General features: G+C 45.4%; 1 protein-coding gene across 2 annotated transcripts; it reads left to right on the forward strand.

Moving 5' to 3' along the window:
* The first annotated feature begins 30,862 nt into the window (after window positions 1-30,862).
* On the forward strand, window positions 30,863-102,215 carry UBE2N (ubiquitin conjugating enzyme E2 N). Of its 2 annotated transcripts, none has more exons than XM_078674556.1 (4): window positions 30,863-30,996; window positions 78,506-78,752; window positions 78,929-79,069; window positions 101,403-102,215. In XM_078674556.1, exons 1-4 carry the CDS (start codon window positions 30,967-30,969, stop codon window positions 101,441-101,443), a joined length of 459 nt encoding a protein of 152 aa, XP_078530682.1. In that variant the 5' UTR covers window positions 30,863-30,966; the 3' UTR covers window positions 101,444-102,215. The 2 variants fall into 2 exon arrangements, with proteins under 2 accessions (XP_078530682.1, XP_078530691.1); XM_078674565.1 differs by lacking the exon at window positions 30,863-30,996 and adding an exon at window positions 39,348-39,455.
* Window positions 102,216-144,179: the final 41,964 nt, after the last annotated feature.

Consider the following 144,179-nt stretch of genomic DNA (forward strand, 5'->3'; position numbering starts at 1 on the left):
TCTACACCCGCCCCACGGCTCGGGTGCGAACGTCCAGATGCATCTCTGAGCCCTTGGCCATTGCAAAGGGCACCAGGCAAGGATGCCCACTCTCCCCGCTCTTATTCATTCTGGCACTCGAACCGCTACTCTGTATGCTCCGGAGGGAGGCTTCTCACCGTGGCATTCAGAGCGGCGGGACGACCCACGTGGTGTCCGCTTATGCTGATGATATCATCCAGCACCTCCGCGATCTGAGGGGTGCCCTAAACCCTATACCCGCACTATTTGAGGAATACAGGTTGTTATCAGGCCTCACGATAAGCGAACCCAAGTCGTATGGTTACTGCTTTAGCGCCACTGGCCCATCTGCACCACTGCTTTTCCCGCCATACACTTTCCAGACGGCGGATACAACTTTCCGCTACCTTGGGATCCAAATCTACAGAGGGGCAGAGGAAATGATAGACGGCAACTTGGGCAGAGCAATGAGGGCGCTCAAATCACAAATACAATTCTGGTTGTCGCTGCCTTTGTTGGTGGCGGGTAGAGTGGCAGTTTCCAAGATGGTGGTGCTCCCCCGACTCATTTACTATTTCACTAACTTGCCATTCCTGATTCCAGCCTCCACTTTTAGGGCATTAGATACATTACTAACGGAGCTCATTTGGGGATCAGGGCGGAGACGCATAGGTCTTGCCAAACTACAGCTTGACACTGGGTCTGGGGGACTGGTAGCACCGGACTTCAGGGCCTATAATTTTGCCTGTCAGCTACAATGGCTGGCATACTGGCTAGCAGGCCGGAATCTACATGAGATCGACATGACAGAGGAGGACCGTTCAAATGGGAAGATTCATAACTTGCTTTTGCCCTGATCGGAGTTACCTGGGGACACTCCCCCTTTTCTCCGACTTGCAGTGCAATATTGGCGGAAAGCAGTGAAGTACACATTTCACACGACTACATACGCCCCTAAGATTCCGCTATTAGGTATCCCGCTGGAATCGGGAACGCTCACGGCCCGCAAGCTCGCACCATGGCACGACGCAGGGGTACTGCACATTGGCGACCTCTTCGTAAATGGACGCATGTTGTCCTTCGATGACTTCAGGGCCACACATAACGTCCCGGGAGGTTCGTTCCTACTGCATGCAGGCTTACGTCACTACGTGACAGCAGTGTGGGCGCGAGACGGCGAAGAACCACCCACGAACCCATTACTAACGATGCAATACCTCATGGGAACGGGAAGCCACCTGACCAGATGGCTTACTACTGGAATCAGAGCGGGGAGGGCGATTTCATTATTGCCTCTCAAGATCAAATGGGAGGGCGACATAGGAAGGCCACTCGAGGATAAATAATGGGAGCGTATCCTTCAATTTCCCAAAAAAGTGGCTAGAAACCCGAAATTCAAGTTTATTCAATTGATGGTCTTGCACCGGGCGTATCTCACGCCACACCGTATACACGCTATGTTCCCTGACGCCGTTGACGCCTGCCCTCGATGCAGAGCAGATGATGCTTCACTGATACACATGCTATGGGACTGCCCGAAATTGGGCTACTACTGGGCCACTATACACGAATCGCTTACCAAAGCGGGTGCTCCCTTACTAGCACATACCTTAGAACACACAATACTAGGGCTAGGACCAGTGGCGCGTAAAAGAAGTGTGTCGACACGCTTCACTGATATGGCCGTGCTACTTGCGAAACGCGCGATAACCATGCGGTGGAAATCGCCCAAACCCCCCGACCCTGACATGTGGAGGACAGAGGTTACACGATGGGGCAAGGCAGAGGAGGAAGCGCTACAGCGCGAGGAACGTAGGGGCCTCAGGAAGATGCTGATATCACTAGACTGGTTTGCCACACTAGGGGCCTTTGTGGCGGAGGGGAACGATGAATCTAATGTCTCGTTATCCGCAGCTTGAACAGTGAGCCGCCCTCAATATATCTCAACTTGCCACGGACACGATTGGTGCACCCCGAAACATAACACTGGGGAAACCCACACATTTTTTGTTTATGTCTCTTGCTGATTGTACAGAATAATGTATTTGGAAAGAGCTAATTTTTGGGAGTGCCAAATACTAATGGATATATGCAACTACGAAGTAGGAGTGCCTAGGGTGGGGTTACAAGGGGTGGCGGGTAGAGGGTTTATTGGGGGTTCTGTTTGGTTACCTGTAATGCAACAAAATAGAAAATTTATATTACACCTAATATTATTGTACCGCACAGAGCGTATCACTATGCGATTGATTATGTACCAACTGTCTCACGATGTTGCTCTACTTATTATGCGAATAAACAAATTTTCAAAAAAAAAAGCTTGATTGATTTAAATATAATCAAAACTCGAGTAGGTCCATCAGTTGAAGAATTAAATTATTGGTTTAAGACATTACATCAAAAAGACACAGAACCTAAAGTTTTAGATATGGCTAAGCTAAAAATAGATATGGAAGAATTGATAATAGGAACAATTGGAACAGAAAAATTAAAAACATACCGAGATGAAGAGTTGATTTTCATGAGTAAAAGTATAACATGGAGAGCTAAGAATCTTCATGAAAGATTGGAGGAACTGGCAAACAAATTAGGTATAGAGTTTGTAAAGATAAAAATGTTGCAGAAACCGTACAGAGCAGATTTCACTGAAAAGGATATAGACAACATGAACACTGCAGGGAGATTGACCCAAATAAAAGAAATAATTGTAGTGCTGAGGAAATGGGGAGATGTAGATCGATGGAGAACTACATGGATGAAGAAGAAGGAAGAATCTAGTGATAAAACCTCGTTAACATTTCCTGTTAGGGAAAAAGAACCGATTGTAGCAAAAGAATACCCTATGAGAGAAATACCAGGAGGAGGATATGTTCATGTACCTTGGAGTAGACAGGATATATTGTCATTTACGAATGATTTTCCAAGACTAAGAGAAAAACCAGTAGAATGGTATAGACAAGTAGACAGGTTTGTGAAGGTATCAAAAGTGTTGTGGGAAGATTTAGATGGGTTATTTGACATAGTTGTACCCGCAGATTTATGGACAGAATGTAAAATTACAATTGATTGGCCAAAGCAAGAATATCCGAGAGACAGGTGCTGCAGCTCTAGAAGTAATGAGAAAATATGTTCAAGTTATTAACCTTTTTGAAAAATAAAATTCCACCAAAAGAAACCGATTGGTTAAAGATTGATAGAACTACTCAGGAGTCAAAAGAATCTGTACACAAATATTATGGAAGATTGCTGCTAGTTTTCAAACAGTATAGTGGGTATGAAAACCTAAGTGAAAAGGATATGAGTCATTTTGTATAAAGATTTGTGTTTGGTTTGAGACCTGAAATAGGTGATATGATAAGACACCATATGATGTGCTGGCAATCCAGCTCAGTAGATGAGGTCCTGATAGATGCAAAATGCTGCAACGATGATATTGAAGCTAGACAGCGAAAGTTAAAAGAGAAAGCAATATGGGCACAACTAAAAGTTGCAGAACAACAAGAAGCTCAAATTACTAATAATAGAAGCCAAACAAAATTAAAAAATAATTTGAATAAAGGAAAGGGACAAATGAATATTGATGAGGCTAAAAAGAAATGGCCATGTCATAATTGCGTGAAAATGGGGCATTGGAGGAACGAGTGTAAATGACCACCAAGGGTTGACCTGGAAAATAAATCATTAAATCCACAGGTGCAGAATGAGGTAAATCAACAATCTCCACCACAGCAGCAGGTAGTCACTCAGCAGAATCAGGTGCCATTGCCACCTCTTCCACAGAGTGTTAATCTTCAGAAATACAGTGCAGAGACATGATTCTACGAAAGAGAACAGGTAAAAAGATCACCACATGTGACTGCTGTTCCGCAGCTCTGGTTAAGATTGGATGGGAATGAATCTGATGAAAGTTTCTGATGGTGCCTAGGAGAGAAAGTGGAGTGCGTGCTTGGCGCAACTCTGGAGGTAGATCAATCTGGTCCTTTTGTGAATGGAAAAGTGAATGGTGTAAATGTTACTAGTGGACACAGGTGCTACCCGTTCTACAGTTAGATCAGTAGAAATTCAAAACCTTCCTCTCTCTGGTGATGTAATCCATGTTGTAGGTGTGACGAATAGACAAAGTAAAGCCCCTTTGACACAACCCGTAGAAGTAGAAATTGGTAACTTCAAAGAAATGCATTGTTTTGTAGTATGTGACAGTAGTCCTGTAAATCTACTTGGACAAGATATACTGTGTAAAATGAACTGTGCCATTTACTGTTCACCAGATGGCATAGCTTTTCAAACAGCAGATGATGACAGTATGTACAAAATGACCATGTCAATAATTGATTCAGAAAAGAGTCAAACATTTCCAGTATTTGATAGAGAAAATATTCCAAATGAATTAAAAGAAACAGTTAAAGAAGAAGTGTGGGATTTCACAGGAGAAGCAAAGGGCTAACGAAAGGAGTAAGTCCTGCAAAAGTCACTATAAAGAAGATGCTGTATATCCAAACATTCCACAATATAAATTGACAACAGAAATAATTGAAGGGGTAACTCCAGTGATTAACAAAATGATTGAACAGGGAATTCTGAGAGAAATCGTGAGTAGCCCATGTAATTCACGGATTATGGGATTGAAAAAGCCAAATGGTACATTTAGAATCGTGCAAGATTTGAGAAAGGTAAATAAAATAGTTGTTCCATGTTGTCCAATTGTGCCAAATCCAGCAGTGATATTATATCAGATTCCACACGATGCAGAATGGTATACTGTTATTGATTTATGCAATGCATTCTTTACAGTTCCATTACATCCAGATAGCCAGCCTATTTTCGCATTTCGGTTTGGAGAGCGCATTTTGGTATGGTGCCCAATTCCTCAAGGGTATACTGAAAGTCTTTCAATTTTTAATCAGATGCTATAAAAGTCACTAGAGAGTTTAAACATGCCATGAAAATCAGTATTGGTTCAGTACATTGATGACCTGTTAGTGGCATCAAAGACAAAAGAAAATTGCATTTCAGATACTATTGAGTTGCTGAACCATTTAGCAGAAGGAGGACAGAAGGTGTCCCCATTGAAATTACAGTTTTGTCAACAACAAGTACAATGCCTAGGTCATAAGATTTGAAAGGGAGTGAGAAAAGTGACCTCAGAAAGAATCAGAATTATCAGAGGGATGAGTCCACCAAAGACACAGAAACAAGTAAGAATGTTTTTGGGTATGGTTGGTTACTGTCGTCAGTGGATAAGTGGATTTTTGCTAATAGCAAAACCATTACACAGACTGACAAAAGGTGATGTAAAAAATCCTTTTGTGCTTAATGAAAATAAAATGGAAGCATTTGAACAATTGAAAAACGGTCTATGTGAAGCACCAGCACTAGGCATGCCTGATTATGAAAAATAATTTGAACTGATCTGCAGTGAGAGAGAGGGATGTGCATTGTCAGTTCTGATTCAAAGACATGGAAGAATGAGAAGAGCCATTGCATATTTTTCAGCAGTATAAGATCCAGTAGCAAGAGCATTGCCAGGGTGTCTGAAAGCTGTTGCAGCTACAAGTATGTGTCTTGAACAAAGTGAAGGAATTGTGATGGGGTATCCGGTTAAGGTTTATGTGCCACATTCAGTGGAGATACTCCTAACGCGCACTAAAACTCAGTATATGACCAATAGTCGCCTGACCAGGTATGAAAAGGTGATTTTGGGTGCAGACAATGTGACTGTTGCTAGGTGTGTCAACGTGAATCCTTCAACCTTGTTACCTGATGCTTTGGATGTGGAAGTGAAGGATGATATTGATCACAAATGTTTGGATGTGCTTGAGTATTATACCAATCCAAGACCTGGTATTAAAGATGAACCTTTGGAAGAATCAGATTATGTGCTATTTTTTGATGGTTCTTGTTTAAGAACAGATGAAGGAACCTTGAGTGCTGCATATGCTGTATGTACAGTGGCAGATGTCATGGAAGCATCTTGTCTGAATGGAATAAGTTCTGCTCAAGTAGCGAATTGATTGCTTTGATTCGAGCATGCAAGTTGGGAAAGCATGTCCGAATTACCATAGAGACTGATAGTCAATATGGATTCGGAGTGGTCCATGATTATGGGCAACTGTGGTCTCAGAGAGGTTATATGACATCTGCTGGATCACCTATACGGAATGGTGAGTTTGTGAAAATGTTGCTTGAGGCGATACAGCTGCCTAAGAGCATTGCAGTGGTGAAGTGTGCTGCACATAAGAATGGAGATAATTATGTTACTGAAGGCAATAGATTTGCCAACGCAATTGCTCGATATTGTGCCAGAAATAATGCTTCAATCAATCGGGACAGAAAAAAAGAACATGTTTCAAGTCCTTTAATGCTTACTAACATTGTTGAGACTTGGCAGGAAGTGAAACAAATTCAAGATGAGGCAGATGAAGAGGAAAAAGATAGATGGATAAAATCCGGTTGCAGACAAAGAGAAGATGAAATTTGGGTTTATAAAGATGAATGTAAATGTAAATGTAAATGTAAATGTAGTTGAGCTTATATAGCGCACAGCTACCCGCAGTGGGTTTCCCGGCGCTTGCTTAGGGAACCCTTCCTGGTATTCCCCTGTGAGATAGCAGGGTATCCACAAGGTGAAAGTCAGGCATCCCGCCGCGAGGGGCCGTTGTGGAGATTAAGCAAGCTATTGCCCAGAGTCGCAGAGTATGAACCCGTGAGTCGAGGAGGCACCGGGGCGAGAATTATCGAGTCCGTGGAATTTTTAGCCCAAGACCGCCGAGGCGGGAATTGAACCCTGGTCCAGGACCGATCTCAGCTTCCGGGTCTGCTGCCTCTAACCCCTGAGCCACACTTCTCCACAACGACCAGTTATGCCTGTTAGCATGATCTCAAATATGGCCCGAATGTACCATGGTCAAGCACACACAGGGAGAGATGCTATGTTGAGAATGTTCAAGCAAACTTGGTACAATCCGAAATTCAGAATAATAGCTGAAAGTTTGTGCAAAGTTGTTTGGTCTGTCAGCAATTGAATCCAGGAAGAAGTTTGGGAACCATAGGATGGGAGGGGGGTCCTTTCACACGAATGCAATTGGACTTTATAGAAATGCCTCCATGCCACAAGCTGAGGTATGTTCTAGTGATCATCTGCTTATTTTCAAGATGGGTTGAGGCCTTCCCTACAAAGAGGAATGATGGTGTGAATGTAGCAAAGCTTTTATTAAGGGAAGTGATACCGAGATTCGTATTTCCAGTAACAATTGAATCAGACAGAGGGAGCCACTTTCAAAATGAATTGATACAATTGATTTGTGAAGCACTGAATATTCAACAGAAATTACATTGCGCCTACAGACCAGAAGCTTCTGGGGTAGTTGAGCAGGTTAATGGAACAATTAAAAACAGACTTGGAAAAATGTGTTTGGCAACTGGACTGAAATAAGCTGATGCTTTGCCACTTCTTCTAATGACCTTAAGAAGCATTCCAGACAGAAAGACTAGTTTAAGTCCACATGAGATACTGATGGGACGAGTAATGAGACAAGCATTTGTACCTGTCAACAAACTGCTAACCATAAATGATGATATCATACTGGATTACTACAAAGGCCTGTCTGATACACAAAATTCTGTGTTTCCCCAGGTTGGAACTGATGCTTTTACTAAAGAAAAGCATCCAACACATGATTTAAGTGCTGGGGATTGGGTCCGAATAAAAGTACACAGAAGGAGAAACTGTCTGGTCCCTCGATGGAATAAGCCGAGACAGGTGATTCTGGTCAGCACAACTGCAGTGAAATGTGCAGGTGTTAAAAGGTGGGTGCACGCCAGCCACACAATCCGAGTACCAGAACCTGAGAATCAACAATTGCAAGAAGTAGAGACTAGTTCAGACTCTAATGCAGAGGAAACTGTTGACAAAGTTCCAGATAAGAAAGATCGACCTGTGAGGCGACATCTGGAAATATCAGATACAAGTTCAGCATCAGAAGCAGAGACTGAAATAATCGAGATTCCAGATCTTGAAGATCAACCTGTAAGGCGACATCTGGAAAAAGTAGAAATCAGTTTGGACACTGAAAAAGAACAGAATAAAACTGGTAAAAGAGGAGATTCTAAAAGTCAAACAGAAAGTTCTGAAAGAAGGAATATTGATCTTGAACCTATAGAAAAGGAAGTAACTCACGATGAGGATGAGATTCCAAGTACCAGTTTTAAAGAGATTCCTTGCAAAAGAACTGAATTGACTGAAAAAGGACAAGACTCAGAAGCTGAATTTGAAACAATAAAATTCAAAATTCGAGGAAGTAAAGACAAATCTGAAACTGAGTCTGATGAAAGTGATGGAGAAACTACTTTAAGAAAGCGTTCCAGAAAAAGGGCTTGAAAAGTTGAATGGGAAACAATTGAACCGGTGATTAAAAAGCCCGAAAAGGGAGATAAATGGCAAGAAGAAATTCAAGGACTAAAATTTTAATTGATGAATATAAATGGAATACCACAAGAACAAGTAAATGAGATATCTAGCCAAGAATGTCAAAAGGAAAAGAATAAAGACATTTTGCAAAGCCCAAGAGAGTAAGGAGACAAAAATAAAAATATAAGTCACCTGAGTGGGTATATATTTCTTTACCTGACATACCAGAAGTTGAAAGTAATCAAGAAAATCAAAGTGGTGAGTGAGAAAAGACAAGGACACAGAAAAAAAAATTTGATTTCAAAATTAAGAAAGTAAAAAGTGGCAAATGAAAATAAAAGGTCAAATGGAATAAAAGGAAAAGAGGTAATTGAATTTACAGATTTTAAAATGACACATATTTTGTGTGGAAAGTGGCAAAGAGACATTGTAAGTGTTAAAGAACCATTATAGAAATTTTTTGCTTGAAAAAAAAAATGCCTGCAAGAAATTCATCCAAATGTGGCATAATACGCAGATGGTGTAGAATGTGTTTGATATGCACTGCTTTATTAATGATTATATGGATTATTTTAGCAATAGTGATTCCATTTCATTCAAGTTTTGAGCATTCATATAGAAATAGAGGTGATAATAAGAGTGAGAAAAAAATAAAAAAAATTATTATTTTTATTATTAATCCATGATCGCACCAATATAACATTCAATATATCAAACCAATTGTTCCATAAAGTCGATTTCATACATAGAACGCAGACAAAGCAATCAAAACAGAAAAAAAGAAGCTTAGTCATCCATATAGACGGCCACTGGACCCCAAATCTCACAGCCCAATTTCTTTTTCCGTCTGCCTTTCAAAGCATATAGACTGTATTCTATATTAAACATCGATAGAAATCTAGCCCTTCATATTTTAAAAGATGGAACATCCTTCTGTATCCACATTGAAGCAATACATAATGTAGCAACAGCTGTAGCTAGAAAAATCAGATACTGAAATGTATAAAGAAATTGATCCTCTTCGGTTACATCCGCTACCCCCAACAATACATGAGCAACAGATAATCGCACCGGCACACCCAAAATCTCTGCTAAAAATTTCTCTATATGATCAAACAAAGTATTTAAGTGCCTGCAAGTGTAAAAGATATGTACAATATCAGCATCATCTGTCCCACAGTGGAAACATTTTCAATCATTAGACCCCCCCATTTAGATATTTTAGCTGGGGTATAATACAAATTAAAAACGGTCTTATAATGCTGTGCGTGGAGGTTAGCAGACATAAACAGTCTCCCTGCCAGTTCAATAGTTTTTGACCCGAGTGCAGAGGCACCCCAACCGATTATCTCATTTAAAATTTTTAATCTCTAGATCATTGCCCATGGTATCTAACAGTAAAGTATAAAGTATACCAATACGTGCATCTTTCCTCACGGCTTCAATGACAGGATTTATTTCAATTTTCCATCGATGTTTAAACAGGTAGTCACGGATTTGCAAGTATTTAAAAAAATCAGTGCGGCAAAGATTACATTTATCAATTAACATTTCAAATGACATCAAATCCCTATATAAATCTCCTATGTATTGAACCCCTTTAGCCCGCCAACTATCTACACTTGGTCCCAACATATCGATGGGAGAAGAGTTGTGGCAGTTAGTGGGGTATACCGAGATATCTTTTCTATACTGTACTTCATTTTTACTGCCTTCCATACTTTATAGGCCGCATTAAGAACCTTTAACCTGGTTCTCTTATAGTAACTCATATCAAGATTAATAAACAATCGATTTTTGGCATCTCTGCCAAGCAGCATTTGATATATGGAGGGGGTTCAGCCACACTAGTCGGTTCTACCCCAGTTAGTAAAATGTTCATATGCTGCAAAATACACACTTAATAATAAAAGGTAAAATCCGGAACAGCCCGGAACAAAGTCATATATCGCATAGCTCTTCGGGATTTACCCTGAGCCCACAAAAATCTAGCACAAATAGATTGTAACAGTGCCAAATTGACACAAGAAATCTCCAGTGGTATAGATCTGAAGAAATATAAAATTTTAGGGAGAATCAGCATCTTGAGGACGTTACATCATCCTACCATGGATAAATGCAAACATTCACATCGGTCCAATTGTTTACGCACATCATTTAAAAGCTGTAGCCAGTTGACCTCGACCAGTGCTTTTAAGCAGGTCCGTAGCATGATCCCCAGTTATACCACCTCGTTCAAAACCCTTTGGTCATCAAATGCCTTTATATTGGCGCACAAGATTTGTGTCTTAGTAGTGTTGAGTTTGTAGCCAGACACCACCCCAAACTGTACCGCTGACCGTTCTATTTCTGGCATAGCTATTGAAGGGTTCGACGATACCACTGCTACAGCGTCTGCATAAGCAAACATACAATAATGCTCTTGCCTCCAAGTTACCGATTCAATCCTTGAATTACATTCTAACATTTTTTTAAATGGATCTATATATAAAGAGAACAACAGGGGGGAGCAGGGACATCCCTGCCTGGGTCCCCGTGTAATATGTACAGGAGTGGATTCTAAACCCATAATACAGATTCTAGCAGTAGGTTGACGGTATAACATTTGTAAGGCAGTAACAAAATTTAGCTTAAACCCCCGACGACGTAACACCGCCCATAAAAATCCCCATGCGACCCGGTCGAAAGCCTTTTCGGCATCTAATAATATAAGACTAAATCCACTCCCCGTGGAATTTGCGAAATCCAACAAAGTTACCACTCTGTTAACATGGTTTGTTGTCCCCCTCTTGGGGATAAAACCATGTTGGCAAATTGATACCAACAGGGTTATTACTTCTGCCAACCAGGTCGCGAGGATTTTAGAATAGATCTTGCCATCTGCATTTAAGAGAGAAATTGGACGGTATGAAGCGGGTTGCTCAACTGGCTTATCCTTTTTTTTAAAAACTATAATACTGGCCTCATCCCATGTTAAAGGGGAGGCACCTGCCTGAGCTTGTCTAAACGTAGCCAACATATCGGCCTTCAAAACCTCCCAAAAAGTTTTATAAATCTTTAATGGGACTTTATTCAGTCCGTCGGCCTTTCCTAAGGCTAAATCATGTATCGCTTGTTCCAGCTTCTGAATAATAATGGGGGCCTCCAGTAGCTCAGCATCTTGCCTACCCAAGTTGTTATCATAAAAACACTGTACCAAGGATTCCCCGCTTGCAAATCATAGTATATAATGTCTCATAAAAATCATGAAACACATCTAGAATCTCAACCTCAGTTTCTACAAGGTTGCCCCTAGAATCAACAATCGCACTGATCCTCTGGGCTGCCTCTATAGATCTAAGCTTCTGTGCAAGACACCGTCCACTTGCCTCCCCATATTTGTAATTCAGTTGCTTCTTGATCATATATTTCTTGGCTGTGTCTTTACTCCAATGGAGATTTATTTTAGCCATGCACCGGGCAACTTCAGTTTGAAGATCGGTAATATCATGACCTCCGTGTATGCCCAACATAAGATTTTCTTCTGCTACAGTCAGAGCAACATATAATTCCTGCAGTGCTGCCCGGATTTGTTTTTGCTTATAAAGGCCAAAGCTGAGAGCTTCACCCCTAAAGGCAGCTTTAAAAGTATCCCAAACACACCCAGTCCCTGCACTTTCACGGTTTATAAAAAAAGTGCTCAATCCATATTTTCATATGGGCTACAAACTTCATATCTAACAACAGTTTCCTATCAAATGAAAAGGCTTGCAGTGTAGTTCCAGTTCTGGGGAGCGCTAGGCTTAACACAAGAGGGCCATGGTCTGAAGTTATGTTATGTTATGTTATGTTAATAACTTTTATTAGGCGCACAGCTGCCCCAGCTAAGGGGCGTCCTGGCGCCTGGTCAAGAACCACAACACAACAGATCAATGCTGAGAAGAAAGGGAATCAGTCAGCGGAGGCAAACAGATGGGTTTTTATAGCGCGTCTAAAGAGAGTCAGGCTATTTAGGGCACGAATATGGACAGGGAGGGAGTTCCACAATCCAGCCGCCAAAACACAGAAAGAGCGACCTCCCATCCTACTCAGTCTGAACCTAGGTTTAATCGCCAGAAATAGAGATTCCGACCTGAGAGACCGCGTAGGGACATAGAGGGAGACAAGGCCCACAAGGGCTGGAGGCGAAGAGAGTTTCAGGATCTTAAATGTCAGGCAGAGAGCCTTGAATTTGATTCTCTGTCTGACTGGCAGCCAGTGAAGGGAGGTCAAGACTGCAGAGACAGAACAGCGTCTCGGGAGGCCAACAATGGCCCGCGCAGCGGCATTCTGCACCCTCTGCAGCCTAGTAGCCTCAGCCTGGTTACCTGTGGATACACCCGTATTCTTGCTCCCACCAGCAAGCGACTAGATACAAGAAAGTAGTACAACCTTACAAGTTTCTGATGAGGACAAGAATAAAAGGTATACCCGGGCTCCTCCCCTCTCAAAGTGGCCCAAGCATCAACCAACCTGTGAGCACCCAAGAGAGACTGAAGTGCTTTGAATACCCTCGGCTTCCTTTCCTCGTAGCTATAGTTGACATTGTGTAAACCTTTAGGCCCGAGATGTATATTTAAGTCACCCCAAATAATTAGTGGAGTGGGCCATAGGACCAAATCTACATTGAGCCAGTCTATATTTAGAGCCTCATCAAAGTTTGACCCATATATAAAACATACCGTGCATTTCTGATGTCCAATAATACATTCAACAATAGCCCACCTCCCTTGTTTATCTGCCAATGCCCTGCCTGTACCTTGCATATGATTCTTAGCTAATATTGCAACTCCCCGCGAAGTGGTGGATTGCTCTGTGTATATCAATACAGTAAAACCAAGGTCCACTAGTAGTTTTCTTTTGGCCAATGCTATATGAGTTTCCTGCAAACATATCAGGTCACTCTGCAACATCCGCAACTCGCTCGCAACCCGCTGCCTTTTATTATAATTATTTGGACCACACACGTTCAGGGAGCAGCACCGAATACCTCCATAAATACCACCATCCCCCATCAGATTTCCCTATGCTTTTAAGCTTATAGCCTGTGTACCTAAAACCTTCGACTTTCCCACCCCTCTCTATTGCACTATCATGGACTAGTTTTTATTCTACCCATTTACCCCTACCAACCCCCAGCCCCCAAAGCCCTCAGCCCTCCAAACCCCCATCCCCACCCCAGTTGAGGCGTAAGGACCATTTCTCAGTGACGGGGAGTGATTGCGAGATGCAACCCCCCCACAGCCCACCCGTGACCCACCACACCCCTCGTAGACAACCCTTTCAACACTCGCACCCATTAATAGCACCCCAGAAAACAGAGAATAAAAACCACAAAAAAGCCATAAGTAGATAAGTGCATGTTAACTTCACATTATCTTCAAAAACTCTTGTGCTACAATTTCTGACACAAAATACTGAGTTTTCTCTTTATAAATCATTTTTAACTTTGCGGGGTTTAAAAGGAACGCCTGCCCCCCTTTGGCCTGAAAAGCTTAGATCAGCTGGTGTAGTCTCCATCTTTGTTGCACTGTAGCCTGACAGAAGTCTGGGCGTACGAAAAAATCACATTGCTTACCAGACCGCCGTCTGTCTGGCTTAGCCAGATCATATATATGTTATATGTTATGTTAATGGGTGACTTATATAGCGCACGGCTACTCCAAGGAGTGTCCCGCCGCTTTCTGACCCATTACTGAAAAAAGGAGAAGGACAACAAAAACATATATAATATAATGCTTCACGTAGCAAATAGTTATTCGGGCAGACTAGAATTGCCCTAGGCTTTTCCCCAGACTTTTTCCCAGACCCCCCTGTTTTGCCTCTCTGCACAAAGGGAAATCTGTGTGCTCTCATGATCTCAGTCTCCCAACTCCAGCTCTTTAGATCAGGGAAGGCTTCCTTAAACAGTTCAATAACAAATTGTCTAACATCCTTTCCCTCCCTGCCTTAGGGGACACCCAAAACACAAAGATTGTTCCGTCTAAATCGATTTTCAAGATCAGTTATCTTCCAATCAGTATCTTCTTTTATTTTTTGTAGTGCTGCAATCGTCGTCCTCTGTTGTACTAGCTGATCTTCCACCACAGAGATCCGCTCTTCTGCCTCAACAATCCTTGTTGAAATATCCGCACACGACTGAGTGAGAAAATATATGATGCAAATAATAATGTCGAACTTCTAGATAAAACAGAATTACACAAAGATAGATCAATTAATGACTTTTGAAAGAATGTTTTTTCTAGATTATTGAAAGAATATGTAAAAACTATGGATGTACAAGACTGCTACGTTTGTATGCAGTTGCCTGCATCTGTATCAGAGGGTGTGACCTATCATCACCTCCCTTTGACGTATGGAATGACTTGTAGTGTTATAGCTAGTTTATTTGATCAAACTGGTAAATGACAGTATTACTATTCTGATGTTGATGACATTTTTGCTAAGGTTCCTGTAGTAAATAGAATGAACAAAGTGAAACCTGCTAAAGTTTTGGGGGAATTTTTCTTAGAAATTGATGAATTGACAATAGAATATGCATACAAGCATAATTTGACATGTAAATTGAAAAAGGCAGAAAAGGTATTTTTAGAAATGGCAGAAGATAGAAGATTAGCATATCAGAGAAAGGCTACTGCAAGTAAATTGAAACCTTCCACATTGAATTTTGATTAAGACAATTTTGTAAAAGGTGAGACTAATATTGCATTGGGAATAGATCTTCCCCAACAGGGAAAATGTTGTATTCGAAGAGACAACACAGCGAATGATAACTATTTTGTGGGAGCAAGTAATTGTAAAGACACTTACAGAATTATTGGGGGATGGGGATTTAAAGGGGAAAAGATCCTGAATTTCCTGGATTGTATTTTATCTGTGGTAACAAAGCTTATTATAGATTGCCAGACCATTGGTATGGTACATGCTATGTAGGTTTGGTCTTTCCTAAACTTTTTCATGTAGATAGTGGTACTAATGGGATTCATGAAATAGGTAAACCATTAACACGTAGGAAAAGGAAAAGTTTTCTAGAAATTGTATGTGATATTTTTGGTGCACTGATACCAGCAGTGGGTATATCCTTTAATGCAAACAAATTCAAAAATTGTCAACAATAGTAGATCGTTTATCAACAAGCACAGCTAGAGGATTTGTAATGGTAAACACACAAATGGTTACCATCAGAGCTATGGTAATGCAAAATAGACTTGCTCTTGATATTTTATTGGTAAAAGAAGGAGTCGTCTGTGGAATATTGAAAGTGCAACATTGTTGTACTTACATTCCTGACAAAATTCAGAATATTCAAAGGTATATTAAAAATATAACTGAATTGCATAAAGAAAGTATCCCACTGGAGGTTGATGGTGTCTAAGAGAAACTTGATAAGAGTTTTTCTAATGTTAAGAATTGTTTTTCCGAAATAGGTAGTTAATTAATTGGAAAAATACTAATACCAGCAACAATAATAGTAATGATAGTAGTGATGATAAGATTAGGATGTATCTGTATTAGATGAAAAAGAGCTGAAAGAAAGTTGAGAAAGAATATAGAAAAGAGAAAACAAAGAGAACGTGAAATGGGTGAAATTGAGCTTGAAGAGTTAAAAGATAAAATGATTGAGAATTCAAGAGGACAAATTATGAAAGATACTAAGGTCTAAAACTGAAAGAGCCTGAAACATGTTCTTGAAGAAAACTTAGTGGGATGATTGTGTGGTGATAAAACCACCAAAGGGGGAATTGATGGAACAGGGGAGAGACAAAAATGTTTGTGTACACCCTGTGAAATTAATTTTGTATAACAATAACTGAATTAATGGCGTGATGCATGAAAATTAATCAACAAAATGCACTTAGACATTTTTATTACACGTGGGAAAACTAATTGCTATTTGCAAAAATAATATACTAACAATTGTGAACGAGTCATATTAATATAGTGCTATAATACGGAAAAAGCATGTATGTTTTTGCTTCATTAGAGAGTATGTATTTATCGTGGCAAGAGAAAAATAAATGCACTTGGTAAGTAAAGCACAAGTTACTACTTGTGTAACGATATATCTGTAAGAGACATTAGTTAGTGATAGATTCCTTACCTTAGAATATCCCCAGGCGTCAGACTGGATCCGGAAAATGTTTGCGTAGCAATACCCCTGCGCGCCAGCAGGCGTCGTCCGCGGCTCCGCGTCCGTCGTCGGTGTCGTTAGCGCCGGAATGACGTCGTCGGAGTACTTAGACGCTGCCCATGCGCGCTGACGTCAGTTCTGATACACAGCTTTTCCGCACCAGATACGCAGAGCCATGATAGAAAAAACACTGGTGCCATGAAACTAGGGCCCTAAAAGAGGATGACCTTAACCCTAGATATCGGTTCGCAGAACGGGGAGGATGGGTGGGTCGGTAAGGAATCTATCACTAACTAATGTCTCTTACAGATACATCGTTACACAAGTAGTAACTTGTGCATCTGAAAGAGACACGTTAGTGATAGATTCCTTACCTTAGAATAGATAGCCCAGCAATACCAACCCCGGTGGTGGGTCTGTGAACCAATAATCACACCAGAAAGTCCTGGAGGACGGAACGGCCAAAGAAGCCATCCCTCCGGACTTGACTGTCCAGGCAATAGTGTCTTGCAAACGTGTGCAGCGAGGCCCACGTAGCTGCCTGGCAAATGTCCTGCAAGGGCACTCCCCGGCCCAGGGCAGTTGTAGTCGCCGTGGCCCGAGTGGAATGAGCCCGCAATCCAACAGGGGGCTCCTTTTTAGCCAAGGAGTAGCATGCCTGGATACACAAGATGATCCACCGGGAGATGGTCCGCTCGTGCACCGCCTTTCCCTTCTTAGCGCCCACGTAACCAACAAAGAGTTGGTCATCCACCCGGAACTGGCGTGTGCGATCCAGATAGTAAGAGAACGCAAGTTTTGGGTCCAGACAGTGGAGCCGCTCTTCCTCCTTAGAGGGATACGGTGGCAGAAAGAAGGTAGGCAAGGTGATAGACTGCCCATTGTGGAAGGCCGTGACAACCTTGGGCAGGAAAGATGGCCTAGTACGTAACCCAGCCTTGTCCGGATGGACAGAAAGGAAAGGGGGTTTAGATGAAAGAGCCTGGAGCTCACTCACTCTCCTGGCAGAGGTGATGGCAACCAGGAAAGCAGTCTTCAGAGTAAGAAGGCGGAGAGGACAGTTGTGAAGTGGCTCAAATGGAGCACACATCAGGAATGTAAGAACAAGGTTCAAGTCCCACTGAGGCATCACAAACGGAACAGGAGGGAACGTGTTTGTGATACCCTTCAGAAAGCGATTCACAATAGGGGACTTGAACAAAGAAGGTTGATCAGGTAGCCTTAAGAAGGCTGAAAGGGCAGAAAGGTAGCCCTTGATAGTGCCCAGAGAAGAGCCCCCTGGGCAAGAGAAAGAAGGAAGAGGAGAACCTCAGAAAGGGGTGCAGAGAGTGGATCCACAGCCTTTGGTTTGTTGTCCCCCTCTTGGGGATAAAACCATGTTGGCAAATTGATACCAACAGGGTTATTACTTCTGCCAACCAGGTCGCGAGGATTTTAGAATAGATCTTGCCATCTGCATTTAAGAGAGAAATTGGACGGTATGAAGCGGGTTGCTCAACTGGCTTATCCTTTTTTTTAAAAACTATAATACTGGCCTCATCCCATGTTAAAGGGGAGGCACCTGCCTGAGCTTGTCTAAACGTAGCCAACATATCGGCCTTCAAAACCTCCCAAAAAGTTTTATAAATCTTTAATGGGACTTTATTCAGTCCGTCGGCCTTTCCTAAGGCTAAATCATGTATCGCTTGTTCCAGCTTCTGAATAATAATGGGGGCCTCCAGTAGCTCAGCATCTTGCCTACCCAAGTTGTTATCATAAAAACACTGTACCAAGGATTCCCCGCTTGCAAATCATAGTATATAATGTCTCATAAAAATCATGAAACACATCTAGAATCTCAACCTCAGTTTCTACAAGGTTGCCCCTAGAATCAACAATCGCACTGATCCTCTGGGCTGCCTCTTTAGATCTAAGCTTCTGTGCAAGACACCGTCCACTTGCCTCCCCATATTTGTAATTCAGTTGCTTCTTGATCATATATTTCTTGGCTGTGTCTTTACTCCAATGGAGATTTATTTTAGCCATGCACCGGGCAACTTCAGTTTGAAGATCGGTAATATCATGACCTCCGTGTATGCCCAACATAAGATTTTCTTCTGCTACAGTCAGAGCAACATATAATTCCGGCAGTGCTGCCCGGATTTGTTTTTGCTTATAAAGGCCAAAGCTGAGAGCTTCACCCCTAAAGGCAGCTTTAAAAGTATCCCAAACACACCCAGTCCCTGCACTTTCACGGTTTATAAAAAAAGTGCTCAATCCATATTTTCATATGGGCTACAAACTTCATATCTAACAACAGTTTCCTATCAAATGAAAAGGCTTGCAGTGTAGTTCCAGTTCTGGGGAGCGCTAGGCTTAACACAAGAGGGCCATGGTCTGAAGTTATGTTATGTTATGTTATGTTATGTTATGTTAATAACTTTTATTAGGCGCACAGCTGCCCCAGCTAAGGGGCGTCCTGGCGCCTGGTCAAGAACCACAACACAACAGATCAATGCTGAGAAGAAAGGGAATCAGTCAGCGGAGGCAAACAGATGGGTTTTTATAGCGCGTCTAAAGAGAGTCAGGCTATTTAGGGCACGAATATGGACAGGGAGGGAGTTCCACAATCCAGCCGCCAAAACACAGAAAGAGCGACCTCCCATCCTACTCAGTCTGAACCTAGGTTTAATCGCCAGAAATAGAGATTCCGACCTGAGAGACCGCGTAGGGACATAGAGGGAGACAAGGCCCACAAGGGCTGGAGGCGAAGAGAGTTTCAGGATCTTAAATGTCAGGCAGAGAGCCTTGAATTTGATTCTCTGTCTGACTGGCAGCCAGTGAAGGGAGGTCAAGACTGCAGAGACAGAACAGCGTCTCGGGAGGCCAACAATGGCCCGCGCAGCGGCATTCTGCACCCTCTGCAGCCTAGTAGCCTCAGCCTGGTTACCTGTGGATACACCCGTATTCTTGCTCCCACCAGCAAGCGACTAGATACAAGAAAGTAGTATAACCTTACAAGTTTCTGATGAGGACAAGAATAAAAGGTATACCCGGGCTCCTCCCCTCTCAAAGTGGCCCAAGGATCAACCAACCTGTGAGCACCCAAGAGAGACTGAAGTGCTTTGAATACCCTCGGCTTCCTTTCCTTGTAGCTATAGTTGACATTGTGTAAACCTTTAGGCCCGAGATGTATATTTAAGTCACCCCAAATAATTAGTGGAGTGGGCCATAGGACCAAATCTACATTGAGCCAGTCTATAATTAGAGCCTCATCAAAGTTTGACCCATATATAAAACATACCGTGCATTTCTGATGTCCAATAATACATTCAACAATAGCCCACCTCCCTTGTTTATCTGCCAATGCCCTGCCTGTACCTTGCATATGATTCTTAGCTAATATTGCAACTCCCCGCGAAGTGGTGGATTGCTCTGTGTATATCAATACAGTAAAACCAAGGTCCACTAGTAGTTTTCTTTTGGCCAATGCTATATGAGTTTCCTGCAAACATATCAGGTCACTCTGCAACATCCGCAACTCGCTCGCAACCCGCTGCCTTTTATTATAATTATTTGGACCACACACGTTCAGGGAGCAGCACCGAATACCTCCATAAATACCACCATCCCCCATCAGATTTCCCTATGCTTTTAAGCTTATAGCCTGTGTACCTAAAACCTTCGACTTTCCCACCCCTCTCTATTGCACTATCATGGACTAGTTTTTATTCTACCCATTTACCCCTACCAACCCCCAGCCCCCAAAGCCCTCAGCCCTCCAAACCCCCATCCCCACCCCAGTTGAGGCGTAAGGACCATTTCTCAGTGACGGGGAGTGATTGCGAGATGCAACCCCCCCACAGCCCACCCGTGACCCACCACACCCCTCGTAGACAACCCTTTCAACACTCGCACCCATTAATAGCACCCCAGAAAACAGAGAATAAAAACCACAAAAAAAGCCATAAGTAGATAAGTGCATGTTAACTTCACATTATCTTCAAAAACTCTTGTGCTACAATTTCTGACACAAAATACTGAGTTTTCTCTTTATAAATCATTTTTAACTTTGCGGGGTTTAAAAGGAACGCCTGCCCCCCTTTGGCCTGAAAAGCTTAGATCAGCTGGTGTAGTCTCCATCTTTGTTGCACTGTAGCCTGACAGAAGTCTGGGCGTACGAAAAAATCACATTGCTTACCAGACCGCCGTCTGTCTGGCTTAGCCAGATCATATAATGCTTCACGTAGCAAATAGTTATTCGGGCAGACTAGAATTGCCCTAGGCTTTTCCCCAGACTTTTTCCCAGACCCCCCTGTTTTGCCTCTCTGCACAAAGGGAAATCTGTGTGCTCTCATGATCTCAGTCTCCCAACTCCAGCTCTTTAGATCAGGGAAGGCTTCCTTAAACAGTTCAATAACAAATTGTCTAACATCCTTTCCCTCCCTGCCTTAGGGGACACCCAAAACACAAAGATTGTTCCGTCTAAATCGATTTTCAAGATCAGTTATCTTCCAATCAGTATCTTCTTTTATTTTTTGTAGTGCTGCAATCGTCGTCCTCTGTTGTACTAGCTGATCTTCCACCACAGAGATCCGCTCTTCTGCCTCAACAATCCTTGTTGAAATTTCCGCACACGACTGAGTGAGAAAATATATGATGCAAATAATAATGTCGAACTTCTAGATAAAACAGAATTACACAAAGATAGATCAATTAATGACTTTTGAAAGAATGTTTTTTCTAGATTATTGAAAGAATATGTAAAAACTATGGATGTACAAGACTGCTACGTTTGTATGCAGTTGCCTGCATCTGTATCAGAGGGTGTGACCTATCATCACCTCCCTTTGACGTATGGAATGACTTGTAGTGTTATAGCTAGTTTATTTGATCAAACTGGTAAATGACAGTATTACTATTCTGATGTTGATGAAATTTTTGCTAAGGTTCCTGTAGTAAATAGAATGAACAAAGTGAAACCTGCTAAAGTTTTGGGGGAATTTTTCTTAGAAATTGATGAATTGACAATAGAATATGCATACAAGCATAATTTGACATGTAAATTGAAAAAGGCAGAAAAGGTATTTTTAGAAATGGCAGAAGATAGAAGATTAGCATATCAGAGAAAGGCTACTGCAAGTAAATTGAAACCTTCCACATTGAATTTTGATTAAGACAATTTTGTAAAAGGTGAGACTAATATTGCATTGGGAATAGATCTTCCCCAACAGGGAAAATGTTGTATTCGAAGAGACAACACAGCGAATGATAACTATTTTGTGGGAGCAAGTAATTGTAAAGACACTTACAGAATTATTGGGGGATGGGGATTTAAAGGGGAAAATATCCTGAATTTCCTGGATTGTATTTTATCTGTGGTAACAAAGCTTATTATAGATTGCCAGACCATTGGTATGGTACATGCTATGTAGGTTTGGTCTTTCCTAAACTTTTTCATGTAGATAGTGGTACTAATGGGATTCATGAAATAGGTAAACCATTAACACGTAGGAAAAGGAAAAGTTTTCTAGAAATTGTATGTGATATTTTTGGTGCACTGATACCAGCAGTGGGTATATCCTTTAATGCAAACAAATTCAAAAATTGTCAACAATAGTAGATCGTTTATCAACAAGCACAGCTAGAGGATTTGTAATGGTAAACACACAAATGGTTGCCATCAGAGCTATGATAATGCAAAATAGACTTGCTCTTGATATTTTATTGGCAAAAGAAGGAGTCGTCTGTGGAATATTGAAAGTGCAACATTGTTGTACTTACATTCCTGACAAAATTCAGAATATTCAAAGGTATATTAAAAATATAACTGAATTGCATAAAGAAAGTATCCCACTGGAGGTTGATGGTGTCTAAGAGAAACTTGATAAGAGTTTTTCTAATGTTAAGAATTGTTTTTCCGAAATAGGTAGTTAATTAATTGGAAAAATACTAATACCAGCAACAATAATAGTAATGATAGTAGTGATGATAAGATTAGGATGTATCTGTATTAGATGAAAAAGAGCTGAAAGAAAGTTGAGAAAGAATATAGAAAAGAGAAAACAAAGAGAACGTGAAATGGGTGAAATTGAGCTTGAAGAGTTAAAAGATAAAATGATTGAGAATTCAAGAGGACAAATTATGAAAGATACTAAGGTCTAAAACTGAAAGAGCCTGAAACATGTTCTTGAAGAAAACTTAGTGGGATGATTGTGTGGTGATAAAACCACCAAAGGGGGAATTGATGGAACAGGGGAGAGACAAAAATGTTTGTGTACACCCTGTGAAATTAATTTTGTATAACAATAACTGAATTAATGGCGTGATGCATGAAAATTAATCAACAAAATGCACTTAGACATTTTTATTACACGTGGGAAAACTAATTGCTATTTGCAAAAATAATATACTAACAATTGTGAACGAGTCATATTAATATAGTGCTATAATACGGAAAAAGCATGTATGTTTTTGCTTCATTAGAGAGTATGTATTTATCGTGGCAAGAGAAAAATAAATGCACTTGGTAAGTAAAGCACAAGTTACTACTTGTGTAACGATATATCTGTAAGAGACATTAGTTAGTGATAGATTCCTTACCTTAGAATATCCCCAGGCGTCAGACTGGATCCGGAAAATGTTTGCGTAGCAATACCCCTGCGCGCCAGCAGGCGTCGTCCGCGGCTCCGCGTCCGTCGTCGGTGTCGTTAGCGCCGGAATGACGTCGTCGGAGTACTTAGACGCTGCCCATGCGCGCTGACGTCAGTTCTGATACACAGCTTTTCGCACCAGATACGCAGAGCCATGATAGAAAAAACACTGGTGCCATGAAACTAGGGCCCTAAAAGAGGATGACCTTAACCCTAGATATCGGTTCGCAGAACGGGGAGGATGGGTGGGTCGGTAAGGAATCTATCACTAACTAATGTCTCTTACAGATACATCGTTACACAAGTAGTAACTTGTGCATCTGAAAGAGACACGTTAGTGATAGATTCCTTACCTTAGAATAGATAGCTCAGCAATACCAACCCCGGTGGTGGGTCTGTGAACCAATAATCACACCAGAAAGTCCTGGAGGACGGAACGGCCAAAGAAGCCATCCCTCCGGACTTGACTGTCCAGGCAATAGTGTCTTGCAAACGTGTGCAGCGAGGCCCACGTAGCTGCCTGGCAAATGTCCTGCAAGGGCACTCCCCGGCCCAGGGCAGTTGTAGTCGCCGTGGCCCGAGTGGAATGAGCCCGCAATCCAACAGGGGGCTCCTTTTTAGCCAAGGAGTAGCATGCCTGGATACACAAGATGATCCACCGGGAGATGGTCCGCTCGTGCACCGCCTTTCCCTTCTTAGCGCCCACGTAACCAACAAAGAGTTGGTCATCCACCCGGAACTGGCGTGTGCGATCCAGATAGTAAGAGAACGCAAGTTTTGGGTCCAGACAGTGGAGCCGCTCTTCCTCCTTAGAGGGATACGGTGGCAGAAAGAAGGTAGGCAAGGTGATAGACTGCCCATTGTGGAAGGCCGTGACAACCTTGGGCAGGAAAGATGGCCTAGTACGTAACCCAGCCTTGTCCGGATGGACAGAAAGGAAAGGGGGTTTAGATGAAAGAGCCTGGAGCTCACTCACTCTCCTGGCAGAGGTGATGGCAACCAGGAAAGCAGTCTTCAGAGTAAGAAGGCGGAGAGGACAGTTGTGAAGTGGCTCAAATGGAGCACACATCAGGAATGTAAGAACAAGGTTCAAGTCCCACTGAGGCATCACAAACGGAACAGGAGGGAACGTGTTTGTGATACCCTTCAGAAAGCGATTCACAATAGGGGACTTGAACAAAGAAGGTTGATCAGGTAGCCTTAAGAAGGCTGAAAGGGCAGAAAGGTAGCCCTTGATAGTGCCCAGAGAAGAGCCCCCTGGGCAAGAGAAAGAAGGAAGAGGAGAACCTCAGAAAGGGGTGCAGAGAGTGGATCCACAGCCTTTGCTGTGCACCATGCCACAAATCTGTTCCACCTGCAGGCGTATACCGACTTTGTGGAGGGACGCCTGGCTGCCAGAATGACAATACAGACTTCAGGAGGCAAGTCAAATGGCCTCAACTGGCGCCGCTCAATCTCCAAGCTTGTAGGTGGAGACTGGACAGGTTCGGGTGGAGGACCGTCCCCTGCTGCTGTGACAGAAGGTCCTCCCGAAGAGGCAGACGAATCGGGGGATTGACTGACATGCTGAGTAGCTCGGGATACCAGTATCTTCGTGCCCAGTCCGGAGCCACAAGCATAACCTGGGCCCGGTCGCGCCTGATCTTCTTCAGCACTCTGGGCAGAAGTGGTATAGGTGGAAAGGCGTACAGTAGACCGCAACTCCACTCACGACGAAAAGCGTCTCCGAGCGAGTGCCGCCTTGGAAAATCCATCGCGCAGAACTGATGACATTGCGCATTCTCTTCTGTGGCGAATAGATCTAACCAAGGCTCTCCCCACTGCTGAAAGAGACCTTGCGCCACGTCCGAGTTCAGACGCCATTCGTGATCCATCATGCACCGACGGCTGAGTTCGTCCGCCCTGGCATTCAGAGAACCTGCCAGGTGTTGAACCACAAGGTTCACGCCCTGATGTTCCAGCCACTGCCAGAGGTGCAGAGCCTCCTGGCATAGGGTCCACGACCCCACCCCGCCCTGTTTGTTGCAGTACCACATGGCGGTGGTGTTGTCCATGAACACCTGCACTACACTCCCCCGGACAGAGGGGAGGAATGCCTTCAGTGCTAGTCGGGTCGCCCGCAGCTCCAAGAGGTTGATATGGAGCCGGGACTCCGCCGGAGACCAGATGCCTCTGATCTCCGCCTCTCCCATGTGGCCTCCCCAGCCCTGGAGGGACGCATCCGTCACAACCACGTGCTCCGGGTGGGGTAGGGAGAGGGATCTGCCACTGACCCAATCGCGGTCCGTGAGCCACCACTGCAACTGTCTTGCAGTGCCCTCCGAGATCAAGACATGATCGGACAAGTTGCCCTGATGCTGGGCCCACTGAAACTTCAGGTCCCACTGCAGAGCCCGTATCCGCCACCGGGCGTGATGCACCAGAAGGATGCAGGAGGCCATCAGCCCCACAAGCCGCAGCATCAACCTGACCGAGACTCTGGATAAAGGCTGAAAGATCGGAATCAGAGCCTGAACATCCCGAACCCGCTGTTCGGGAGGATAAACCCAAAACTGCTCTGAGTCTAGAACCGCTCTGATGAAGAGGAGCTTCTGAGAGGGACACAGGTGCGACTTCGGCACGTTGATGGAGAACCCCAGCAAGTGCAGGAGGTTGGCCGTAGTCTGGAGGTGGCCGATGACTGTCTGGGGCGAGCCCGCCTTCAACAACCAGTCGTCGAAGTAGGGGAAGACTGACACCCCTAACCTGCGCAGATGAGCTGCGACCACCGCCATCACTTTCGTGAACACCCGTGGGGCGCTGGTAAGGCCGAAGGGGAGCACGGTAAACTGAAAGTGCTCGTGGCCTACCGTGAACCGCAGGTAATGCCGGTGGGCCGACAGGACGGGGATGTGAAAATAAGCTTCCTGCAAGTCCAACGCTACCATCCAGTCTCCAGGGTAGCTAAGACCTGAGCCAAAGTCAGCATCTTGAACTTCTCCTTCCGGAGGAAGCCGTTGACGTTCCATAGGTCCAAGATAGGGCGTAGGCCCCCTTTGCCCTTCTTGGGTACCAGAAAGTAGTGGGAGTAACAACCACACCCTACTTCTGGCCCAGGAACGTGCTCAATGGCCCCCTTTGGCCAAGAGGGCCGTGACTTCCTCTTGCAGAAGTTGCAAGTGATCCCCCGACACGCGGTGGAATTGCGGTGGCATGGCTGGAGGGGTCGCCTCGAAGGGGAGGGAGTAGCCCCTTCGGACGATTTGCAGCACCCACCTGTCCGACGTGACAGTGCGCCAGTGGAAGAGGTGATGGCGAACCCTGCCCCCCACTGGCATCACATGGGCCTGAAAACACGGACTAGGAAGGTTTTGAGGCGGATGCTGCGGGGGGAGGTGTGGACTGGCCTCGCTGTTGTCCACGGCCGCCAACGCGCTGTTGAACATTCTGCGGTGATTGGCTAGCAGCACGTGTGGGGGCGCCCCTTCCGTGGCCACGAAAGGAGCGAAAGGCACCCGATTGATGGCGTGTGGCCGAGAGGCCCAAGGACTTGGCCGTAGCCCTGGAGTCCTTAAAACGCTCAAGCGCATGGTCTGCCTTGTCGCCAAAGAGGCAACGGCCATCAAACGGTATGTCCAGAAGAGTGGCCTGGACATCGGCCGAAAAGTTGGCGGACCTCAACCAGGCGTGGCGTCGAACCGCCACCGTCGTAGCCATCGCCCTGCCCAGTGAGTCCGTGGTATCCAGCCCACACCGGATGGAATATCGCACTGCATCTCGACCCTCCGCAAGGGCTTGGGCGAGTTTAGCCCGGACCTCCTCCGGACATTGTGGCAGCACGTCCGCGACCGTGTCCCACAGGGTGTGGGTGTAGCGGCCCAAGAGGCATGCGGTATTGACAGACCGCAGTCCCAAACTCAGGGACGAGAACACTTTCTTCCCGAACTGTTCATACCTCTTGGATTCCCGATCGGGCGGAGCCGTCGGGAATGCGGTCTGGGAAGTGGAGGCCTGGATGACCAGGCTCTCAGGGGTGGGATGAGTGGACAAAAAGCAAGGGTCGCCCGGGGCCGTACGGTAGCGTCTGGCCACGTTCCTATCCACAGGCGGACCTGTGGCGGGCTTGAACTAAGTGCCCACAAGAACATCACACAAGGCCTCATTAAACGGCAGCAGAGGCTCATTGGAGCTTGCCTGCGGTTTAAGGACCTCAGTAAGGAGGTTAGTCCTCACGGCCGCGACGGGGAGCTCAAGGTTTAAGGCCTTGGCCGCCCGCGTCAACACTACACTGTAAGCAGCCCCCTCCTCCGTAGCCACAGTGGGAGGGGAGACAAATCCAGTGTCTGGCGAAGTGTCAATTCCACTGGCCTCCCCAAGCTCATATGTCCAGTCCTCTTGAGACTGGCACTCTTGTGCCAGAGGGTCCCCGGGCCCCTCTCAATCACCTTCGTCACCCATCTCCTGCAGATCAGGGTCAACAGATGGGGCCATTTCATGGAAATAGAAATCTCCAAAGGCCGTCGGAAGCGGCGCCCAGCGGCGCCGCTCCGGCGCCAGAGCCGGACCGAAGGGAAGATTGGGGACGGCGTCCACAGTGGGCGCCACCCGCTGGGCAGACGCCGGTGAGGTCGTGAGGTCGACCGGCGACGACCCAGATCCGGAAGCGGAGCCAGTGAGGTCCTGCGGCGCCGGGACCGAAGTCGCCGGCGGCGCCGGGGCCGAAGCACCCGACGGCGTCGGAGCCGAAGCACCCGACCCGCTAGGGCCTCCAGCCGGGTCCGTTGGGCCCGTAGGCGCCACGGGACCCGGCTGAGAAGGGAGGGACCTCATGGCCATGAGGTACCGCTCAACCTCCTCTGGCGTCGCATCATGCCCAGGGACCCGAAGGTGTGGGGCAGGCGGCGACGCCTGCGACTCTGTCGGAGCCGCGTGGGTGGTGTCACCCGAACCCCCGGCCGCATCGTGCGAGCGTCGGGGTGGGTCGGAGGATTGATGATGTCGCTCCGACCTCTCATGCCTCTTACCTGAGGACTTGGATCCTGACGACCGATGTCCACTCCCGGAGCTGCAAGGACTCCGACCCCGCGACCGGTGCCCTCGACCTCTTGTGGGACCGGTACCTGGGGCGGCGCGGGGCCGACTGCCGGAGCTTGAGCCGCTTGCGGGACCGCTCCCGTCTAGCTTTCGACGTCAGTGCCCGGCAGTCGGAGCAGGTGCGGTCGTCGTGGTCGAGGCCTAAACACTTGAGGCACCGGCGATGGGGGTCGGTAACCGACATCAGTCGGTCGCACTTGGAGCAGGGCTTAAACCCAGGCATCCCTACCGGCACCGTCGGAGTCGAAGACTCGAGTAGAGAAATGATCAAAAGATCAAAAAAGTTTAGTCAAAAAATGACTAAGGGGTAGAGCTTCTCCGGATCTGCGCTAGCTGGCGCGGAAAAAAGAACTGATGTCAGCGCGCATGGGCGGCGTCTAAGTACTCCGACGACGTCATTCTGGCGCTAACGACGCTGACGACGGACGAGGAGCCGCGGACGACGCCTGCCGGCGCGCAGGGGTATTGCTACGCAAAAAAATTCCGGATCCAGTCTGACACCTGGGGATATTCTAAGGTAAGGAATCTATCATTAACGTGTCTCTTTCAGATATAAAGCTATATGTCAAGGTTTTGCTAGGTAATTACTAATAAGAGATATTAGAATGGTAGGAGGTCAACAGAAAAACTATAATTCTAAATCTAATGTCTGTTGTGTTTGTTTTCGCACTAGTTCTGATTGAGGCCTATGCGGCCTGGTTGTTGAAAATGGCTGCTGACTGCGGCATTGACATTGGCCCAAGAGAAAGAGCCTCTACGCAAGCGCATAAATGAAAAGCTGAGTAAGCAGAATGACTGGTACACAGAACGAAGTGATGTCAAGGTCAGCTTGGCCTAGGGCGAGGAAGTGTGCCAAAGGATGTTTGCATCTAAGACTGTGGGAACGGAACCATTAAATGGAAGAGAAATTGCTAATCATGTAACAAAAAGTGAATGACAACCATGAGAACCTGTCAAGGATGACTATGCATTTTGGAAAACTGGTTTGGGCGAGGAAGGGATGAGGTGATCATAGCCACCCCTCTAATGGACCAATCAGAATGAACTGTGGACCCTAAAAGTTTCAATTTTAAGTTAGATAGTTAGAGAAAAAGGGTATAAAAGAGCTTCTTCGAAAAGGTGAAAAAAGCTTGGATTTATTTTGCACCACAACATGCTGTCGGTTTGAACTATTTTATGGTGCTAGAGACTTTGAAATATTTTTGGACTTTAATTTTTGGAGCAATGAAGATGATCGACTGCAGAGATTTTGTTTTGGGAACGAGGCGTTGAGGAGAATAGAGATGCAGATTGAGACTTGTGCAACTCTGTTATTTTCTTATTACAGAACTTGGTAATATGATTTCTAAATTTCATTTTCTTTTACCATGTACTAAATAAAATGCTTAATTCTTGCTTGTCTAAATGAACTAAAGTTCTGTTTCCTTAAATGAAGTAGATAAATTCACATTTTAAAATTTTAAACTTGAGTTGTGTTTTTTTTTTTATTACAATGTTATGATAGATTAAAATGCTAAGGTTACAGGATTACTATGATTAAACTGGTCTTAGTCTCCATCAACTAACTTCTAGATGATCTATTGACCAAATAGTGGAGTACCTTGGTGTAGGGTTATCCAAGTAACGGATTAGCATGTGTAAAGAATCTCCATAAATGTATATAATATGAGACTAGGTACCCCGCTAACCAGCAGCTCACCTTCTTTGTCACTGATTCAGGAGTAAAAAAATATGTGTGTGAGAGAGTGTATAACTCGCAGTGTTGTGGGCCCCACTGATGAGTAAAGTGATCACTCCTGGATTAAGTGAGATAAATATAGATGGGTGTTGGAGAGCCGCGCTGGATCAAAGCCAGCTCTTTTCAGGGCTCCACTTGTGCATGCTCTTAGAGCCCAGAGAAAGACACCCTAGGCTGGGTCCTCCCTGTTAATTTGTTGGCTCGCTCACCTCTACACATAGATGCCAATAGGCCCGATTCAGGCAGGAGACTTCAGATTCCTGAAGCCAACTATGGCTATGGTTTGGCTGTCTTCCATCCGAAGTTGCTGCTTCAACAGAATGTAATGGGGGAAATACATTTTCCCAATTCTTTTTTTAAATGTCCCACTTTCTGCTTTTAAATTTTAACATTCCATTTTTTCATTAAATACCATAACAAATCTTAGACAAGGCAGCTCAGCTGTTTCGCATTCACCGGCTGTGGTATATGGTGTAGCATGAAAGTATCTGGTATGGCGAGGGAATTTTATGAATATATTTGTGCATGGACATTACTTTAACACATTCACTCAAAGTCCAGCAAAATTACTAAACAAGCAGCGCTTTTGCCTTGTCGCGGTCTCTTGCAAGATGCGTGGAAACCGTGGAGTTCTAAGTGTTGTAGAAAATCAACTGTGGCGGCCATTTTGGAGTCAGGCAAAAACCCCAGTTAGACTTAACAGCCACATGTTAATGCTTATATTCTTGAAATACTCTGCTCAGCCTAAACTGTAAATTGTCTCTCGTTGTGACTCACTTTCTTTACTGATACCCGGTGAATGTCTGCCTTTGTTTATGAAATACAGCAGAATGCCCAGAACTCCATTTCCCAGCATATCACGACCAATGGGTGTCAGTGATGACGTTCAGCGGAAGTGGCAAAGCTGAGCTTCCACTTATGCGCGCCAGCGCAGAGAGTCAGAGCCGGAGTTCTGTATTGAGACAAGATGGCAGGGCTGCCCCGCAGGATCATCAAGGTGAGGCGCGGCACACGGGCAATAAGGGAACATGTTGGGGGTGTATTGTCCTGGCACTGTCTCAGTCGTAGCATTGCAGGCGGTGAGTTCTAGGCCGCTGCTAGCGCCCATGAAGGGCCAGTAGAAGGAGGGGGGACTGGGTGAGTTATACCCCACCCCCAATGCAGCATGGCGGCGAAACCGGGCTCGGGAATGAGGGGAGAAAGAGGTCATAGGTCGGGGTGCTGAAACCAGAACGAGCCTTTTGTTTGCTCTGGTGTCCACGTCGGGGAGGCTCGTGAGAGGCAGGATGGGACCTGCTCACTGTTGGGCCAACGGGGTTCTACACTTGGGCAGCGAAAGTGAAGTAGTCCAAATGCAGAAAAGAGTGAGGCCGGGGTGCAAAACTCTTGTTTAGGATGTTACAGTTCTGCGAAGGAGAAAGGGCTGTGCAAGCCGGTGCTACATAGCCCTGTCGCTGCTTGGCATTCCGAGGCCATTTTGACAGTGACATCTCCGAGGAACGCGCACGGGGCGAAAGGGCGGGGTGCTTCCACAGTGTTCGCATATACATTACAGCAGGGGTCGACCTAGTAGTTTCACAGATGTAGCACACACACATGGGGAAGCACCGTTCTTGACGGGCCACCGAGTCAGTTTCAGGGGTGTCGGCGCTGACTTCTTAGGCGAGCAGCACCCTTGTTATAAGACTGTTTCTCATGTGCATCTTTATCGAACCAGATGTTTGGTGCATCCGGAAACGAGTGTTCTTGCTGGATTTATCGCATGCAGAGTGTTGGAAGGATGAAAGGTCCACCAGCCCCAACTGACCCAGAACACCAATAGAACATTCTATGTTCTAAGAAGCTTGCGTGCTAAGAAGCCCACAAGCGGCATACAACACAGAGCTTCTTCCTTCGAGGCCTAACAGTGACAGCGAAGACCGGAACACACTGCTACTCTATACCGGAAATTCCTAACTACCGAAAGTGTTACGAGATATACTCGGATGGCGAACTATACGTATATTCTGCAGGCGCCACTCATTTTTGCGTGGATCATCTTCCACGTGCCTCCGTCTTTAGGTAATGTGAGACAACTTATGTTCCAGACCTCCAAGTGCCACTATCATATTTCGCACTCACGTTAACGGCCTTGCGCGTTGAAACTTTGTTGCCTTTTGTGTCATTTTTACTAGTTAGGCTATAATCGTTATTGGTAGGCCGGTCTTACTTTTCATGAAGCTGGTAACTGTGTAGACCAGAGGACAACCATTTGTCAACCCCAGTTACTAAAAGTATGAACGAATATAACGCGAACACATGATTTTCAGACCCTCAATGTCTCTTTTTGAACAGTGGCCTTTACATTTCTCTGTCCTCCTTTCTTGGGTTTGCACGTACCAATGCTTTGTATTGCTGCTCTTCGAAGCTAAGCCAAGGATACTTTTTTGCGGCGATCTATTCTAGTCTCCGACCAAACGCTTACATTAAGCACTTCACAAAACTTGGACGTGCTTGAGTAACTTAGTCTCTATGCCATGGGCAGCTGTAACTGGACCGACTCCTGATGCAACTGCTAACCGCGTCCTGCGTTTCACCTTCACAGCCTAATGAAATAGAGCAGACATTTGGAATGCCATAGACTAATATTCCAATACGTCTAGCCCGATGACCAGTTTAGTTGAAGATTTTCTGTACTTGGCAGATCTTCTTTTTGGGAGGGTGTATACATGGCTTGAGTGATCTTTTGGACATTTTCTTTCTCCAGATAAACACTCAAGCTTGTATCCCTTGTGGGGACTTGTAAAATCTCCTCCTTTACCAGAAGAAAATGTATACCAGTTAAAATTGCCACAATATTCTTGGAAAACAACATAAAATGTACCCCCTGAACTTGGAGGTGGGCCCTGGGCTCACTGTGCCACTGGAATCAAGCCATCCTGGCTGAAGAGGGGTGAAACCCCAAAATCGGTCCTAGGATGCTTGTTTCGGTCCAGGGAGGACCTGGCTTGGCAGTTCAGGCTGGACTGTTCTCACGAGGCACAGGGTAAAGACTGATTTGCATATGGCCAAGTCTAAACTGGGGTGACATGGTGAGCAAAAGAATGATGGATTTAACCCAGATCTCTTGACTGGGGATGAATGTTTTGATTTGTTTTGCATTCCGTCCATCAATTGTCTTTTTTGCTTTCTCTCCCTAAGTGCGCCAGGTATGCCCAGACGTGGGTCCTGGGCTCACTGTGCCACTGGAATCAAGCTATCCTGGCTGAAGAGGGGTGCAGCCCCGAAACCGGTCCTAGGATGCTTGTTTCCGGTCCAGGGAGGACATGCCTTGGCAGTTCGGGCTGGACTGTTCCCATGAGGCACAGGGTCAAGACTGATTTGCATATGGCCGGGTCTAAACTGGGGTGGCATGGTGAGCAAAATAATGATGGATTTAACCCAGATCTCTTGACTGGGGGTGAATGTTTTGATTTGTTCTGCATTCCATCCATCAATTCTGTGTCTTTTAATTTTCTGGACTTGGCAGATATTTGTGGGAGGGTGTATACATGGCTTGAGTGATCTTTTGGACACATTCTTTCTCCAGATAAACACTCAAGCTTTTATCCCCTGTGGGGGCTTGTAAAATCTCCTCCTTTATCAGAAGAAAATGTATACCAGTTAAAATTGCCACAATAGTCTTGGAAAACAACCTAAAATGTACCCCCTGAACTTGGAGGCGGGCTGGTTTGAGTCATGTTGCCCTACTTCCTAAAGAGTCCAATGGTCTGACGCAGACTTTGCCCAAGCATCAAATAGGAATCTAACTACCCACTATCTACTGCCCGTCGCCAAAGAACTAAGATATCCAGGAATAGTGATTATGAGATGGTCCTTTACTGTTTTTGTTGAGATCAACACTCACTGTCTTTATAATAACCTCATTACTCACTTTTTTTTTTCGTGATGGAGTCAGTGGTTACTTGGCAATTCTTAATTGAATAACAGCAGTTGTATCACTGTTGTTCAATGCCCTGGAAAATGATTCATTGTTTTAAGTGTTAAAACATCCTGTATGTGTCTTGATTGTTTTGGAGGTGGTGAGTCTGGACAGTAAAGTTTTGATCTAGTTGCTTATTATTGATGAGGAGCCTATATGTGTTGTAACACCACGAAATAGCACTACATAAAAGTTAATATTCTGCCTGAGCTAAAAATATATTTACACTGTTGAAAACTATGATTAACAAAATAAATCAGTTGTCTAAACTGAATTCCAAAGGCTGTCCCAGGTTTAACTACATTGAACTTTTTGCTGCATGTTAATTATCAGGACATGCCCTTTGTAAGCAATCGTCTATATGCAGTTCCTGTGGGTAAGTGGCTGATCTCTCGTCTGTTGAAATATTCTTTACAGCAGTTCCTTTGCAAACAAGTCTCCCAAGTTAGTGCAGGTGACCTAAAAAATAAAGATTTGGGTTCGAAGCTTTCATGACAATATTGTCTTTTTCGGTGTTCAGAATCTTGAGGGGATCTATCCTCGAAATAGGACACTTTCCACCGGGGGTAGCCGCCCTAGTGTTTCTATAGGAGTGCAAGTGGAGGCAGGGTGCATGCTCTCGATGCAATCCTGAATCTTTAAATCCATGCGTGGACATTTTTGAGAGACCGGTTCACATTGCTAGACATCAGGCTCCAGGAGGCGGTTGTACAATGTTATGTTATGTGAATTTGCAGAGTGTGGCTAATCACCCTTGAGGATATCTAGGTGCTGAGAAGGGAAGACCTGATGTGGCAGGAGATTATGCGGTTTCATATGGAAGAGCCATGTCTAGAGGTTCCTTCGGAAGTCCATGAGGGATTGGGAATTTGAGGTGTTTTGGGAGGTCGTTCCTGGTTTTGGCTGTGAGAAGAAGTATCTTCCACTTCTGGGCTTCTTGATGCAAGGGAGGTATGTCCTTGCCTTGAATGCAGATCAAAGGTTTCTGGTTGGGTGGTAGAATTTGAGGCGGTGGTTGAGGTAAGCTGGACCGGTGTTGTGGAGAGCTTTGTAGGTGTGGGTGATTACCTTGAACTTACATCTTTCCCGGACTGGGAGTCAGTGGAGATTTTTGAAGTGTGGATAGATGTGGGTATTTTTGCGGGATGTTTAGGACCAGTCTGTCAGTGGCATTATGGGTGGTTTTGAATCGACGTAGGACATGCGCTGGAATTCCGATGTAGAGGGCATTTCTGTAATTAAGTCTGCTTGTGATAAGAGCCTGGTTGACAGTTCATCTTGTGTTCTGTGGGATCCACATGAAAGTCTTGCGTAGCATTCGCAGGATGTGGAAGCATGATGCAGAGACAGCATTGATCTGTTTGCTCATGGAGATGTTTGCGTCCAGTGTTATTCCGAGGTTCTTGGCATGGTCTTCAGGGGTGGGCCAAGTTCAGAGTGCCACGAGAGGCATCTCAGGGGAGTGGTTATTGCCGAAGACTGGGGTTCCAGTTGTCTGTGAGTTGGAGGCAGTTGTTTTTTTGATCCAAGCAGTGACTTTGCGCATGAGGTGGGCTGTTTGCCTTAGCAGTGTTGATTGAGTCAGTAAGGGAGAGGATTAGCTGTGTGTTTATCGGCGTAGGATACTATGTTGATGCCGTGCGCTCTGACGATGTATGTGAGGGGTGTCATGTAGACTTTGAAGAGTGTTGGGCTGAGCGACGATCCTTGAGGGAATTGGCAAAGTTCTGTAAGGATATGTATGTTTTTATAACTTACCTAATCTCTTCTGTGTAGTGAATGTGTTTTAAATGCTTTTCTATAGAAAGTAACCTTGGCAGTGGGCTAGACATAGCATGCCTCATAAGACAAGGCGACACACCCTGACCTGTGCTTTACTGTGCCTCCTCGTATACTACTAGGGGTAATGGACATTATGCTGCGCTCTCTACAACTCCATTATCTACCCTTCTTCCTTCTGGCAAACAGTTTTCACACCTGCATCAATATCAGAGGTGGGTCACAATCGCAGTATATGATAAGAAACAGAAATCTGTGGAAACCTGACAATGTGCTGATTTTGTGTTGTAATGCCATTCATGCAGAAATGATGCCACAGAATGCATTTTCCTCCACAGAAAAGGAGGGAGGGGATGCTTTTCTGGGATCACTTAGTTGAAGCACAAAATAACATGAGAATTTCAGTACTTATCCCATGTTACTTTAGGGGCAAAGGAGGCCCGTATCTTTTTTTTAAACAAGCATTTGCAATGCAATAGGTCTCGCATTTACACGAGTTTGAGCTATTGACATTGCAAATAATGCCTTTTATTTTTGTTTTTGTTTTCAAAATATAAATAAAAGGCTATTTCATTTACAATGCCAATAGCTTAAACTTGCGTAACTGTGAGACCTATTGCATTGCAAATGCCTGTTATGGAAATGCAGTCTGGGGACCATGCAAGCAGTGCTGGACTGGCCTGCTCGAGCGTGCACGGCTTCACGAGGGCTCCACCCCCGAGGTTTCAGCGGTGAAAGTAGGCGAGGGAGCGCACCCGCTTTGCTGCAAGCACAACTTTATTGAAATGCACTGAATCAGCTAACTGGTCTGCCCTGTCCCATGCAGGGGGCGCTCTGTCCAGAAGACAAATGAAGATGAGGGTGTTGGAGAGGGACAATGTCGGCTACAGTGGCTAATGAGCGACCCCTCCCTGGCATGCATGGAAGCTTCCACCCGTAGGGACAAATGGAAGCAAAAAGCCAGCACTTCATCTTTAGGGGCAATTTGTAGCAGGATATGGTTCTAAAAAACCATGAAATGCAACAAGCGTGCCACCTGAGGAGCCCCTCTGGAGCTGGGCGAGCGATGAAGCACACAGGAGGCCGAGTGAGCACCTCTAGCCGGGTGGGACTCAACACAAGCTGTGCTTACTTTACACGGTGCACAGGCACAGCCTGGCAGAGGTAAATGAACTACAGCTCAGTAACTGGCACCCTGTATGCATCAAACCGGATTCCTCCGGGAATTCCTGCTCTAAAGCGGCCCAGACTGACCCTAGGTGTACGTGCTCCGGAGCCACAGCTGTTGCCACCTCAAGGAGTTTGCAGTGGGGTCCTGGCAGCATGGCATCCGCGGGTAATCAAAATAACGAGCCGAAATTATGTGAAAGCGCACAACGTTGCACTTGTTAAAAAAATTTCAAATAGTATTCCCTGGTTGATAATATGTAAAAGCGCACAACACAATGTAACACAGCTGATATAAGAGCTCACAACAGAGGGCTCCTCTGCAGGGCATTGCCATTGTGCAAATACAAGAAAAAAGTGCTTAGCGGCTAAGAGACACCGTGTCACACCGCAAGTAAGATCCAGTCCGGGTGGGCGGGGCCAAAAGGAGACAGGGCGGTAACAGAAGCCTCATTTTCAATCTGAGGCCAGTGTTTTGCATAAACGATGACACCAGCCAATCAAAAAGATGGGCGTGGCTTTAAGCCCACGACACACATTTTATAGATTTCAAGACGCCTCGCAGAGCGAGGAGCGCATGCACGCTCCAACGCTAGGCAAGACCTAAAAATGGGACAACAGGGCATTTTATGGTGCGGTTTCTGCTTGATGCTCCCAAAGCATGGTTTGTTCCTGAGGGCATTGAAGTTTATAGTAGCACGTCTACTCTATTGGTAGTCTTAAAGTTGTGGGTTATCATTTTCATAATATCCTTTTGTAGTTGGTGTGCTGAAATATCTTAACTCGTATAGCTGAGGAGAGGAATAAAAGTTATAGCCTATAACGTCAGACTTGGTTTGACTAACAATATACCAAGCTATTGCCCCAACCTATTTGAGAACCTCATCTATGCAAGGGTTCCTGTCAGAACTGATTGTACTGTGAAATAGTTTGTGTAGAGTGATATTTTGTTATAATATCCACTGTACCTGCACTATAGTAGTTATGATTCTAGTGTCCCACCTCAAATGCAGCAACTCAGTTGATCAATACCAGTGAAAGGGTATGCCTGCTGGGCGCCCCTAACCGTAGCGGTTGTTGAATCATTCTGAGCTGCTGACAGATATTTTACTGCAAATGTAGCACATTGTATTATTTGCCAGAAAGGATCATGAGGGCAGGATGTAAGCTTTGGCATTTAATGTGCACATTGCTGATGGGGCCCCTCATTTGCAACTGTCCATTTGATCAGGTCATTCATCGTGTATGAGTCATAAAGGTGCCTACTTGTAGTGAACCTCTTATGGCATTCATACACTCTATGATATATACACCTATGCAATCTCCTGGCTAAAGTTCCTGAAAATACCGTAGCAAATTTGTCTCACACTCGCAGTGCCTAGGTCCCCTATCTGTCTGCAATTTAGGAGTGACAATTTATACCTCAAGCCCATGATCTTTTCCCCTGCCAATATAGTATTAAAAAGAGGATGCACAATGCTTCAACCAATTCTTTCTATAATGTCTGGACCAGTTGCTTAACCTCCCATTAAAGTACCAACCGCATCTAATTTCCCTTACAAGGTGTTGCACTTTCTGATTCCGGTTTCTGTTCCATAGTGAGCATGGTAGATTAAGCCTCCTTAATCAATCCTAATACTGATTTGATTGGACAGTTGGTCTTATCTTTATATTAACTCGAGCATCTTAACCCCTTCTACGCTCATGACGAGCTCAGCTCGTCATGAGTTACGCCTGTCGTACGCTCATGACGAGCTGAGCTCGTCATGTAATGCGGTTTTCCGCAAAAGTCAGCGCACAGCGGGAAAACCGCTAGCGTGCATGCGCTTAAGAAATGTATACTCCCTTCAGCTCCATCCTAGGGGAAATGTGTGATAATGTAGGGCTCTCAAACCCCTGTATAAAGCTGTGTGGTCTTTCTTTCCTACTCTACCAAGGTTGGGAGGCTCTGTTAAACTTGTTACTTTCAAAGCTCTGGATCCTACTCAAATGATAATCATCTGAAACAGTAAAGGAACGAAGGATCATGGCAAAAACATTCCAGTGGCTGCAGTATTTCCTAATTGAGAAACAGACCGCAATTGGTACTCTTCCTGCAGACTCCTGAAGGTTTTGAGAGGCTGTCCAAGACTAAAATTTATGTTGACTTTTCAACACCCCAGGCTTATTTCTGATTTTCCATAATCCGTACAGAGACTAGGCTTTTAAAAATGTGACCGATTGTCTTCTGTTTTGAGATCTATTCGTTATTGACTGGACTTTAAATCCTCAACACCCTACCCAAAATTATACACTATCACCCCCCCCTTTTTAATGCCTAATTTCTCTCACCGAAAATAATAGCACCATGTATGTTCTACAAATAAAAACAACAAATGCCACTTTTCACACAGTAACTGATAAATCTAAGCGAACATGCATTTTGGATTTACACAGAAATGAAGACCAGAAGTGATTTACAGGAAGAGCTGCAGAACCACGCCCCAACAAATTGGATCCTAGCCATGGAAAGGTTAACTCACACCATATAATGTGGGAAATTTATGCAGGTGAAGTCTAATAAGCATTCCCTAGCTGCAGTTACAAGGTGTATTTAATTCTTTCAGTGAGAAAACAAATGTGTGTATTTTTCTTATCGACCACAAAGTTGAGCAGATCTGCAAGATTTAATAACACTTGAAGCAATGGCACTTGTGCAAAATTCAACATTGTGTAAGAGAAGCAGTTCAGCACAGTTTAGAAGTTGACATTTAAAGTGTCAAATAAAAAAACGGAAAAAATTTAAAGCAGTGTTTGTAAAGCAACTACTTTATATGTACAGAAATGTAGTGTTGTGATGGGGAAGTGTTTTCTTCCATTGTATGATGTGGGTTTTCTTAGTTCTTTAGTTTGAAGGTGATGTTTGGGTTAGTCTATCAGTTGTCAGTTGCTGCTATGTTGGCACACTGGCCGGTTGGCTGATAAATCAATTACCCTTACACATCAGAATACATCTTTTCAGCGGTGATGAGCTGTTCGGGTTCTTGCCAGTGGTCCATGCTTCAAATTGACCCAGTCCTGGACTGCTGTGTGGGGTGATTCTACAGCACCTACACGTTTTTACTTATTTGGATATGTCCACTGCCTATCTTCATGTAGAGTTATAGCAGGACTCGAAGCAACTTGCATCTTTTGTGACTCCAGGGGGTGATTTTCTGTATAGGTGCATGCCTTTCTAGCAGACATTGGCGTCTTCTGTATTTCAACGTTCCATGAATGTTGTTTAAGGATGTAGAAGGTATCATATGTTTCCAGGATGATATCCTGTTATATACCAAAGATCTGATCCAACATAATGAGGTTATTCAAAACCTTGAAAATTCTTGAGACGGCGGATTAACCATTTGAAAAGACAAATATAAAGTTGTCAGGGTGGGATGTATTATTTAGGACATTATATGCCCAAGAAGGGAATTGAACTGATCCAGCGTTCGGGGATTAAACAAATTCTAAAGACTGGACCCAAATTCCAATAACCAACAAGCCCCTTTACGTTGGGTTAGTTGTAATTCTATGACTAAACCAAACTTACCATTACCCTATTTAGGTCTCACTAATTTACCAAACATGGCGATTAGATCTTTGTAATCGGACAGGGTAGACCGATTAATAATCATAAGTAAAATATAATAAAGACAATCATTTGTAAATTTATAATATTTATCTAAATAAAAATAATGTTAATGAATTCTCAGTACCGTTTCAATCATGGATTTGTCACCAAGTGAAGAGAAAATGTCAAATTCATAATCAATGACAATACTTTGAGGAGTGGATAGATGAAGAGACAGGAGTGGATAGATGAAGAGACAAAAGTTTCAGGGAGAAAATACATTTGCAAAGATTATGCAAGCTTAGATATCCAGCTAATACTAACCCAATTAGGAAAAACTGTCACCTGGCCAGTGCAACAGCATAGGCCCGTCAAGTAGATTAGAAAGGCAAAGATTGAATTCAGGAATGCGAGAAGAAGCAGTAAACCAACACATGCGACGATCTCACCCCAACAGACTGAGGAAAAGTCTGTCCTAAACCACTCCCTCTGGACACCTCCATTATACCTTGAAACCCAAAAGACCATCCCATAAAAGTATCAAACTCAGGCTCTACTAGTGATTTGATTGGCCAGGAAAGGGGGGTATGGGTACTCCACTGTCTACACATACACATTTTTCTAAAGGCCGTTGTTTTAGAAACGGGCTACGACCAACCATGTAACCCAGGAAATATTCTTCATTTCATTATCCATGTTTCCTCTATTCTAACAACATGTTAAAACATTGTATATCATTCTTCCACTGTGCCCCTTTTTGCAGAGGAAGTTTCTCTTCTTTCATAGTAATGTCCTTTTGTTCAGAATTTGGGCACGTTTGTGAGTCTCTGAAAGTTACATTCAGGCTATTTCTCTTCTGCTCGTACTTCATATTTTAAAATAATTTTCTCCGATTTTTCTCTTAATCGTATTAACCCTCAACCCGTCATACAGAACACAACCCCATGGTTTGTTTTCCTAAAGAATGAAACACAAACCTTTATTATTTCATGAAAATGTTTTCTCTACGACCCAACCCAATGCTGCATCCATCCCTGTGCAACCCATGTTAGATGAATTATTTTATTTTCTGCCAATATTAATAACGTGCATCTAAAGCAGCGTTAGTCTTTTTACTTAAATTAGGCATAAAAGAGTTTTTCGGCCTACTTGTCAATTTAGTTTCGCTCTTGCACATAAGTATTTTACTCATGTTAGTCTCTTTCATTAATTTTCCCCACTGCACATGTTTAGTAAATGTTAAAGCGGGTTCAATTCAAGCAGGTTTTATTTTACGCAAAAACCCTGCTCCATCAGAACCAAAGCGTAGAACACTAAAAAGCCATTGAAGAAGCTCCCTCTCATGTAGACCAAAATTATTTGCCGTCTTACTTAGGCTTGGTGGAGCATTACTCCATATTTTGCAGATAAGATAATAACTTTGCGTAAACTATTGAAAAATAATAAAAGGTATGTGTGGGATTAATTAGGCAGGACATAGTTTCTACAAAACTGCTGAAATAATTTGATTCTAGAAATACTAATGACTAATATTAGTGATGATGGTTTAGGAGCAGTTTTGATGCAAAGAAAGTCATGTGGCAAAGAATAGATTGGTGCATGTGGATCCAGGGCATTGAGTGGGGCTTAAGCTACTTATTTCACAGTCAAGAGACTGGTCGTGAGAATGGTGCAGGAGGCTTTGTGGTGTTTGTCATGTATTTTAAAAATTTTGTGTGACCTACAAATTGCATCTTTCGCACTAATCACAAACTTTTGTTCCACCTATTTTCTACCTGTAGAGGGGGAAGTGCTTCCATTTTGCAATCTGTGGTATAGCATCGCCTGCAAGAGTTTGCTTACAAGCTAGAATATGTTCCGAGTTAAAAAAACATCACCGCTGATAACTTGTCCACACTTCAATTCAAATGGGTCCAAATCTCGTGGTGAATTAAGTTAATATTAAAGTGATGTGCCATGTAGATCTAATGGCAGGTGCATTGGAAGTGCATGAATTGTATACAAAGTATCTAAAGTCAGAAAGTATATAATTGAGGGGTGGCCACCTGTTAAGGTTTTGTCTTCGGACTTGGTGCTTCTTGGTTACATTACAAGTAAGTTGTCATGTGATCAAAGAGTAATAAGCTGTGGTTTATTGGTGGTTCCTGTTGCTATGTGATTGAAGGTGCCATCTTTGACATATCAGGGTAACAGGGGTATAATGGAGATGGAACTCCGAATTGGGGTAGGTTTTAGATGGTCACAAAGCCAGTAAAAGGTTTGTGCGGGAGTGTGGTGCCTGCATAGTCTGCAACAAATCTCAGATAACCATTCTAGCTGCTGTTGAGTGTGGATGCACCTTTAATTTCTTCAATATCTTGATAGATATTTGCGGCCCATTTTGGTATGTTTGGGGAAATTACAGAACATGTTTTGGTCCTGATTGACTACACATTCGAGTGGGCAGAGATCAAGTTTGTAGAGAATGTGTGTACTCTCAGTGTAACTGAATTATTGCATGAAGTATTCATATGGGAGTTTTATACTGATTCTCTTGTGACTGACCCTTGCATTCTGTTTGTCTCAAGCGAAATTAGACTTTTTACACTCCATGGGGATTAAACATGTCAGAACATCACTGTTTCAGACTAGGAGTAATGACGTGGTGGCGAGGGTAAATCGAAAAACATCAAATGTAGTTGAATTTAGTGGATAGAAGTAATTGGAAGTCTAATTTAAGAAATTTGTTGTGGTCCATTCTAACTCCTCATATTTCCACCTGTATGTCACATTTTACCTTGCTCAGGGATAGGGTTGCCGAAACCATTATGAACAGAGAATGGAAGGGAAGGGAACACATTGACTCACAGAAGTTAAATGGTGAGGCTGAATACTGGCATGGCTACTTCCATCCGTTCATTTACGTCACAACGATTTCTTGGAAACCCAGACCCATGAGCCGTTGGGGACTTCCCCTTGCTTGGATATTGATTTCTCCAAGAACTCTATTATGCATGAACATCTATTACTTAGGGGTTCATTCATGACGTTCATATGCCAGACATTCCTAAACACCTTCAAGGTATAAATATACATTCACTTGCTATGGCAAAGCACGTTGTGATTCGGTGCAGTTCGACTACCTACTTGCACGACGCAGCACGCCACAGCAAGTCCCGAAGGAAGCAACTCTAGCTGAAGCACTGACTAGAAGCTGTCCTCCTGCCGAGAAATCCAGCTCCAGTGTTGGGACTCCCCTTGCGGGGTGTCGGGAAATCAAGTCCCGAGAAAGAGATACCAACCTCACTCATTCTAAGGTATGGAGCTGATTAGAACCTAGAGAAACCTTTGGCAGATTCTTGGCAAAACTAAACTTGGCTAAAACAGCACCTACTTCTTCCCTCGTACTAGACCTAGGTTAGGTATACTGGGGTAGGTGTATTTTAGAAGCACCAGTTGTGTATTTTAGCCTGTGTTATTTATGTATGTATTTTTATATATGTCATAGCAACAGACAATGCTATTACAGTATTATTTTATATTACGGTTTACGCTGTACGCATTATACTTGCATTCTGTCTAACGATTGTAGCAGTTCATATCTCTTGCTTGAGAAATAAGACTGCTGAATAAACCGCTTTTTATTGAAACGCCTGTCTCTCTATTTCTATACAACTCTGTAGAAACGAAACATGCACGATTGACTGAGTGACATAGTTATCTATTGTTTCCACGACTCTGAAGATATTGTTTTGATTCTAGGGGAAACAAAGTTGTCATGTTTATGCGGTTATCAGAGACTAATCCCTTCTTGTTTATTCAAGAAAGTTTCTAGTGACCTCTGAGTTAGCTGGCACACACACAATTAAGTTTAGTATACTCAATAGAGACATACTGACCTCAGTCCTATGTCAGATCGATAGTGTATATTATTCCAATGCACAGAGCCTATTGGGAATATAGGAACTAAACTACACTGGGACTGGGGTCAGGGCATCACCCCATATCAGCCTGGCTAGCTTGAATCCAGTGGCACAGCAAGCAAGGGACACACATCTGGGCATAATTTGGAGGAAAAAACAGATGTTTCAAAACACCAACATATAAACTCTGGCAACCAACCCAAAAACAGAACTAGATATATCCATGGTGCTAGATGAGATAGAAGAGGCTGTCAAGCAGCTGGGAACAGGCAATACCACAGGGCCAAACGGCTTTGCAATGGAGTTGTACAAGAGGCTCTCTTCTGCCCTAATCTCGTAGATATGTTCACAGAAGCTAAAGTGACAGAGTTTGTCTGAAGGTGGTCAGAAAGCAACGCCAGCTGTGATTCACAAAGAGGATAAGGCTAGAGATGAATGTACATCCTATTGCCTAATTTCTCTCCTCACCATGGAGTTGAAAACCCTAGCAAAGGTTCTAACAGACCCAATAATATAATACCAGACTTAATGCATGTAGACAAAACATGTTTTATGCCAAACCGATTTACTAGACCGAATATCAGACTGGTTTGAAACTGTTCAACTAAATGGAAAAAAGGCAACTGAATCAAAGCCATCTTATCGTTTGACATTGAAAAAGCGTTTGATTGCATTAAGTGAATTATTGGAAATATCTTAGTGTGGGATAACTTGGGATCGGCCCAGAGTTCCGGGCTGCTTGGTGGCAGAGCTGAAGGTGAATAGAAAGATCATGGATAGGCTAGAGGTGAAAGGAGTCGGATGTCCGTCTTGAAGATAAGAGATTCGTATATTTGGAGGACATCAACCTGTTTGTGACATAACCAAACATCCAGGCCTCGATAAATAAAGTTACCAGACCTCCAGGTTTGACTTGAATAATTTACTTTAACTACCTGAAATGAGCTAGACCCATAAACGCTTCTCAAAATGTGTGATCCTAGGCAAAGATTTATTTCTCTGAGTCACCTTTATTTCCAGTTTGACCTACAAGAGCCCATTAAAATATGTGAGTTGAGAATGTCGGTCACAAACTTTCCCAATGACATGCAGTTTTTTGGGGATAAACTAATTTTTATTGATTTGACAAAAAGCACCAGCCATTCATCACAACACCATGACAACACAGGAATATAGTCAGCATTCTGGTTAACCTATTTAACAGTGAAGGATGGATACAAAGCGATATAAATTTGAACAATCCCGGTGAGATAAACCATTCCCCCAACCACTTCTCCCAGACCCTTCGGTATTTCTTGGGACACCCACGTGCTTTATACATGTTTTTTTCTTCCGGTTCGCCATCGCCCAACTCTTAGGGGGTCAGGGCACTTACAGAAGGCCGCTACATCCCTTTTAGCCACCACCATTGCCGTAGTAAAAAACAATTTCTCGTTTCTAGATGCCTAAAATCGTGTGTTTTGGATCATGTGGGATCTCCCACCCCAGTATTTCGGTGAGTCTTCCTCAATGACCCCCCCCCCCCCCCCCCCCCCCCCCGAACCGCATCAAGCGTGGACAGACTCATACCATATGGAAGAAGTCAGCTGGCTCGTGGCCGTGCCTAGTGCAGGCGGGGGTCTGGCGAAGACCTGCTCGATGAAGGCGCGCAGGAGTCAAGTAGTCTGCATGTAGATAGTATAACTCGACCATACCCAATTTGGCTGAGGCGGTGACTGTCCTGGGGGCCATACGGGCGCCACGCCAATCCTCCTCCAGGACATGCAGTTTTACAGATCAAACTACATAGCGTACAAACTATAATGTGTGGACATTATGGTTCAGCAAATATTTAATATTTGCACATCACCAAGTAAAGTATCCTATTAAACTTTCTTTCCATCTCACTTCAGACTTTGCTAATTACTGAAATATATTTTGAAATATCTGTACATATCATTTACAAGCTAATTAAATGTTGTGTGCCTGCCCGGTTGTCAAACAGTTCGCTTTACAAAACTAACTTTGCTCTCCAAGAAAGGAAAGTAAACCCCAATCTCCCTGATACAGTATGCAGCAATTTTTATTGATATCACTGCATTGTAGCAAATCTTAAACATTTGTCATATATATATTACATTGTAACAATCCTTTTGTGGCTAGTTTTTCAAATGACATTGCATTACAATCTCCACTCGCGTAGTGGATTACTATATACTGCAATGCATTTTGAATGTTGATAATAACTGTAGAACATAAACAAGACAGCAAATTAAAGAAACCTCACCTACTCCCCTTGCAGCAACCGGCAGCATCACTACTTGTGTGCGTGGTCAGACAATTGACGTAACTAGCTTACGGTTTGTATGAGACGGCTAGTTGGATGTTCCTGCGTTGAGTACCGGTGAAGTGTAGATGGGTGACCGTGTAGGTGCGATTTCATTATTGCTTTTTGTTGTTGTCACGGACACTTCTGTTAGCATTTGTTCCCATTCTGTCAAATCTCTCACGGCATTCTCATCCACTCTTGCTGCCCTGAGGCAATTTCCTCCGCCATACCCCACTCTCGCACCTCAACTTTACATTTATCCAACGTGGGTGGTGCTGAATGGATCCAGGGGATCACAATCAGTCTTTTTGCCATAACCAGACCCAACATTGCAAACTTATGCCGTATCAGCGACTTTCTTTGGCGTTGGGAGTACGCCTAGTATACATTGTTTTATTGAGACTTCTATTCGCACCGCCGTTGCAGTGCGAAGAGACTGTACCACACCGGATTTCTGTACATTTGTAGACGTATGCAACTCCAGGTCATATGTAAGAATGTTGCAGAGTATGTGCCGCATCGTGGGCAGGAGGGGGTTAGCCCTGGAGTAAACTGTGCACAACGCTGTGTGATGCAAAGTATGCAGCAATTTATAAAGACCTAATCTGACATTTGACATCTCTCTTTGAATGAATAGCAAATGTGACAAGATTTAAAGGTGTCTTTATAGTTCATTCACTTTCTTAATGAACAGAACACCTGTTCTTTTCCAACCGAAGCTCTCTAACCAGACTGGACCAGTTGGACCTAAAAATAGGTCAGCCTCATAAAATCTCACGTGCCATAGCAAGTGGCCGAGTAGGGTTCTCGAGACCTGATCATCCTAACCCTCATTGATGTATTTGACTGGTCCAGAGAATTCCCAGGATTCAAAAATAAGTGGCTGACGTCAATCTTTCAAATTAGAGCTTGAAAACAGGAAGATATCATCTTATCCAGATTGAGAGATGGCAAAGATGGCTTCCAATACCTGGGAATTAAGCTCTCTACAAATAGTCATTCCTAGTCAAAAACCTAAATCCATGCATTAAGAAATGCAAAGATGAGGTAGGGTGTTGTATGGTTGTGCCATTATCCGTGCTAGAAAAGTGCCACTTAACAAAATATCACTGCTTTGCTTTCAGGGTCTAGTGCAAAACACTCCATTTTACCTCAAACGATTTATGTACAGAAACAGAGGGGGAGTTGAAAACACTTCTGCGGGATGTGGGAAGCCACAGAATAGCTTGGCAAACCCATTATTTGCTCTCAACAGATGGGCAAAGGAAACAAAAGATTGCTTACACTATCTTCACAATGGACCTGGTTTGTGGAACCTACCGCTACCTGCAAGAGCGATCGTAAAAGAAAGAAAGAAAAGTTGCCACTGATGCAATAGAGTGAGATAAAGTAAGAAAAAGAGACCCCAATATGCAACGGTGAGATCCTGGGGTAGTTGGCATACCCATAGGGCTTCCAGCAATGGGACAATCTGGGAATATCCTGAATAGGAGATGGAACAAAGGAGCTAAAAGTGTGACCTGCACCCCTCACAACGCTACAGATACACGCAACCAAGATATCTTTAACACCTTGGAGGATGACTGGACAATCATCCAAGAAGAAACCATGCTGGACAGGAGAGTTCTGCCAGAGAAACGTCTCCCAATTTGCAAACTCAGCATAACCAATACCCCAGTCAGCCTTACACATTTGCTTGCAAGATACCAAAGGATCTACGAGAACTGGAAGATGAGGACTGTTTGATATTGTTAAACTGTCAAAGGGTTTTCTGTTCTATGTAAATGTACTTAATACACCACGAAGACTGACTTTCCTCATCCTTCTTAGGTGTACAGCCTTGGTGCATGTGTATATCTTATTTGTTGTGTCTTAATCTTGCACATTTATCTCAGTGGTAATTTGTCATACCATGACTGATAGCGAAGCACCAATTAACGCTGAAGAATATATTGCTAAAATCATTAGTGGTTCATCCCTTTTTTCATCCGGCACCACTACACCATCATTAAACCCGGGACTAATTCTTGTAGAAAAATTAGAGAATACAAAGAAAAAGTATGTCATGAGAGAATTACATGCCCGTATGTTAACTGAATACCTTAAAGCTAGGGATTATTTCCTTGGGCCTTCAGATTTGCAATATCTCAGGAATGATAAAATGTTCAAGTGAGGTTTTATTCACATCTCCACCACATGCTATAGACATTGGATGGTGTTGGGCATCGGAACAGCTTTACACTCAGGACCAACAGCCCCACAGACAAGTGACCTGGGGCCGGTTTAAAGACAATAGGCTTATTACCTTCTCTGAATAATTGGGTGGGACAGAAAGCTCAGACGACCTGGGAGAAGGCACTAGTGGAGGAATCCACAACTAAGGGACAAATCATTTTTTAGGCCATACCTCGAAGGTCACAGAGGAATAGAGGCAGGACCTGGAATCAGTACTCGGGGGATCGCCAGACTCGAAGGCAATATTACAAATAGGGCACAGGCGGGCAATAGAGGGCCATACTGATTGCATACCAGAAATAATGTCGAGTACACAAACTGCAGACAGGACATAGTATATCGACCCCCTTCTAATGTATCCCTATCTTCAATCTATCCCATCACACATTGAGTACAGAGGCAATATCACTACTTACTAAGGGCCTCTCTTCTGTTCCCTCAGAAAAAATCTGAACTACATAGATTCTTCAGACTATCAGACTTAAGCAGTTCTTTTCTGACAGACACCCCGCCGCCTTCTGCATTCCTCCTGAGGCCTCCCTCCACCTTTATTCCTCCTAATGCCACAATGCCAGCAGAAATACTGGCTTTTGAAAAGGCAGTGCTTAACGACCTGTACACCCTCAGAAAAAACAGATCATTCACCCCATATAACATCCCACTACATGAGAGATGGGCATTAAACAAATTTAAAAGAGAAGACGCGATTATCATTAGACAAGCAGGCAAAGGTGGTGGCCTAGTCATACAAGATGGGGAATACTATGAGCTATAAATAAGAAGACCGCTTTCTAACACTGATCATTACAAAAAGCTAATCTGACACAGGAGATTAAAATCAGAACACTGGGAAGCCACAACACGGGCCCTGAACTCTGATTCCCTCAAAAAACAAGAATTTGACTTTCTCAGCAAGAACCCCCCCCGATTCCTATTCTATCCACTCTCCCTAAAATCCATAAAAATTCAAGCTTCCCACTGGGAAGACTATCCGAGTGTGACTCTATTTTGGAACCATTGGGTGAATATATAAATGTTTTCTTCAAACACTTCGTACCCTGCCATGACACACATGTATGTGACAGTACTTGTATGATCAATCTCATTGAAGGCTTAGCCTTGGGTGGAGAGTAAGAAATATTAGTGACTGTAAACTGTAAATATTGAGTCGCTCTACACTAATATTCCTCAACAGGAGAGCATTGAAAAAAAAAAGATCCTTGACATCCATCCAGTGCCTGTCAGTGTACCCACGGATTTCGTGATGGACCTCATGGAGATAGCTCTAACCGCAAACTCCTTTCTGTTTAACGATGACTGTTACCAACAGTGCTCAGGCACTTCTATGAGAGCAATTTTTGCCCAAAATCTAGGCAATCTGAATGTTGGCCAATTTGAAGAGGACTTTGTTCTGAATGAGAGAAACCCCTTCTGAACCAATATCCAGTGTTGGAAGAGATATATTGACAATATCTTTTTAATATGGTAGGGTACCGAATCAGTTTGAAATTGCTTTACTACAATACCTTAACAATAGCCAACCGTTTCTCAAATTCACATCTAATCATAGCAACAAAAGCATGCCATTCCTTGACCTGGAGATAAAACACAATGACAACCACCTGATTGTTTCTCTCTGTATGAAACCGACAGAACGGAATACCCAACAGGAATTTTAACCCAAGAGCCCTTAAAGACTGCCTTCCTCATGGACAGTTCCTGCGGTTGCGCAGAAATTGTACTCTCAACAAGAGATTTTTTTCAGAGAAGGCACCGTCCTCTGTTCCAAACTCCGTGAAAGGTGCTACCCCAAACAGCTCGTGAGAAACTCTATGAAAAGAGTCTGTTCTAGTCGGAGTGAAGAGATTCTGCACACCAAACAGAAACCTAAAATGGACAAAATTGTGTGTGACCACTTTCTAACCAGAAACAAAATCGTGAAAATCATTAAGAAACATTGGTCAATACTTTCGACCATGGACACATTTAACAAACTTCCCCTTTTTTTCTTATAGAAAGGATAAAAACATCAAACAAACCCTTTTACATGCCAACACAGATATGATCAACCAGAACAATACCATAGTTCCCGCATGGGGCCTAGAGCACATTAGAGGCCACTACAAATGTGTGAGTGAACTTCATGTAAATTCACCACAAACACAAAAACATTCACACATGGGAAGGTCCAATTTACGTTGCAACAACATACGAACTGTGCAGCAACTAGTCTACTGTATTTGGTATCCTTGTGAGTTAATCTATATTGGGCAGACCACTCTACAAATCAGGACCAGGATTTCCCAACATAGAAACAGAATTCGATGCGTGATGGTCACTGCACCTATGGTGACTCATTTTCTGGATAAAAATCACATTGCGGTTAACATCAAATGGCCAGTTCTGGAACAAGCGACTATTCCACCAAGAGGAGGAGATATGAAATACCAACTACAGAGACTTAAATGCAAATGTATAGATTCCTGTCATGCAATCAGACAAGGCTTAAACTTAATCGAAGAATGGCCTAATTTTGTGACATTAATGAAATAATGTGTCGCCACTTCAAGTGCTGTCCTCCCTGGTTCTATCTGTAAAAACCTAATACCTGATGTGAATATGACAATGTCCCTTGCTCTGTTTCCCCTTTGTCTGCACGGATACAAAGATGGCTATGTGCATCCGGCCAGTAGCATTGTAATGGTAATATCCACTTACTGTCAATACGTTTGGCTATCATTGAATAGCCTAATATATTCCCTATTCTTTAAACATGCCGAAATATTAAGGTGTGTTCTCTATTTCTTAAACACACCAGTATTGGAGCTGATTTTTCGTTTGGGTCACCCATTGATTGCACTATTAGGTAGTGTATTAATTACCTTCCATACCCCAATCCAACTAGTTCCTGCCTTCTTTTTAGCTCGAAGCAACTCATCACCCTCCCACCACTGTCCGGTCCCCCACCTGTCTCCAAGGGTATCCACACAGAAGATTACTCCCTGTGTAGTCATTTATCAGGCTGCCCTCGGATAGCCAAGAGGTTTGTAAACCGAGTGTAGCAACAACCAAGGTTCAATGCCGCTATCCTCTCTAAAAATCAATCAGAGTACTTGTAAAGCGGGCTACTTACCTGTGAGGGTCTGTGATGGTCTCAAGGCGCTGAGGGGAGGGGGGTTCCGCTACTGCTCGAAGAGCCAGGTCTCGAGGAGTCTTCTGAAGGCGAGTAGGTCTTGGGTCTGCTGTAGGTGGGAAGGGAGGATGTTCCAGGTCTTGGTAGCGAGGTAGGAGAAGGATCTGTCGCTGGAGGTTGTTCGTTGGATGGGGGGGGGGGGCAGCGGCGAGGCTGGCGGGTGGGGGTGTAGAAGCGGAGTCTGCTGTTCAGGTAGGCTGATCCGGCGTTGTGGAGTGCTTTGTGTGTGTGGGTGAGGAGCTTTAAGGTGATCCTCTTGTCGACCGGGAGCCAGTGTAGGGCACTCAGGTGAGGGGTGATGTGGCTGTGGCGGGGGACGTTGACGATCAGTCGGGCGTAGGCGTTTTGGATGCGTTATAGTCGTCGTAAGTGTTTGACTGGGATTCCTGCATAGAGTGCGTTGCTGTAGTCCAGTCTTCTGCTGACAAGGGCCTGTGTCACTGTTCTTCTTGTTTCCATCGGGATCCACTTGTGGATCCTGCGGAGCATGCGAAGGGTGTTGTAGCAGGAGGAGGAGATGGCGTTGACCTGTTTAGACATGGAGAGGGAGGAGTAGAGGATTCATCCTAGGTTACGTGCATGGTCGGTGGGTGTTGGTGCTGTTCCCAATGTGGTCGGCCACCAGGAGCCGTCCCAGGCTGAGGGGGTGGGTCCGAGGATGAGTACCTCCGTCTTGTTCGAGTTTAGCTTCAGACGGCTTTTCCTCATCGCGACTGCCTTCATTCCCTTATGGAGGTTGGTTTTGGTGGTGTGCGGGCCCTTTGGTGAGGGAGAGGATGAGCTGGGTGTCGTCGGCGTAGGAGATGATGTTGAGGTCGTGTTGGCGGGGGGCCATGTAGACGTTGAACAGCGTCGGGCTGAGGGATGAGCCCTGAGGGATGCCGCAGATGATGTCGGTGGCTTCGGATCAGAAGGGCGGGAGGCGGACGCTCTGGGTTCTGCCGGAGAGAAAGGACGTGGTCCAGTCAAGGGACTTCTCTTGGATTCCGGCTTCTAGGAGGCGTTTCTTTAGAGTGTGATGGCTGACCGGTCCAGGAGGATGAGGGCTGATGTTTCGCCGTTGTCAAGTTGGCACCTGATGCCGTCTGTGGCAGCGATGATGGCTGTCTCTGTGCTGTAGTTTTGTCTGAACCCGGACTGGGATGGGTCCAAGATATTATTGTCTTCCAGGTGGCGGGACAGTTGCATGTTGACGATTTTCTCTATGACCTTCGCTGGGAACGGGAGCAGGGAGATGGGCCGGAAGTTCTTGAGGTCCTTGGAGTCTGCCTTGGGCATCTTGAGGAGGGCGTTGATTTTGGCGTGCTTCCAGCTTTCGGGAATGTCGCTGTTTCGAAGGAGATGTTGATGACCTTCCGCAGTTGGGGTGCAATGGCTGTGACTGCTTTGTTGAATACGTGGTGTGGGCACGGGTCTGACTGAGATCCTGAGTGGATGGAGTTCATGGCCTTGCGTGTCTCGTTGACGTTGGACCAGGAGGTCAGGCGGTTGGCGCTGGTGGTGTTCATAGGGGAGGTGGGGCCTGGCGTAGTCTGGGGGGGGGGGTTCGTGGTGTTGAAGCTGTCATGGATGTCGGCAATCTTGTGGTGGAAGAAGTTAGCTAGTGAGTCGCACAGTTCTTGTGAGGGCGGTATGTCGTTGGTGTTGGCGCTGGGGATGGAGAGTTCCATTACGACAGTTGTTTAAAAATACTGGCTGCACTGATTCTTTCTTTTCTCTATTCATGAGCAATATTGATGTAATTATCAAAATGTTCTCTAATATATTGATTCTGTACAGAAAAGTCTGTGAACTAATACCCGTTTCTAAACAGGAGTAGTTCCATGTGAACACTTGCTAAGATAGTGATGATTGGGATGAAGCGCTAAGATAGTGATGATTGGGATGAAGCTCTAAGATACCCAAGAGAAGTGTCAATCTGATTCAATTTTAAGCAAAGGAGAATACACACAGCATACTACCATAGAAGCAGTCTACATAAGATTGGTTTGTCTCTCACAAATGTGTCTTAAATATAACACAGAAGTATATATACTTGTGGCCCCTCACAAGCAGTTTCTCCCAAACATTGGTGTTTCTTTGCTGGGTCTACTAGCGCAGCGGGACTGCGAGGACCAGAAGCCCCGGTCATCGTTTGCAGCTGGGTCCTCTTCCCGCCATCTGCCTGCTGCCCATAACTGCTCGCGGCCCCCGCTTCGCGGGAGCCGCTCGCAAGCAGTTTCTCCCGAACATTGGTGTTTCTTTGCTGGGTCTACTAGCGCTGCGGGACTGCGAGGACCAGAAGCCCTGGTCATTGTTTGCAGCTGGGTCCTCTTCCCGCCATCTGCCTGCTTGCTGTATATCACTACGCCCATCCCACGCGTGTGGGCGTGCGTCGGGCGGGCCCGTTGTAGCCCGGAGGAGACTAGACCGGGCCCACCCTCTAACGTCTACCATCGGAACTGTAAGTACTGTGAGCCCTTAAACTCTGTCTGGGGGTCATGGCGTCCCGTAGGGGAATGAAACCGACACCATTAGGGCATGTAGCCGGGACTTTGGATCAATTTATTTTGAGGGCATCTTCGGGTTTGGAACATGAAATAGCCATAACGGAATGCCGCTTGTCACTGGACCTGGCATTTTCCAAAAGATCCTTGTTGGGCCCTTTGGCCCAAGTGCGTACACCGGAACACACCCAATCGAAGGCTGTTATGGAAGGGTCAATCGGAGGGCCAAATTAGCACCCCAGCAATCTATCAAGTATGGTAGACCTGACTGAACGACAATCGCCCAATCAGGAACCAAATAAGGTGAATCCAGTTGTAGAAGAGTCCATAATCTCTCCTGAACCACACTCCCACAAAGAAGTAGCCATCCCCAAAAGGAAACGGATGGGTGCACCACTTCGGGGCAGAAAGCCCAAGCAGTCAAAATCCGACAACCCCAGGGAAGTATCCACTGTGGAGCAGAGCGAGACAGTGTCGCTCCCAGTATGCGACCACGTGGAAGTATATAATACCATACCTTTAACCCCCTCAAACGTAGATTTGTTGTTGGATAAACTGAGTACGCTTATAACATCTATAGTACAGCCCCTTGAAGAAAGACTGAAATCAATTGAATTAAGGCTGGTGAAAATGGAGGAACTAACCAGAAAGAATACAGACTATATAGAAGAACTAACTGCCAACACAGTACAAGTCCAACACCAACTGTTGAAGTCGGTCCTCACCAGCAAACCCGACGCCCCCCAGCCATTCTCCCCCACACCCTTTGGTTGTCACTACCAAACAATGAACCAGTGACCGATTAAGTCGTACTGGGATCAATGTTGTTGGCAACGCACGACTTCTAGGAGTGGTAAAGCCAAATTACTTAGACAGAGTCCCTTCAAAACATTCTAAGGATGACCACCCTAATCTGGATTTACCTTGTATGGACCTACCTCCTGAAAGTGTTCCTTACGTCGTTGTCCTAACTGGGGTTCCCAAATTGGGTTCTAACAGAACTGAAACATATATGGAACTAAAAAATAAGTTGATACATTGGTTGAATAATAACAGACCATTGCCAAGGAACGTGCAAAGCCAAATTCTGTTCGCCAGAAGAGTGGGCTGGGTGGGACCTAGACCCAAAGATGTGGATGGGGATTGTGTAGTAATTAATTTCCAAGATTGTAGGGTAGTAAATCACGTGTGCAGGGGTTTTTCTAAGAGTTTAGACTCAATGATCCAAACAATGGAGCTAAGCTATTTCTATCCGCCATCTAATGTCCCCCCTACCCGTTTCGCCCTGGGAATTTTGATGAATGGCAATGCCAACGCGAGAACAGGTGCAATGGAGAGGGTATGTGGGGAAGGAGGGGCATCGAGGATGTTTTAGGCTTCTCAGTAAGCAACAGGTACAGCGTACTGGATCAGGTAGACTGACCACCATTACTTTCACCACTGCCCCCATTATAAAAGCAAAGGACCAAAAGCAAAGTGGTGTCCACCGGGGCAATAGAACAGCTAATGCCTAGAGAAGCAAGTGTGAGTGATAGGGGAACTCTGTCTCCAGTTAGGAGGGAGATAGAGGCAGGTCTAAACACCCAAGCAATCCTCAAGGATAAAATGGTCCTACCCTTTGACAGTAGTCTGATTCTAGAGGTAGAATCTCCACTAAGTGTGTCTAGCAATCAGGTGGTTAGGCTGGAGTGTAGGAGGAACCGGGTAAACCCGGGGAGTAGGCTGAAGTCCTCGAAGGGGCTTCTTAAAGTCCTGTCCAGGAACATTTATTTATTTATTTATTTGCGAGTTTGTAACGCGCTAGGATCACCTCCCGAAGGAGTATCTCCGCGCTTTTGGCAGCCTTGTTGCAAATAAACAATCCTGTCACTGTAACTTAATAGTTTTAAAATAGAAAGGTTTTTAGCTGTCTCCTAAAAGGGAGATGCTCCTTACAGAGTCTCAGGGAAAGAGGGAGGGTATTCCATAGCGTAGGACCAGCAATGGAAAGAGCTCTGTCCCCTTGTCTCACTTTTTTTGCTCTAGGGTCTTGCCGCTAAAATAGATCTACCGGAGTGGTGCGCATTTGTAGACCTCCATGGGATTTGCCTACTACAGGAAACCTGGGCTGTTAACCCTGTGCATAAAATGGGGTATGTCACTTTTAACGAGCCTGCTATTAAAGGCCCGAAAGGGAGACCATCAGGGGTGGGGGGGGGGGGGTTGTGTATTTGGGTAGGTATACATCTTCGATTTACGGTAAAAAGAATTGAAACCAATAGTCCTGATCTAACTTGTATTCTACTCACCCATAGCAAACTACAAAAAATGACACTTATCAATATTTACTCACGGCCAATACGGCACGCTGGAACCTCCCAGACTTTAGACTCCCTGATCACCCTCTTGAATTCACTTCCGGGTGATGTCCTCCTCCTGATCGGTGGAGATTTTAACTGCCACTATGAACCCCTTAATGGTGTCCCACCAATCACTACATAGGAAGATGAAATCTGGTCAGTCCCACCCCAAATATATACCCAGTAAAGGGATGGTCCTCACTTGTTTTACAGTTGATCTCCCTCACTTATTTGTTTGTTTTCTGTAAGAGCTTGTAATGGGCTCTTTCAGGGGGACAACCCAGGGCAACCAACCTACAGAGGAATGGGCCACGCATCTGCAATAGACTATTTTTTAGTCAGTATGGAATTATGGCACAAAGTTCTTGACTTTAGTGTCATCCGGCGTACGGAAAGTGACCACAATCCTCTGAGCATAGAGATGGACTTTTGTTTGTACGACGAGGATCAAGGCCCGGAAACCTCCCCAAGTAGTGATTTTAGAATAGTAGAAGGAGGGAGGCGTATTCGTTGGGCTACTATCAAACAGTCTAGTGAAAATATGGCAAAAATGTATGATAGCATAATCCCATTGCTTGAAAAGGCAAGTAGTATTGTAGAAAATCCCACAGAGAATGGTGTGGGAGTGGATTTGGGTGGAATCCATAAGGAATTAGTCGCAACACTGGCGGATTTCTTTTACAAATCAAGGCCCACCAAGCCCAAACTTCTGGGTGATAGAAATCCCTGGTTTAATAGGGGCTGCAGGGATGCTAAGCGTACACTGCTTACAGCCCTTAAACAAGGCAACAGGGTCTGTTACTGAAGCCAGACTTGCCTATAAAAAAAAAACCATTTTTAATGCAAAATCGGAGTGGGAAGCAGAACGATGGCAGGCCATTCGGTCTGCACTCGTTGTGAAAGATGCAAGGACCTTGTGGAATTTAGTTCATACAGGGAAACCCGAGGGTAAGACTATCATTGATATAAACATTTCCGAGGAAGTATGGTCCCTATACTTTAAAGAACTCTATTCTAATTCCGTAACTGAGAGAAGTGAAGTCCCAGCAAGCCTTTTGGCTCCAGACCCTACGTGGTGCATACCACCTTGCATAACAGCAGAGGTCTAAATGGCTCTAACCAAGTTGCAACTGAACAAAGCACCTGGTTTAGACAGAATTCCAGGTGACCTCTACAGAGTCTAACAGACCGTCTGGGTACCCTACCTTTATCGCTATATAATGCCATTCTCCAGGGTTTATCAGTTCCATGTACGTGGATGGGGGCGGAGATCATCCCCATCTACAAAAAGGGCTCGACCCGCTGGAACCAGCTAACTATAAGCCTATCAGCCTTATCGATGTGACACAGAAAATCTATGCTAGGCTCCTTTTACAACGTTTACAAGACTGGATTAACGACAACAATATTTTGACTCCGCTACAAGCAGTCTTCAGGGCCAGAACTTCAACAATTGATCAATTATTTAGGCTCCAGGTACTTCACTGGAAGCATGTTGTTCTTGAAGGGGGTAGCTTATATCTAACTTTTGTGGATTTGAAGTCCGCATTTGACATGGTGGACCGTAACCAGCTATGGAACATATTACTGGCCATGGGGGTTCCACCTTACCTATGCCACCAATTTAAACGATTCCACGAAGGGACATTTGCAAGAGTACGATTTGGCAAGTATGGCCAACTAACAGGCCCTCTCCCGGTTGAGAAGGGGGTTAGGCAGGGCTGAGTGCGCTCCCCGACCCTCTTTTCCCTCTTCCTTAACGGGCTGATAGAAGACCTCCTTGCTATTAAGGATATAGACTCCCCAAAACTGGCCTCTCAAAGATTTCCTGCACTTATGTTTGCGGATGACACCCTGTTGCTCTCTAAGTCCGCAATGGGCATGCAGAGGGTGCTGAACCAGTTTACCAATTTTTGTAAAAAAAAGGAACCTGGTGGTTAACATCAATAAGACTAAGTATATGGTCTTTAATGCCAGCACTATCAATTGCCCCCACCCCATGATGGAGGGCAGACCCCTGGACATGGTGCCCATTTTTGACTATTTGGGTTTATCTCTGAACGATAAAATGGGGTGGGGTCCCCAAAAGGCCAAGGCTAATTTAAAATTAACCCAGGCCGTGGGGGGATTCTAAAAGTTCAACAAAATTGTGTCCTAAAAACAGTAGGCCCACCGCTTGAAATATATAAAGTCTAAGCTAGGTCGTCGTCCCTATACGGGGCAGAACTATGGGGCCATACATCACCAAACGATCTTACAATCACTGAAAATAACTTTATTAGGCAAATTATGACCTTGCCAAGAAATACACCGTTAGTGCCGCTAAGGCTGCACCATACATATCCACCCATTTGCGGATGCCATCGCTTCTCGTCCATTGCTCTACTGGCAGAGGCTTTGGAGTACGCCTGAGCTGGTAAGCTATAAGGAAGAATTGAAGGTGGTAATGGCATCCCTAGGGGCAGGTAGGATCCCTTGGCTATCATTTGTAAGGCACTCGTTTATTTTGATTGGCTTAGAGAACCTTTGGTCTAATCCAAAAGTTTCTTGCCCAACCATTTCAAAGAAAATATTGACACACACGATAAAAGATCATAATCTAATGAAAGTATTTCGCCTAGTGAATACTTCAAGTTTAACGTATGTTTTTTTGGACTTTAAGTCACAATATGAATTTGAACAGGAAATTGATGTTATACAACCTACGTTAGCAAAGAAGCTCTACCTGCAATTTAGGTATGGAACCTTGCCCCTATATGCAATCATTGATAGGTGGATGGGAGGTCCTGTCCATCCTTGCCCAGGATGCCGAAAGAAGGAGAAAACTCCTGGCCATGTTATTCTCTTCTGTCCGGTATACAAGAATAGCCGGAAGAAGTGGATTATCCAACTGTGCAATAATATGGGCATCAGGAATTATCTTGTTTTTTTCAGGATCTTGAAGACACACACCGACCCAGTCATTGTGGCTACTGTCACAAAGTTCCTTTTTTATGTGGTTAATTCGTAGGAACCTGACTAAGCAAACTTGGAGTCCTCTTACTTGTAATAAGATCAATCCGTTGAGCCGTGGCTTTCTGTGAGGGAGTGTTTGTGCAATGTGTAGATTAGACGGGATTTTATTGTTTTAAAATTGTATATTTAGGAAACAGTAGTGCATTCTACAACACATTTATCATTATATATTGAATTTTATTAGCTTTTAAAGAATAGTAAATGATGACCTTACTGTGCACCAGGATACGACAAGCTTTGTTGGGGTTCTTCAATGATTCCCTTATCACCCTCTAACAGTGCCTCTCATCTCTCCGTAGTCCCTCTGTCACATGTATTTCATTTGTTTTATAGCATCTCTCATACCATTGTAGGATGTCAGAGCACTTTACAACACACACATATAGGGCAGATTTACAAGCCCCTTGTGCAACCGGTGCGTCCCAAAAGTGATGCTCCGGCGGTGCATTTTAGTGCCCCATACTTACATGGACCGGAAAAGCCACCCTGCGTGACTTTTTTCCTGTTCTTGTAAATATGGCCCCTTTGCACGCAGCACTTTGTGTGCAAGGTGCATTCCATGGGTTTTGCTGTGGGTGTTCCCACGCAACACCCATGAAACCACACACATATCCAGATTTACGAGAAATCGTAAATCTGGAAATGAGGCTGAATGATACACCTCCTCAAGGGAGGCACAACAAGAAGAAATGTATTTTTTTTCTCCTCGTTTTTTAGGAAGATGAAATCCCCTCTAGTGATTGTTTATATGCAGAAAGGGAATCCTCCTGCACATAAACAATCTCCCCTCAACGCAGGCATCCTTGCACCATGGTGCAACTGTGCCGGCGCATGGCAGCAGTTTGTGCGCCAGCGCAGGGACGCGTCAGTTTGGCGAGGGCGATACGCGAACGCCCATCCCATATCAACCGCCTCTGCAGACTCTCCACCTCCCGGAAATAGCTCGCCGGAATAACATCAAACGTGTTCTGAAGCGCGTATAAAAACGCGGCAGGGACATCATTTTAAAAAGAGCTGCGCGCCCGAGGGGGGACAGTGGCAGTTTGTGCCAGGCCACAATATCAGATTTTAACCGTTGGAGTGGAGGAAGCAGATTGCGATCATAACGGACCCTGGGGTCTAATGTAATAAAGACCCCCAAATACTTAAATCCCATCTGCGTCACCCGCATGGGGCAACCGCGCGGCAATGAGGGAGCGTCACCAGAGAGCACATACACAGGACTTGGTCCAATTGATTACAAGGCCGGAGTTCCTCCCGAACGAGTTCAGCACATCAAACAATACAATCAGCGACTCAGCACATCAAACAATACAATCAGCGACTTTCGAGTCGACGTGAGATACAAGATGTCGTCTGCATAGAGCGATATTCGATCCTCAAAGTCCGGAGTCCACTGAATACCCCTCATCGATGGCTCCCACCCCAGCCAGGCCGCAAGAGGTTCCAGGGCGAAAAGAAGCGGGGACAACGGGGATCCTTGCCGCGTGCCCCTCCCGAGAACAAAGGACTCAGAAACTTGACCGTTCACCACAATCTGAGCCAATGGTTCCGTATACAAGAGTTTCACCCAGCCAATGAAACCAGGACCCAAACCGAACTTTGCAAGGGCAGCCCAAAGATACGGCCATTCCACTGTATCAAAGGCCATCGTAGCATCTGAAGAAGCCAAGATGGCCGGTTCACGCAGTGACGCTGCTCTCGCGAGAACGCCATGCAAGCGCCGCAAATTCAATGCTGTATTACGATGTGGAATGAAACCAGATTGATCCGGATGGATCAGGTCACTGATTACTTTTATCAAGCGGTTAGCAAGCAACTTTGCGAGGATCTTGGGGTCTGCATTTAGAAGCGAAATAGGTCTATAAGAAGCACAGCGATCCCGCGGCTTCCCTTCCTTATGAATCACCACAATGGTCGCAAGTCGCTGATCACGGGGGAGGGAGCCGATGTCTCGCGATTCCAGAAACAGATCACGAAGATACGGCGCCATTTTGTCAGGACGCAGCTTATAAAGCTCAATGGGGAGACCATTAGGGCCCATAGCTTTCCCCGAACGGACGGAACGAATAGCGAGAGCCACCTCGTCAACCGAAAGTGCTGCTTCCATCAGGTCCCTGTCTGAATCCGACAAGCAAGGCAACGCAATGTCTCGTAACAGCTGATGTGAATCTTCCTCTGGTCTATCGGAAACTGGGGAATACACTTTTCGAACATGTTCAGCAAAACACTCAACAATCTCACCAGTGTCAGTCACTCGCACTTCATCTGTTCCCTCAATCACTGGAACCACACGACTCGCCCTCTCATTTCTGTCTAACCAAGCAATCAGTTTCCCAGCCTTGTCGCCCACATCATATAGCCGTCCCTGCTGCTCTCTACTCCTAACTCTAGCAGCGTCTGTTACCAACGCCCTATAATCAAGCTGTTTGAGACTGAGGACATGAACCCTATCATGCGTGATCTCCAACTCCCCTTCCAGCTCAGCTATTTCGGTCTCGAGGCGGACCACCGCTTCGTTTGTGCTCTTCTTGGCACCAGCGATTAATGATGGCGCCTGTCCATGGATAACCGTCTTGAAAGCCTCCCACAGTGAAACAGAAGAGACACAGATCCCACATTCTCAGTAAAATACTGATCCAGAGACTTGACCAACTTTGCCCGGGTTTTGGGGTTACGGAGATACCAAGGATTAATTGGGGCCAGTCGACCCTCAGCCCCAAACTTCGTGTCCATCAAAAGCCACAGTGGGGAGTGATCTGAAATACCCCGAGCCAGGTGTCGAACTTCCCTAACTGACAAAGCCTGCGCTGCTGGCATCAAGACATAATCAAGTCTAGAGTGACTGCCGTGAGCACCAGAATGGAAGGTGTATTGCGCCTGTCCCGGATGCAGCAGCCTCCAACAATCTACCAATCCCAACGTCTCCAGAAAGAGACTCAGCCAAGAGTGTGATCTCGTGAGGTCCCTGGGGGGGGTAGCGGTCCTCCCTGCCGGAGACGACAGAATTAAAATCTCCACCCATCACCAGAATGCCATCTGTAAGTCCCAGAACTACTCTCCCCCGATCTCCTCCAAGAGAGAAAATCATTGCTAAAAGCTCATTTCAAGTCACGCGATATATGGACATGTAGGCAGGCCGTGATGAAATGTATGATCTCAAATGATATCATTTTAAACTCCGCCTTTGTAAAGTTCCTACTGCTTGCCAAAAAAAAACTCAGAGATGTAGCTATTACAAATACTTAATGGGTTGTAAAGACTATGTAATGTCATTTTATATGATTTTAAACTGGAATTTAATTCTTAAATTCTTCTTTTAATTCAAAATGTTGTAAGATTTTAAATAATCATCATAATAAACTACCTTTGTACCTTTGTACTCTCCCCAAATCAGCAAAAGTCGTGGTTTGCAGGCCAGGTGGGACATATACAGAAAGCAATGAGACAGTCTTCCTCTCCCACCTACCAATGAGAGCAGCATAGCGCCCCCTGTCGTCTAGGATGGTGTCATCTACCTCCAGGGGGAGGGAGCTCCTAATTAGAATACCCGCCCCCCTAGAACCAGTAGTGAATCCGGAGTGTGCAACAAGACGATATCCTCGCCGATTCACAGCATGGCATGTGTTTCCAATCAAATGTGTCTCTTGCAATAGCACTATATCAGGGGAAAGGCGTCTCAGTAGTTGCAACACTACCCCACGTTTTATTCTATCCCACAACCCGTTAACATTCCAACATAGTATCTTCAACCCCCATCCCAGAAGTGAATGCAGAACCCACCCCATATCGAACACCAAACCCAGATCCAGAAATAGCACAATACGTTGCCTTGAAAAAACATGAAACACACCCAAACCCCTTTCCCCACCCCCCAACAAATACCCGATACAACTCCCCCCACCCTGCACCCCTGCGTTAGACTCAAAAGCCACCCCAACTTGCAGTGTGCCTGTCGCCCAAACATAAAACTAGTCTACAAAAAGAAACCCGGAGGAGGAAAGAGTCCCACTCCCCCCGCCACCCCTGGGTATCCCATCATAAATAACGCAAGTGTAAAAGTCATCAAACCACAGCTGTTAGTTATACTCAAAGTCTGGAGACCAGAAACCACTTCTCATTCTTGCTCCATCGGGCCACCTTTAGCTCCTCCAAATTGTTCCGTGCGATCACGCTGCGTAGGCAATGTATCAAGCCAGTCACTCACATTCTCAGGGCGATCAAAGAAAAACGTCCGGTCCTCGTATTCAACACGTAGCCGAGTCGGGAAAAGCATCGCGTATTTCATACCCATGTCACTCAGTTGTCGCTTCACCCCCTGAAACCCCATCCTTTGCTTCTGAACGAACTGGGTGAAGTCTGGGTAGAAGCTCACCGTAGTGTTTTCGAACTTCGTGGGGCCGCCCACCCGAGATGCCTGCAGGATAGCGTCTCTATCTCTGAAGTTGAAAATTCTAGTGATGATAGGCCGCGGAGGGGCACCCGGCTTTGGCTTCCCACCCGGCACTCTGTGTGCTCGTTCCACCGCAAAGAAGTTTCTCAGGCCCTTGGAAGCGAGGTGATTTAGGATGAGATCCTCGACAAGGAGATCCGCAGCTGGTTCTTCCAATTTTTCAGGGACCCCAATAATACGTACATTATTGCGTCTGGACCGACTTTCAAAATCCTCCAGCCGACGAGAGAAGAGATCATTGGAGGATCGTATGTTGCGAACCTCAGTCTGTAAATCGGACACGTCCGTCGTGAGGCTGGAGGTCTTTAAATCTAGGGGTTTGACCTTTTCGTTAGTCTTTGATAAATCCACCCTGATCAGATTGACGTCTATTGCCACAGTGTCTAGCTTAAGGGTCAGAGCCTCATATTGCTGGCCAATGGATGTCTTCATATTAGCAATGGCGCCCATGACATCCTGTAGAGTCAAATCATCCGGCGCAGCTGAGCCGTCACCTGCCACTTCCAGAGACCTACTCGCATCACCGGGGGACCCTTTAGGATGGGTGTAGCGATCCATAACATTTGATTGAATAGTGCCCCCCGGTGAATGGTCTTGGTCTTTCGTTTCTCGCTATCAGGTTTGCCCGTCATAGTAGATGTTGCGCCCCGGAGGGGCCTTTGAGACCTGGTAAAAATGGCTCCACACAATTCACCTACCGGGATTTCCAAAAGCGAATTGAGCAGGATATCACCACAACCATGAACACTCAGCAGTTGGCCCATGGTGGGGTTGCGGGTTCCGGCTGCACCACAGGCTGCCAGAGCGGTCCTGAGATAGGAGGAGGCCAAGAAACCAAAAACTAAACCGAAAGTTAACTCCAAGGTTGTGGACAGAGCCCCGCAGGCCGATGTTGTTCAACTACAGCCTGGGCACCATAACGACTCGAGCCCCGGGCAGCTCCATGGAGCGGGCCACAAAAGTTCAAAGTATCGTAGTTGCGGTTCCCGGAGTCCAAATCGATTTCTGAAAGCAGCTATTATATCAGCTGAATGCGTCTTCAATAACCCGTTGTCGTAATCAGGATAAAATTCAGGATAGATGCGGGAGGTGGCAAGGGTCTCGGGAGCCCTTTGCTCACGCGGCCATCTAGGATGCGCGCGAAGCTCCTTCCCCCTGCAAACATCTTTTTGATGCCAGTTTATACGTCACTGTGCTAGATCACCTTTGTCACTTATAAACTGCCCAGTACCTAAAGAATCTCTGTGACAAGAGCAGTAACCCACTGACCTATGCAGATAAAACAGTTTAAAAAAAAAAAACAAATGCAGGTACACTTTCCTTGCAATAGGCATATTAACCCTCTGTGCTACATTAGATAAGTCAAGCTGCCACTGGAAAAAACTCTCATCTCTCTTGACACTTTTATTGTTGCTCGAAAACGTCTAGTTATACTTGGAACTTTGCAGTGCTTTTAAAACTGCAACCTGAGGACCCCCTGTGAATGTGTCACGAACCTCTAGGGGTCCGCGGACCACAGTTTGGGAAACACTGCCCTAGAGATTTTAATCTGCACCAGTTTTTTCCCCGGAGTTTTATATAGTGCGAACTTTACCAGACGGTATCTGGTATCAGAGTGCTTTACATTAGCACCAGTTGCATTACACGAAGACACATTCATTTTTACATCGAGCCTAGCGACAGTGCGCATGCACTGCTCGCTCTGAGATAATGCTGTAGTAGAATATGGGAGAGAAGCAGCGCCCACTCTCCTCCCATATTTTTGATTGGCTTGTGTAATTTTCTTTCATACATGCTGCCTTCGGATTCGATAATAGACTTGTTAGTATGACCTTGTCTTCATTTGTACCCTCGAGTGGCGACTGGCCCGTTTTACTTCGGTTGTTACACGGAACCTGTTAGTCCGTAAGCACTAATTACTTTATTGAGTTACTCCTACTGCAGGCCGGACATGCGCTGCTTCAGCTGAAACCTTTTGTGGGTTTTTTTAAGCAGCATGGCCGCACTGGTATCACGGGCGCCTGCTTTAAACCGGTTTAACCTGGCATTATCTTGTCTGTTTCAAACCCTCCCTATACTACCAACACCACCAATAGCACCACCAGTACCACCACGACCCCCAATATCACCAATACCATCATGACCCCCAATATCACCACCCCAATACCAGTACCACCACCAATACCTGTACCCCCACCAAAACCAGTACCACCATCAATGCCAATACCCCTACTATCAAAACCACCACTACCCCACCAATACCACCACCACCAATGCCTATACCACCGCTAATGCCAATACCACAGCAAATGCCACCAATATCACCACCACCGTCAATGCCACCACCAATATCACTACCCACCACCTATATCACCACCCACCACCAATATCCCCACCCACCACCTATAACTCCACCACCTATAGCAAGACCACTGACTCCTTGTCCGTGAAATTGCTCTCCCTCCCTCGCAGCTCCACCATTAAGTGAGGCCTTCCCCCGATCCCCTGCACTCTCGAGTGTTGGTGTTCGAGGCCCTCCTCCACCCGCAGGTTTCACCTGCGCCTCGTCCCTGGTGGTCCAGTGGATCTGTCTCCATTCTCTTGCTCCACTTTTCACTCCTTTTTTAACTTGTTTTTTCCCTCACTTCTATCTCCCCCCCTTCACTCTGCTTCTGGGTCTTACCTCAATTTTTTGTCGCTTTCCCCTAATTTCAAACTCCCCCTTCACTCTCCTTCTGGTTCTTTCCTCTGTTTCTCACTCGTTTTTTATCCACATCTCAATCTCCCCCTTTCTCTCTCCTGTGTCCTCTTTCCTACTTGCACTTTTGCTGCCTTATTTGCACTTTTTTCTCTTTTTGCCTTTTGCCTTTTTCAGCCCGTTTTTCCCCGCTGCTCACGTGCCCCCTCCCCCTCCCAGCATGGCCAGTGCGACCGGCCCAATCCAGCTCCCCTCCCAGCTGTCCAGCCCACCCCCACTTCATGGGACGCCAAAGGCAAGCCCGTCTGCACCTGTCCGCGACCAGCGCCAGGAACCCTGGATCTCTGCACCGCCAACGCTACGACCCAGCAGCACTTCACGCTCTCAACCCAGGTCGCAACAACCACTGCAAGCTAGCATCACCAGTCGACACCCAGGAACCCTTCAGCTGTCACCGCTGCCAGCACACCTGCAGCACTGCCAAGACCATTGACCCAGCGCAATCCGCCCACAAGAACACAACCGTACCGAAGACCCTGCAATGCATCTTCCTCAACGTCCGATTCTTACACAAACATGCTACAGAAATCTGGGACCTCCTTGACAGCACTACCCCGGACGTAGCATTCTTTACCGAAACCTGGACCAACACAACCTTGTGACCGGACATCGCCATCGCCATTCCCAAAGGATACAAGATCTTCAGGAAGGACCGCCCCACCTGCCCGGGAGGAGGAATCGCCATCGTCCACAAATCCCTCCGCCTGAGCACACTCCCCGACGAGCCCACAGACCTGATTGAACACCTTCACTTCAAGATACTGGCCAACCCTAACTCCACCCTCCAAGGAACCGTCATCTAACGACACCCTGGACCCCGCAGACTTTTCGAAAACTCCCTCACGGACATCATCTCCCCACATGCCAACGCGTCCACCAACTACACCCTACTGGGGGACCTCAACTTTCACCTCGACAACTAACTGGACCCCAGCACCACATCCCTCCTGGACAACCTCCACTACATTGGACTCTGCGAGATCGTGACCGAACCCACACACTCAGCAGGACACACCCTCGACCCCCTCTTCACAACAGGACACTCCATCACCTTCAGCCACACCACCGAATTCCCATGAACTGACCATCGATGCGTTCACTTCACCTTCAGAACACCCACCATCCACAGACACCAGCAACTGCTCCTACGAAGAAACTGGACCAGAATCACCGACGACCAGCTAACCTCATCACTCAGCAACTCCACCCCAACCATCGCGGAAAACGATGACGCCAACACTGCAGCCCGAACCCTGCACAGATGGATCTCAGACCGCGCCAACACCATAGCCCCTCTCAAGAAAAACCACAACACCCTCACCAAGAAAGCTAGATGGTTCACCACTGAACTTCGAGAGTCCAGACACACTTGCCGCTGCCTCAAAGGCCTGGAGGGACACCAAATCCACAGAAGCCCACAACAACTTCAGAGCCGCCACCAACGCCCACCACCAACTCATCAGAAAAACAAGGAAAAAAGCAATTGAAGACAGAATCTCCACTCATGCACACAACAGCAAAGAACTCTTCAACATCAAGTAGTTCGCCCAACCCACCAGCGAGTCCACTGACATCCCTCCCTCACAAGACCTCTGAGACAAACTCGCCATCTTTTTCCACCACAAAATCAAGGGCATCTAGAACAACTTCTACGAAGACAACCAACACACTGAACCCTTACCAACCACCCCCTACACCTGGAAGTCCGCGATCAACAACTGAACAGCCTTCACCACTGAAGACTATGAAGTCAATCCACTCCAGGGCCCCCACGGACCCCTGCCCCCATCACATTTTCAACAGCGCTGCCGACACCATCGCACCCATGCTCTGCCACACCATCAACCGTTCCCTGGCAACCGCCTCGTTCCCTGATGACTGAAAACACGCTGAGATCAATCCCCTCCTGAAGAAACCCTTGGCAGACCCCACCGACTAAAAGAAACGACAGGCCCATCTCCCTGCTCCTGTTCCCAGCGAAAGTCATTGAGAAAGCCATAAACAGCCAACTTGCCACATTCATCGAAGAGCACAACATCCTCGACTCCTCCCACTCTGGCTTCAGAAAAAACCACAGTACGGAAACCGCCCTCCTCGCCGCAACAGACGACAACCGTACCTTACAGGACAAAGAAGAAACAGCAGCCCTCATCTTCCTTGACCTCTCAGTGGCGTTCAACAGTCTCTCACCGCACCCTAATACGCAGACTCCACGACGCAGGGATCCAAGACAAGGCCCTCTACTGGATCCGCTCCTTCCTCTTCGGCAGATCACAGCAGGTCAGACTCCCCCCTTTCCCCTCAAACCCTACACCTACCACCCGCGGAGTCTCCCAAGGGTCAGCCCTACACTCTTCAATGTCTACATGGCTCCGCTCACCCCCATCGTCAGAACCTACGGACTCTATATTGTGTCATACGCAGACGACACCCAACTCATCCTCGCCCTATCCAACGAACCCAACACCGCCAGACATAACTTTCGAGACGGCATGGAAGCCGTCGCCAAATGGATGAAAAGCAGCTGCCTACAACTAAACACCAAAAAAACTGAAGTACTCCTTATGGGTCCAAACCCAGATGCCTGGAACAACACCTGGTGACCCCCTTCCCTCGGAAGCCCGTCCACCCCCACTGACCAGGAACGCAACCTGGGAATCATCCTGGACTCCAAGCTCAAAATGTTTGTGTGGGGAGTAAAGACTTGGTACTCAACAATCCACCAACAGCCACAGTAATTCATTGTTAGCCCTCTGCTTGTCTTTAAGAAAGGAGGAGTACTTTTGTGACACAGCAAAACTAAATACTACACATGGTAAAGAAGGAAATAGTGTTCAGTACATCGAATTACAAGTAATCACTAGATGCTTCACCTTTTGGTGTCTGCTTCCCCATTTCTATCTGGCTCTACTACCTCTGGAATATCTCAAGGGAATGACTTGGTCTAGGTAGTAATGGGACAGGTGCATATTCACTAAGTGAGCAACAAGTGTCATCCTGTAGAGTGCTCATGTGATCTTGAGCTAAAATGAGTGCATGTTATTACTGCTATCCTTCTAAGGCAGGTGGGTCTTTACAGTTCAAGATACAGTTTCTCTTTCTTTCAAGCCCATGTTAGCAGAGTGCTGTGAACTAGGCTGTAGCTGATTCAGTTAACACGCCTGTCTATTACGTTCCAGCGGCAACCTCTGAGGTTGTGCTTGACAGTGATGCAGCCCCTCTCGTGGCACTGTTGTCCACAAATCAGCTGGCCTGGTTATCGGGTACCATGTCCTGGGCAGTTGTGGCCTCCTGGCTGTAGAGGTAGTCTCCTTGCTTCTGTGATGACTTCGGCATGTCGTATAGTGAGCGGCTGCACCTTTTGTCCCTCCTACACTGCAGTTAGGCTGTCATATGGTGTTTTAGTGCAGCAAGTTTTCCTCCCAAGGATCGGCTCCTAAACCATATCTGAAGACTTTGGGACCGCTTAAGTTTCGGGCAATGCCGGTTGGGCTCTTGATAGTAGACCTAGTACACAACTGGGTTTCTCCTCCTGTACAGTCTTTTCCCCTGCAGGGCCAGATGCACCTCTTTCCTCCCTGAGCAGGGAGGCAGGCTACTAGGTAGACCGTCCGCAAAACTACTTGCCCTGCCTAGAAACGTCCTAATTTTTAACAACAAAATATGCTGACTCGCCCCTTTCCCCTACCACCCACAAAATGGAAGTACTCCGTTAAACCTAGTTGTAACCTTTGTGAATTTGTCCTTGTAGTCTCCATTTTTCCTCTTTTTATTGTGGGTTTTTACCCTCCTAACACAGGATTGTAAGTCATATATTTCCTCTATCTTGGGAAGCTATGTCCATCTTCCATCTTGTGCCATACTAAATGAGGGTCCATCCAAAATGGATACCACTGGTCCCAGCAAACGGGCTCAAAACGCACACAGTGCCACTGATTTATGAGCTGCTCCTATATTGGATACATGCTCACTCAAATGGAATGTCTTTGCAAGACCCTGGGTGTTCTTGTGAAGCAGATTTTTTTTGTATGCATGTATGCATATGGCCAGTAGGTCACACTTGTTCCTAGAAAAAAAAAAAGCTACTTAGACTTTCAAATTCTTCTGTAGTCCCATGTCATCAAAGAAGAAATGGTTTGTGTCTCGCTAAGTCACAGAACAGGTTCTGGACCCTTGCCTTTACCATGGACCGGCCTAGGCCTCTGCACACACCAGATTAGCATTCTCACTTACACCTAGAAAAAAAACTTGGGGTGCCAGTTTCGAATGCAGTTCAGTCATTAAGAGCAGGGCGGGGTTACATGTCCTTATGCCATGCAGAGAGCATTCCATCACCAGTTATTGTAGGGATGTATTTGAGTCCGATGTTTGCTCTTAGTTTTTGAAAAGGAAGGACCTTGGTGATAAAAACTAAGGCTTGAAGTAGCAAATAAAGTGAAAGTTGCTAAAGTTCACTGAAATATGTTTGAAAATGGTGACTTTCTGGTTACTCCTACTGAAAGCTTTATAAAGAATGAAAGGTATAAGTTAAGTAAACCCAAAGTTACCAGAAGCAGTTTGTTGGCACACGATGAGAGGGTGTATAATTACAGATGTGTAGCTACGTATGGCGTGTTGACTGGGAATTCCAGTTGTGTTGAATTGTTTGTAATTTGTGTGATGGTAAGGGGTCACCTGAGAATATGAGCATACAGCATGTCATTTACATGGGCCAAAAAATAATAAACTTTGTAATGAATGCAATGCAGTGGTATGAATTGAATATCTTGGAAAAGGCTGATATGCATGACACTATAGCTTACAGTTTGAAACTGGTGGAGAATTCTTGTAGTCTACACACTTTGATACCTTGTATCTATATAGCAATTCATACCACATTGCAAGGCTCCAAAGCTCTTTATTGGATGGTTGCTTGCCATCCAGTAGTGGGATGCTTGGTAGGAAGGGTGTACTACTCTCTCTCTCTCTCGGCCTTTTAAGGAAATTCAATAGAAAACATAGTGGTGATCTCATTGGGTTGCAACATTTAGCGTGTGATGGGGAAGGATAAGTGAGGGAAATAGCAATTTCAGGTTGTATTAGCTGCCTGTTATAATTCATGATACATGTTCCACGTTGAATTTCTGGTGATGACCAATTTTTTTTTCAATACATCGCATAATCTGTATGCAATGGTTAGCCCATCCACACTGTAAATATTGTTAGTCTTGGAGAAAAGAGATGGGTAGATGGAGTACAAAGCTGCTCCCCCTGGATGACCAGTCTTAATCATCCCACAAGTAATGCTTAATGAAAACAAATGTTAGATATGATGAGGGATGGACTATATTAAAGTCCCTTTGGATTTCCGCTGTATTTGGCCACTTCCTTCATGCATTGGGGCTATGTCCAAATGTCCTTTTTGGTTGCAGCTAAAGACTTCTTGGGGACATTAAGAAAGTTGACGGGCATTTTGCCTGTTGTTTGCCTTTGTGGTTTGTAACTCAAGTTGTCTTTCTTTCCATTTGCTTGCTTTATTTGTTTTATGCTGTCTAGCATTAGTTTGTACCTTCCCATGCCCAAACCTTATTTACAGTATCCTTCCGAGTGCTCCCTTTCTGTAAACCGGTGTGTAAATCTAGTTCTTATCCCGTCGCATTTGGTGTGCATTCAGAGACTAAGGTCAAATGTCAGCTGATGTCTTCCGAGGGTGCTGGTTTACTTTTCTTTCTCTGCCTTCAAAGTGAGAGGATTTATGTGACAATCTTGCTGGATACTGGCGGTAGGAAAGAGTTTTTTGTCTAGCACACACAATTAGAATTTAAATGAACTATTAATATTTCAGAATAAGAAACCCAGATGAAGCACATCTATTTCTGAAGTGTGTTGGAAACAAATCCTTTAATGTGATCAAAACAAATCCTTACGCTAGTTGATGTAATTTCCACACATTTTCATTGTGCGCAGTATGGTTTTATTAGTAAAACTGTAAGTCTGTCCAAATTTAATGACCATTTAACCCCATGCGCGCTGCGCGTTTTCCCGCTGTGTGCTGAGAATCGCGAAATCCCGCAGTTCATGACGAGCTCAGCTAGTCATGAGCGTACGAGAGATGTACCTCATGACGAGCTGAGCTCGTCATCAGCGTGGAAGGAGTGTGTTGTGTAATGCTACCACACCGTGCATACTCAACTCCACACCACTGCTGCACTCTGCGCCACTCCATTCCTCTCCAATCCTCTCTACTCTGTGCCACAACTCTATGCCAATGCACTCTGCTCTACACCACTATACTCTTTGCCACTGCACCCTACACCACTCCAGTCTAGGCCACACCTCTCTGCTCTGCACATCTCCACTTTATACTACTCTTCAACACTCTACGCCACTGTACTTTACTCTGTAACACAACTCTATGCCCCTGCACCCTACGCCAATCCACTGTATGCCACTCTAGTCTACTCTTCCCCACTGCACTCTATGCCAATGCACTCTGCATCACGTTCTACGCCATTACACACTATGCCACTCTACAGAACTACACTCTACCCTGCAGCACTCCATTCTACGCCACTTCACTCTGCTCTGAAATCTGCTCTACGCCACTCTATGCCATTGCACTCTGTCACTCTACTCTTAACCACTGCACTCTACGCCACTGCTGTCTACTCCACTCTACGCTACTGCGCGATGAAACACAACTCTACAACACTACACTCTCCACCACTATGCTAGTCTCTGCATCACTGTATGCTTCCCTACTCTGCACCACTGGACACTCTCCCACTTAACTCCACGCCACTGTCTCTATGCCACCGCACTCCGCACAACTGCTCTCTGCATCACTCCACACTGCGCTCTGCTGAGCCTCTGCGCTACTGCGCTCTGCTGAGCCTCTGCGCTGCACTATACTATGCACCACTAATATACGATGCTGCATTATACGCCTATGAAATTAATGTCACTATACTCTGCAACACCTTCACCAATGCACTCTACACCAATGTATGGCACTCTACTCTATCAACTCCAGTGTATGCCACTCTACGCAACTCCAATATACAACACTCTACTCCACTCTTTGCCATTCTACTCTACAACACTCCATTCCACTCTCTGGTACACCGCTAACTTTTAGCCATGCTGAATAGCAGACCGTGGTTACCAACATGGCTAAAACACTAAAGCCAAAAGCTTTTGCATAGGCAAGACCTTTTGGTTTTGCCAGTGGTATTTTTGTATTGAGTAACTTGGTTTAAGTCGATGTATGGTGGCTTTCTGACAATATAGACGTATTTTGTAATAGCCAGCAGAGTAGAGGGTAAACTGAGTACAGATGGTCATAGCATAGTTGTGTTTTGGTGAATTTGTGACAGTTGGCGCATTGCTGTTGTCCAGCATTCATTCATTGCAGCGATCTTGTTGTAATGTTCCTGTGACTCTTGGGCACTCATGAGCAGTGTTCTGCGTCAGAAGACCTGATTTTTCTGCATCACTTCCAAAAGGGACCAGTTTCTGCTCTTTCTGTAATGTCAGTAGTTTTGTATATTTCATATCTTGCCAATGAGTGAAAATGCTGTTTTATCTTTTTATTTTTCTTATGGGGAGGATCTTTGAGTAGCGGTTCTCCATGGATGGTGCAAATCACTTTAAAGTAGACCTACTGGCTATCCGCATCCAGTACTTAGAGCACCAGTGTCTTTTTTTTGTCTTGGGTGGATGTGAAGAAGCAGTCTTGGCTGCAGTGTTTTGAATTGTCTGTGTTTTTCATAGTAGGAAGCTGGAGGCTACCAGATGCAAGCCAATTGCATAATTCCTCATGGTATTATGAGGGTCAGAATGTCTTGCAGTTTCAGAGGGTACACCAGTTGAGGGGAAATTGGTCTTTGTGTCAGCTTTATATATAAAGTAGTCCGTGTATATATTTTTTTATGTGGATTTCCGAGTTAAGCTTGAATTCATGAACTCATTGAAGTTTTTTAACACTTATGATGTTGCTGGTGGAACCTCTATTCTGTTGGACCATTTCGTAAGTTTATACTTCCATTGCCCACATATCATAATGCTTTTTTAGCACTGGTTAGCAGTGGTAAAGTGCACAGTACTAATATCAGCAAAAACTAGGTCAGAAAAAAGTGGAGGAAGACTGGAAAGCTGGGGCGTGGGGGAGAGACCACCCTAAGGCTGTCTGGTCTAACTTTTTCACTATTGCTCTTTGTTAGAAGTTAAACATATCTGTATAGCCCCTGGTATGGTTCTGATTCTTCAGGGTACATGGAGAAATTTTTTCTAGTTAAATAGTTTCCCACCACATACAAGGCAAGAAGTCCTGTAGAGCTTCACTGTCAGAATGGGTGTTACTATATTTTAAGGCAAAGATGGTTTGTGTCCTTGCTCCTTTTAATGGCGCACACAAGAAGTCTTCAATGTTAACAGTGCATCTCTGATTCAAGTGTTGCCCAGGTTGTGATCCTTCACTAAAGGAGAAGAAAATACTAACATTTCTCAATACTGGTACTGTAACCGGACACATATGCAAGCTCGTATGGCCAAATCTGAAGTATGTTACCTCCTTCCTGCTTTTAGAATTTGTTTTGGATAGGCTCAGTTTTGAGATTTTTGAAAAATATATACAGTTATGCTATCTGACATGCATACTTATTCCTTGAACGCTTTGGAAGTTAAATATAAGCAGTCGAGGAGAGTCACATGGTTAATGAGTTTACCATTTGGTTTTAATTGTACAAAATGAAAATAATGGCAGTGGTTATCATGCATACCTTTTTACATATTTCCAACTGATGGGTTGTCTTTAGTAAGCTCTAATTGCAAAAAAATGATTTCATTTCCTCCTGTGGGAAGTCTTAATTCCTGTGCCTTGAGTCCAGGAGCCAGGATGTTATGGTTGACCCTGACCAAGGACATTGACGAATCTAATAATACAAAAGTTCCCCCACCTATCCTATCCACAGAATTATTCATCATATCCATTGCGAAACTTTGGACTTATTCTTTTCCATTCTATGGTTAAAACTGCCAAGAAATTAGCCACTAGTTTGTAAGTGGAGTTAATATATATATATATATAACTGTCTTCCCCAGAAGATGGCTTGCTGGAAATATATGGGATACTTGGTGGTGGTTGTTTGGATTCTCCAGATTCGGAGACGTTCTTAGAAAGAGTAGTTGCCATTAGTAGCTTCCTCTCTGTTGGTACCACAAATGTGCCCCTTGAGGAACTTCCCATGTTTGCCTGTCAATGAAGCAAATGGTTCACGGAGCTTAACAAAATAATGAACCAGCATACAGCGCAATCTAAAACCTTTGTCAGAGCCGCAGTGTCCGTTAATAGCAAAGGCTTGATTATCTCCTTAAAAGAGAGATCTCCCATACACAATCTCATGTGAAGTACATAGTCCTATTTTTGCAGCTAAGGGTCTAGCTTAATTTTGGTATATTTGACTACATCCAGGAAAACTCAGAGACCGTGAATGGTTAAAATACTGCGATGCGTGCTTTGTTGAAAGCCTAGAGAGAACTTTCTAGCCCCATTACTCCTTATGAAAGCTGGATGTAGTTAGTACTTCTTAAAACTAAATCAGCCGTTACTTGACGATGAAAGATGCTTTATCGAACGTTTTGGTAACAATCTCTATGGGAATGAGGATTGTTGTTCACTTTCGTGCAAACCCCTTTAATAGCCTGAATGCGCACGATGTTCTTGACAAATATTTTTCGTTCTTTTCTTATAAATCAAACCATTGAACTGGATTCGACACCCAGATAGAAAGATTATGCATAGGAGGAAAATTCGAAACATGGCAAGCTGTAAAACGAATTTTATGGTACTTAACTTGTTCTTTAATCGTATAATTTGGCATTCTCCGACTATTCCTACTCTGTGATACATAATTCCCTTATATTTTTTAATCTGTGGTTTACTTGCACACCAGTGTGAAATATTGACGAAGTGTTTTAGTACGATTGTAAAACCACCGATAATGTTAAATAGAATTCGGATTTATAACTTTATTGTTATTTCACCCATTAGAAAGACAATGGGTTTCCATGTAATTAAGATCTCTACTTTGTGGGAGGGTATCCCCTACCTTTTTTTCATAGTAACCTTGGAGGTTTTTGCCACGTTGGGGTGATAAAGGCTGATGTTACGCACCTAAACCAGTATTAGAGAGTGGTGCATTTAGAACCCTTTCTCGCATAAAACCGTGTCTCCTGTTTGTGCTGACAGTTTTTGGGTCTCACTTCTAAAGAAGAAGGTAATTCTGTTGTTAAAGTCACATTTTCTGTGGCCTGTTCACGGTCTGTACAGACTCACTGGCCTGGATTATTGCTGCAGCATTAAGTAACAACGTGATAATTTGGTCTGTGCCAGTATTGCGAACACCTTGTCTCCAGAGATGTCATAGAAACATTCCCATTTATTTTTCATTACGTTACACAGCAACAGCGTCCTGGTCAGGGTATTGAATAGGAGCAGGTGAGAGGTTCTTTCCTGCTTTTGAAGAATGCAGGAACAGGCGTCAGTCCATGCAGTATGCAAAATATAGACGTTGCTACTTGTCATTGTTCCTTTGCTGTGACCAATTCTGGGCCAATTTGGTACCCAACTACGCATTGTGCTACTGAGCGTGTGTGGCAGCATGTATACAAGTCCACCAAATAGCTTTTTTTTTTTTTTTAACTTCTATGATCGTGAATATCTTTCATTACAATTGTATTCCTGCAAAGATTCTAAATATGCCCATCAAGTTTTTTTTTTTGGGGGGGGGGCGTGGGGCTTCAGATTTTCAAGCTGGGCTTGCGAAAATTTTAGGATGTTCATACTTGGGGAAAAACTGGAACTGATATGCAAATGTGCAAAACTCTATATTGTGCACTGAGCAGTTTTTTTCCTTCACAACTTTAAATCGAAATTTTCTATAATAGCAAAAAGAGTGAATTTAGGGTAACTGCTAACCCGCCTGCAAACGTTAGTGGACTATAATTCAGCAGTTTTTATGAGTACTTAAAATTTTATAAGTGAAAATGCAGTTTTAGGACCCTGTCACCCTAATAACATTTTCTGACATACAGCACACTTAACAAAAAAGTACTCGTCGAAATAACTTTGTGGGGATGTTTGGTTACACAACTCAATGCTTCCCAAAATGCCGTTTCTCGGGAAGTAGCGTCACGCATTCGGACTAGTCTGTTGAAATATGTATTTTTAGCATTTGTGTTTGTAGGTGATTGTTCCCATTTCTGTTACATTCTTGATAAAATCCTGCCTCTCAATGTCAATAACAAGGTTGTCTTCAAAGTTTTTTTTTTTTTTTCAGGAAACCCAGCGCTTACTGGCCGAGCCTGTTCCTGGAATAAAGGCAGAACCAGATGAATGCAATGCACGGTATTTTCATGTGGTCATTGCAGGTCCACAAGATTCCCCATTTGAAGGAGGGGCATTTAAGCTTGAATTATTCCTTCCAGAAGAATATCCAATGGCAGCCCCTAAAGTACGTTTCATGACCAAAATATATCACCCTAATGTAGACAAATTGGGAAGAATCTGTTTAGATATTTTAAAAGGTAAGTCTTGGCATTGCTTCCTTTCCTCCCAAACTATTCCCGTCTGTGTGTTGTGATTTAGAAGCCATGCTCTTTACAAATAAAATATGTGTTCATCTTAAATTCAAATATCTGAACTAAGGAAGTAACATATTTGAAGAACGCTTGCCTATTTCATTACATGTTTTTTTTTCTAGATAAATGGTCTCCTGCTCTGCAGATCCGCACAGTTCTGCTATCAATTCAGGCTTTGTTAAGTGCCCCCAATCCAGATGATCCATTAGCAAACGATGTAGCTGAGCAGTGGAAGACCTGTGAAGCCCAAGCCATAGAAACGGGTACTGTATGCTTTATGGCGTCTCAGCTTTGAACTTAAAAAAAAAAAATGTAACATGTTAGTTCTCACGATTTTCCATGAACTGTTTTCATCACTGTGCTTGATTGAGGTTTGTTGTAAATGTAAGTAGTCTCAAGAACTCTCAAAATTAAGGTAACTGTCCCTTGTACAACTTTATTTGTTCCCTCCTAGTTTAAAATTGTAGGTTGCTGTTCAGGATAAATGCTCCCTGTTTGCTATCAAAATGGTTTGTTTAAACGGCATACAAAACATACAAGTGTTAATTGTGGTTTAGGCATGCACCACGCATTTTACATTTATTTAACTCCTCACACAGGGACTGCCTCTTGGTGGTATTTAGTCTCTGACAAACATATTGCCATATGTTTTTTCATACATTTGTTTAGAAAGGAGCATAGACGTTAATTGGAAAGCAGCTGTTTAAGAGATACAGTTAGAACGCTGGGCATTTTTTAAAAGCCCTATGGGATAGTTTGTGCTTTACAGGCCTTTCATTGCAGCACTGCCCTTTATAATTGGAAAAAAATGTTTACCCATGGAGGGGCCTACCCTCGCCCAGCGAAGCTTAACATCACACAAATGCTTAATGCCTCCTACCGCACAGAGGCCACACGTCCCAAATTAGACCTAGGTATAGATTTCAGAACTTTAGTGATTTAGCAAAAATGTTTCTCACTGCCATCCACAAGTGCATATGTTGCATCACCCCTTCCTTGTAGTTGTCAGTTATTATTTGTAACAACTGGGAAGATGATCCTGAATAAGGTAATCAGAAATGTGGCAATTGTTTAATCCCCCTGCCCCTCCCCCCCCTAAAAAAACCCAAGTATGTGTCCATTCGGATGGCGTTTAAATGCCCACCCTGCACCATGAGATCCTAAATCTAATGGGACCCAACCTCCACATTTTTACTCTAGTTTGAGCAAGACATTATTTGCAGCATTAGTGTCCGATTTACGACAGAAGTAATTGCATCTAATTCTGGCCAGAATACCATGCTAGAGCTGAGCAGTTCCGTGTTCCAGTGCTTAGTCATGAACCCAGATAAAAAGCCAAGCAGATTATCCTTCTGATGTGAAGGGATGAGGGGGTGGGGAGAAGGTGGGTTAAGGCCATACAAGATACCTGGATTGAAGTAATTTCACGCTAGTGGAGGTTGGAGATGAGGTCGGTCTTCAGTTTTAATGCATCCAGAATTGTTTGCATTTTTAGTGGAAAAATAAATTCACATTTGCTGCTATTTGAACAACTGGTTCTTTTTGTATACGATTATGGCACTTAGGATTTCCTCCAAAGCAACCAGTTCTAGAAAATGTACAATTCAATTTCTGGTTGAGAAGAATGTCAAATTTGTCCACACTAACTGATTTAGATAAACGTATCAAGTAGCATTGTTTATTAGAGATGTATTTTGAGGCAGGTTCACAGAAAAAGGTGCTATGCCATGCAGATAATTGAAAGCATTTTTTATGGGATTAAAAGATTTATTGACTTCGCACACCTATTGCTTAACTTCATGCCTATTGCATTAGGTATGCTTTGATAGTTGTAAAATAGGTGTCTCCGTGTCTTTTGACCTCTGTCTCTGAATGCAGAGCAAACTTGACAAAAGATAAATACAAAATTTAAAGGCATCTTTATTTCTCATTCACTTCTATGTGAACAGAACTGCTATAATTTATCAGCTTGCTAGAATGGGCGAGTAGGCTCTAAAAATAGCCTGCCTTGGTGAAATCTGATTAGCCATTGCAAGTGGGCGAGTAGCTTTCTCGAGGCCTGCTAACCGGTAGAGGTGCACTCCTCCTCACTCCCATTAATGCCAGTCCTCCGTCTCATTGTGTTTGACAAGTTACTGAAAGTGGAGGTATAATAAATAGTACCCCTTTACCTTGTGCTGCAGTTGTGATCTGGAAAGGAAATCACACAATAGATATCCTGGCTTAACCAAGCCATCTTCGATCATATCGTTGTCCAAAATGTAGAAAGTACAGTGTATTCGATTTTCCCTGCATTCTCTTGAGTTAAAGTATACCATTACATTGTTTTTTGTTCATGCTGGTGGAGCTGTTTAGGAACCAGTAGATGTAGAGGCTGGAGGAATCGTTGACAGATATGGTACTATTGGTAGGGTAGAAATTTGTCTGCCAATGAGTCACTACCCTGAAGTGCTAAGACCTCAAAATGTGGGTGGTTTGGTAGATGACCACTAGGAGGTGGGTAGTGTCTCTTGCGATATTAATGACCTGACCCAACCACATCAACAGATCAAGGCTTCTTTGAGGCTTAGTTGCGTCCTCATTTAAGTAAGAACAATGAAAATAGCTTCCAATGACAGAATGTAATCAGAAATTCTTGTGAAATGAAGGCGGGGGATGCACAGAGATAAACAAGTGAGGGACAGAAGCATCCCATTAAAGATTAATTTGTCGCAGTAGAAGGACAGAAACAGTTATGAAATGGGGCACGGAAAAAGCCTTGGGGTTGTATGATGTGTAGTGAACATGGCACAGTTTAATTTAAATTGAAGGTGGAACATAGTTGTTTTCCGTATTGGTTTCAGGCGAAGCACGGTAATTTTTTTTTATGGTTCAGCATGGACTCTATTTAACAAGATAAATATGAAAAAAAATTGTTGGGTGTAAGGCTAAAGGAATCCCCAAGTAGATCCAAGGACAGTACATACGTTTCAATAAAATATCCTCCTGTACAGAGGGAGCAGTCCTTGTGCCAGCTCCCTCTGCAGCCGGTCTACCTGCTGCCCTCTATTTTTGCCTCCTCTGCTAGTTCCCTGCTCTATTTTTGCCTCCTCTGCTAGTTTCTTGCTATGTTTGACCTTTTCTGCTCATTGTTCTACCCTGTTTTGCCTTTCTCTGCTTGTTTCTTCCCCCTGCTGTTTCCCCTCCCGTTTCCCCTCCCCACCCTTTCCCCTCCTCCTGCCATCCAGTTTCACACCTTCCCCAGGACCTGCTTAATGGAGGCTGCGGCGCAACCCCATTGAGCAGGTCTCCATGCCAGCTGCCCCTGCAACAGTTCTCCTTTCCAGCTAGCCCACATTTCACTGCCCTCTGTTGCCAGTCTACCTGCTGCCCTCTGTTTGTGCCTTCTCTTTTTTCCTGCCTTTGGTTTTTCTTTTTGCGGCTCGTTTTTCTGCCCTCTGCTTGACCTTTTCTGCTTGTTTTTTGCCCCGTTTCACCTTTTCTGCTAGTTTTTCTGTCCTCTGTTTGCCTTTTTCTGCTAGTTTCTTCCCGCTTTCCGCCATTTCCTCAAGACCTTGCTATTTTTCTTTTCTTTTTTAAACAAATTTCATTTGTCTAGTTTCACATAAATTTCAGGGCTCTGCATTCCAGAGACAACTGCACACATCAAATACACAGTAATCATGACTTTTATGCATAATAATAGCAAACCGCATTATAACAAACCCCCCCCCCCCCACTTCCCCCGGATTGCGCCTATGTCAAAGTCCATCCATTTTGTAACTTTACACCCGAGAATCACAGTCCCTCCGGGTTGTCCCGCCCTGCTACCTTTTTAACATGGCAACTGCATATGAATCAGTCCGGCAAGCGTGCCTCTATTTCCCGTGGCGGGTCCAATTCTAGACCCCGGTAGTCCGCCCACCTCTTCCATATCTTGTAATGTTTGCGCGGGCAACCCCTGGCAAGGAAAACAGGTTGTTTGAGCACCATACAGAAATCTAGCCCAATTTTCCATGCGGCCACCCATGGAACCCTGGGCGCCTTCCAGTCCCTGGCAATATCCCTTTTCGCTAACGTGAGGCCTAATAGTAGAAGGTGACGTTTGTAAAGATTGCCCCCCACTCCCTCCATAACATGCAGCAGGGCCAAACACGGCGTGCAGGGGAGCTCCCAACCCAACACCTCAGAAAGGCAGGAGTATATCCCCCTCCAGAAGCCATGTAGTGAGAGGCATCTCCAGACCGTATGTAGGAGCGTACACTCCTCCCATTGACAACGGAGGCACTCGGGAGATGCAATCATTCCCGCCCTCCACAGGCGCTCTCTAGTGAAGTACACTCTGTGTAAGTATTTAAATTGCACTAGCCGCAGGCGCGTTGCTATCGCCGCCCCTCACGGGCCCGCTAGAGCCTCAGCCCAGTCCTCCCCCTCCGGTTCACCCACATTCGCCTCCCATGCATTCTTAAGCCGCTGCATACTGGGGGGAACAGTGAACGACCAACATCTGGTATATGCGGAAGATCTTGCGGTCCAGGAGATCCCCCATGAAGACCTTCGCTTCTATGAGGCTAAAGTCGGGGAGAGACTCCAGGCTAGGGGCGAGGGCGTGTCTAAATTGTAGATAGCGGTAGAACTGGGATTGCGGCATCGCACATTCTTCCTGCAGGTTCTGAAATGATTTGAGTTCAGAATATAATAGCGTATGTAGGGAATGGCGTCCCATAAGCTGCCGCTCAACCACATATGCCGAGTCCCCCCTGTCCCCATACCACCACTCATTGAGGACCAGCAGATGCGAGGCTTGATGACAGGAGAGGACATCTGTTGAAGCGAGACCTCCAGAGTAGGTAGACAGGAAACATGTGTGCAGGGCCACCCTCACCTTGCCCCCCTCTTACAGAAACTATCCCAGCGCTGCGTTCACTTGCCGGAACCATCGGGGTGGGATTTGGTATGGATGGTTCTGCAACTGGTAGAGGAGTCGGGGGAAGCGCCACCATCTTAAAACTTGCGACCTACCATATATGGACAGGGTGATGCAGGACCACACCTTAAGATCTTCCCGGGTACGGTCCCACACCGGGACCAGATTGTGTTCCCAGGACACCGCCGGCACATCAGACAGGAAGACCCCCAAATATTTCAGCCCCCCCAACGCCAATTGAACCGATGCAGCCCATGCTCCCATTCCCAGTCTACCTCCCCCCCCCACTCCGCCCCGCCCTCCCCCAGGACAGATTTACGTGGGTTCATATACAATCCTGAGGTTTCCCCTAATATCTGTAGTATACGCAGCAATCGCGGCCCTGACTTGTCAAGAGCGGTAAGAAAGAACAGGACGTCATCTGCGTACAGTGCTACTCTGTCAGAGACCCGGCGCCCACTCAAAACCCCGAAGCTGGGCATCCATGCGCACCAAGGCCGCCAGCGGATCCACGGCCAGCGCAAATAGATACGGGGAGAGGGGGCAATCCTGCCGCGTGCCCCGCTGAATAGAGAAAGAGCGAAAAATCGCTCCCCCACCCGCACTGACGCCGTCAGAACGGTGTATAGTAGCATTAGATAGGCCAGAAATCTCTGGCCGAGATGAAGTTTCCGCAGTAGGTCGAATAGATATACCCAGCTCAGGGAATCTAAGGCCCTATCCAGGTTGGCCAACAAGAGCACCACTGGCTCCCCCAGCTGCCCACTGGCCGCCACTGCCACGTGTGCGCGCCTGATGTTGTGACGGGTCACCCTCTGGGGCATGAACCCAGCCTGGTCCGGGTGTACCAGAGTGGAAATATGTGGTAGAAGCTGGTTGGCCAGTGCCTTGGCCAAGACCTTCACTTCCACATTCAGGAGTGAGATGGGACGGTATGATGCATGCTGCTCCGGAGGTCTGCCAGGTTTGAGGAACACCACCACCTCAGCGTGTCTCCAGTCCGGGGGAAGCGAGCCGCGCTCCCGCGCCGCCTCCACCACGGGCCGAAAGTGTGGGGCCAGCTGTACAATTTAAAAATTTTTTTTTTTTTTTATTCACTGCCGAATCCGTTCGGTCCCGGAGCCTTCCCGGGATACAGTTCCCCCAGGGCCGTGCCGAGCTCCTCGTCCGACAGCAGCCGGTCCAGGCCGTCCTGCACCTCATCCGAGATGGCCTTAGGTGGAAGGTCATCTATAAATTTGGCTATAACCGCGGCTGTGAGGCATTCATTCTGTGCGTAGAGGTCTTCCTAATACACAGCACAGCTTTCTGCAATAGCTGGGGGCTCGATAAGCGGCGCCCCCGTGGGGCCCAAGACTCTCGGCCGGGCCTGGGAATGAAAGGCACCCTGGCATAGTTGGTGCAGCATCTTGCTGGATTTGCCCCCCACCCCCATTGATAGACCCTACTCCGCATTGCCAGCCAAGCCATGGGCCTCATCCAACAGTAGGGCTGCATAGTTTTGCTGAGCCAGTATTAGTTGCCGTCGGGCTGGGCCGCCTTCTGACTCCTGCATTCCAGCGCCTCCACTTCCACCTCCCGACGCAACAATTCCCTCTTTAGCTCCCCACGCGCCCCCATACACCAAGAAATATCCACCCCTCAACGTGGGTTTTAAAGCCTCCCACAGTACCGCAGGGGACGTGACTGACCTCGAATTCACTGCCAGATGGTGATCTATCTCTTCAGCCAGGTGTTCCCTGTAGTCCTCTGCCGCCCCAGACCGATCCGAAATGTGAGGGCTACCGGTGAATGATCCGACAAGCCCCTGGCCATAATGTCAGCCGACACCACCCTGTGCGCTATCCCCCTGGAAACAGAGATAATTGAATCTCAAGAAGGAATCCTGTGTTGTGGAGAAATAGGTGTAATCCCGACTGGGTCCATGTAGGTATCTCCAGACGTCCACCCAATCAAGTCTCGTCATTAGAGAGTGTAATTTTACGGGGGGACCATTCTCTACAGCAACCCCGCTCCACCATCTATCCCGGACCTGTTCCATAACGTCATTCCAGTCCACGCCCACAACTGAGAGCGTCTCTGGCATATCCCCCCAGATGTTCAGGAGTCGCTCCACTAAGTTCCATTGCAATGGTGGAGTAGCATATACGCTGCCCAGTGTCGCTGTCTTCCCCAGCTTTGCCCCGAATAAAAATGTATCGCCCCTGTGTGTCTGACCAGTGTTTCTCATGAGTATATAGGGGAATCAGTATCGCCACTCCCCTCGAACCCCCGCGTGAATCCTGAGTGAAAGACGTGTTGGTACCTGTATCTCTGCAGACACAGGGCTTTAGTACCCATTAAGTGTGTTTCCTGTAGCATGAGCACATCGGCCCCGTTCGTTTGGCGTATTGAAGCATGGCCCCACGGTTAACCTAGTCCAGGGCCCCGCGAATGTTCCAACTAACAATGCGCAGGGCACCAGGGGTCACCTGCATCCCACTCTTCGTGTCGGACATCCCAATAGGCCTGTACAATCTTGACCGTTATGGACGTTCCCCTGTGTGTGTGTGTGTGTGTTAAGCTGCAAGAAACCATTGTGGTAGCACAATCTAAAAACCAGAACAAACCCTTAACACCCCCCCCCCCCAACCCCATACCTCACAAACGCTGCGCTGAAGTATCTGTCGTGGTCGGATAGGAGCAGAGTCCCCAACCGGGGGCCAGGAACCATACCTCCCAATGGATCCCCAACTGACCACAAATGCCCCTCGGGCCTACCTAAAACCCTCCCCCACGGCCCACCACTGTGTGGCTGGGAAACCTGCCTGAAATCCATGCCTATCTGGACATTAGTTTACTGTCCGAGGTCTCAACACCTGATGGACCCAAGGATCATTCAGCCGATGCCTGGACCTTGACCTCCTGCTTCCCCTCAGCTGGCCTCGGGGTCCTCTCCGGGCCACCTTGCTCGAGGACCAATCAGATTCCCTACCAGGTGGTGTAAGGACTCGCACCCGCATGGTTTCATCTGTCCATTTGAATACCTCCTCCGGGGAGTCAAAGAAGTGCGTACGAGAGCGGTACACCACTCTCAGGTGGGCTGGAAATAGCAGGGCATATGGGAGCTTGAGATCTCAGAGACAGGCCTTCTCAGCAAGAAAGGATTGTCGCTGCTGCACCAGTCTCATGTAGTCAGGGAATATGAGGATGCATGCATTATTATAGATAAGGGGTTCCTTGGCTCTGGCCTGCTTCAGGATAGCATCTTGATCCAAGTAATTCAAAAGTTTAGTGATGATTGTATGCGGCCGAGCCCCCTGCGGGGGCTTCTGCATAAGTGCCCTGTGAGCCAGCTCCACCACGAAGCAGCGGGAGAGCACATCGGGGAACCAGCCCTCCAGCCACTGTCAAGAAGCGCTCCACGCTGTCCCCCTCGCAGCCCTCTGGGAACCCCACAAAACGAAGGTGGTTGTGCTGAGCACGGCCCTCGGCATCCTCCACCCGCATCGCCAGTAACTTTTGGATCGTTTCCATTGCCGCCACTTTCTTCTTTTGGGCCGTAACATCCTCTTCAACCCCCGAGATGCGGGTCTCGGCCTCCGTAATGCACGCCACAGCATTGCACAGATCTTGTCAGAGCAGCATGACATCTGAGCCGACTGCACCGATTTTGGCATCGAGCATATCCCTGGATTGGGTAATGGCTGCCAGGAGCGCTGCGTTGTCTGGCACCTGCTGGCCCGGCCGCCACACCCGCTCGTGTGAATTTATCAATTGGGCCCTGTTTGGTCTGGCCACCACTGCCCTTATCTCGCGTCATGGTTGTCCACTAGATGCTCCACACAGGCACCCAAGGGCGTCTGGTGCGAATTACTCCAAAAGACCGGCGCAGCCAAGGTTCCCCGCAAATCGATTCTCCTCAAGGGGGGGATCTCACACCCCACCCCGTCCTGCGGCCCGACATGGCTGCCGAACCCCCAACCGGCCTCACCCCCTAGCAAGGGGATATCTGGGGGGCGTAGAAGAGAGAAGGGGGAGGTGGGGTGGAAAAAGCAAAGCGAGGGGGCAATGCTTGTCCTGCTGTCCCTCTCCTGCGCGGTGTCTTTGGCTCCCCCCCCTCCACTCCAGGGCCCGCTTCTTCCCCGATGTTACTGGGAGACTCGCCCACGTCTGGGACTAGTGGGAACCCTGTCAGCACCACAGCCGTGGCCCAAAATGGTGGTCCACTCCTCTAGTACTGGCGAACACTGGCAGCCACCCTTCAACCAAGTCCTTTCCCGGGGGGTGGGCTGTGCTGGGGCCAAGCTCCGTCCCTAGACTAAGCCACCCCCCCTGCGGCCGACACAGCCGCCGAGTACCACAGCTGGCCGACCCAGGAGGAGATCCGGCAACACGGGGAGCTACAGTCAAATCAGCCCCACAGTTAGCAATGTGTGTGCCTCTGGTACCGTAATCACCCTCTCCAAGCTGCCACCACCACCAAGGATCCCTACCTCCGTGGCCTGATTCGGCCACCGCCGTTCGCCGCCGTCCTCCGCTTTTGTGTGTGGCACTCCCTGATGTCGCGTCCGGGCCCTCCTTAGCGCTGTAATTGCAGGGGGGGGGGGGCTGTAGCGGTTAACTTTCACAGGCGCCAACAGTCCCGCCCGCCAGCCGCTCCATCACCCGGGCCTTGTATCTGCCCGGTCTAGGCGGGAGAGTCCCCGGCTTCCCCCAGCGCGTCTCTCCTTCAGGGCGCGGCCACTCAGCGCCTCAAACCCCCTCTCCGCACCTTCCTCCGCTCCAAGGCTGACTCTAGAAGATCGCCTGGCTTCTCGAGGGCACTGGGTCACTGTTTATGCCGACGCTAGGTCGGATAAGCAGGATAATTGTGCAGGATTATGCGGGGCTGGTCGGAGCGCGATCAAACCACGACCGCCATCTTCGCTGGCCAAGCCACGCCCCCCAAGACCTTGCGTTTCAATGGAGACCTCGCACCCCAGCGCCCTGATACCCTCGGGGGTGCCAGTGCCTCGCTCTACAAATTCTGATTGATTGAGCAACCACTTAACATTTTGGCTAATTAGACAGTTGGATGCCACTGTTCATGGCAATCCTGTCTAAGACTGTTGTACAAGTGTAATTTACCACAGTGGATTTTCGTGAAAATGCTAGAGCTAACACAGTTGGATTGTACTAGTCCTCATATACAGAGGACAATTACTACTCTATTCTATTCTTATGAGTGTAAAAGGAGGGAAAAAGATGAAGCCAAGATGTTGTAATGCAATGGAAAAATAATCAATCTGTTTGGCATCTAGCTCCCTCCCTCTAGAATCACCAGCCACAAGGGCAGACCCGCCTATTTAAATAAGTTAGGCAGAGGAATCAAACTAGGGGCGGGGGGTGGAGGGGAAGGTGGTGGTGGTCACTATAACTAAGTAGCCTTCTGGGAAGATCCAAACTCATTGACTTCTGCCATAGAGATTGCTCAAATTTCTTAAACTGTCTTTACTCATCTGAAATCACAGTACATGCCTATTTGTCACTCCATAGAGGCAAGACTTCTTTTTTGTCCAAATGGAACTTTCTAGATTTTCTCGCAAGATCAAACTTAATCGATATTTTTGATTAATTAATTTCATGACTGTTCTAATGCAGTGGAGTTACGTCCACCCCACGCCACCCCTCATATAATTCCAGAGGAGATTGTAGCATTTGAGAAAATGCGCTCATTGAGACAAACATTATTAACCTAGTTTTTCTGGAAGGATCTTTTGCCTCGTTCTTGTAGGTTAGTGGGCAATTACTATTCCCTGTATTGCTGCACGCCACCTGGGTGCTGCCTTCATGGATGCTCTTCTTCAATGGCCTGAGATTTTGGGTCAATGTGTATTGGGCGAAACAGAGCTATGATTTCTGTTCTGAATTACTGATTAGTTTCATTCTCCTCATTGGTTTCCTCTGATTTGCTGTTTATGTGGGGCAGTTACATACCATATTGTATACTTGTACTGCAAATGTCACTGCTGCTTGTTCTCTACATTTGATACTTGATACCTCAGTTCCCACCGATTCTTACATGTTAAGCATCACAATGAGCCGAGGACGTTTAGCTCCTATCTAATTTTAATGATTTCAGTTGCTTCATTTGCTCATTTTGTTGTCTTGTCTTTCTTAGTTTACTGTACCAAAAAGCATTTTGGTACAATAATTTCTTCTGGGTGAGAACATCTGTGTTGCACCCTTGCATGCTGCCTTACATTTACACACCTTTCCTGCATTTTTGGTGATCCTTTTCCACCTTTTCTTTTTCTCATGGAGACTTTTTCTGGCCCTTTTGAGTTTTGGTTAGGCAAGCTAGTTTAGCAGCTTTCTAGTCACTCTTGATGCATTTTCATTTACATGAAGTGATCTCTTCCACTCCTTTGTCAAGATCTGATATGCTCAAACTCCCTTGACCACTAATTTGTCTGTGATTGCCAGTTTTCTGAGAAGCAGATGGCTCCCAATTCCCCATCTTCTCCCGGACCTCATGGTTCATGTAGAACAGGGATAAGGGAAATAGACTGCCTCAGGACTTCTTCCACATTCTTACTGCCTACTCTTGCTCTTTGTTCTTCTCTTGCTGTCTTTGTCTTCTCTATATCACTCTGTGGATGCTTGATTTCTAATGCATGCAGGAAAGCTCAAAGGAGTTATATTTTTAACCTGTTTATGGATTATCTGACATGACCTATTTATGATTACTATTGATACTACCTGCTAATTACTGTTATGTATTTTCACCTAACTTTCTGTCCTAAAACCTAGCTACTCTTCTGTACTGTAAACCTAGAATAGTTGTTTTTGAAATTTTCATCAACTGATTGTAGTCTGCTAGAACAAAACCTTTACCTTACTGACTCGAATTTGTTATTATGACTGATCAGCTGGAATTCTTTGACAGGATGCTCACTGATTTGAATAGATACACAAGTTTTAGGACTATCTGAATTATTCTCTTTCTCAGGTTCAGTAATATACAGTTCACTTTATCATGCTCACTAACGCTCTTTCAAATGTACGTCGCTCAAAGACTCTTCAGGGAAAAACTCAATGAACCCAGTGGGCTCAAAGGCTCAAGTCTAGACTGGTGGGTATAACCTGGCTCTGGAGAAGAAAATACAGAATAACACAAATGCTAGGAATCTAAACTAGAAATATAATACATTAAGGTGTGCATGTGCAAAACTCTGAACACTGCTCTCGCTCCAAGTCAGTTGTGCAGTTATTAATGTATGCGTCCCAATTTTTCAGTCCGAGCAGACTTATGAGAAGTCGTTTCAATTTGCCTTTTCTAGTAGGTGGGCTAATTTGCTCACCAGATTTCCTCTGTCTTTATCCATTCACCTAGTGATGTTTTTTAGATTCCATTTTGACCATGTCTTGAGGCCATTATAATACAGGCTAATGAGTTCTTGACACCCAAAATTTTGATTTTCTTCACCTTGCCTGCCATATTGGTTGTTAGTTTTGGAGAACAATTCTATGTCCTTTTTTTCTTTTTTTTAATAGGGTGTTTCAGTACAATGCTCTTGGATCCATTACCTTATGACTCCTCCAACAAATTGCTGCAGTAGGGGTGTCAACTTTGACAGCATTCCTTTAGGTTTATATTGTCTCCCAAACACCCCCCCCCCACCCCCCAAACTGTTTTGAGAGCTATTGCATTTTTCTCTTTCCAAGACTAAGCTTGAAGGAGTGCTTGAACACAGAGGAAATTGAGATGAAGCCTAGTGAAGCAAGGGACTCATTTGAAGCTTTTTGCCTAACCTTGTGGTGTTTTTGGGGACCAGGTTAACAGGCTGCCCATGTAGGGTCATGAGGAGAACGAATGATGTCATTGGTTTGATCATTAAGCCTGTCCTAAAATCTCACAGCTTATTAAATATCTTTTCTCAGAATAAAAGGGCAACTATTTAAACGTAATTGGTAGTCGTTGTCTAATAATTTAGTTGAAGCCAAGAAAAGCACAGCTCAACAACTTCCAGTGCTTAGTAGAGGATCTTTAAAGCATTCCAATTACCTAATGCAATAGTAACGATTTCCCAGAAACAGGTAAATGACCAGGACAAAGAAAACAGCAGATGGACACAATGTACAAGAAGGCTATATATAACGTATTTACTCCTAAAAAAAAAATCAAGAAATACACCAAGGGCCATATGTATGAACACATTTTCCCATAGACACAGAATGAGTAAAACCCTTTGATACATCTGGCCCCAAGTCTTTAAGCTTCTAAAATGTTGTTTTTATTCAGCTCTAAAGCAATTCATCTTTAAATATCTGTAGTAGTGTTCTGACTCAAATATTTCACCCTCGAAGCCACGGAGTCCTCATAGTTTCTACCACCTCATTGGTTTCTGTATCCTCAGAACAACTCTGACATGTCGGTAATGTTTCCAGACATACCATCAGACATGACCTTAACATCTACTCTCATAAGAGTTTAGAAATAATATACTTACATTTATCCGGCAGAATCTCTGTTGGCTACACATCTGACTTTCCACACACAATCATAACTCACCATACTATGGAAAAGAACTTTAACAATTCTGATCCACTTTCCGAACATAGGCAACCATTTTAGTACCCATCATCTGGTGTCCGAGTTGTCATTACTTAAGTGCAACATGTTCAGCTATCCTTGGTTTGCTCCACTATGCTCTTTCCTCCTTCTTTTTTTTTTTTTTTTTTTTTTTTTTTTTTTACTACCAGCGCACAGATTCTTTTCCTTTCAGTAAATAAAATTCAGCCTTCAGTTTTGCTGTGAGGACTAATTCTATACACCTACAAGTTAAAACACCTTCCAGTCCAAGCCCATGCCTTTGTATTCTCTTTAATGACCATTTAATCATTCACGTTGCTTTTTAAATTGATCTAATGCTCTGGTGGTACGTTTAACACAAGTCTTTATACACTTCCTTCATTCATAACAGTTAATTCAAAACCTTTATCAGTGATGAGTTTCTGGATATTCTTCTATAGTAAATATATCCACAAGAAATTCAGTCACAACTTATGCAGTTACTAGACTTGAAAAGGTTACTACTCGCCTTTTGGAATGTCAGTCTACCAAAACTAAAGCAAACCTAGGGTCACATGGTAATCTGTTAAAAGATCGAAAAATGTCACATGCAATACTCTGACAAATGTGGCCAATTGGCCAATAAGTGGCTCTGGCATTGTTCTGAACAATTGCGATTCTCCTAATAACATGACCAGAGAATCTGGATTTCATTAAAGACACGGAGGCTAACATTATACATTAATTTCTTAATGCAGTCACAAGCAGCTTCACTTGCATCATAAGCAAAAAAGTTCTAGAATGCAGTGACAACAACTAATAAAAGGCATGAGCAACAACCGAGCTGCCTCTTTTTAAATGGAACCAAGCAAAAAAAGTTCATAAGATTGTTATGCAACTTGGTCTTGAGAGCGAAGAAAATGCGGAATTCGGAGGAAGGAAACGAAGAGAGGGGGATTAGAAGAGATGAGGACAATCCATTAGGTTGAGTTATCTGAAAAGAAGAATGAAAAAGTTAAAAAGGTTCAAACCTTAAGCAGTAAAGGCAGAAAAAATGCATACAGTAGACAGTAAAGAAACAAGTGCAATTGATCACAACATATAAATAGATACTCCGTCCAAGGGAGGGACGGGTGGAATAATGTTAGCCTCCGTGTCTTTAATGAAATCCAGATTCTCTGGTCATGTTAATAGGAGAATCGCAATTTCATTACAAGGCAGGAGGCTACATTGTGCATGTTGGTAGCCTTGAAGGACAACATCTGACATATGTTCAATAGGTTTACAATAATGACGAGCAAAAGTGGAGGCATTGGACCAAATAGCCGCTTTAAGGATATCATCTAACTTACCACCAGACCAGAAGGATTTACTAGCCATAGCACCTCTGAGAGAGTGGGCTTGGAATTTAGAAAGGTCAATTCCAGCGAGGTTCATAGGTAATTAGACCCTTCCCCGATAACAATATGCAGACCTTCAAGCAGCTATGGGTGGTCGTGATCTGAGTCACAGAGCTTTAATGTGTACTTCAACGTAAACAATGATTCACTCATCAGGAGCAGGTGCCACACAAGTGTTAGCAAACCATTCCATCTTTGTAATAAATTAAGAAATGTTCACTGACACAGAAATGCGTTGTGGAAACAATGCGTTGTTGAAAAAGCTTGCATGCAAAACACTGTTCAAATGCGTTGTGGAAACCTGCCATGAGTTGTGGAAACCTGCCATACGATGTAACAGCATGCGCAATGTAAAAGCATGTATTGTAAATGTTGTCGCAATGTAAAATGTGCGTTGTAATGCACTCACGATGTTCTCATCGTTTTAATGGGTGTTCGCCACCAGACCTGAGGGCTTGGGCTTTTATTCTCTGGAGAGCATGGTAATTCAATGGCCCCGGAAAGATGGCTTGAATAGAGGAAGAAAGTAAGCCCAGAAGCCTGGCTAATTCCCGAAGAGTTAGAGATTGTTGTTTTAGAACAAATCTGATCTCTTTGCGAATCTTGGCTATCTTCTTGTTGGGAAGAAGGCACTTCGAGGTATATACGGTGAACCCGAGGAATTCTAGAGATTTTGAGGGGGTAAGAATAGATTTTTCCCGATTTATAATGAAGCCAATACTCTCTAAGATTCATGGTAGTCTTGAGGCCTTCTAAAAGCTGTGACTGGAGTTGGGACATAAGGATATCGTCTAGATAGATAATTAATCGAATGCCTCTTTCTCTCAGGAGAGAGACGATCGTTCTCATGATCTTGGTGAAGCACCAAGGGACAGATGAGAGCCCGAATGGGAGGGCCTGAAATTGAAAAAGATGATTGTCCCAGATGAATTAAAGGAAGGGCTGGTGTTCTTCGGCCATAGAGATTGTAAAGTTAGCATCCTTTAGATCTAACTTGACCAATCAGTCTCCGTGTAGAAGGAGGTCTCTTAAGAGGGGAATACCCTCCCTTTTGAAGTGTCTGTAGACCAGATACCTGTTTACCTCTCGTAGGTTTATAACCGGTCTCCAGCGTTTTTCCTTTTTTTGAACCAGGAAAAGGGTGCTGACTAATCTCCTTAGAGCCCATGGCACTTTTACAATAGCGCCTTTTTGAAGCATGGAGGAGATTTCCTCCTTGACAATCTCTTGATGTTCTACCAAAAAAATCAAAGATTTGGGCGCGTGTGTTTGGGAAGGATGGTCTATAAAGTCTATTTTGAAACCCTGAACAGTCTCCAGAACCCACGGATCTTGAGTTAAAGATTTCCAAGCGTGATAAAAGTATTTGAGTCTGCCCCTGACCTTGGGAGGGGAAGAAGAAAGAGGAAGACTTACTTGGAGGGTTGCTGTTGGGCTCTCCACGGGAGGAGTAACCTCTGTTTCGAGAGCCTCTGCCTCTTTGCGGGTAGACCTGGCGGTTAGAAGGGTAGAATCCTCTGCCTGATGATCCTCTGCCTCTGAAGGATGAGAAGGGCCGCTAGTTGCCACGGCCGGAAGAATGGCCCCTTCTTCCAGCCTGTCCAAAAACATTACTGTTGAAGACACGCCTCATATTGCGCTGGGCCTTGTCTAGGGCAGTAAAGGTGGAACCTTATTTTCCTATAGATTTAATCATGTCCTCACCAAAAAGGAGACCTTTGGGGTTTTGTGAGGGTTCTTTCTCAGCTAAATCACCCAGTTTGAAATTGATTTTATTAAGGATGGTCTTCCTCGTTTCAATGTTGAGGCTTGAGTTGGCGTTACCAAGCAGAACAATGGACATTTGGCTTCAACCGCAGATGAGGTTGATGTCGACATGGGAGTTGGAGATATAGGAATCTTCGGCTAAATCCAAAATCTTGGTGAGGGGGCCGAGAACGTCAAGGAGACTATCTTGGCAGTTCTTGAGGGCTCTTTCAAGGCCCTTCCTAGGGTCTTTACCTAGTTTGAATAAAAAGTTTATCAAATCAGGGTCAAGGTTCGGGGTCTGACAGACCTTGTCTTGAATGGAAGGCCTCGGACATTCTGACCTAAGAGTGTTACACGTTTCCCTCTCAAGAGTTTCTGAGCCATCTGGTGATACATTTTGAAACATGATCTTGGGGAAACCATTTGGAACTATTGTGATGGGAGATGTTGAGAGGAGAGAACATTTATCCACCCAGGGGGTCAAGGATAGCATCTTTAGCGGAGGGGGAGTAGTCAAACTTGAATTGATTATTGAAGGCAAGGTCTTCATCGTCCAGGTCGAGGACAAACTTGTCATAGGGATTATGGAAGACATCTTCCTCATCAAAGTCGGTACCAGCATCATCGTGAGCACTATTATAATTTGTGTCGCTAGGGACACCCATCAAGTTTGTGCCGCTACAGGCACACATCAGATTTGTGTCGCTAGGGACACCTGAGTCTTTTGTGGCGCAAGGGCCTCCCAACAAGTTTGGGGTGCTGAGACCTCCCAAGTCAATTGAGGTTCCACAACCTCCCATAGTGCCTTCACCATGTTTGGACTTCTTACTGCTCTTGGTGTGTAAGAATTGAGGATCACGAGGAGAGGTGTCATCATGTTCAGAAAGAAAGGGTCTCTTGGATGACATAACCTTCTTTAGCGTGTCCATCATGCAGGACCTCATTTCTTTTGTAGGAAATTTTTAAAAGAGTCACTTGTGTGATTAGGGGAACTGGCAATGGCATTGTCTGACTCCATGTCAGACATAACCGGTACTTAGAAGAGAAAAATGCTGTTGTTGGATATGGACTTATGAACAACAGGTAAGTAAGAGTTAGATTAACAGAAAATATAAGTGGCATTAGAGCTATTATATTTATATAATATATATATAATTATTTTTTTAAGCTTTTTTGTAAGGGAAATAAGCGGACATATGCTGGGTGTATATTAATGATTTAAACGTCAGCACCAGTAAGGGTTAATAAAATGGGTTTTAGTAAAAGCGGTCTTCCAATAAGGTTTGTTGTTGCTTTTCCCCCTTTTTAAAAAAAAGTTTTATGCTGCAACAGTAAGGATCCCCAATACGCGAAGAGAAACAGTATCTGTAAAATCTCCGGCAGCAACTGGGGAGCGCAATGTAACTGACGCGCTCGAGCCAGCCGCTGCCGGAGGATTAAAGGAAAGGTCGTTGGCAAGCGGGGGATGCGAGGCCACCGTTGCCAAGTTATTCCTTGTTATGAAGGGGAAAAAGACACGCTCCATACACGAAGCGAGCGAGCGCGTCTTACGACCGTATGAGCGGTAAAGCCAAAACTAAAAAGTGGGTCCAATCAAGAAAAAATTAGACACTAAGGGCGAAACAGGAATGGAGGAGGAGGCGCTCTTGAAGGCTGATCGCCAGCAAGAGCGAGTGAGGAGTGCTGGTCCACCCAAAAGCACTTCGGTGAGGAGGGCGGGGAGGGGGGGTGGTATCGGACTCGATGACCGTAAATTGGAAGTCAAGGGAGGGGGAGGGAAGGGTTTTTCAGGAAAACCGCAGATTCAGTGTAAAGAGAGGGATCGTAAGGCACAATAAATAACAATCAGTATAAGCAAGAAACAGTATTCATTAGTAATCAATAATAAACATGACGGGTAAAAGCATTTAACATAATAAATAAAGGTAAAGGAGTATAAGAAGGGAGCAAGGTAAAGTAACTTATCTGCATAGTGAGCTGCATTTAAGAGGCAGCTCTATTGTTGCTCATGCCTTTTATTAGTTGTCACTGCATTCTAGAACTGTTTTGCTTATGATGTAAGTGCAGCTGCTTGTGACTGCATTAAAAGATTAATGCATAATGTAGCCTCCTGTCTTGTAATTAAATGTATTACTGCTCTCTTACACTCTGTATGGTTACTTGTTAATCATTGGCGCCTGCATCAAGACCTTGCCACCCAAAAATGTCTAATATTTATGTGCAAGTCATTCCACAATGTCTTTCACTGACATTCTAGAATGGACCTGTTAACACTTTGACAACACACATTTACCAAATGGATAGAACCTCTAGTTCACTCATATCCTGACTAAAAGATCTGAGAAATGTAGACACATTAATGAGGTATATCTTAATGTGATGCCCCCTGTCCCCATTCAAAATTTGAATCTTTCCTCAACAGTTTCCCTAAAGAAAATTAATATAATTATACACAAAAAAGAATAAGCTACCCTTGGAGGCAGACAAAGAAATATTCCTGATGGCTTTCATCCGTTAATTCTTTGGAACAATGCCCCCTCCAGAAGTTTTATGACCAAATGTTAATCTTATTGTTGGAAAAGCTTACAATTTTCTTCAGACATCAAATCATTCTTTTGTACCTTTTGCAAAGTTCTTCCATAAGTTTCCTGTGGTAACTTTTATCTGATAAAACTATCATGAAATATTTTGCAGAATAATGTACATATCTAAAGAATATGGTACACCGCCCTGGAAAAAGATGAAAGCTACTCAGGATAGTACTAATGGCATTCTCTTGAAATTAAATGTCACAATGTAGTAAAAGAGATGGAATCTTCCAATAAATGCATTGATCTACAGATTTAAGAACCTACTAGCATTTTCACGGTTTCATTCATATTAGGTAAAGCGTAATGTTACTTTCCTGCATCTCTTGTTTTCCAGCATTGGGTGTCCTTTATAGGTTTGAAGGTGAAACATTTCCCTATTCTGAGGCCTTCGCCAATTTTGAGGTGTGAGAAACCTCCTTTTTGTATATTGTTGCTGGCTATAAGAAACATGAGTTGACATAGTCAATAGGTCTCTCCTATGAGGTCTCTTGGGAAATGGAGAAGCACATAAGCAGAAGGGTGTGAGGAAGAAAGAGTGGCAATTGAAAGGTGGGCTGCCTTCTAAGAAGCAGGAGCGGCAACAGAGGGATGGCAAGGGGATTACAAATATGAGCACGAAGAAGGAATATGAAGTACACAAGGAAGAAAGCTGGAAAATAAATGCACATTCATAGACCACTTAACCTACAAGCATTTGCAATGCAACAGGCCTCGTATTTTAGCAAGTTTAAACTATTGGCATTGTAAATAACAATGCCTTTTATTTGTTTTAAAAACCAAAAATAAAAGGCATTGTCATTTACAATGCCAATAGCTCAAACTCTTGTATATGCAAGACCTATTGCATTGCAAATGCTCTACAGAACCGAAAGCATACGGTCAGCTATGCGAGACATTAGAGCACGGTGTCTGTGAAGCGGGCGGTGCGCTCACTGTTAAAAGAAAAAAAACAGCGTGTAGTGTGCCTGAAGCAGGCGCCGCTCTCAACATGAAAGTAACTAAAAAAGAAAATCCTTGCAACTGTGCACGGTGTCCCTGAAGTGGGTGCCGTGCTCAAAATGAAAGTAAAAAAATGTAAATTCTTGTAACTGAACGCAGTGTCCCTAAAGCGGGCGCCATGCTCAGCATGCAAGTTGGAGCAGCATAGTGCTCTATAAAAGAAAAAGCTCCCACCATTGTCCTTTGTGGGCGCACTGAAAATACAAAAAGCAGCCGCCATATTCCCAATAAGTGTCAATAAACAAAATGGTGCTCACCCACTAGATAAAGCAGACTGTGTAACGAGCCAAGTAAAAGGTCCAGTCGTTATAAGAGGTAACGCATGCAGACCAGGCGATACCAAGGAGGGACTAACAAGCCTATTTACGAATCAGAAGGCAGCATTTACGAAGGACAATGACACAAGCCAATGGCATATATGGACGGAAAGTGGGTGAGGCTTCCAGCGCATACTTCAATACAGCATGCCTCGCAAAGTGAGCAGTGCATGTGGGCTGCCGCTAGACTCTACCTAAAAAGAAAAAAGTAGCACCCTAAGGAAACAAGTAATGGGTCCATGCCTCAGGGGAGGGTTAAAAACCATAAGAGGTAGGAAAGCAAACTGAAGCTGACGAATAAGAAGCAAGCAAATGGTAAGCAATGGACTGTCTCTAAGCGACTGAGCTAATACTATATCTTACAACAGGCAGCGCATGCGCTGTGTTAGACAAGACTTGAGACTTAAAAAAGCCTTTTGTTTTATTGTGCTATAAAATGTATATGACTGTTGCACCATATCTTAATATTATTTCTACCTTGACACCAGGGAACGTTTAAAAAGGCATATGAACTGGCTTTGGTTAAGTAATTTGCTATTATAGAGCTAACTGTTTGTGAATTCTTAATTCATCAAGCTTTTGGTTTTCTTAGGTTCAATATTAGAATTCACATCTTTATAGCCATATTGATATTAATGCAAAATAAACATTGTGATTCTACTAGTTTAGAAGTCCGGTTGCATTTATCCGTGAAGTTTTAAGTTTGATTTAAAAAAAAAAAACAAGCATTTGCAATGCAATAGGTCTCGCATTTACACGAGTTTTAAATATTGGCATAGTAAATGACTGCCTTTTATTTAAGTTTTAAAAACAAAGAAAAGGCAGTCATTTACAATGTCAATAGCTCAAACTTGCATAAATGCGAGACCTATTGCATTGCAAATGCTTGTTATAGGTGCTTCTGGGATGAGTTTACATTACAGGACACCCTCTTTGTTGCAGCTCATATCTTTTTCTCATCTTGTAAAGAAAACACCGACCACTCGTCGGAAAAGCGGAACATTTTGCGGACTACATGGCAGACTTTCAAAAAGTGTCACAATTGATAGAGCACGATTTTAGTAAATAAAATCTGCTCAGAGAAAATACACCCGTGTGTGTTTTAATAAAGTACTAATGTGTGTGAAATCCCAAGAATACTAAAAACGTGTAAATTCTGGAAATACAACTGGAAAATATGCAAATGTTCACGAATTTAAAAGTCAGAAAAACACATGTAGTGCAGATGACATAGAGAATACTATCCTGTCTGTTCATTTGTTTTTATGTTTCCCGAAATGCAGGAATAAACAACTGCAAACACGAGAACTTTTATTCTTCTTGAAAGTTATGTAGGCCTTAGAAAATGACTTTTCTAAGAAGAAGAAGGGAGGGGAGGCAAAGCGGCGGGTAGAAGAGAGAGGGCATGAAGGGATCGAAGGCAAGGGAAAGAAAGGGAAGATGGACGAGATTAAGAGGAGCCACAGATGGACTTTAGAACAAAGCAGCGCTGGGAGGGGGGCTGGGCACGAAGGAAGGAGAAATGCGACTGATGGCCTGGCGGCCGTGAAGTGTGAAGTGTGAAGCAGTGGGCGGGGAAGCAGATCCCTTTGAAGCTCTCGGAGGCAGGAGCAAATGGTATGGGGAGGAGAAATGCTGCTGGAAGGCTCGGGCAAGCTCTTGCACGAGGACGTGCACTTGATGAAAACGCTTTGCTTTAGTTTAGCTCTTGGTTTCACCCCAATAGGGCTCGCCTATTATATCCCTGCGGGATATTAATAGGCGAGCCCTAAAAAAAAAAAAAAAAAAAAAGGTAATTTGGAATTTGTTACTGTTATGCGTTTTATAATCTTTTTATTTGTAGTGTGCTAAGCGAGCAAGAAGTCTCATACATATTCAGCAAAATTGTTCTGTGTATGACCATACGTGTCTGCTTCAAACGGAAATGGAGTGTGGATTTTTACAGATGTATAATATAATTAAATAACTTAAGCAGTAATTCATATGCCAAAATGCTACTTTGAAAAGGGCTATTCGTATATTAAATATTAAAAATGTGATTTGTACTTAAATTGTGAATGTACAAGTGTGTGATTTTAGCTTTATTTTTTTCTAACAGCCAGAGCGTGGACTAGGCTATATGCCACGAATAACCTATAATTTCAACATGAACATCAAGTGTGCATCACTTTTCCTGTTCTGCCAAGACCTCTTCCTTTTTTTCGTTTGCATTTAATGGACACAGTCTTAGACAACATTACAGAATAAGAAAGAAGCCAAGACATCATCAGTCATTTTGTGATTAAATGCACATAAGCAAATCTGTATTGTCCTGATTCACTGTTGTAAAGCATGAGCAGAGGCTGAGTATATCATCTGGCTTTTTAATGTGTTAAGGATCGTATCCTGTCTCTGCTTTCATTTGTCTCTCCCATCATGGTTTGAGTATAAGCACTGTGAATGAATGTAGCTTGTGTTAGCTGCAGGAAATATACTTTTGTTTTAGTTTTGTGGGTTCCTTCTCTTTCACAGCCCCCCCCCTTATTATGGTGATGATAATTGCATTATTTCATGCAGCTAACCAGCACTTAGGATGTGCCCTTTGGCAAGTCTGTAACTTAGATGCTATGGATGAACAAGCTTGATTGTTCGAACAGAAGTGGAAACATTTTAAAAGAAACATCACATTCACTAATAATACTGACTCTTTATCAAGTGCAGATTTCTCCCCCAGAAAAGCTTGATCATTTTTTTTATGGCTTGTCTGGAAAATCCAATGTTTTAGTAAAATATTTTTTTGTTATTCTACTTTGCCTTTGTACAGTTTATTTTGCTGTGTTTATTTCATTATGTCTTTGTGACAGTTGTATTTAAACATTAAAGCAAGATTGAAACATGTTTAGTATTTAAACATTAAAATATGATTCGACGATGTCAATGTTTTTCCTCTTCACCGCCTTCTGCACTTCACCCACAAGTTCATCATTGTGTCTTGTTGATACTAGCGTGTCCATTTCCTTTATCATGTAAGTGTTCATGATCTGGCATAAGTAAGCCAGGAAATGTATGTGTGCTTTTGGTGTTCTAGGTCTGCACCCACATGTGGTATTGAAAGAAGAAAAAAGATTAACTTGTTTTATTGTACTGAATTCGCAATTTGAATTAGAGGTGCCTCATAGCCTAGATGTCCAATAGTAATGCTGTGGCCTGGCAGAATATATTTTCGTGTTTTGTGTTTTACCATAGACAAGCTTTTAACAAATGAGCCTAAAGTATTTTGTCCCCACCCACAAGTGTTTGAAATTAAATGTATACACAGTAAAAAAATCTTTTTTTTTTTTTTAAATTCCTATGATGTTGTTCTACCATTAAATCACCCCAACCTCATTAACCCCTTGACAAACCCAGCGTTTTCCTGATTTTCTCCAGTGAAAGTGAAATTTGCTGCTGCATGTTTTGAACCTCCCTTCTGTCTACCATTAGCAAGACCACATCTGATCAGCAGAATATTAAAGTTTAGACTATTTGCTTTATAGTTTTAAAAATGAAAGTGCGGTGCTGAATTTGTCAAATTATCTAAGTTATGGTTCTTTACGGGGATTCCGAGAATATGCCTAAAGTTCAGTTTTGATTGAAGTGCACTAAATCTGACTCTAGGTTAGGAATGAAATTCCTTGTTGCTTTAGGTAAGGTTCAATTTGCATATCCTACAATGAGGACGTAATCTTCAGGGTCCCACCTTGCATTAGAAATTTGCCAGAGTGAGTCAGATAATGAACCTTTTTTTTAATTTTAATATATATATATGTATCACTCACTCTATAGCTAGGCTGATTTTGGGGTTAGATAAGTGTCTACGTTTGCACTGTGGAACAATGCTTCACTTAATTTTAAATATTTATTTTTTACTTGTTTCACTTAAAGCGCTGTTTGAGAACTAGATAACGTCATAAATACGCTGACTTAGCTGGTGGATACTTATTTGTGCCTCACGCTAGCATTTCTTTTCATAAAATTTCCAACTGTCTCACCATTCCTCATTCAAACTGTGAGCTGTGATTTAGAACACTACACCTATTGATGATCTGTTTTGGTTGTGATAAAGTGAACCTTGTGGTGGCTTACCGTTTCAGAGCAGTAAGATTTATTTAACTGATCGAGAGTTAAGGGAATTGTTCTTGTTAATTGGAACATTATTAAACTAAAGTAAATGCAACAGTTGGAAAGTTTGAGTTGATTCGTAAATTGTCACCTTGCATTTATTTGACAGTGTGTCCATTAATTGCAGCAAAAGGTGTTACACGGTCTGTAGAAAACACATTGTTCTGTTAGTTGAGCCATTTACCTGCTCTGCCTAAATAAATCACTTGGCATTCCTATCATTTTTAAAAAGATGTCTGGAACTTTTAATGTAATTTCCTTGTAAAAAACAAACTAATAACCTTTATAGGTATTTAGGTTTTAATTAAAATTCAGATAGTGAACATGTATACTTATTGTTTCTAATCTTGTAGAATTATCAAACCTGTATTATGTGTTTGCCTCTAAATCTGTACATTGATTTGCTAAACAAACCTGACTATCTAGTAAAATTCTTAATGTATCTTGGGCGACGTCCAATGTTCAAGAGTAACACACCTTACAGGAAAACAGAGCATGATGCCTATGCCTCCATTTCAAACCACATTTTGTTTTGGCTAATTTTGCATCTTCTATAACATGAACACAAATATTCTAGTGTTCATAGCGTTGTATGTTTGCCGATAATTTAGGTGTAAATGTATTGTGTATTTATTATATGCAAATTCAGTGGTTTCTGGCACTCTAGTATTTAGTGTTTAGTTCGACTCCGCACTCTCTCTTTCGGTTATCCATAGCCCTTGCGCACGTTTTCAATGTGAAAATAACGACTATCTCTCTTGAGCACACTCGCCATATTTATTGTCTGTCTACTCACCCAGCAAATTATTGATGCATGAACTGAGAATGTGACCATTCGCAGTTGAACAGCATAGAAATCGGATTTGCCACTAGACAGTGCAGTAAATAATTTCCCTGCATGTTTTCTCCATACTAGTTCACACTTGGTTGGAAGCTTTTTGCATTGCAATTAAAGCATCAGGTTGCTAAACTTTTTTTTATTTATTTTTTAATGATTATTTGTATTCATATATAGATATTTATAGAACACAAGCCCAGCTAGGTAGCATTGACGCGCTGAACAAAGGGAGCAACCCCTAATTTACAATTCGAGATTGCTTACATTGAAGGATCATGTTTGTAGCTGTGAATCTTATCCTATTGGAATATGTTGTGCTCTTTAAGAAGTGGCTCCCCAGTTCCACTCTGAATTGTAGGAGGGTTTTGGCTGATCTGATGTTGCTGAGGTACAATACAAATGGGGAAATATAGTGAGAAGGCTTGCCTTCTGGTTTCTTTTATGCAGTCTTATTTTTCTTTCCACTCTGATGCCCTGGCTTCTGGTGTGGCACTGTACACCTAAGCTAATTAATGTATCTGCCAGAAATGGAGCAGTGCCTGCATTCTGATTACAATCTTAATGTACTAAAAAAAAATTGGGCTGACAGAATATTGACACATGTGGGACACTTAAATAATTAGGAATTACTCCTTGTTAACTTTGCATGCATAATTATTTTCTTACAGTATTTGGGCTAATATTGCATTGAAACGATCAGTAGCTAAACTGTTTCTATGCCATTCTCCTCTGGTTTCTAAATTTAATTTTCCTTGTTCTTAAATGTATTCTAGTCTGCATCTGTATTGTTTCCTTTTTGTACGTTTGATAATGTTCTCGTTTGCCAATAAACTACATTCTAAAATTCCAAATAGCATAAGCTTGAACAGTTATATGTATTGCCACACTCCATGTTGTTCCAATTCCTTGGGGCCCACCTCAATGGGTTAACCATTCCAACACCATATATGTTAAAACAATATTACATACATTAGGAGAGGCACATCAGACCATGTAAGTATTCATCTCTTCTTAATTTATATAGCAATAGACTTTACAATCCAAGATTCAAACAGCAGGTCCAGATGCATAAAAGTATACACTTTATCATTCAAAGGCAGTTTACTTGGTAACAGATAATGTTAATTTCATCTTCGTATCATCAGTTTAACCGCAGCGGCAATTCCGCTAATGTGCGGCTTTTTGATTTGGTGGACGGGGCAGCGGCGGCCAACGGACGTGCACAGTATTAAGGCAGTGCTCGCGACGGCCGTTGGCCGAGGGGCGCATGGAAGGGGTTAATACACAGCCAATGAGTTTCGTCGCCATCTACAACACAGATTCAGGACCATAATTAATTAAAAATACACGTTCATTAAACAATCAATGATCAAGTAGACAGGTAAAACAAATAAATAAAAATAATTTCAAACAAAATATGGGCTCCTGATCGACCCATCTTGAATACCGTAAAAAGAATTGGCATATACCATGCATAGTATAATTTCTAAACTTTTTATAGACATTCCAAGACCTATGGACCTTAATATTTTCTTGTAAATGAAGAGATGATAAAGTAAATCCCTTCTACACAGTAAACAAAGTTGTATTTCAAGAGTAAAGTCAATTTAGTTAAACCATATTAAACTCTTTTTCCAATTTTACACATAGTAAGATTCCTTGAAACGTATGGAGCGCTTTTCATAAAGACCATATAACACTTCTCATGATTCTGTAAAAACAAAGAACTCTCGCCATTAGTTCCTGGTTAAATCCTAACCTTTACTAAAGTGTGGCACATTCCCCCCACCCACGTTTTCGAGAGTAACATCTGAAAATTAATTTTCTAAATCTATTCTTGATGTCTTAAATGCATTCTTTTCTTAAGATAGCATCCGTTCTAAGCTTACTTTATGTATACACTGTCACATATTTATTTCTTTATTACTTGTTTTCATGCACGAGCAGAGTCCTTGACTATGGCGTTAATCTCCTGTAAATTGATGATATAGCCTTGCATTAATCCTGGTACATGAATATTTAGTTTTGCTAATTAAAAAAAAAATACCATTCATGATAACCTAGATTAATACATTGCACACCATACTGGATAGTCTACTAAAACATTTTAGTCATAGATGAAGTCTAATGCTCTCATTGAAATGAATGGGACTCCAAAAAATATAAACGTTGTGTATTCAAAATCCAGATATCTGCTTTTTCTCAATCAACCTTTTTAAAGTACCACTTAAGTCGTCCTTAACACAAGGCAAGTGGCACTTTAAGCAGAAAAAGTAATCACAACAACAAGAATATTGTAAATCTGCAAACAGATGATTAGCCAGGCAGAGGCTTTCTTTAGAAAAACATGTGGTCAATTTGTAAGTCAAAGATCTCCAATTCCAGAACACAAACAGTCCAACTTAGCACACAGTGTTCAATCAAAAACATCAGAGTAATGGACTGTAAAAAAATAAAGTATCACCAAGAAAGATGAAACTAACTGATCGTATCTAACTGCATTTCAATTTGCAACTAGACCCCTTCCTCTCATTACAGTACACTATCCTTGCACCATTCATGTGGCACCGGCCATCTAGGAAAAGTATTGGAGTCCTTCAGAACCCCATATGACAAATAGTGGTCTCAATTCCAAGATCAGAGAAAGGTTGGCATAGACAGTGTAATAATATTGGGAAGAAACAATTAAGTAAAACCAAGGGAACTTAATTGTCATACCTGCATTTCAAATTGTCTCAGGATGTCATTGCAGCATAATAACTTGCTGGTAAGGTGCCATATTGAATTGCTCATTTATGTAAGGCGAACCAAACTATTTCCCTAACATGTCTCTGACCATATTAATCGTTTTAAAGAGTTCTATCCATCACTCCACATGCTGGCAGCGATAGGATGTTGGTCATATTTGAATGGTCTACAGATTCTGCTGGTCCTTTGTCAAAGCCCAACTAAAACAGAAACTTGAAGCCTTACTAAAACCCCATAAATACATTACTGCAGCATTATATAGCTGTACTATAGTTGTCATACCATCTCGCTACTGTATCTAGACCATGTTGATTTTTTTTGAAAAATAAACAAATCCACCCAGCACTCGACACTCTGGTAGCAATAGCACATCAGCCATCTTGAAACGTTCCACAAATCATACCAATGTTTCTCCAAAATCCAAAAATAAAACAGCTTAACAGTATAACGCCCCATAATTACCAAAACCACACAGGACCTGATTCACAAATTAAATTACTCTTTTTGAGTGTTCACAAACTATAATTTAATAGTAAGTTTACAACTGTGGAGATTCCAGCATGTTGCATGTGAGAGGGCAGTGCTACACAGGTGGTGAACACTGTGCCTTGGTGAATGTGAGGTAGACCTCTAAATCTTTCCTTTCCTAAATACAGCAGGGAGGCATTGGAGAGTTCTCCTTGTGCTGTAGACCAACTGCATCAAGGAGTATGTAGCTGCCATATTTTCTATCTGTACGTTTCCTGAAGGAGCATGATTTGGCATTCTTTCCTGGTGCAACTACAAGAGCTTTAAGAGCATGTTCTAGTGCCTTCGGTTGGTCTTTTAAGGACTCCCCTCAAGGTGGACTATCTCCCCTAGTTGTACCCCTCCACCCCACTTTCCAGCTAATAAACACACAGACACCATATCATGTTAATTAGACATTTTGCCCTAAGAGTAGCTCTATCATAAGGTACTGAACCCTTCACAGATCCTGTGTCTCCCATTCTTATCCAAGGCAAATAGACTATGCCCAAGATGGCCAGCTAATAACTAGTGACTTCAATAAAACCACTAGAAACCTTATCTTTGGTGTGGCCATGCCCTGGCAGTGGTGGCTTGAGTCCTGATGCCAGTGACCCAGGAATAATTTAACTTGTTAATTTACTTGAGTGTTGAGGTTGTCCAACAGTACAGAACTGGTTGTGACCAAATCACCGAATGCTATCAAAGCAGCAGTGCTGAAACCTCATGCTTTGATTCAGCTAATGAAAGCTTTCCAGATGTTCTGGGCTCTGAGATGAGAGTTGGGTGATGGAGCTACCTGACCAGCCTGGACTGAGACAGAGGCCACCCATCGAAGGAACTAGGCTCAACTTCTTGGTGCAAGTTTCTAGTTACAGAAGTGAACTGAGACTTACTCACATAACCTTTCAATAAAGGCAGGATGATTTCACTTCTTATTGCAAATTGCCTATACAGAGAGGGAGACTGTTGGAACCTTCAGTGAAATTGTGACATGAAGCCTCCATGACCACAGAGGTAATTAGGCTCTAGAGTTTATGAAGCTGGTGTAGATTTTCGTCCCCGAAGGGCCCTTGCCTCCAAAGCACTTCAGTCTAGGTTTAGAGACAGTGTACATAAGTACAGTTTTCTGGTTTTAAGGCTGGAAAAAGGCCTGGAACCAGATACTTCACCATCCTTGAGTTTACTTACTTTACTTGTAAGGCCACTCAAGATGACCTTGGTGTGTAAGGTCTTTAGGTTATTCAATTGCCTCCTTATCTTACTGGCTATTCAATTGCCTCCTTATCTTACTGGCAGACAGCCACACATTAAAATACCTTGTATCCAAGACCCGGAATTTACCTCTGGACTCTTCTTCCCAGTAATTAAATGCAGTCACTTTTCATGGGTTGGCACACCCTAGTTCTGCATGCATACCAGGTGATTTTAGAGTGACCTTGCATTGACCATAGCTTTGAATGCGTATTTGTGCACTGAATAGCTGAGGCCTAAATAGAGGTTATGTTGGTCAGTTGCCATATGTCAGGAGGCCTAGAGCTTAAAACTGGAACCATGTGCTATAAACCGCCCTCCCCACTCCGCAACCCGAAGGAAGATGACAATGGGGGGGCATAAACTGGGAAAGAAAGATTCAATGAAATCACTGAACATGAGGGACTGGTTCTAATCCCCATCACGTTTCGTGAAAAAGGCATTTGGCGAGCACACCCAAGTGTAGGGATGGAGCTTATATAGCATGGATATATATATTTTATGGATATATATATTTTTCCAATCTGTGTGAAAGCAAAACAAACATAAGCGCACTTCCCATAAGTTTGATTTTGCAAAATTTATTTTCCAGCACAAACACTGGAAAATACATTTTGCAAAGTCAAACTTCCGGGAAGTGTGCTCTTTTTTGTTGTACTTTCGCACAGATTGGAAATTGGTAGCTGACATGCTTCAGCCGGAAGAGTTAAGCTCTGCCCATTAACAGCGCGTCATCCACTAAGAGGAACCAACACCGACAGAGAAGTTATATATATTCACTGAAAAAAACCAAAGGTTTCAAGGCTGTTCTAGTTTGGAATTAGAATTTTTTTTAAAATAACCTTCGATATTCATTGAATAAACCAAAGGTTACAGGGACGTTCTAGTTCTAGGCTGATATTTCACTTGTACAAAACCAGGCAAATTCAGTAGTTTAGTTAGCTGAGCGAACTATAGCTTGCGCCTGCAATGCATTGCTTATGACCTCACATATTACATCACTCATGACATTGTACGGTGACTTTGAGTGTTTGTAAAAAGTCTGAGTGTTAAATATATATATAGACAAAGGTGTATTGATTAATGAATGTGTGTAGGGGCGCCTGTATGGATGAATTAGTGGGTTCGTGTCTGACTGTATAATCGAGTGATTATATATGTCTAAGTCAATGTTTGGTTGTGTGACTATTTTGTGTGAATTTATGTTAGCGGCTGCATGGGTTGATGAGTAGGTACGTGAGTGGCTATATGGGTTATTGATTGGTTGTCTGAGTACCTGTATAGGTATATGAGTGTCTGTATAGGTGGGTGAGAGTGTGAGCTTTCCTGCAAGAATAAGTAAGTGGCGGAATCACTAGCCGAATGGGTTCATGAGTATGTCTGAGAGGCTCCTAGGGTGAGTGAGCGTGTGTATAGCTATGTCGGGGAGTGAGTGGATGTGTCCGTGGTAAATGGGTGAATAACTGCATATGTGAAAGGCAGTATAGGTGAGTGTTGGAGTGTATAAGTGATTGTTTGTGTGACTAAGTGATTTCAAGAGTAGCCGTATGGGTGTGTTTGTCACTGTATAGGTGAGTATGTGTTAGTATCTGTATGAATTAATGAGTGTGTGTGTATAACTATAGGTGAGTAAGTGGCTGTGATTGATTTTACTGGTGAGTAGATCTGAGAGACTGGGTGTATGAGTGGATATATCAGTGGTTGCATTAGTGAGCGAGTTGATGTGTGTGTTGCTGACTTAGTGGATGTGTGTGTAGTCTTATGAATCCGTGAGTGGGTGTGTAAGTACGGGTAGGGGTGTGTCAATGGTTTTGAGAATGCTAGTGTGGAAGCTGGACTAGTGTGGAAGCTGGAGTGGATGTATGAAAGGTTAAATTGGGGTATGAGTGGTTACGTCCATTTCTGTGGATGATGTTGTAAGTGATGCCATTTGAGATTTCCTCAATGTAACTGACCATGTCATGAGTGATGTAATATGTGAGGTCTTAAGCAGTGCATTGCGGGGGCGCGAGTTATAATGCAGAACTTTTTTTTTTTTACAAGTGAACTATCAGCCTAACTATAACATTCCTGTAACTCTTGGTTTTTTCCCCAGTGAATATTAAATGCTAATTCCGAACTATAACTAACCTGTAACCTTTTTTTTCTTCTTCACCAAATTTACATGTTTTTTTTTAAGTAGCAATGGTCTTTGCAGAATGGGGTGGAAAGGGGAAGGAGCTTCTGACCAGCTCTCAAATCCCACTGAGGAGGACTTCTAGAAAGTTCCAGGAGGGCTTCTTGTTCCCCCAAGACCCTTTAGCATCCAAAACAACTGTATTCTCCAACCAGTAGTGTGCCAGATGTTTGCAGAAAGGGGGTGTGGCCTCCGAAGACCTCATAGCAAACTGACTGGCATATGCTGCAGGTAACGAGAGGGATACTTGGCCCCCAAATAGCCTCTATAGACCAGGGGACTTCATCCCCCAACAAGTACTATGCCAGGAGGCGCGTTTGCAGAGAAATGGAGAAAGAACATACTTGATGGTTGCACAGGCAGTGCATGTATGATTCTGAGTGCCATTGCCAAGGGCAGACTGCGAATGCCGGTTGTTTTTAACAAAGTGTAAAGTGCATATATAGACATATGTTTTACATAAGCTTTCAGTGTAGCTATTTAGTAAGATACTAATTTTACTTTTCCCCTATGTATTCATTTGTCCAAATAACTAAATCATAAATGCATTTTCCTTCTTCACATCAACAAATGGGAAAGTGAAAAACAGACATATTTTACACAAGGTTTGAGTCTGTCTATTTAGTAACATATTGGTTTAACTTTATATTAACACATTTAGAAAGAAAAGAACAGTTTAAAAAAAGTGCTCCACATCTGAACTCAGAAATAGAATATAGCTACCAAACACCCGTCAAACTACCCATTTATACCACAACTCGTGGGGAATTAAAAACTGCTGCAAAATTAGTGCAGTGCACAGTCTGCGAATATCCCATGACAAAGAAAGTAAGGAATATCATTGGATGATATACTTTTCAGTAAAATGAATCGGAAGTATACACCCACTCCTCCTTGAATCTTCTTTTCCAGAAGTTTATTGCGAGTAGGTTAGGGATTTTGGCTGGAGACTTTTTATTTTTTTTTACACTCCTGTGGAACGACGTTTGTTATATCATCTTAAAACGCAAAAAACAGGAGGAAGCTGGAGGACCATCTAGATCAGTGGCAGCAGCAACAATTGCCGACCAGAAAGTCCCTTCAGAGGTACAGACTACTACAACTGATATGGCTCCATAGTTTTCAAGAATGGCCACTTATTGCATGGACAGTAGTGTTGTTAGAAGAGCTGGTGAGCAGGGTGTTACAGCTATTCACAATGCTGACAAAAATGTTGCATGGTAATTCTTTTCCCCTTTTTATTTATTTTTGCACATTTCATAAGACAAGTTCATAGGGAGCAGGAAGAAGGCAAAGAAAAGCTGGAGAGCCCTCGACTTCAATAGCATTACAACCCCACCGAAGCAGAGTCCATTCAAAAGTCCAATTTCAACTTCAAGATTTGGCTCTACAATTTTCCCCTAATGTATCATACTGCATGGATTGTGAAGTTGTAGTGAGTGTTGGAGAGCAGTCCATAACGGCACTTTGCAAAGATTAGTAGATGTTGATTCATTTTATTTTTGGCCCTTCATAGTTTTCTACATGAGCAGGTATTTTATTATCTTACAAAATGGATATCTTATATCTGTGTTTTTCATTGTCATCTTCTAATTTATTGTAACACTACTTGCATATACCTTGCCGTATAGACAAGTCAACCTGTTCCTCTACAAATAAATACACAGGTAACTTTTGCCAGTTATCTTTTTCACTTTTTAAATATGTCAACAGTCTGTGTTTAACCCCTTCAGTGCGTTTAATGTCCGGGAGCCATCCGACACACCAGTGCCCCCACCCCCAATATTCCAGTCTTTCTGCCCCCCCGGAGGCAAATCGGGGCAGTAACTACTGTTCATCATCTCTCTCTTCTCTGGAGCAGGTTGAGCAGCAGTCTGCCAGGGCTGGTTGCTGTTCTCAGTCTGGCCCTGTTTGGCTGGCGGTGTGCCTGGATTGAGCTTGGCTGGTAGTGTGCGTGGATGGTGGTGTGCATGTTCTGTCTGGCAGTGTGTCTTGTATGGATCCCCAGTGTTTTCTTACCCAGAATCCCTCGCAAACCTCAAATTTACTTGTCACATTTTCCTCACATGTCTGTGACAGTAAGTTGTATGACTACCGCAAGATCGCAGACATCCACTCTTCAACACCACGACCGCCCCGACCACCACTGAGACCGCCGCCCCAACGACCACCATCCGCACCAACCTCCTGCTCTTCTGGACCAACATCAACGACAACACCATCAAGATCATAAACACCATCCATTCCGGATCTCTGTCAGACCCATGCCCACACCACATCTTCAACAAAGCCAGCACAGCCATTGCACCCCATCTCTGGAAAGTCATCAACACCTCCTTCGAGACCGCAACGAGCAACCTTTTCGGAGAGCTGGAAGCACGCCGAGATCAACGCCTTACTCAAGAAACCCAAGGTGGACCTCAAGAACGTCCGGCCCATCTCCCTACTCCCGTTCCTGGCAAAGGTCATCGAGAAGACCGCCAACTAACAACTGACCCTCTATCTCGAGGAGAACAACATCCTGGACCCTTCCCAGTCCGGGTTCCGCAGCAACCACAGCACCGAGACTGCCTTCATCACTGCCACCGATGTAATCAAGTTCCTGCTGGACAATGGAGAAATGGCGGCCCTCATCCTCCTGGACCTGTCAGCAGCCTTTGACACAGTCTGCCACCACACACTACGAACACGCCTCCACAACGCCGGGAACCAAGAGAAGGCCCTGGACTGGACCACCTCCTTCCACTCCGGTAGAACACAGAGCATCCGCTTTCCCTCTGTCCACTCTGTAACCACCGAAACAAGAAGAACGGTCACCCAGGCCCTCGTCAGCAGCAGGTTGGACTACGGAAACGCCCTCTATGCCGGAGCCTCGGCCAAACTCCTGAGACGGCTCCAACTTATCCAGAACGCCTCTGCAAGCCTGATCCTCGACATCCCTCGCCGCAGCCACCTCACGCCCCACCTGAGAGACCTGCACTGGCTCCCGGTCAACAAGAGGATAACCTTCAAGCTCCTCACTCATGCACACAAGGAACTCCACAACACCGGACCAACGTACCTCAACAGACGACTGCTCCTACACCAACCCACCAGCTCCGCTTCACTGACCCCGCCCTCGCCACAGCCCCCCGCTCCCGAAGAGCGACCTCAGTCAGCAGATAATTCTCCCACCTCGCTGCCAAGACCTGGAACACCCTCCCCATCCACCTACGGCAGACCCAAGACCTGCTGACCTTTAGAAATCTCATAACCTGGCTTTTCGAGCAGTAGCCGCATTCCCCACCCCAGCGCATTGGGACCCTCACGGGTGAGTAGTGCGCTTTACAAATGATATGATTGACTGGGCAGGCACAAACTTCCTACTACGCAGTATTCCCCTTGGTCCCCCGAGAAAAATGACACCGCACTTGTGTGGGTGGTCAAAGTACAGTCAGCCTAAAACGTATAAACAAATTGCCCTTTTGGACCCGCTTTGAGCCCCCCTCCATATCCACACATTTTTGGCCCTTCCATATCATAGGCAGTCGGCCCATCTACACAAGTGAGGTATCACTTTTATCATGCGACTGAGTGGAAGGAAATTTGTGCCGTGCGGTGATCCACTATTTTCCCACACAGATATTAGATGAAAATTTGACTTTTTAGCTAAATTTGAGGTTTGCAGTGGATTCTTGCAAAGATGTTGGGGAATCCCCTGCAAAACTCAAATTTAGCTGAACAAATCACATTTCTGTGTGGGAAATTTGTGGGATCACCGGGCTGACACAAATTTCACACCACCCAGTGTCCCACCAGGTCTCCCGATAAAAAAGGTACCCCACTCGTGTGGGTGGGCCAAGTACCTGCAACAGGCAAGGACCCAAAACGCAATGTGAAGACATCAAAATTACCTATCACAAAACTACCTGATTTTGCAAGGGGGAGTCTAGGGAGGTATGGCTTGCGTGGGCCCCCATTGTTTTCCTACCCATTGTCCCCTGCAAACCTCAAATTTAGCTGAAACAAAAAATCACTTTTTTCACACGTTTGTGTGGGATCACCATGTGAGCACAAATGTCCTCCCACCTAGCGTTCCTCTTTGTCTCCCAAGTAAAATGATACCTCACTTGTGTGGCTGTCCAATGCAGAATCGTCAAAAAAAGTAGTTTTTTTTTTTTTTTAAATGTAACTCTTAAAATTCGCTATGCTCTACCATTAATCCCTAAGGGGTATGGTGGGTGGTAGGGCGTTTGTGCCGGCACAGTGATTTTTCCCCCCCAGTTAAATTTGAGATTTGCAAGGGATTCTGGGTAGAGAACCGTTGGGGGAATCGCGCACACCATACCACCCTGGACTCCCCAGGATGCCTAGTTTTCAGAAATGTTTGGGTTTGGTAGGTTTCCCTAGATAACCACAAGACTGAGGCCAAAAAACCTGGTGCCGACCCCACCCCCCTATAAAACCAGGTTGTTTTATGATGGGTAATTTTGAAGATTCATCAATACGTTATGGGACCTTGCCTGTCGCGGGTACTTGACCTACCCAGACTAGTGAGTACCTTTTTTATCAGGAGACCTGGGGGAGCACTGAGTGGGAGAACATTTGTGTCAGCCAGTGATCCTACAACTTTCCCACTCAAATTTGAAAAGAATATGATTTTTTTTCCAGCTAAATTTGAAGTTTGCAGGCGATGCTGGATAGGTAAACGTTGGGGGATCTACATAAGCCATACCTGTCTTGACTCCCCAGGGCAAATCTATATTTTAAACTAATGCCGCAGCACCAAAAAGGAGCACACTCTAAAGGGAAGTTTCTATTACCTTTTTATTTTATTTAGCACATATGGCTAATACCCAACGTGTTTGAGTATCACCTCAGACCTTGATCGTAGGTTCAATAAATAAGTAATCGAGTGTGCTCCCTTTTTCGGGCTGAGACATCAGTTGTGGAAATTGTAACCGGTGTGGTTCTGCCGTAGGGGAAAACGAACCATCGAGAGTGAGCGCTGTTGGCTCATTTGGAACCAACACGGTGAGAATATATATTTCTATATCTCACAAATCATGCGTGCTCAGGATGAATTAACAAGAATTGATTTTATTCAAGGATCGCATGATGCTCACGACATAAATACATGAAAGCTTGTGCTAAAACCTAAATTCTAATGTGGCAGAATCTATAACTTTGACTTCATTATCATTTATAAGTTGCCAGTCTGATTTTGATGAACACGTCATGAACAATCATGTATTTATGCAGTGGGAATCATGTGACCCTTCATGCGTGATCAAGGACATAGGGCTGGATGTGTTGCTGGGGCTGGAGCACCTTGAATAAATTCTTGTTAATTCATCCTGAGTATGCGTGACATGTTGCATTGATTGATATTGATTGAGACATATATATATATATATATATATATATATATATATATATATATATGTATGTGTGAGTGATAGACAAGTTAGCAAAGTTCAGTATTGATACCTGGGAAAGTAGGGTCTGTTTTCATGGTTACCCCCACTTTTTAGGTTTCACCTGCACAGCACTTGCGCTGTGCATCAGAAATCTATTGTTTTAATATAAACTTATAAGGGACTTGCAACCCTCCTCCTCTCTTTCCTGGCTACTCATTGGTTTCCTAAGTGTGCAACTTACCTTTCCTCCATTTATATTGGCTGTAGCATATTTTCCGGCATTTACCAACGCTTGTTCCTCATCGGCTTCGCTTATCAATTTCCCACCATTGAAATACTGTTAACATCTGCTTTGGAAGAACTATATTTCCATAAAGTTTTGCCTTTTACTCTTGCAGCATATTTATATTACAATTTATTACCTGGAGAGATTAAGTGATTTGCATAGAATCACAGGATGTTGCGTGGCACTGCTGAGACTCGAATCAGGATCCCCTGCTCTCGAGTCAGCAGCTCTAGCTGCTGTGCCACACCATCTCCACTTTTGTATTAACTGTCAGGGAACTCTTTTCTTCCAGAAGATGATTGATGAAAACAGCTCCTTATTATCTACATGCATTACCAATGCTTGGTGTCAGTGTGTTGTTGACCTAGTCTGCTACGATCGTCCTAACCAGGACCCCAGCAACTGTGCGTTCTCCCCTAAATTGGCATGGAGAGTACTTTTGTTCCTCCAAAATTGACTGCTGGTGTACCCTTGTAAGACCCTAGTATATGGTACTCTCGATGACCAGACAAGTCAACGCCGTCTCATCATCATGTTTCAATATCCTACGCATTCTCCGAAGGATCTTCCGTTGGATCCCCACCGAAACCAGGAAGACGGTCACCCAAGCACTCGTCACCAGCCGACTGGACTACGGAAACACCCTCTACACCGGAACCACAGCCAAACTACAGAAAAGACTCCAATGCATCCAGAACGCCTCCGCACGACTCATCCTGGACATCCCCCCGACACAGCCACATCTCCGGACACCTGAGAGACTTGCACTGGCTCCCCGTCAACAAGAGAATCACGTTCCGACTCCTCACCCACACTCACAAGGCCCTCCACAACCTGGGCCCCAGGTACCTCAACAACCGCCTGACCGTCTACATCCCCACCCGCCAGCTACGATCGACCAGCCACGCCCTCGCCGCCGTTCCTCGCATCCGAAGAGCCACCATGGGAGGAAGATCCTTCTCCTACCTGGCAGCCAAGACCTGGAACTCCCTCCCCATCCACCTCCGCCTGACCCAAGACCACCTCTCCTTCAGGAAGCAACTCAAGACCTGGTTGTTCGAGCAGTAGCGGACCGGACCCCCCACCCCCGCGCCTTGAGACCCTCCGGGTGAGTAGCGCGCTATACAAATTTCGTGATTGATTGATATTAAGGTACCCAGGGCATAGGTACACCAGGGGCCTCCCATTGGCTGCAGCATGTACTGTGCCATCCATGGGAATCCGCTCAAATTGTGACTACGGGTCTGCTATTGCAGCTTGTGAGAGTAGGTGGAAGCACCTCTCAACAGAAAAGTTAAATCTGCACCCCTATGGCAGGCTTGTTAGTCCTGTGGGCAGGGTGCTTGGTTACAAGTGTGGTGCTCTCCTTGCATACTCCAGTTTGAGCCATTTCAAGAATCCCTTGGCGCCCGCTCAAGTGCGAAACTGGACAAAGGACCTGGGAGTATCCTCCGCTCTGTCAAGCCCCTCCTCTGAGAGGGACCCCCGAGTAGTTCCAACCCTTTCCTTATGGTACTTAAGGGCTTACCTGTGGGTGGGTCCTTTGACAGGACTCAATCCTGAAACTACTTCGCTCTTCACTTGTCTGGACACTGACAGGAACTGAGACTGCACCAAGGAAGGCTCCTGCTGCTCCTAGTCTCGCTGTTCAAGTCTTCTTCGTTTGTGGTTCTTCAACAGACCTCTAGGCATTAAAGAGACCTGAGGAAATCTCCCTTGGAGTGAAGGAGTCTGTAGGAGAGTAGGGTCTGCAATCCTATGATCACCCAGATTTTTGCTTTTTGCTGCACTGGTTTACGACTTTCCCTGGCTGTGGGCCTGCTAATCAGACCCACAGCCTAGCTGTTCTCTCTATCCAAATTGTACTCAGGTACTGAATTGGCACTGGGCCCTCTCTAAGTCCCTGTACCCAGGGCTGAGGTGCACCCAGAAGTCTCCCAGGGGCTGAAGCATGTATTGTGCCACCCCTGGGCTGACTAATTAAACTGACACAACTGGCTGCACGACAGCTGGGGCAAGGTGGTGTAATCACCCTTTGCTTTAGATATGGTATACCTATATCTAACCCTAAAATGGACACACAGATCTCCTATCAGTCACTCCTATGGCAGGCCTTAACAATCCTGAAGGCAGAGTGCTTGGAATCGTGTGAGATGGTGCTCTGGCATGAGCTGAGCCTGTCTGCGGCTTTCGGGATCCATCCCTTAGCCGTTTCCATGATATCGCATACCATATACTCTTAAGTGCATTATAATCCTCGCGGTTATATGCCAACTCTGGTATCGCTTTATCAAAACATGTCGAGTAAGGTGTCATACGAATTGGAATACTAACCCCTCGCCAATTCTGGCGACGGGGTTAGCATTCCACCCTTCTAGAGGGACACGACATGTATGTAACCTGTAACCCCGGTTAAAGTCAGACAGAACCTTAGCATCCACAAAATGGATGCTGCCACCGAGACACAAGTCTGCCCTCCTGCTGCTGGGAGTCCTCCCAGAGCAGGAGGCAAGGACAAAGGGTTTCCTGCCAGGGGCGGTGCCAGCACCGTCCCAGACAGGGTTTTGTGTATTCCAGGTAGGCAGGGCTACAGAGGAAGGTGACTGCAAGTGGCACCCCGGTGCTCACTGTGCATAGGCCGGCTGAAACCAGTTCCAGGGGCACTCCAGCCCCTGGCCTGGGGAAAGCCCGCCAAAGGAGAGGGGTGTAACCACCCCCCTCCTGGTCCCACCCATAGGGCAGGACTTAGTCGCGTGCCAGCCCCCTTTTCCCAGATAAAGGTAGGAGCAGGCCCCCTTCCAAATTAGATCATCTTTGGAATCAAGACACGACTTTCTACGAAAGGACATCAAGATTTCTTCTTCAAGATTCTCCCTTGTGACTAAGGAGTAGTCACCCTGCATCCGCAGGCACCATCTTAAGAACACTGCGGTCTGCTGCAAGTCCTTCCTCCGGAATCCGACTGCCCAGCTCGACGAGAACCGGCTTCCCTGGCACCTCTGACCTCTACCCACCTCTACAGCCAAGCTGAGAACCGTGGGTGCGACGAGACCTCGAGGGACCGGCCATCTTCAAGACTGCACGACTTCTTTCCAGCACGACCGCCGAGGGATCCCCTGGTGAATGCTTTGGGGACCGAGAAGCCCCGACCCTGAGCAGCTCCAGCACCGAAGATCAGCCTCCCAGCATCTCCACGATCTGCGTGGGGCCCTTCTGCTTTTTGCTGCTCACCGCGTTGTTTGGCTACTAGCCCGCTGGCTTGTGGCCTTCCTGACGACGCCCGACGACATCACTGCTGCTGGTCTGGTTGCTCCAGACTGGCCCTTGCTCCCTTCCAAAAGAGGAGCACCCCGGACCCTCCTGGTCCACTCCAGACGCCATTTTAGGTCCACCGCGTGGGCTTGAATTTGCCAAGACTTGTTGCCCCAAACCTGGGTCCAGCGACGTCGAGAGCATCATCCATCGTGGGACAGCTCGTACCTCCATCCTGGTCGCCGACAACGCCTCCTGGTCCGTGAGACTACAGAGCCCAGCAGCGCCCACTCACCTGACTGCGGTGACTTCGCCCGGTGCCATCCTGGTGCCCCCTTAATCACTGGCTAGTGATTCAAGAACTTGGTCCCCTCTGCTTTCAGGTTTTCTTCTTCCCTGATCCAGGCTTGGATCTCTTCGAACTTTTCTTCACTGGCCGCCTGCCAGCAACTTCTTCTTCAGGCTCCTGGTTCGTCAACGAGGAATCCCGACGTCTTTTTAGACCTATGCAGCCGCAGCCCCAGGGCTAGGTAACTTCGGCATTTCGGTGCCCCAGCATAGCCTCACTATCCAAGGGTCCAGATCCACTGTCGTTTTCGACCTACCTAGTCGGGTTCGCCCGAGAACAGTAACTTTGTGAGTTCTAGCTTCCATAGGCTTTTTCCCGCCTTACGCGTGAGAGTTCCCACTCTGCACGTGGTGTCCCTAGGCCTCCTGCTCCTAACCTGAGTGTTCAGTATTGTAGGCCTAGCGTTTCCAAAGCCTCTGAGAATCGTTACTTACCTGCTAGTAATTCGCATTCCACTTTTAGAGTATATGGTTTTTCGTGCCCCTCGGGCATTTGTGTAAATTGTGCGTCTTAAAGTATTTTTATAAGAGTTTTGTTGTGTGCTTAGCTCCCTGTCTCATAAAGAGCCAGGGTAGTCTTGTTATAAATAAATACACTGTTTATTTTCATAACAACTTGTGTGGTGTCCTTTCACTGGGTGTTCAAGGGGTAATGTGATGGTAAAACAGCTGGCTTAACACGCCCTCTAGAGTCTTAGCCTTAGACTGCTCGTATCCATGCTACTAGGATAGCTGGTCTATAAGGTTGACTTACAACCAATCATCAATAAGGGTTGTTTGGACTGATATATAGTGATCACTAGAATAGTGAACACTGCACATCAGGCCAACTTCTCACATTGGTGAGCAGCGGTTGGGATTTGAGCTTGCTGTTGTTTTACCACACATATCCTAAGAATATCTTGTGAAAGATCACATAAGTACTAAAGGTACATATAACTTAGCTTAGAATACTCTGAGTTCTACTGAACCAGCTGTTGTAGCTCCTAGGGCCTAGCACACCCTAAACTACAACTCTAGCAAGGGATCAGTAGGTAAACATATAGTGTAGGTAAGTGCACCACTTACACCTCACTAGAAAAGCATGTCTACCCAGGGAGAGTCCTCAGGGACCCCTCTTGTGGTGATTGACCCTCCACAGGTCAGCTCAAGATATGCAGCTCTCAATTTCCAGGAGTTGAGACACTTGTGTACCTCCAGGAAATTGAAACAGGGGGCTAACCCCACCACTCCCTTCCTGTTGGATCTCTTAGAGACCTATGATGCTAGTAGAGCATCTCAGGGAGAGGGGAATATGCCAGCCTTAGAGGGGCACCTTGGTGATCCAGACCTCCACAACACTGTAAATGCAGTTGAGGAGGAGGATCCTGAGGAACTCTCTGGGGATGAGGTAGACAAAGGTCTTGAGGTAGTCAGAAGGCTAACTAGGGCCAACTTAGACTTGCTTGGGCTAGGATCTGGGGGACCCCCAGTACTGACCCTAAGTAGGCCTAACCTTGGAGTTAGGAGAGATAGATCTCTTTCTAGGGACTCCAATAGATCTCTGCACTCTAATGCCTCTTCTCAGAGGAGAAGGAACTCTCCCCAGAGGAGATTGACTTCCCCTCAGAGACTGGAGCATGAAGCTAGGATGAGACAGGCTACTCTGAGGATTGAAAGGGAAGAACTTGCCCTGGCCAAAGAAAAGCTTGCCTTTGCTAGAGAGCAGCAGATGAGTGGGTTAGCTCCCACTGGTGGCAGCAATCTCCCAAGAGATAGAGAGAAGGGTTTAGATACTAAACACCTGACTAAGATAGTGCCCCCCTTTAAGCAAGGGGATGACATCCAGAAATGGATGGCTGCTTTGGAGAGGGCCTGCACTGTGCAGTGCATTCCCCGAAGTCAGTGGGCAGCTATACTGTGGCTCTCCTTTGATGGTAAAGGTAGAGATAAGCTCCTCACTACAAGAGTGGAGGATGCTAATGATTGCCAGGTCCTGAAAAATGCACTGGTTGATGGGTTTGGTTTAACCACTGAGCAGTACAGGTTGCTGTTCAGAGACACCCAGAAAACTCAGTCTCAGGACTGGTCTGACTTTGTGGATTGTGCCACTAAGGCTTTGGAGGGCTGGTTGCTGGGTAGCAAGGTTACTGATTACACAGGATTGTATAATCTGATGATGAGAGAACAAATTTTAAATAATTGTCAGAACCAGTTGTTGCACCAGCACCTTGTTGATTCAGATCTGACCTCTCCCCAAGAATTGGGAAAGAAGGCAGACAAATGGGTCAGGACAAGGATCAAGCAGAACCAGAACCAGGGTGGTCAGAAGAAAGCAGACCAGAAGGGTAATGTTAAGAGTGAACAAAATGACCAGAAGTCTTCACCAGGTCCCCAACAAACCAAAGAGGGTGGGGGTCAGGCTTCCCAGAAGAAGAAGGCTCAAGAAGGCCAGTCAAAGAGGTGGTGCCAGTACTGTAAAAGTAAGTCTCACTGGTTTAGTGAGTGCACCAAAAGAGGAGGACAAACTCCTGCCACTACAGCCCCTAAGGCAACTGCACCCCCTAGTACAGTCAGTAGTGGTAGTGTACCTCCCAAGGCATTAGTTGGGTTAACCTTGGGAACTGAGGGGTCTGACAACTTAGTTGGCACACTCACTCAGGCTGTCCTTGTCTGTACAGGGGAAATGGATATGTCCCCTGATATAAGTCCCAATACTTTGGGCAAATACAGGCAGACACCTTTGATTAATGGCAAGATGGCTCAGGCCTATAGGGACACTTGTGCCAGTGTCACCATGGTGACACCTAACTTTGTGGACCCTGGACAGATCATGCCAGGTACAGATTTCCTGGTGACCAATGCCAGCAACGTCACTACCAGTCATAGTATGGCGATTGTGGCTTTCTCCTGGGGTGGAGTGAAGGGTCAAAAGAAAGTTGTAGTCAGTTCAGACCTCCCAGTTGATTGTTTGTTGGGCAATGATTTGGAGTCATCCTTATGGTCAGAAGTGGAGCAGAGGACTCACATGGAGATGTTAGGCTTGCCAGCACATGTGCTTGCTGTGACTAGGTCACAGGCCAGAAGATGCCCCACTGAACAGGTGCTGGATCCTGAAAGTATGGACCAGACACCTTCCAAGAAGAAGAGCAGTAGGGTTAAGGCTTTGCCTTCCCCCTTGCCCCAGGTTGAGGATCAAGTCTCTGAGGAGGCTGATCTGAGAGAGCTGAGGGAAACTGAGCCTAAAGAGCTTGAACTTGATCAAGTTGAGTTTCTGGGCTCAGGGGGACCCTCCAGAGCAGACCTGGGGAAGGCACAGTTAGACTGCCCTTCCCTTGAACCCCTCAGACAGCAGGCTGCTGCTGAGGCTGCAGGGAATGCCACAGGTGCCCACAGGGTATACTGGGAAGATGGACTCCTGTACTCTGAGTCAAGAGACCCCAAGCCTGGTGCAACCAGGAGGCTGGTCATCCCCTTGTCTCTGAGAGGTTTCCTTCTCACCTTGGCCCATGAGATTCCCCTTGCAGGTCATTTAGGTCAGACAAAGACGTGGGACAGGCTTGTCTCACACTTTCACTGGCCCCACATGAATGAGAATACCAAGGAGTTTTGTCGCTCCTGTGTCACTTGCCAAGCCAGTGGTAAGTCAGGTGGCACAACAAAGGCCCCCCTCATACCACTACCTGTGGTGGGGGTCCCCTTTGAAAGAGTGGGGATTGACATTGTTGGTCCAATTGAACCCCAGACAGCATCAGGGCACAAGTTTATACTGGTGGTGGTGGATCATGCCACCAGGTATCCTGAAGCTATTCCACTTAGGACCACTACAGCACCTGTAGTGGCAAGGGCCCTAGTTGGAGTGTTCTCCAGAGTGGGCTTCCCTAAGGAGGTTGTTTCTGACAGAGGTACAAACTTCATGTTAGGATATCTGACTGCAATGTGGAAGGAGTGTGGTGTGAACTACAAGTTCACCACACCCTACCACCCACAATGCAATGGGCTTGTTGAGAGATTCAACAGGACCCTCAAAGGGATGATTCATGGGCTACCTGAACCTCTTAGGAGAAGATGGGATGTCCTGATCCCCTGCCTCTTGTTTGCTTACAGAGAGGTCCCACAGAAGGGGGTTGGCTACAGCCCCTTTGAGCTTCTGTATGGGCATCCTGTAAGAGGACCCCTGTGTTTGGTGAAGGAAGGATGGGAGAGACCTCTCAAAAAGCCTGCAACCAACATAGTGGACTATGTACTTGGTCTCCGCTCCAGGATGGCTGAGTATATGGAAAAGGCATCTAAAAACCTTGAGGCCAGCCAAGACCTCCAAAAAGCTTGGCATGACCAAAAGGCTGTTCGGACTGTGTACCAGCCAGGACAGAAGGTGTGGGTGCTGGAGCCAGTGGCCCCAGCAGCTCTGAAAGACAAATGGTCTGGGCCCCACACCATCATTGAGCAAAAGGGAGAGGTTACCTACTTGGTGGACCTTGGAACTCCCAGGAGCCCTCTCAGAGTGCTCCATGTAAACAGGCTCAAGGCATATGTTGACAGGAAGGACATGAGCTTGCTCATGGCCACAGATGCGGGACAGGAGGAAGAGAGTGACCCTCTCCCAGACCTGCTCACTCAGAATCCTGATGATGGGTCAGTAGATGGTGTTGTCTTTTGTGGCAGCCTCACTGAGCATCAGCAACAGGATTGCAGGCAAGTTCTGCAATCCTTCAGACATATGTTCTCTCTAACACCCAGCCAAACTGATTGGTGTACCCATGATGTTGACACTGGGGACAGTCTGCCTGTCAAGAGTAAAATCTACAGACAGCCTGATCATGTTAGAGACTGCATCAAAACAAAAGTGCAGAAAATGTTGGAGCTGGGAGTCATTGAGCCCTCAGATAGCCCTTGGGCTAGCCCAGTAGTTCTAGTGCCAAAGCCTCACACCCAGGGTGGTAAGAAAGAGATGAGGTTTTGCGTAGACTACAGAGGCCTCAATGCAGTCACTAAGACTGATGCCCACCCAATACCAAGAGCAGATGAACTTATAGATAAATTGGCTTCTGCCAAATTCTTAAGTACATTTGATTTGACAGCTGGGTATTGGCAAATCAGGTTAGCTGAGGAGGCCAAACCCAAGACAGCATTTTCTACCCCTGGTGGGCATTATCAATTTGTGGTAATGCCCTTTGGTTTGAAAAATGCACCTGCCACCTTCCAAAGGTTGGTGAATCAAGTCCTCACTGGGCTGGATGACTTCTGTGCAGCATATCTTGACGATATTGCTGTCTTTAGCTCCACCTGGGAGGATCACCTGGTCCACCTGAGGAAAGTGTTAGAGGCCCTGCAAAAGGCAGGCCTCACTATTAAGGCCACTAAGTGCCAGATAGGGCAGACACAGGTTGTATACCTGGGCCACCTTGTAGGTGGAGGCCAGGTTCAGCCATTGGAGAGTAAAATACAGGCCATCCAGGACTGGGCTCCTCCAATCACCCCGACTCAGGTTCGAGCTTTCTTGGGCCTGACTGGGTACTATAGGAAGTTTGTCAGAAATTATGGGTCCATGGTGACCCCTCTTAATGACCTGACAAGCAAAAAGATGCCAAAGAAAGTTCAGTGGACAGCAAGCTGTCAGAAAGCATTCAATGACCTAAAGCAGGCCATGTGCACAGCACCTATCCTTAAGAGTCCAGATTACTCCAAGCCATTCATTGTCCAAACAGATGCTTCTGAGTTGGGTGTGGGAGCTGTTCTGTCTCAGCTGAATTTTGATGGTAATGATCAGCCTATTGCTTTCATTAGTAGGAGGCTGACCCCCAGAGAGAAAAATTGGTCAGCTATTGAGAGGGAGGCCTTTGCTGTGGTTTGGGCCCTGAAGAAGCTGAGGGCCTACTTGTTTGGCACTCACTTCACCATTCAGACCGACCATAAGCCCCTCTTGTGGCTAAATCAGATGAAGGGTGAAAACCCCAAACTGCTTAGGTGGTCCATTTCCCTACAGGGGATGGATTTTACAGTGGAGCATAGACCTGGTACTGATCACAGCAATGCTGATGGGCTCTCCAGGTATTTCCACTTAGAGCAAGAAGACTCACCTGGTCAAGGTTAGTTTATTGTCCCAAAGTTTGGGGGGGGGGGGGTCATGTAGGAGAGTAGGGTCTGCAATCCTATGATCACCCAGATTTTTGCTTTTTGCTGCACTGGTTTACGACTTTCCCTGGCTGTGGGCCTGCTAATCAGACCCACAGCCTAGCTGTTCTCTCTATCCAAATTGTACTCAGGTACTGAATTGGCACTGGGCCCTCTCTAAGTCCCTGTACCCAGGGCTGAGGTGCACCCAGAAGTCTCCCAGGGGCTGAAGCATGTATTGTGCCACCCCTGAACTGACACAACTGGCTGCACGACAGCTGGGGCAAGGTGGTGTAATCACCCTTTGCTTTAGATATAGTATACCTATATCTAACCCTAAAATGGACACACAGATCTCCTATCAGTCACTCCTATGGCAGGCCTTATCAATCCTGAAGGCAGAGTGCTTGGAATCGTGTGAGATGGTGCTCTGGCATGAGCTGAGCCTGTCTGTGGCTTTCGGGATCCATCCCTTAGCCGTTTCCATGATATCGCATACCATATACTCTTAAGTGCATTATAATCCTCGCGGTTATATGCCAACTCTGGTATCGCTTTATCAAAACATGTCGAGTAAGGTGTCATACGAATTGGAATACTAACCCCTCGCCAATTCTGGCGACGGGGTTAGCATTCCACCCTTCTAGAAGGACACGACATGTATGTAACCTGTAACCCCGGTTAAAGTCAGACAGAGCCTTAGCATCCACAAAATGGATGCTGCCACCGAGACACAAGTCTGCCCTCCTGCTGCTGGGAGTCCTCCCAGAGCAGGAGGCAAGGACAAAGGGTTTCCTGCCAGGGGCGGTGCCAGCACCGTCCCAGACAGGGTTTTGTGTATTCCAGGTAGGCAGGGCTACAGAGGAAGGTGACTGCAAGTGGCACCCCGGTGCTCACTGTGCATAGGCCGGCTGAAACCAGTTCCAGGGGCACTCCAGCCCCTGGCCTGGGGAAAGCCCGCCAAAGGAGAGGGGTGTAACCATCCCCCTCCTGGTCCCACCCATAGGGCAGGACTTAGTCGCGTGCCAGCCCCCTTTTCCCAGATAAAGGTAGGAGCAGGCCCCCTTCCAAATTAGATCATCTTTGGAATCAAGACACGACTTTCTACGAAAGGACATCAAGATTTCTTCTTCAAGATTCTCCCTTGTGACTGAGTAGTCACCCTGCATCCGCAGGCACCATCTTAAGAACACTGCGGTCTGCTGCAAGTCCTTCCTCCGGAATCCGACTGCCCAGCTCGACGAGAACCGGCTTCCCTGGCACCTCTGACCTCTACCCACCTCTACAGCCAAGCTGAGAACCGTGGGTGCGACGAGACCTCGAGGGACCGGCCATCTTCAAGACTGCACGACTTCTTTCCAGCACGACCGCCGAGGGATCCCCTGGTGAGTGCTTTGGGGACCGAGAAGCCCCGACCCTGAGCAGCTCCAGCACCGAAGATCAGCCTCCCAGCATCTCCACGATCTGCGTGGGGCCCTTCTGCTTTTTGCTGCTCACCGCGTTGTTTGGCTACTAGCCCGCTGGCTTGTGGCCTTCCTGACGACGCCCGACGACATCACTGCTGCTGGTCTGGTTGCTCCAGACTGGCCCTTGCTCCTTTCCAAAAGAGGAGCACCCCGGACCCTCCTGGTCCACTCCAGACGCCATTTTAGGTCCACCGCGTGGGCTTGAATTTGCCAAGACTTGTTGCCCCAATCCTGGGTCCAGCGACGTCGAGAGCATCATCCATCGTGGGACAGCTCGTACCTCCATCCTGGTCGCCGACAACGCCTCCTGGTCCGTGAGACTACAGAGCCCAGCAGCGCCCACTCACCTGACTGCGGTGACTTCGCCCGGTGCCATCCTGGTGCCCCCTTAATCACTGGCTAGTGATTCAAGAACTTGGTCCCCTCTGCTTTCAGGTTTTCTTCTTCCCTGATCCAGGCTTGGATCTCTTCGAACTTTTCTTCACTGGCCGCCTGCCAGCAACTTCTTCTTCAGGCTCCTAGTTCGTCAACGAGGAATCCCGACGTCTTTTCAGACCTATGCAGCCGCAGCCCCTGGGCTAGGTAACTTCGGCATTTCGGTGCCCCAGCATAGCCTCACTATCCAAGGGTCCAGATCCACTGTCGTTTTCGACCTACCTAGTCGGGTTCTCCCGAGAACAGTAACTTTGTGAGTTCTAGCTTCCATAGGCTTTTTCCCGCCTTACGCGTGAGAGTTCCCACTCTGCACGTGGTGTCCCTAGGCCTCCTGCTCCTAACCTGAGTGTTCAGTATTGTAGGCCTAGCGTTTCCAAAGCCTCTGAGAATCGTTACTTACCTGCTAGTAATTCGCATTCCACTGTTAGAGTATATGGTTTTTCGTGCCCCTCGGGCATTTGTGTAAATTGTGCGTCTTAAAGTATTTTTATAAGAGTTTTGTTGTGTGCTTAGCTCCCTGTCTCATAAAGAGCCAGGGTAGTCTTGTTATAAATAAATACACTGTTTATTTTCATAACAACTTGTGTGGTGTCCTTTCACTGGGTGTTCAAGGGGTAATGTGATGGTAAAACAGCTGGCTTAACACGCCCTCTAGAGTCTTAGCCTTAGACTGCTCGTATCCATGCTACTAGGATAGCTGGTCTATAAGGTTGACTTACAACCAATCATCAATAAGGGTTGTTTGGACTGAAATATAGTGATCACTAGAATAGTGAACACTGCACATCAGGCCAACTTCTCACAGAGTCCCTCCCCAAGCATCTACAGGCACCACAACAAAGCTGACTGGTCTGCTGCTACTGAAGTCCTATGGACTTCCTGAGGCTCAGTGACCCAGGTGATGGTTCTGCAACTCCCTCGAGGCCTGACTGCAATTTTGAGGCCAGTATCCCTTGTTGGAACCGCTGGGACCAAATCCCTGGGCACCACATTGACTTGCCGTTGCGAAGGTTTGTTGGCCTTGCACTCCAGTGATCTTCGGGCTACATGAAGCTCCAGCCTCCAGCATCTCTTCCCTCCAAGATACGCACCCTCTGCACCTTGGGTCTTCATTTTTGGTGAGCTGCTTGGTCCTCTTGCGGCACCTGTGCCTTCAGCCTGTGGGTCCTCCTGAAAGTCTTCTCTTGCTTCAGTGAGCTCCCCTACTTGCTCGGGGTGTGGTCTGATCTCCTGCTGTTGGTGAGTCCTTTGGAACTTGCAGGTCCCAACATTGCTCCTTTTTGGTCCTACGCAGCAGCTGCTGATGGTGGCTTGTCGGTGCTCCTGCCAGATCAGACCACTTAGTCACCGACATCCGACTTGGGACAGCTTGTGGACAGCTCCTGGTCTTCCTCAGAATCGCCTGGTCCTCACAGCTGCAGGGACAAGGTCACCATCTTTTCTTTAGAACCTCCTGACAGGTGAGCATTGTGTCACCGTGCCTCCTGGTCACCTCAGAGTGGCATAGACTCTGTACCCTCGGCTTGCAGGTTCTTCAATTCCAGAATCCACCCTTAGAGTCTACCCGACTCATTCACAGCCCTCTCCAGAGGCATTTTCTTTGAAGTCTCCCATTGCAGTATATGGCAGGTTCCGAAGTCACTTCACACCTATGCACCAGGCTTTCCTGGAGCAGGTAATGTGGTTCCTGGGGCATCCACGGGTAGTGTGGCTCTTCAACCTTCTGTCTTTCAAAGGGTTTTATCAGGGTCCTCTAAAACTGCAACCACGACTTCTCCATTGTCTTCTAATGAACACACAGTTGTTTCCACTCTGCACACAGACTCCGTCGGGGTCCTGGGTACTTGGGTGGTTCCTTGTGTCCCCAGCTTTTCTGGGTCTTCTGATCCAAGTCCCGTCCTCCGTTGCAGTATGCATTCCACTTTTCTTTCTAGTGTCCCCCTGAAGAACACTGTATTTAGTTCTACTTCCCGGATTGGTTTTGAAGTATTTTTGTGTATTGTGTTGATGTCTATGGGTAAGAGATATACCAATGCGATAGTGTGTGGTAATAAATAGACCTATTTTTTGCTAAACACGGTGTGGTTTCTTTTCATGTAACTTACACTGCAGATTAAACTGGTAAAACAAGTTGCTTAACACTCCTTCAAGATAAGCCTGAAGGCTGCTCTCTACAGCTACAACTTTGAGAGCTTTCTTTGGTTATCAAAGACTACTAAAAACATAGGTTGCCTTGAATAAGTGTGCACCATATACTAAGCCAGCCTCCTACAATAACTATTGAAGCAGTTTATGTTCCCATCACTTGGTGTCCCGATTACTCACATAATAAGAAAATGCCAGTTCATAAGAATACCCAACTTTACAAGTTTTCTGCAAACATGAAAATCACTCCTTGTTCATCAAGCGCTTTTTGAGTAGCTCATCCAAGTTCCACAGAATCTCAGTGAATACTATTTCATGTATTTGTTGGAATGTTGCAAATCTATTGTTATTGTGTGGCATAGAAATGGGCATGTCCTCAATTACTATATTTATCCCAGGGACACCCTCATCTGTCAGAGCACATGTTTCTGAGGGAAGAACAAGCATGTACCATGACTGTCACGTTGTGCCCCCAGAACCAGGGACAAAAGATGTACCAAGGTGGACTGGTGGACTGCGCCCACTGTTACCGCTCCCCTTCTTCTTTCCCGACAGGACAACTGGGACCAGAGTTCCTTTAACAAACTTGAAGCTTACGGTCTCGAATTGGAGACCTGTCCCTTTAACTAGGCTGTGATCTACAGGAAGACCGCCTCAGTTTTGCATGTCAGTTCCCCAGCTCCAATAAGTGAATGGAAAATCCAGGAAGAGGGTGTGGAGACTTCCGGACTCGAGACAGACGCGGAGACAAGAAACCAGGGGATCTCACCAGCCGGAAAAGCACAGCTACGACGAGACGCAGATGGGGTGAACAACCCGAAGAAGCCAGGAAGCCAACGTTTCCGCCCTGAGCCACGCTACAGGAGAAGCGTGACACTTGAAGGTACGGAATAGGATTGCGGGGTATGTCGGAACACGGAAAGACCGGCGAGTAGAGGGGGGGTTCCTTGCCACAAACTCTACCCTCCCGCTCTGTATTTCGCTACTCCCTGAGCACCTTCACACTGTATATAGCACAGAGCACCAACGGGTGGTCCCTCACTCCCTTCCCCCGCATGCAGTGTTATCCGATACTGATACTCTGACCCCTTCTTCCTCCTATGCACTGGAGCGGTGCGATCAAAAAGGACGAAGACCAGACCAGGGGGAAACCGAGAAGATAAGAGTGAAGAAGTCCCAGTATAAGAGACATTATTCTGAGGCATAACTCTGGCTTCAGTTAGAAGGAGACGAACTCTGTCAAAGCCTTCTTTATCAAGACATAGTCTCGACCTCAATCCTTCCCCACGCCTACAAGGACACAAGTAGAAGGAGAGGTGGGAATACTGCACCTCTCTATGTAATTCCTCGGATTAATTGCATGGTGCCTGAGGATTTGACCTAAACATAGAGAACCTGGAGGTCATGGCCGTTGACAGCAAATTCTCCCTTGGGAACCCAATATGAAAGCACATTGCTAATAAAGAACCACTTTGTTACATGTTCTCTGGACGATATAATGTAAATGTGAGCCACCATCTGAGAGGAGGATCAAATGGACATTTTTTGCAAGACCTTCCTTGTGTCCATTAGATCTAACTAACAAACTGAAGAAGTTCTGCATTTTCTTTTAGGGTGTCCTTCTCCCCTGTGGGGGCATGAACCTTGTAACCAGGTGTTGGAACTGGCCCTTCTTGCAGGGTCATCCCCAAACTTTTTGCTTCTTCCTCCCTTATTTTTCCTGACCCGTGGCTGTTGGCAATAGGACTCTGCGCACTTTACCACTGCTAATCAGTGCTAAAGTGCATATGCTCTCTGTGTAAATTGTTGTTCTGATTGAATATACATGTTTGGCATATTTGTATCACCATGAAGTCCCTAGTAAAGTGCACTGGGTGTGCCAGGGCTGGTGATGACAAATGCTACTGGTGGGCCTGCAGCACTGATTGTGCCACCCACAGGAGTAGCTCTAAAATGGTGTCTCAGGCCTGCCACTGCAGTGCTTATGGGCAGTTTAGAACTGCCATGTCCTCCTGGTCAGTGTCCCCACTGACCAGGCCTAACCCTTCCCTTTTTGTGCACATCAGTCACCCCTATGGAAGGCCCAAGGTACCCCCCTGGGCAGGGTGCAGTGTATGTAAAAGGTAGAGCATGTACTAGTGCAGGTGACATGCTCTGGTAGTGAATGGCAGCCATTTTCGTTTTCACTACTGTAAGGCTATCTTGCTCCATAGGTTAACATAGGGGATGCTGACTACAGTGGTTAACAGCATTTCTTCCCATAGGAACAAGATAGGACATAAGTATCTAGTATCCCTGAACTCAGAATTTAATAACACATCTTTTGGGAAAGGTTGTTTTTAAATCCTGTATTTGAGAACAGCACTTTTAGAAAGTTGCTGTTCTCTTGTCTGACCCTTCTGTGTGCCTGGGCCTGTTTGTTTATTGACTGTCTGGTTTGAGAGTGACAGGGACTGGGGAATTCCCCAGGAGGGAAGTCCCCTGGATGAGTCAGCACTAGGCTGAATGACTGCATTTGCAACTGGAGTAGTGGGAGGAGTTAGCACCTGGGCTGAATAGGGCTGTGCCTGCCTTCCACAATGCTGGCTCCACCCCCCTGCTGGGCGGCTGAGGACCCTGCCCCTCACTCTGAAAGGAAAGATGCAGCCAGCAAAAAAAAGTGCTCAGGATCCACCCAGAACTGGTTCAGACCGGGCTCAGGGCCCACATGCACCAAGGGAACAAAGACTTTAGGGGTATAAGTACAGGACCCCTGACAACAGAAAATTAGATCATCCTGGAAATCAAGAAGGAACCTCTGCCAAGGAGAAGGCTGAAACTGAAGAAGGAAGATTGTCCTGCTGTTGCTCTGCTGGACTGACCTGTTGCTTTGCTGCCAAGGAGAGGGGAAGGACTTTGCTGCTGAGCTGTGTCCCCTGTCTTGAAGGAATCTCCAAGGGCCTGAGAAGAGCTGGCTCCCTGTTTTGAAGTCCCAGGAACAAAAGGACTTCACCCCCAGCTTCCCTGAACTCTGCTGAGAGAGTTCTGTCCTTCCTAGAGTGCTTGATCCAGTTGTGGGGCCTCTGGAAGTTGTACCTGTGCTGGGAAGCTTGAAACTAAGCTTGAGTGACTTTTGAACTTGAAAAGTGTTGCATCGCTCGCTTGCGGAGCGCATCCCCGACAGTGCGAGAAGTTTCCCGCCGCTACGGAAGTCGAGATCGTCGCAGCGCCTGATGCCGCTGCCAGAGACGTCGCATCCTTCGTTTGCGGGACGCACCAGACCGGTGCGGGAGAATCTAACATCGCTGCGAGTATCGTCGCAGAGCCTGTCGTCGCTGGGTGAGAACGCCGCACCGCTTGCTTGCGGACCGCATCACGTCGCTGCGAGTATCGTCGCAGAATCAACGCATCGAGGAGCTGCGAGAGAGAGGATCCCCGCTGGACCGCGCATCGTCGCCCCGGAGATCGTCGCAGCCCCTACGAGATCGTCGCATCGTGCCTTTGCGAGAACAGACTTCCTACGGAACCTACGCACCGGAATCCATACAAGTGGCCTTCCTCCCCATAATAATAATAATAATAATAAAACCATTTATTAAGCGCCTGGTTACACTAACAGTGTGTCCCGGCGCTGTAGAATCACCTCACAAAACCCTCAAACCAGCCAAAGCAGTGAAATCTCCAACACAACATAGATCATTAATCAGTAGGGAAAAGATGCGTCTTAAGTTTCATGCGGAATCTCCTCTCGGAAGGTTCCATCCGCAATTCAAGGGGCAGTCTATTCCAGTAGGAGGCTGCTAGATAGCAAAATGAGCGGCCGCCCATTTTGGCTTTGAAAATGCGAGGGACTGAAAACAGCATGCTGCCCAGTGATCTTAAATGGCGTTTCGGGCGGTAGATGTTAAGAAGCTTGTTCAGATAAGGAGGACCTTTCCCTTGTGCAATTCGATGGGAAATGCACATGGCCTTAAAGAGTATACGCTCCTTTATAGGAAGCCAGTGCAATTTAGATAAAGCATCTTTCCCTGAGGCTCTACGGGGGAGGTTGAGGACTAGGCGGGCAGCCATATTCTGGACTCTTTGTAGTTGTCTCAAGCCTTTTTGGCTCAGCCCTATAAGAAGGGCATTGCCATAGTCAAGATGGGGGGTGACTAAGGCATGTACAAGAGTTTTCCTAGAGCTCATCGGTACTAGGTCCAGAACTTTACGCAGGATTTTAAGAACTGCGTAACATTTGCCCGTAACCTTTTCAATATGCTTCACATACGAAAGTTTGGTATCCAGTAACATTCCTAGATTTCTGGCCGAATTCGTAGGAACAGGGGTCTGGCCAAGTTCTGCAGGCCACCAGTCTGATAACCACACTGAATGAACCTTCCCAACGAGTAACACTTCGGTCTTGTCTCCATTAAGACGCAGACATACAGACCGGATTCGTCGCAACACGCCCGCTGCTGCAGCGGGGCTGTCGCATCGCCTCCCCAGGGTCTCAGGAGCAACGCATCGCTTGTTTTCCACCGCACCAGCTTCTGCTTTTGGAACTTTGTTGCAACTAAAAGGTACTGTGAGTAAACGTGACGCAACTGTGAACTTTTCACGCATCAGTAGAGAATTCTATCGCAACCTTAAGAACTCTTTTTGAAACCATATTCTTGAACTGTGTATGTTGGATTTTTGTCGTTTTGGTCTTGTGTAGTTTAGATTAAAAATACCTTTATTTTTCTAAACTGTTGTGGAGTCAGTTTGTGGTGTTTTCACTGTGTTACTGTGAGTGTTGGTACAAATACTTTACGCATTGCCTCTGGTTAGCCTAGACTGCTCGTGCCAAGCTACCTAGAGGGTGAGCAGGGGTTATCTCAGAGGGTTATCTCCTTGCCCTGACTAGAAGCAAGGGTCCCTATTTGGACAGTGGTACCTACCTCTGCCAACTAGAGACCCCCATTTCTAACATTGGTGGTCAGGCGGTGGGATTTGAACTTGTATTTGTACTAGACCCACAGTAATTGGTGTACATCACTAGTGAGTGCAGACCACTACGCCACCGCATACCGCGGTTAAGTTTTTTATTTTTGGTTCTATTTTTGATCATAACCCTGAAGGAATCCAAGCATCATGTCTCTGAATGGTAAACCAGCAAGTGGTGTTGCAGAACTGGAGTTTGATATTGAAATGTTAAGTGATTACAAAGTAGGTCAACTCAGGCAGTTCTGCAGGAACTTTGGATGCCCCATGAAGCGCCGCTCCAAGAAGGAGGAGCTACAGGAGGCCTTAAGGGCCTGGTGGGAGACCAAAGAGGCTGGGGAGACAGGTGGTGCAGATGAGGATGCACAAAGGGATGGTTTCAGGCCACAGGATCTGCCTGTGTCCAGAGCAGCCTCAAGGGCTGGCAGCAACCATTCAGCTGAAAGTTTTTCCCCAGAGGAGTTGGAGGAAAACCAAAGGGCGAGAGATCATGAGTTAGAAATGTTGAGGCTTGAAATGGAGCTGGAGCAAATGGAAGAAGAAAGGGCGGCGGAGGAGCGCAAACATGCCCGTGCCCTGGAGGAATTGAAATTGACCTTGGCCCATGAATTAAGAATGAGGAAGCTTGAGTTGGAGCTCAAGAGGCGTGAGGCCATGAGGGTCTCAGCTGAAGAAGAAACATGGGTAGCTCAAGAGGTGAGCTTTGCTGAGTTGGAGGTGGAGTCCAGCTCAGATGGTGGCAGCATAATTAAGATATCTAGTGCTGAGAGAAAGGTACAAACACCCAGAGATGTGGCGCCTGACTTGAGGGAGGGGGTCGACATACACCAGGGGGTTCAGGTTTATGATGTAGTTCAAGTGGAGTGCAGTGTCCCTGAAGTAGATTGGGGGACTGGCACAGGGGACCATATTCCTAGTGGTGGGAGGGACACTCTACTGACTCTAGATGAGAGGTACAGGGAGAGGGGTTCCCCCATGATAGAAACCTTGTTGTGTGTGTGTGAAGACCAGCCAGAAGAGTGTGGGTTGTGTGACAGAGACAGTCAGATACTGTTTTGCCAGTCTCAGGAGAGTGGTGTGGGGTCCTTGTGTGAGGCACTGGAGGGTGAGGCAAAGGGTAGCTTGGTTAACAACTGTGGGGGGCTGTGTGATTCATTTGTTGGAGAGCATATTTTAAGTCCCTGTTTTCCAGAGCTATGCCAACACCCGGTGGAGTGTGAGTTCTCTGACCCCAGAGAGCTTGCATTGGAGGCAGACCTCTTGGTGGATTCCGAAGGGTCTGAAGAGGCATGGGGGAGTGATCCCAAAAGGAGTGGCTTAGATATCTTCCAGACCTGTGAGGTGGAAGCGGTTCAGTGTAGCCCAGTTAGGTCCCAGTGTAGTGGGAGGGGTGTAGGGACTCATGTCCGGTCTCAGTGGAGAAGGAATGAGTGTGGGACGGTGTGTCTCATGGTGCCCGAAACCCAGTCTCAGGGCCTGGAGGGTTCCTTAGGGGAACACCAGGTTGGGGACCTAGACTGTACTTGTAGGCCATTTGAGGAAGATCTCCTAGTGTCTGGGGAACGGGGAGTGCCTGTAACCAGGCCTCCATCAGTTCTGGTGTCTGGCAGTGCCGCTCCACTTGGGAGGGTACAGAAGTCCAGACTGAGGGGTGAGAGGGGGAAGGAGTCCCCAGTGGGAGAACCAGTGGGTCAGGGACCAGTCAGAAGGGCTGAGTCCCCAGTGAGTGACCATGGTGACCTCACTTCTGTCCTGGGGGATCTTCCCGCGCTGTCAGGTGGACAGGGGTCGGGAGATCTGCGCCAGGCAGACTGTCACAGGACACATGAGTTTTGTGTCACCCTCAAGGGGGTTCTATGTGAGTCCCCAGAAGTCCTGGCGTGCCAGGCAAATGCACAACCGCAGGTTTTGGTCCCTGGGTTGGGAGACAAGGTTCAGGATCTGCCTGACCTGGAAGGAAGGGAATCTGTAACCAGGGCCCTGACCAATATGGTTCCCAGGGGTACCCCTCCAGTAGGGAGGGTGCAGCGCTCTGGAAGGGGGTGCAAAGGGAGGGAGTCCTCGCCTCTGACCCCAGTACAACCTGAGGGGTTAAACCCTAGGTCGGGAGACCAGTTGCTGGAGGGAGGTCCTGAACTGGTAGGAAAGTTGTGTTCATGGTTGTCTTGGTGGACAGGGTTGCCCCTGGAAGGAGGGCAGGAGTCTCACCCTGGGGGTAGACTGGGCCACACCGTTGAGTTTACCAGATGAGTACTGTGTACCAGTGTGGGCATATCTGTGAGTGAAGTCCTGGTGCGCCAGGCAAGTGTTCCACCGCAGGGGTTGGTCCCTGGGTGGGGATGCCAGGTTCAGGTGTTGTCTGACCTTAAGGCTTTGGAGCCTAGCTTTGAGGGCCAGGTCCAGGGTGTCCCCCCTGACCTGGAATACCAGTTGCAGGATAGAACCCCTGAACTGGTGGGTGAATGGTGCAGGACACCTGCCACAGGTGCCCTGACTATTCTAGAAGGGGGTACCGCTCCAGGTTGGAGGGTACAGAGCCCCAAGGAAGAGGAGGACCGGGTGTGGAGAAGCCCACCTCAGCCTCCTGTCCAGCCGCCGGATACAGGTCCGGGACTGGTGGGTCAGTGCCAGGATGTTAGACCTGACATGACAAGAGAGGGAGTGGACAAAAGATGCCAAGCACCTGGGGCTACTGCCCCCCACCCTCTGACGCCACAGAGGTTTGAGCGCCCTGAGAGGCATGAGGCCTGGGTCTCATCCCTGATCACTGTTAGTGGTCACTGTGGCTTGCTGTCGGTCTGTTGGGACACACCTGTGAGGAAATTAAGGTTAGGTGCTGCACAGATGGTGTCCACAGGTGAGGAGAAGGGTTCCACATGGATTGGCATGGTGGACCCTGAGAGTATGGATAGAGTGATCCAACTGGGTTTAGGACGGCTTAGAACAGGACTGCCCTGCTGTGTGGGCCAGTTTCCGTGTTCTATCGCCTTAAGCAGGGAATCCCATCGAGGTATCGTTTGGTCTACCCTGGCTTTAGGCTGGAAGGGGGTTGTGTTGGAACTGGCCCTTCTTGCAGGGTCATCCCCAAACTTTTTGCTTCTTCCTCCCTTATTTTTCCTGACCCGTGGCTGTTGGCAATAGGACTCTGCGCACTTTACCACTGCTAATCAGTGCTAAAGTGCATATGCTCTCTGTGTAAATTGTTATTCTGATTGAATATACATGTTTGGCATATTTGTATCACCATGAAGTCCCTAGTAAAGTGCACTGGGTGTGCCAGGGCTGGTGATGACAAATGCTACTGGTGGGCCTGCAGCACTGATTGTGCCACCCACAGGAGTAGCTCTAAAATGGTGTCTCAGGCCTGCCACTGCAGTGCCTATGGGCAGTTTAGAACTGCCATGTCCTCCTGGTCAGTGTCCCCACTGACCAGGCCTAACCCTTCCCTTTTTGTGCACATCAGTCACCCCTATGGAAGGCCCAAGGTACCCCCCTGGGCAGGGTGCAGTGTATGTAAAAGGTAGAGCATGTACTAGTGCAGGTGACATGCTCTGGTAGTGAATGGCAGCCATTTTCGTTTTCACTACTGTAAGGCTATCTTGCTCCATAGGTTAACATAGGGGATGCTGACTACAGTGGTTAACAGCATTTCTTCCCATAGGAACAAGATAGGACATAAGTATCTAGTATCCCTGAACTCAGAATTTAATAACACATCTTTTGGGTAAGGTTGTTTTTAAATCCTGTATTTGAGAACAGCACTTTTAGAAAGTTGCTGTTCTCTTGTCTGACCCTTCTGTGTGCCTGGGCCTGTTTGTGTATTGACTGTCTGGTTTGAGAGTGACAGGGGCTGGGGAATTCCCCAGGAGGGAATTCCCCTGGATGAGTCAGCACTAGGCTGAATGACTGCATTTGCAACTGGAGTAGTGGGAGGAGTTAGCACCTGGGCTGAATAGGGCTGTGCCTGCCTTCCACAATGCTGGCTCCACCCCCCTGCTGGGCAGCTGAGGACCCTGCCCCTCACTCTGAAATGAAAGATGCAGCCAGCAAAACAAAGTGCTCAGGATCCACCCAGAACTGGTTCAGACCGGGCTCAGGGCCCACATGCACCAAGGGAACAAAGACTTTAGGGGTATAAGTACAGGACCCCTGACAACAGAAAATTAGATCATCCTGGAAATCAAGAAGGAACCTCTGCCAAGGAGAAGGCTGAAACTGAAGAAGGAAGATTGTCCTGCTGTTGCTCTGCTGGACTGACCTGTTGCTTTGCTGCCAAGGAGAGGGGAAGGACTTTGCTGCTGAGCTGTGTCCCCTGTCTTGAAGGAATCTCCAAGGGCCTGAGAAGAGCTGGCTCCCTGTTTTGAAGTCCCAGGAACAAAAGGACTTCACCCCCAGCTTCCCTGAACTCTGCTGAGAGAGTTCTGTCCTTCCTAGAGTGCTTGATCCAGTTGTGGGGCCTCTGGAAGTTGTACCTGTGCTGGGAAGCTTGAAACTAAGCTTGAGTGACTTTTGAACTTGAAAAGTGTCGCATCGCTCGCTTGCGGAGCGCATCCCCGACAGTGCGAGAAGTTTCCTGCCGCTACGGAAGTCGAGATCGTCGCAGCGCCTGACGCCGCTGCCAGAGACGTCGCATCCTTCGTTTGCGGGACGCACCAGACCGGTGCGGGAGAATCTAACATCGCTGCGAGTATCGTCGCAGAGCCTGTCGTCGCTGGGTGAGAACGCCGCACCGCTTGCTTGCGGACCGCATCACGTCGCTGCGAGTATCGTCGCAGAATCAACGCATCGAGGAGCTGCGAGAGAGAGGATCCCCGCTGGACCGCGCATCGTCGCCCCGGAGATCGTCGCAGCCCCTACGAGATCGTCGCATCGTGCATTTGCGAGAACAGACTTCCTACGGAACCTACGCACCGGAATCCATACAAGTGGCCTTCCTCCCCATACAGACCGGATTCGTCGCAACACGCCCGCTGCTGCAGCGGGACTGTCGCATCGCCTCCCCAGGGTCTCAGGAGCAACGCATCGCTTGTTTTCCACCGCACCAGCTTCTGCTTTTGGAACTTTGTTGCAACTAAAAGGTACTGTGAGTAAACGTGACGCAACTGTGAACTTTTCACGCATCAGTAGAGAATTCTATCGCAACCTTAAGAACTCTTTTTGAAACCATATTCTTGAACTGTGTATGTTGGATTTTTGTCGTTTTGGTCTTGTGTAGTTTAGATTAAAAATACCTTTATTTTTCTAAACTGTTGTGGAGTCAGTTTGTGGTGTTTTCACTGTGTTACTGTGAGTGTTGGTACAAATACTTTACGCATTGCCTCTGGTTAGCCTAGACTGCTCGTGCCAAGCTACCTAGAGGGTGAGCAGGGGTTATCTCAGAGGGTTATCTCCTTGCCCTGACTAGAAGCAAGGGTCCCTATTTGGACAGTGGTACCTACCTCTGCCAACTAGAGACCCCCATTTCTAACACCAGGTTAAAGCATGAGCCTCGTTTGGTGCAGAACATTCTAAGCTATACAAAACAGATTTCCCCATTATCCATTTGACTAAAATATGCATAGTAAACTTGCTCTTAAATACTGCTTACCTTTTATGTAGTTGAGCCATCTGTATTGCTGTCCCCTCCCCTACCATATATACACATCCATTCTACCAAAACATTTTTATAGTGATTTGGGTGTTTCAGTGACCTATAAATCATTCTTAAACGTGCTACATATCCGTCCACCACTTCATGAATTTATTTAACACGTTTTAACAAACCAAATAGGTCTGGCTTCGACTGAAATCCTTTTGGTTTGATAATGCTTATCCCCAGATTTTTGTAAAAATGTATTATTGGAGGAGTTGCCAAAAGCATTCACAAATATATATATGTGTTTTTTAAGTCTAAAAGCAAGATTTTAGGAGTCTCAATAAATATACATTGCATAGTAGTTGGTGGCATAGAACGGAACTGCGTTGAGGGTGGATATGCTCTTTGTGAAAGAGCAGAAAACTGTAATTCGCAGTGAAGTTAGTCAATGGCTGTAGTGTGTTGACGCATTGCCTCAGGCTGTAGTTGGGGGGGAGGGGAAGAAAAATGCAAATGACAGACCAATGGATAACGAGGGCTTGCTGAAACCACTAGAAGTAAGTATACTGTACGTATAAGTTTAGTAAAGTCAAAAGGTCTTACCTAATGCCAGACCTAACCAGCAGTGGCAAAGTCAATAGGTCTCGCCTTTGCAAGCTATTTCATCAATGCTATGCAGCAAGGCTAAATCAATGTTTTTAAAAGCCTATGATGTGCCTGTCTGCATCATTTGTTAGGTAGGTGTTTTTTTCCCCCTTTGTTTATTGATCCGAGTTTGATTGCTAATTAAAAGAAAAAAACACAAAACCGGAAAAGCATCATGGGGGTACGAGTGGAGGTGCAGAAAAGCAATCAGGAGAGAGCAGTGTGAGGTGTGTAGGGGGTACGTGCACATGGGTCTGACAACATGGAGCTGGGGGAGTAGAAGTACCTATGCGAGTAAGCAAGGTGGGTAGTGAGAGGCACACGAGAACGAGCACATTGCAGAGGGGTAGGGGGAGAGACGTACTCGGCCAAGTGAGAGCAGCCCAAAGGGGGGGAAAGCAAAGAGTGTTACTGACCCTATCCCCTCTTCTGTGAGTAAGAGTATTTTGAGCTGCAGCTTAGCCGCAGGGGTGTATATATATATATATTTTTTTTATCTCCTTTTTTTGTATTTGTTATCTAGAACATTTATTGTTGTTCTGAGCTGTCTGATCGTATCATACATCCACTCTTTATTTTATTTGATTTAGAACACGTGTAGGGATTCCCTCTCTTAGGATGGCTCTGATTCAGGGGTTATCTTTTGGAGATGATGTATCTGAGATTCTTTCAGGACCTTCCCTTTTGGGTGATTCTTCTGTTACTCAAGTATTAGCACAAGGGGAAGGTTGAGACACTCTTCTTGAATTAAAAAGGACACAGGTTAAAACAATACTGCACAGGGCTATACTAACGGAATATCTTAGGGTTAGTGCCGGCCCACGAGGGCTATTAGTTTCAAATGAACCTCTCATATTCTTGGAAGATGAAGCATTCAGGCGAGACTGGGCTCTAGTGGCCTGGAGATGTACTCGAGATTGGCTAGTTTTAATAATTAGCACTACCAAAAGATTAGCAGATGCCCTTCTCATACAAATCCAGTCGACTGAATCTGGACTTAGAGCTGAGTTTGTGATGGCTACATTTGACCATAAATTAGATCTGGTTAATGTGGAACTTTCAGAGTACAGAGACTACCTGATGAACTCCAAGATTACTAAATTACAGAAAGATTTGAAGAAATGTTCAAGAGAAAAAGTAAATCCTTACACCACAGAGGAATATGTTCGACGGAAACACTGCGAACAGTAAGGGTAACCAAAAGGGTAGACCACGACACTACACGACGAGTAGTTCTAGTGGCAGTGAGTCCCCCCAGAAAAGGAGGGGAAGAGGGCGTGGATACTGGCAGGGACCGAGACCACCGATGTTTCAACATCAGTACCAAAATCAGGCCTATAATTGGCCGCCGATGGGGTATCCACCTTACCCTCCCTTCCAGAATCCACAGTTTGAGTAGCCCTGCTTTCAGACCCCCCATTTTCAAACGGCACAACTCCAGAATTTCCAGGGGCCTTTTTTAGGGAGGTGTCAGAACAAGGGTAGGGGGAAGCGGAGAGGACAATGAGTAACCTGGGATGATCAGGAAATCATCCAGCGGGTCACCAGGAGCATGGCATCGAGCATGTTGCCAGGGACCAGCCGTTGACATCCCTAGTGGTGAATGTATCATCTTTTACCTTATCCCCATACAAGAACAACTTCTCAATAAAGGGTTGGGATTTGTCCCCACTAACCAATTGGACCTTTTTCAGCTATGCCAGGATTTGGCAGTCTTCTTCTGGAGTGTTAGGCTGAAGGTCTTTTCTCAGGACAAAGTTTATTGACCCCATGAGAGGGGATACCTCATTATGTCCAAAGTCTACCTTTACTCCTCAATTAGCTGTGTTACCCTCGGAGGTGGGGACGTTCAAACAGGCAGTTGTTCATGGTTTAGAGAATTTTAATCCGCTACAATCCAGCTCCTTTTCCAACTTGTCCAAGGTGGAGAAGCTGGCCCTGAAGGAATTAATGGATAATGGGGATATTGTTCTGAAACCAGCAGATTAGGGGGCACAGTGATTCTGGACAGAATCACGTACAATGATGAATATACCCGCCTATTATCTGATGACAGGAATTATCAAAAACTTGTGAGAGATCCCACAACTGAGATCACCATGGAAATTGTTTCATTGCTGGAGGAAGCACGGTTCAATGATTGGATATCCGGTCATGAGGCTGAATTTTTGGTGAACAAGCAACCGAAAACACCTTATTTTTACATCCTTCCAAAAATTCATAAACCCGCCAGACCCCCTCCGGGGAGACCAATTGTCTATTGAAACAGTTGTCACAGTTTTGTGACTTCTACATGAAACCTCTGGTCCAAAGATTACCAGCATACCTGAGGGACACTTTAGATATCCTCCACCATCTAAAGGACATGCCATTTGACCCTGGTACGGAGTTTCTTATAGGCCTCGATATCGAGGCCTTGTATACCAACATCCCACAAAGGGAAACCCTCGGGGTCTTGGATGAGATTTTGTTCCCTGAGGATTGGCCTTATCAAACTAGCAGGGCTTTTGTCTTGCATCTGGCAGAAATTGCCTTAACTAAGAACTATTTTGAATTCGAGGGTACCTTATATTTGCAGACCCATGGTACCTCAATGGGTAGCGTTTTTGCACCTAGCTTGGCAG

Source organism: Lissotriton helveticus, chromosome 1_1 (assembly GCF_964261635.1).
Source record: "Lissotriton helveticus chromosome 1_1, aLisHel1.1, whole genome shotgun sequence".
NCBI lineage: Eukaryota > Metazoa > Chordata > Amphibia > Caudata > Salamandridae > Lissotriton > Lissotriton helveticus.

Bases quoted from the DNA above. Each gene is read 5' to 3' on its own strand.
- UBE2N (XM_078674556.1), top strand. From the start codon at position 30,967: ATGGCAGGGCTGCCCCGCAGGATCATCAAG. The intron at 78,753-78,928 runs GTAAGTCTTGGC...TTTTTTTTCTAG, and splicing joins CTGTTTAGATATTTTAAAAG to ATAAATGGTCTCCTGCTCTG. The intron at 79,070-101,402 runs GTACTGTATGCT...TTTTTCTAACAG, and splicing joins AGCCCAAGCCATAGAAACGG to CCAGAGCGTGGACTAGGCTA.